Source organism: Phascolarctos cinereus, unplaced genomic scaffold, assembly GCF_003287225.1.
Source record: "Phascolarctos cinereus isolate Bilbo 61053 unplaced genomic scaffold, phaCin_HiC Scaffold_5;HRSCAF=322, whole genome shotgun sequence".
In the NCBI taxonomy this organism is placed as follows: Eukaryota; Metazoa; Chordata; class Mammalia; order Diprotodontia; family Phascolarctidae; genus Phascolarctos; species Phascolarctos cinereus.
The window spans coordinates 170,129,700-170,273,878 of record NW_027555958.1 but is presented as its reverse complement, the minus strand read 5'-3'; positions in this window follow the sequence as shown (position 1 = coordinate 170,273,878).

The window sequence follows — 144,179 nt, the reverse complement described above, 5'->3', positions numbered from 1 at the left end:
CCCAATTGATAAATGGTCAAAAGATACAAACTTGCAGTTTTCAGAAGAAAAAATTGAATGTATCAATAATCACATTAAAATATTGTAAATTGCTATTGATTAGAGAAATTCAAATTAAAACAACTCTGAGATAGTATCTCACGCCTATAAGATTGACTAATATAACAGAAAGAGAAAATCACAAATGCTGGAGAGGATGTAGAAAAGTTGAAACACTGATGCACCATTGATGGAGTTGTCAATTAGTCCAATCTTTCTGGAGAACTATTTGAAACTATGTGCAAAGAGCTAAAAATCTGTATATACCATTTAATCTAGCAATAACATTACTTAGTCTCTCTCCTAAAGAGATAATAAAAAAAGGGAAAGGACCTATTCATACAAAAATATTTGTAATAGGTCTCTCTCATGCCAAAAAAATGAAAATTGGAGGGGTATCCATCAATTGGGATTGGTTGGATCAGTTGTGGTGTATCATTATGATAAAACATTATTGTGCCATAGGAAATAATGAGTAGGATGGTTTCAAAAGAAACCTGGTAAGATGTATATGAACTCATGCAAAATGAAGTGAATAGAACCAGATGAACATTATACACACAGTAACAGCAACATTGTAAGGATGATTGACTATGAAAGATTTAGCTACTACAATCAAGACAAGGATTCGAAAAAGACCCATGGTGAAAAATGCTCTCTACTTCTAGAGAGAGAACTGATGAAAACTAAATGCAGATTAAAGCATAATTTTTTAAAACTTTATTTTTTTGTGCTTTCTTTTACAATATGAGTAAAAGGAAATATGTTTTGCATTATTTCAAGTGTGTAATCTATATCAAATTGCTTGCCTTCTCAGGGATGGAGAGAATGAAGAGGGAGGAAGAGAATTTGGAACTCAATATTTTTTAAATTGATTGTCATTTTTATATGTAATTAGGAAATATTTAGAAAAATAGCAACATATCACAAATAACTTTTCATATAGCAGCAACAGTCAGCATTTTCCTATGGTGATTTGTGAAATGCAAATTAAAATAACTGAGATACTATCTCATTCCTTTACTTTTAATTGGCTGTCTTCCACAAGTAGCACATGGTATTTCTTCTGTCCATGCCTTGTTTTCAGCTTCTTATTATTCTCCTTTTCTATTTTTCCCTGTTTTATTCAAGTTTCTAGCTTCTTCTCCCTATTGCTTCTTTTCTCTTTTCTAATATCTTAATTTTATGAATACTTGTAAGTATTGACCAATTTCTAACAAATGATATCAAACTCAACAATTCCATCTTTTTGTCAGGTGTGAGCCCAAAAGGTGTTGTTTATTTTTCCCATAGTACCCAAACACTTTTTTTTGACATATTGTTTCCCAGTTATACCTATAAAAATGCTAAATGTTAAAAACAGAAACATGCCAATGAACTGATGGAACACAATGCGATACATCCATCCTCAGTCACTGGTCTGCATTTGAATGATACCTTTCAGTACATTTCTATGGGCAGTTCTCTACATGGTTCTCCGAATAGTCTGTTTTCAGTATCTTATGACTTGTATTTCTTTTTGAGTTGATTTCTTCTTATTTAAACTACATTCTGCTCCTTTTAGCAACCAAACTATTTATATAAGAAAGAGGCAGTATCTTACATATGTACCAGGCATGTACTAAATATTGGGAAAGCAAACAAACAAAAAAAAAAACCAAGGAGTTTATATTCTATAAGTCACTGGAACATTAATAATAAAGCTAGAGCTAGAAGGGATTTTTGAGACTGTCTAATTTCTAGTCAAAGCCCCTCATTTTAGATATGAAAAGCTGTTATGAGTATGTTTTCCATTATTTTCCTTTTCTGTTGAGTTATTTTATCATAATGCTATGCCAAAAATATTGAGGCAAAAGTTTTGAAAGGGATAGTCATTGATTAATTGTAGCCTTATAAGTAGGTGAATGTAATGGCCAGAGCTAGGTATGTGTAATGAGAATACTCTCTTATACTATGCTAACATGCCATTTAATTTGTATTCTCTAGTAGCCCATTTGATTAATGTGGGAAGTATTCCAGCAAATTGGAAATGGAACTGCTACAGGTGTAAACTCTGCCACTTCATTTCCCTATTTAACTAAGTAAAAGACTAATGCTTCATTGATTGCAATATAGTCTGTAGTCAATTACTGGTCCCTGTAAGTCTCTCCTCTTGCAAACTCTGCAAACTTTTACTAGGTTCCATAGCTCTCTGTGTTCTGGTGTTCTTCAAATGATTAAGTACACTTTTTTTTTCTGGAGAAGTCTTCCATATGTCTATCAACTCCTAGATTTCAAAATAATGTAGTGAATACAATCAGGGAACTAAGGAAAAAGGAACAAGAATGAAATAGAACTTTCAAGCCAGAAGTTCAGAAATCACTGAAAAATGGAACTTCACTGTAATCAGTGGGATCGTAAGATAATAGCTCTAATCCTTTTTAAATTCGAACAATATGCTGCAGTTCATTCTAACATAAATATAAAAAAGAACATTCCACTAGGTTGAACATAGAAGAGCTTTCTGATTATATCTGAAATGTGTATAACATTACAATAGATGTTATTAGGCAACTTGAAAGATCTCACACACTCATCCAGTTGCCTCTAATGATTTTACTATCTCTTTGTGTATATTTTCCCAAGCATGAAAACAAATGATTGTCCTGGAAGATAGATAGTCTGTGTAGTGAAATCTGTAGTATTATCACAAATTTCAAATGCAGGCAATTAGTAAACTGTAAACATCAGAAGAACATTGCTGTCAAAATAATGTTCAGCTTATCCATTAGGAGATGGCTTTTAAACTCATTCCTCTGCAGTCAATGATGACATGCAAGACTGATTAAAGCAATGTAATAATTAAGGAGATTATTTTTTAAAAGCTCTTCTTGACAAATGTCAGATTTTTTTAAACTTGAACTGAATTATCAATGAAAGAGAGAGGAAAAATAATAGTAGCTATGTATAGTGCTGAGCTATAATGATCCAATTACTTTCTTTAGTCTGGAAATAACATGCAATTTACACACCTGGGACTGGAGAGGGATATTATTTGCACAGGCTGGATCTGAATGCATAACAAAATTCTTGATTTCTCTGTACATGGTTTTCATTGTCTTGTTTCTTCTTGCTTGTACTTGTTTTTGCTTTTCAAGTAAAAATTTGCAATTATTTCTTCCTGCTGCTTTGGGGTGACAGAGATTACAGATTGACAATATCCTGATTCTCCTGGGGTAGACATTGTAGAAATGGCTGCTTGAGTATAGGGAATAAGGAAGATCAATTCATCTAGCCTGCTTTTCTAGCTTTCTCTTATTTGCTCCCTTATACCTGTGGTGCTAAGCTCATACAGAAAGGAATGCCTACTAATTTAGAAAACCATATACTAACATTATCTGAAGTCCATTGCATTTTTATTCATTTTGCTAAATTTGCTTAGTTCCATTTTAATCTAGTTCTGGTCTCACTCACTAACAGATACTTCTGCCAGTCACTGTTAAGTTGTGAAGAGCCATAATAAAAATTCCTAATTTTCTTTAGGGAAAAGAAGTATGGTGTTCAGAAGAATGGAGAACAAGTTCTACCATATTCTTTCTTAGGATTCTACTAAGAGAAAAGTATTAAAAGTATCAAAAGGCAAAAGTATCAAAACAGGGCCAACTGTTGAATTTCTACACTAGTTCGAGGGTATCATCCCTAAGAGTCTACAATGCCATTCAAGAATCAATACCATAACACTGTCCAGGTTTGGGTGAGTTCACAGAAACTAGATTCATTTTGTTCATTGTATTGAGCCTTACAATGATAGTGCTTTAAATATCTTACTTTTGAATTTACAATTAACTATGAATTAATATGTGAGTCCAATGACTTATCCATTTCATCTCCATAAATTGGATTCATTTGTCTTTTACTATTTTTTCTTAAAAAAAAAAAACTCAAGTTGCATCTTTAGGGTTTTAAAAATAAATTTTTAAAGTTAAACAAATTGGTACAGAATATCAATTATTTAGCTAATCCCATGTCTGGGGACAAACATAAACTTTCAAATTCCCATTAATAAAAACCCAGTACACACTTTATTTGACAAAGTGGTGGCAATTCCCAAAAAAAAAAATTCAAAAAATTCCTTATAGTTCACCACATTCACCAATATTTTTCCATTTTTAATAATACAAAAACATAAGTATCTGAGAGCTTCAAATGATCATTGTTCTTCAAGCCCATGCTCTGAGGTCTTTTTGTATGTGATTTTCCTAATTGTAATTGTTGCTATTTTTTAAATAAACATAATGGTCATCAACAAAATGCATATAGTATATATACAAGAATGAAAAAGAAGAATGCATATGAAACTATGAATCCACCACATAGCTTCTTTCAAGTAGGCATCAAACCTAACACCACTGCTTCATTTCCTAAAAAAAAAAAAAAAAAGTTTTCCCTTTTAAAAAAAAAGTATAATCAAGTATAACATAGTTGTGTTATTTCTGAAAATGTGTTTTGCATTCTGTACTTATGGCTCATCTCTTCTACAAGACATGGAGATCAACCTTCATCATCTGTTTGTCTTTATTCATCATTACATTGATCAGTAGTCTGAAGTCTTTCAAAGTTATCCTTTACAAAATTGTTTTCGATATATAAATATTTCTAAAGATTCTGCTCATTTTGCTCTAAATTTTACTCCCTTTTGCTACTGCTAAGACCGTAGTAATATTCCACTATTTTCTTATATTCATTCATTCTCCAAATGATGAACATCTATCTTGTTTACTATCATTTGCTATAACAAAAACTGCCCCTATAAATATTTTTATGCATATAGGTTTTCTCTTTGATATCTTTTGGGAAACAAATACAGTAGTGGTATTGGTGGATAAAAGGTAGTTCAAATTTAATGATATTTGTTGAATAATTCTAAATTAAAATATATGGAGAACCAAGTCAAATTTGTAAGAGAACAAGTCATTCCCCATCTGATAAATGGTGAAAGGATATGAACAGGTAGTTCTCAGATGAAGAAATTAAAGCCATCTGTACTCATATGAAAAAGTGCTCTAAGTCACTGTTGATGACACAATGCAAATCAAAACAGCTCTGAAGTACCACATCACACATATCAGACTGCCCAACATGACAAAACAGGAAACTGATAAATGTTGGAGAAGACGTGGGAAAAATTGGAACACTAATGCATTGTTGGTGGAGTTGTGAAATGATCCAACCATTTTGGAGAGCAATCTGAAACTATGCCCAAATGTCTATAAAAATGTGCATATCCTTTGACCTAGCAATAGCACTTCTAGGACTGTATCCAAAATAGATCATACAAATGGGAAAAGGACCCATATGTACAAAAATACTTATAGCAGCTCTTTTTGTTGTGACAAAGAATTGGAAATTGAGAAGATGCCCATCAACTGGGGAATGTCTGAACAAGTTGTCGTATATGAATGTAATGGAATGCTATTGTGTCTAAGAAATGATGAGTAGGTGGACTTCAGAAAAACCTGGAAAGACTTGTATGGACTGATGCTGAGTGAAGTGAGCAGAACCAGGAGAAGGTTGTACACAGCAACAGCCCCAGTGCACGATGGCTAATGTTGATAGACTTAACCCTTCTCAGCAATGCAAGGATCTAAGACATCTCCAAAAGTTTCATGATGGAAAATGCTATCCACATCCAAAAAAGAACTATGGAGTTTAAATACAGATAGAAGCATACTATTGGCTATTTTTTCCTTCTGTTTTGTTTTGTTTTCTCTTTCTTGTGGTTCCTTGTATTATTTCTAATTCTTCTTTACAACATCGCTAATGTGTAATTTGTTTAATAGGAATGTGTGTGTGTGTGTGTGTGTGTGTGTGTGTGTGTGTGTGTGTGTGTATAGCCCGTATCAAATTGTGAGCCATCTTGGGGAGGGAGACAGGCAGGGAAGGGGAGGAAAATTTAAAAGTCAAAAGCTTAAGAAAGTGATTGTTGATAAATCAAAATAAATTAATTTTAAAAAAACTTGAGTTCCAAATTCTCTCCCTTCCTCCCTCCCCACCCTCCTTCGTGGAGAAGGCAAGCAATTTGATATAAATTATACATGTGATTTCATGCAAAACATTTCCATAATCAAGTTGTGAAAGAAAACATAGATTAAAAAAGAAAAAAATAAAGAAAGTAAAGACAAATTATGCTTCTTCTGTATTCAGACACTATCAATTCTTTCTCTGGGGATGGATAGCATTTTTCATCATAAGTCCTTCACAGTTGTCTTGGATCATTGTATTGCTGAGAATAGCTAAGTCATTCATAGCTGATCATTTTATAATATTGCTATTACTTTGTTCACAGTACATTTCACTTTGCATCAGCTCATGTATGTCTTTTCAAGTTTTTCTGAGAACATCCTACTCACCTTTTCTTATAGCACAATATTATTCCATCATAATCACATACCACAATTTGTTTAAACATTCCTCAGTTGATGGGCATCCATTCAATTTCCAATTCTTTGCCACTAAACAAAGAGCTGCTATAAATATTTTTGTACACATGGGTCATTTTCCTTTTTTAAAATTTCTTTTGGGATACAGACCTAGAAGTGCTATTGCTATGTCAAAGGGTATGCATGTTTTTAATAGCACTTTGGGCATAGTTCCAAATTGCTGTAAAGAATGGTTGAATCAGTTTACAACTCCACCAAGAGTATATTAATGTCTCATTTTCCCCACATCCTCTCCACCATTTGTCATTTTCTTTTTTTTTCCTATTAGCCAATCTTATAGGTATGATGTAGTACCTAAGAAGTTTTAATGTGCATTTCTCCAAACAATAGTGTTAGAACATTTTTTTTCAGATGGCTACAGGTAGCTTTGATGACTTCATCTGAAAACTTTTCATATCTTTATCATTTATCAGTTGGAGAATAGCTCTTATTTTTATAAATTTGACTTAATTTTCTAAACATTTGAGGAATGAGGCCTTTATCAGAGGAAGTTGTTTCAAATTTTTTTTCACAGTTATTATTGCTAGTTGTGTTTCCTTCCATCCTATTTCCCTACACTGTTTATTCTATCCTCTCTCTCCTTTAACCCTATCTCTCATCAAAAGTGTTTTGCTTCTGACTTCTCCCTCCATCAATCTGCCCACCCTTCTGTTACCCTCCTGCCCCAGCTTTTCTTATCTCCTTCCCCTCCTGCTTTCCTATGGAGTGAGACAGATTCCTATACCCAATTGAGTGTGTATATTATTCCTTCTTTGAGCCAATTCTGGTGAGAGTAAGGTTCATTCATTCATTCACCCTCAACTCCACCATCTTCCCTTCTACTGTGAAAACTTTTTCCTGGCCTCTCTTATATAAGATAATTTACCCCATTTCCACCTCTCCCTTTCCTTTTCTCCCAGTAAATTCCTCTTCCTCACCCCTTTATTTTACTTTTTTTATATCATTCCTTTATATTCAATTCATATCTGTGCCCTCTGTCTGTGTACACTTCTTCTATCTACCCTAATAAGAAGAAAGATTTTATGAATAACAATTAGTAACTTCCCATGTAAGAATGTAAACAACCTTGTTAAATCCCTTATAATTTACCTTTTCTGTTTACTTTTATGTGTCTCTTGAGTCTTGTATTTGAAAGTAGTATTTTTCTACTTGGCTCTGGTATTTTCATCAAGAAAGCTTGAAAATGGGACAGCTAGGTGATACAGTGGATAGAGCACTAGCCCTGGAATCAGGAGGACCTGAAGTAAAATCTGGCCTCAGACACATAACACTCACTAGCTGTGTGACTCTGGGCAAGTCACTTAATCCCAACTGCCTCACCAAAATAATAATAATAATAATAATAATAATAATAATAATAATAATAATAATAATAAAGAATGCTTGAAAGTCCTCTATTTCATTGAATATCCATTTTTTTCCCCCATGAAGGCTTATACTCAGTTTTGCTGGGTAGGTGATTCTTGGTTGTAATCCTAGCTTCTTTGCCCTCTGGAATATCATATACAAATCTCTTCAATCCTTTAATGTAGAAGGTGCTAAATCTGTTATCCTGACTTTGGCTCTACAATACATGAATTGTTTCTTTCTGGCTGCTTGCAATATTTTCTCCTTGACCTTGGAGCTATGGAATTTGCTCTAATATTCCTGAGATTTTTCATTTGGGGGTCTCTTTCAGGAGGTGTCTGGTGGATTCTTTCAATTTCTAATTTACCCTCTGGTTCTAGAATATCAGGGCAGTTTTCCTGTATAATTTCCTGAAAAAAAAATGATGACTAGACTCTTTTTTTTTATCATGGCTTTGAAGTAGTCCAATAATTTTCAAATTCTCTCTTCTGGATCTATTTCTGAGATCTGTTTTTTTTCCAATGAGATATCTCACATTGTCTTCTATTTTTTTTATTCTTTTGTTTTTGTTTTATTTTTTCTTGATTTCCCACAAAGCCATTAGCTTCAATTTGCTGAATTCTAATTATTAAGGAATTATTTTCCTCAAATAGCTTTTGTACCTCCTTTTCTTTGGCCAATGCTACTTTTTATGGAGTTTTTTATTTTCCTTCAGTAAATTTTTGTGCCTCTTTTTCCATTTCACCATTTCTGCTATTTAAGACATTCTTCTCCTGATTGGCTTTTTGTACCCCTTTTACAATTTTGCTAATCTGTTTTTAGGGTGTTATTCTCTTTAATTTTTTTTGTGTGTTCCCCTTATTAATCTGTTGACTCATTTTCCATATTTCTTTTGCATCACTCACATTTCTCTTCCCAATTTTTCCTCTACTTCTCTTACTTTATTTTCCAAATCCTTTTTGAACTCTTCCATGAGACCAAGTCTTATTTTTCTTTGAGGCTTTAGATGTAGGAGATTTGATTTTTTCATCTTTTGAGTGTGCGTTTTGATCTTCCTTATCACCATAGTAACTTTCTAAGGTAAAAATATTTTTCTGTTATTTGCTCATTTTCCTAACCTATTGCTTAACTTTTAACTCTTTTTTTAAGTAGGGCTCTGCTTACAAGGTGGATTACACAGAGGGATATTTCTGGGGACCTATAAGTTTTCAGTTTTTCCAAGGTGGTGAGATCTAAGGAGGTGTGTTTACTCCTCTTCTGGCCTGTGAGTAACCACTATATTCTTCTCTGCCCTTGAGGTGTGATGAGGGCCTTTCCTCCACTGTGGCCACAAGCTGCACTGTGCAAGTGCTCTTCCTTGCCCTGTGACTACCATCCAGCACTACAACCCAAATCTGCGTATGGGCAAAACAACAGAGTCCTGCCCCCTTTTGCCAGGAAAAAGGCCTTTGTAATCTCCTTTTTGACCAGTTGTTCAATCCCCTTACCATCTGTGAGCTGAGAGCTCCAGAAGCAGTTACTGACCCTGCTGATTCAGTGGCTCCTAAGACCTGCTTTTCATTTGCTGGGCTCAGTCTGTGCTGGTGCTTTCTGCTCTGTACTGTGCTCCACTTTTACCCAGATGGAACAGACCTTTCCTGATGAATTTATAAGTTGGCTTTGCCATCTGTTGGCTGAGATTTCTGAAATCCACCACTGTGACAGTTATTCAGTCACCCTGTGGCCTGCTCTGGGTTTGCAGAGCCTGAGCCAGATTATACTCTACTTTCTTTCTGGTGCAACAGATCTTTCCTGCCTACCTTTCAAGTTGTCATGGGCTGGAAAATTGTTTCATTCCATTTTTTTTGTGGGTTCTGCCACTCTAGATTTTGTTTAGAGTTATTATTTAAAGCTATTTAGAGAGATTTGGGGGAGAGCTCAGGTGAATCCCTGTCTCTACTCTGTCATCTTGGCTCTGCCTCACATAATTATAATTTTATTGATCTTCCTTGTGTAAAAGTTTTTTTTTCTTCAATGTCATTAATATTGTTCATTTCATATCTATAGTTGTGGAAGATATCTTGTTACCTGATTGCTTATACAATTTTTTATATCTTGTTCATTTTTCCTTTTGCAACTTATTTTGTCATACCATGCTGGCAAAAGCCTAATTACTCTGATATTTCTTTCTACTTTTCTCAGTTTTTGTTTACTGCAGTCATTCCCATCTTTAGTCTTACTAAACATTATATTTTGGCATCTTGTATACCTAATCTTTTTCAATGATCAACTTTTTGTGTTTTTTTAACAGTAGAAAATTGATCTGATAGTTAATTTTTCTTAGTATAGGTTGACATACACTGTCTCTAGTTTTCACTCCTTCCTATTTTTTTCTACCATTATTCACTTTTTGATTCTTCATCTTTTTTTTTCTTCCACATTACTTTGGTTATTCTTTTAACTAGATCTACAAAATAATATTTTGGTAAAACACTGGATTTATAAATTGATTTAAGTAGTATTTCCATTTGTACTATGTTAGCATGGCTCAACAATGAGCAATTATTCTCCAATTATTTGGGTCTTTATTAATATACAAAGAATATAAACATCATATAGTTTAGATATTATGTACTAATTATGAATGGTATGATTTCTTCTATCTCTCCTTTTCATTCTTTGTGGATAAAACACTAAACCTCAAGTCAGGAAGACCTGAGTTTAAATCTATCCTCAGACACTTACTAGCTGTGTGGTGCTGAGCAAGTCAATTAACCACTGTATCTGTTTCCTCATCTGTAAAGCAAGGATAGTAATAGCATCTACATCTCAGGGTTGTTGTGAGAGTCAAATGAAATAATAATTGTAAAGTATTTAACAGTGATACATAGTGTTATGCCTGATATATAGTAAGTGCTATATAAATGTTAGCTAACTTGCTATTATTATTCTTTCTTTTGGATAATATATAGATTGGCTGATCATTTTTATTCATTTTATATCTTCCTAAGTAACTGAAATGAGCTGTTTCCATGAATGTTTTAGTTAAAATTTTAGGATTATATAAATAAAGCCTCGCATCATATTCAGATGGCAAGAACTTTGTTTCTTCTTTGCCCATGTTTATTTGTTCTTTTGTCATTTCTATAGTTGGTAATTCCATCATTACATCAAATAATAGTGGTGACAATTGATATCTTTGATTTCTTCTGATCTTGTTGAAAAGGCTTAAACTGTTTCTCCATTATACATAATGAAAACTCTTAGTTTTAGAGAGATAAAATATTTACCGTATTAAAGAAAGTTCTATTTATGCCTATAGTTTTGAGATTTTTTATTACATGAAAGGGTGTTGTATTTTCTCAAAAGTTATTTTCACTATTCATTGATATAATCATGTGATTTAGAACATTTTGTATTAATATAATCAATTGTGTTTAGGTTTCCATATCATACAAACCATTTATTCCTAGTCTAACATATATATATATATATATATATATATATATATATATATATATATATATATAATCATGATGCATAACCTTTTTTTAATGTATAATCTTTTTAATATTCTTGAAGCTCTGTTAAATGCCAAGTATCTTGTTTAATATTTTGCATCTATATTCATTTTAGATATATCAGTCTATAATTTTCTTGCCCTTACTTATCTGTCTGAAGGAGCTTAGTAGGATTCTATCATTTCCTATTTTTATCAATAGTTTACGTAATGTTCATATTAAATTACTCTCCTCCTGCCTCAACTCAGATTTTGGCCATAACCTCATCTCCATCTCCCTATCTTTGAACAGTTTTCGATTGGGAATTAACTCACTTGCATGTTGGGACTCTCATAAGTCCCAAATGGCTGGGTATCATCATTGTGCTAGTAGAAGGACCCACAGAGATCTGCTACCCACATAATTTAGTATTCTTGTTGCTTGTGGCTATAGCAAAAGATTTGTATTCACTGAGGTGCCTGAGTGTTGTATAGATTTATGTTCCTGATGTTAGTCAACAAATATTTATTAAATCCTTAGTATGTGCCAAACATTATGCTAAACAGGCAGAAAATATCTGTCCTCAAGAATCTAACATTAGATGAGATGAAACAACATATAAATAGCTATATCAAAATTTTATATAGAGAAGATGGAAAACAATCTTATAGTGAAGGTGCTAGCAACAAGAAGCAGCCAAGGAAAACCTCCTAAAGAAGATGGGATTGAGTATAGAAGGAAGCCAGGGGAACAAAGAAATGTTATTCAAGGTTTTAGATTACCCTGAGAATGTTGTGGGTGTTGCTTCCTATTGCTATCAGTTCAAACCACCACTAACCATGTGCTTTTTATTGTTAGGGGCTAGTCACTAAAATTCCATTTTCATTTAACCGCTTAACATCAAGCAGCTTTTACAAAATGATATTTACTTAAATGATATAGTCTCTGAGAGTAGTAGACCCAAAACTTATCTCAGTTCCTACATAGCACTTTTTCTTACAAGTTCATATTCAGATGTGACATGATCGACTCATGTCATCATCTCAGCTCCCTGGAGAATTGATTCTGGGACTCACCTGTGGTCTCCCCAAAACACCTCCAAATACCTTTAAATAATGACTCTAAAAAAGTCCAGAGTGACAGAACCCACAAAAAGACAGAGTGAAACAATTTTGCAGCCCAAGACAACTTAAAAAGTTGGCAGAAAAGGTGTGTTGCACAAAGGTGAGAGGAGTGCAATTCAGCACAAGCTATACCAGCACATACTGAGCCCAAGTAAACCAGAACAGGCATTGAAATTAATTGTTTCTTTTTGGCTACTTGCAGTGCTTAGCAAGAGAAACCACTGGCCAATAATTTATTGATTATTTGCTAGCCTGATTAATAAACTGATTATCAATTACCCAGAAGAAGAGAAAAAAAATCAAGGGAAATTTCTCTGATATTCTAGAACCAGAGGGTAAAATAGAAATTGAAAGAATCCACTGATCACCTCCTGAAAGAGATACCAACATGAAATTTTCCAGGAATATTATAGCCACATTCCAGACTTCCCAGATGAAGGAGAAAATACTGCAAGTAGCCAAAAAGAAACAATTCAAGCATTATGCAGCCACAGTCAGGATAACAAAAGATTTAGCAGCTTCTACATTAAAGGATTGCAGGACTTGGAATATGATAGTCTGGAGGGCAAGAGAACTAGAATTACAATAATGAACAAAACTGAGTATATTCGTTTAGAGGGAAAAAAATGGACATTCAATGAGATAGAGGAATTTCAAGCATTCTTAGAAAAGACCAAATCTGAATAGACAATTTGTCTTTCTAATACAAGACTGAAAAGAAGCATAAAGAATTAAACAGAAAAGAGAAACAATAAGGCATTTGATAAGGTTAAAATGTTTATATTCCTACATGGGAAAATGATATTTATAGCTACTAAAAATTTTCTTTTTGGAGCAGTTTGAAGAAGTATGCATAGACAGAAAGCAGAGGTATGAATTGAAAGTGATGGTATGATTATCTTTAAAAAAATAAATTTAAGGATGAGAAAGAAGAATGCACTGGAAGAAGGGGAAAGGGAGAAGCAGAATGGGATGAATTGTCTGACATAAAAGAGGCCTGAAAGAGATTTTACAGTGCAGGATAAAATGGGACAAGGGGGAAGGGGAGCACATGAATCTTCCTCTCATTGGAAGTGGATCAGAAAGGAAGTAATATGCATTCTCAGTTGGATGCAGAAATCTGTCTTACCATACAGAAAAGTAGGAAGGGAAGGGGATAAAGAGAAGGAGGGGTAGCTCTCAGAATGGAGGGCAGTTTTGGGGGTTAAATATCAGAAGCAAAACACTTTTGATAACGGACTGGGTAAAAGGAGAGAGAGAGAGAGAGAGAGAGAGAGAGAGAGAGAGAGAGAGAGAGAGAGAGAGAAAGAGACAGAGACAGAGAAGAGATAGGGACAGAGTAGAATAAACAGTGGGAAAATAGGATGGAGAGAAATACATGGTTGGTAATCATTTCTATGAAAAAACACAGTAAGTTTCTCTAATAAGATTTCATTTCTCAAACATGTAGAAAACGGAGTCAAATTTAAAGAAAAAAGAGCAATTTCTCAATTGATAAATGGTCAAAGGATATGAACAAGGTATTTTCAAACAAAGTAATCAAAGCTGTCTATAGCATATAAAATGTTCTAAATTAGTATTGATATGAGAAATGCAAATTAAAACAAGTCTGAGCTACTACATCATACCTGTCAGATTGGTTAATAGGACAGAAAGGGAAAATGACAAATGTTGGAAGAGATGTGGGAAAAATGAGACATTAATGCACTCTTCATGGAGTTGTATACTAATTCAAGCATTCTGGAGAGCAATTTGGAATTATGCCCAAAGGGCTATAAGACCATGTATACCATTTGATCAAGCAATACCACTAATAGATGTGTATCTCCAAAGAGATAAAAAAAACCATAAAAGGACCAATTTGTACAAAAATATTTATAACAGCTCTTTTGGGGGGCAAAGAATTAGAAATTGAGGGGATGCCATCAACTGGGGAATGGCTGAACAAACTGTAATGTATGAATGTAATGGAATGCTATTGTGCTATAAGAAATGATAAGCAGGCTGATTTCATAAAAATCTGGAAAGACTTAAATGAACTTATGCTGAGTGAAGTGAGCAGAACCAGGAGAACATTGGACACAGTAACACCAACATTGTATGTTAACCTACTTTGATAGACTTAGCTCTTCTCAGCAACATTATGATCTAAGACAATTCCAAAAGATTCATGATGGAAAATGTTATCCACATTCAGAGAAAGCATGCAGATCAAAGTATACTGTTTTCTCCTTTGCTGTTGTTGTTGTTTTTTTTTCTTTGTCATGGTTTTTTCCTTTTATTCTGATTCTTCTTTCACAACATGACTAATGTGGATATGTTTAAAAAATAAAAATAAAATGGGATAGGAAAAAATGTCTCTCCAGAGGACATTCGACTTTAATTCTGTGGAAATAAAACTCAACTAACTTTGCCTCTGTTCTGCGTGTGATTAACATATGCAATCCATATTTTGTTAATATAATGGCCTGGCGGCAATTCCCAAAGGTGACAGGTTGATAATTAGTCCATCTCATTAAAAAGCATTTTTGAGGAGAGCAATCAAGCCCCAAATCAGTAATCAGCCAGGGTCAATAACAATGAAGTTCCAAGAGGGCAGTCAAGACTATGAAGGTCCAACACATTTTATGCCACAATATTTGCTTACAAATTTGTGGCAAGTCATTTAAATCTTCTGTTTGCCTCACAAAACTTTGGTGTCAAGTACAGCAGGGAACTGAAGGACTAAGGAGCAACTTCTTTTTTTTATTGAAATAAATAATATGATACTCAAAAAAAGTTTCCTCCATTTGAGAATTGTTTATGTTATTTTAATGATGGAATGAAAATGTTTTGTTCCACACATTAATGTCACATAGTTCTTTCATCATTTTTCTACTTTGTTTCTCCCTTTCCTCTTTACCCCCTTCCTTCCTTCTCTTCCTCTTTCATTCTTTCATTCCTCTAGTATTTTCTTTTTTTTCTCTTTCCCTCCTTTCTTCCTACCTTTCTTCCTTGCCATCTTATCTTTTCTTTCTTCACTTGTTCCTTCCCACTCTCCTTCCTATATTCATTCTTTTTTTCTCTTCCTTCCTTCCTCCTTTCTTCCTTCCTTTCATTCATACTTAGCTACAAATCAAGCATGTCATTTTAGCCTGCTGATTGGCCTTCCACACTATATAAGACTTTACAGGTTCTGCTCCTAACTTATCTTAGAATAGTGATTCAAAGTATCTAAGTAGGAAATCTATTTTCCTCTCAGTGGGCTAACTCTTTGTCATAATGCAGCCACACACACTGTTATTACTGGGCACATAAAATTTCATGTCCAGATACTATATCCCTCATTCCTCATTTATTTGTTTATTTGAAATGTATACTTGGTTTTTTTTCTTTTAAAGTGTCAAAATGGGTCTTATATATAGCTAACATATTCTTAGAATTTCCATTTTTTGAAACATGGTAATAACAGTTTCATTATAAATCTCAAGTTAATAACTGGTGATTTTTCTGTGCTTTGTTTTTAGCAAACTTTTTTAAAAATAATTCTCAATGAGCAAATTATTATGTATTCAATTGAAATGCCCACATTCTACACTTTGACAAGAATTCTGTCAATGCCAAGATTGTATTGCTTCTCTTATGCAATAGTGGAAGACAATTTTGAAGAGGGTTATTTTGTTGCTTTCATTTTTGACAGCCAACAGTACTGATCAGATCAAAAAGCTGAAAGTAAAGTGATTGGGGTCATCTCCCAACCTCAGGAGATAAATTTGGACTTATCTGTCACTCCAAAGCATTATCCCTATTCACGTGTTCCTCTGGGTGAGAGGTTCAGTATTCACATACTGTACACAGATTACATCAATGAAAATAATTGGTAATGGACAGAACATCAGCACTCCCAGGGAAGGCATTTGACAGCTTCCTGAGGAGGCCTTTCATAGAAACATAAATAGAAGGAAAGAATAGAGCCTGTCCATCAATCATGGAGCTATCACTGGAGTGATTATCTATTATAGAACTTTTCAAACTTAGTGAACTTCCTTTAGATCATTAGAGGATTGAGCAACTTGAGGAATGGAAGATGAACTAGGAGACACTTTCTATGTTGTAATGTAGTATTTCTTAAAGAAGTGGAAACCATATCATTCAAATAAATTTAAATTTTATCAAAGAATAAAGATCTGATGTTTGGTGGTATTAATAGTGCATAGTATAGATCAATAATAACCGGACTGAACAAAAATCTTCATACCCCCATTTATTTGTGGAAGTAAATTATCTAAGATTGGAAATAGTATTTCTTGAGTTATGAAAATAATATTTGCAGGTCATCCTTCCTTTAAAAAAAGACTTTGAGGAGAAAAAAGTTATATAGAAGCAAAATTAAAATTTCAACCTAAATAAAGTCTGGGTAAGTATTTAATTAATTAAACCATAAATGTTAAAAAAAATTGAAAAGAAAATCTTCAAATAACACACATGATAAAACTTATAGAAAAAAAATCCAATTTGCTGTGAGTTGTAAGAAACAAATAGCCTTACAGACATTCCTCTACTCAATGTAAGGTGATCACATCTTTTGACCTGCTTTAGCAACAATTTACATGTTATTTATTTTCCAATTAATAAATCTTATAATGCCATTTAAAGGTATTTTATATATGCCCAGAACTGTAATTTTATCTCTGTCTCTATTATCTCTATCTCCATCTCAATCTCTTCTCATATAGTTAAATTTTATCACCTCAATTAGAGTGTAAGTTCCAACAGGGACCATTTCTGAAACTTTTTGTTTCTTAATCAGTTCTAGACAATGCATGCTAGCAGAAAGAAGGCATGTCTTACATATTTTTCATATGATTTTGATCTGTTTTGATGTATAATTGCTAAATTTTTTTTTACAAAATAAGGTGGCATTGACTGATGCAAGATATATATTTTTTCCCTTAAGCAGCTAGATAACATCTGACTAGGTTCAGTTTTTTCTTTTTAACTTAATGAACCAAAATCACAATCATTAAAACAGTTATTGATGAAGACACAATCTGCATTTCTACTTCGTGTTTTCATAATTTCCTTTCATTTTTGACTTCATCTTTTTTAACATCCTTATATGCCTAAATTATTATCACTTCTTTAATATAGTATCTATACAATATTATGGCTGTCAGATTCACCTACTTAAAGCAGCTGGCTCCTTACTCTGTTAGCATCTGAAGTTAATGTTGCTCATTTCCTCTCTTTATCCTCCTTCAAACTGTACATTTTTTGTCTCATTAGTTGAATCAGAAAGCTTGTCTTTGTTTCTAATTCAATGCTTACAAAGAGTAGTTCATGGCAGATTTTTATATTGGGACAATATCCATACTAATGCCCCAAACTGTGCTTTTGAAATTGTGTTTTGAAATGGTGAAGAATGGTTTCTTGGAAATCTCTGATGGGCTGCAGTGCATTAGAGGCTCTGAAATGAATATAATTTTTCATGGAAGAACAGAACAAGGTAAAAGAAAGGAAATAATTTCATTAGCTGTAATGTTCCTGAGATTGGTTTATGTATTTATCTTCCCTGATAGTCTCAGTGTGTCTGGAGAATAAATTCTGCCAGATTTTCCAGAAAGATGTTATACAGCAAACTGAATACTACAATAATATGATTCTGATACTGATCTTGGTAATTTCCTGATTAAGTAAGTAAAAGTAACTTCAGACAATCTACTAATCATACAATTTTTCATTTACTATTTTCATTACCTTCAATAACATCTATCCACCTTTCCTTTAAACTAAAATTGGCCATTGCAATGATATGAATCTGAAGTCTTATAGTGCTTTTCTCTTTTATGTTATATAGTTTCCTTTGTCTTGCTTACTTGCTCTACATCAGTTCAAACATATCATCCCATTTCCTCCTAAAAATCTCATGTTTATGGTTTTCACAATGTGATTATATTCATGCATGAATATTTACTTAGCTATTTGCAAAATGATAGGAAAATTTTTTTTCATATTTTTACAAATTTTTTTTACAAACTTGCAAAACTAAATTTATAAAAAAATTGAAGTGCTGCTATGAATGTTTTTGTGTATCCTGTGGATCATAATCCATTTTTATAAGATACTCCTCAATGCTGGAGGATGATAACTTAATGAACCATGATTATGTTCAATTCTTTCCAAAATCTCTCTCTTCCTTCATATCTCTATTTTTAAAGAGAATCTATAACAGAGAATTTTCTCTTTCAGGTAGCTGGAAGTTGAAATTCCCTATTCTCCTGAACTCTAACTAACCCTTTTCCTTATGTAATTTATTTTTCATTGTGAAGACTCCTACTGTTATTGGTTCCATCCTCTTCTATACCACTTAAATATTCTTGTAGTTCAGCTGAGACTTACACTTAGAAATATCACATCATGAAAGAATCAGTGGCAAAAGAAAGCACTGTATTATGGTGGGATACATTCTCTTTCCTACATCACAATTCCTAGTCTTACCTTCACCTTCATCATTCACCTCTCTTTAGGTACTTATACATATTCACTTCTAGGGGGAGATTTAATGCTGAGAGGTTTAAAAAAAACCTTTACTAGAAAAAATATTCCTCCTAATACACAAATTTCCCCAGGAAAAATATATCATAAGGTCCCAAGTTATAGATGCTTATGCTTTCCCCAAACCCCTAACCCCACATATGCCATAGTAATGCTTTTTGGTATCACCTTTTTTCTTCCTTCTGAGGTGACTGACTTTCCTTCTACTTCCCTGTCCCATTTGTTCCTCTTTACTGGCTGTATTACATTCCCTGACAACCCCAACTCCTCTGAAGAAACTAAAGAAACTAATTTAATTTTCTATTCATCTCTGGACTGGATGGATGAACATCTCCAGCAACTCTCTCATTCTTGCCTCCCCACAACCCATAAGCATAACATTTAATGATTTTATATCCCCAACAAAATAAAATATTTCATTTTAAGATAAAAGATTATTTAACACATTACATACTTATTCAAGTCTTTCTACTTTTCTTCCTCTCCTTTTTGTAGTTCAATATGAATCTACAATCCTTTAAAACCCATTCTGTAACATTAGTTTGCCACCTCTTTAGCAGGATGCAGAAAGAATGTTTTGTTATTTGTCCTCTAGAATCATGGTGGTTTATTGAAATGGCCTGAGGTCTTAAGTCTTTTAAAATTGTTTGTTATTGCATTGTTTTTATTGTATTAAGTTTTCTCCTGCTTTTGTTCACATCTGTTCATTCAAGTCTAATCAGGTTTGTTTTAAATCATCCTTTTGGTAATTTCTTATTGTCCAATAATATTCCATTGAATTCCATATGTTCATCTATTCAGCTGATGCTACCTTTTATATTTCAGAGAAAGAGAAAGAGATTTGAAAACATGAGTCTTTTTTTTTTTATCTGTTTTGGGTTAGGCCTAAGAGAGCTATTGCTAAGTCAAAGAAAATTCATAGATTAATGACTTGGGTGTGTAATTCTAAAGTGATTTAGTTTTCCAGAGTGATTGGCCACTTTCACAGCCCACTAATAGTGCCATTATGCAATTTTCCCCCCTCACTGCTTTGGAACATACTTTGATATTTGTTAGTGCTAGACCCTGTTCCATTCCCCCTCCCTTTTTGGAAAGAAATATTTTCTTTTGAGATATTTGATGTGTTGTTTTTCCATATGAATTTATTATACTTTTCACCCTACCTCTATATGGTAATTAATTAGTACTTTGGTTGATTGGTACAACACTGAATTACTAAAATAAATTGGGCAATGTTTTTATGTTTATTATATTGGCATAGCTGAACTATGAGTAATTGATATTTATCCAATTTGAATCACTCTTTATTTCCATAAAGAATGTTTTGTAGCCTCAGATTCCTTAAGAACCTAGCCAATGGTTCACGAATGTTCAGATTCCTTGAGTCTGGCCAATACAGCTGATCCTTAATAAACTTTGTCTTTGGCTAAAAGAAGACTTGTGTTGAATTCTTTTGGGCAGGACCTGTGTGTCATGATTTTGGGTCTCAGTACCCCTAAACCTCTAGACCTCACCAAATGGTTCCCTGCTAACCAGGAAAAAACTGCCTAATCCCAAGCTCTTCTCCAGCCAAGGTTGGAAGGTCCACGTTAATGGTGCGGTGACTTTGGATGGAAGTGAAGGAGTAGGTGAAAACAACAACTCACCCTGGCAATGCTAGTGGCTCAGGTGCCTCAGGATCCATTTTTTCCTGGAGTCTTAACCTTGATGAGGTCCAGTCACAAGATAGAGAACAAGCTCAATTCTTGGCTGCTGTCATGGCTCGGAAAAGACTCAAGGGCACTCCTTAGCAACTCCTGCAGTGGGGAAACCTGCTTTTGATGGCACAAGGAGGCCCATTGATTCAAGGAATGCCTCTGAAGGGCACCCCTACAGAACAAGCCCCCTGCAATTGATGCCTCTAGGGACCAGTGCCCAAGATATGACCAGGAGGGACATTGGAGGAAGGATTGTCCCAGAGGTTGGAAAAGTGGTGAATTCACCCCAGTACCCCATCCTCCAGTCTTCTCAAGAATGGGAATGACAGGGGACCCTGGGGCTTGGTAGTGCTCCCACTTTCTCCATCTCTGTCTCTGAGCCCTGCACAAAAATTGAGGCCAACATTTCCTCCTTTGTTAAATGAAGTGGTGCTAACATCAGCAACAATTCCCAACACTGACATCTCCTGGTCCAAGCTCCCTCCCAGCTCCAACATTTTGGCACAGAAGAGCCTCCACCACTCACCCTGGCATAGGTCATGGCCAATGGGGAGACTTCCTGGAGGAAAGAGCATATCTTTTTGCCTGTTTCCTTTGGAAGGGATCCTCACCCCAGCTCATCAGCCAATGATTCAGACCCTGACAGGGAGGGGGTCCTCAAGCCACAGAACAGATGGTCCTTCATAGAAATTCCATGATGTGGACAAACAAACAGCTCTCTGTTCCATGCCAACCAGCCTGTCTCCCCAGAGAGCTTAGATCTGATCTTCAAGTTGGCCTTCTTTACCCTGGCTCCTCTCTCTCCCTGCTCAAGCTCTGGATACTATTATGCACATATGTAGGTGAAAGCCAGTTGGTTGGAGGCAGCTAGGGGAAGGATGGAGCTGCCTCAGGCTAGGATCAGGCAGCATAGCCTAAACCTCCCTAGGCCTCAATGTCTTTATCTCTAAAACCCTGATAAGTGATAATAAACCTTACCCTGCTTACCTGACAAATCTATAAGGTTTATGTTGGGCTAGTCTTCCATGGCTCCCAATTACCCAATTACCAAAGTCCAAATTTCTTTTTTTTTTAAATTTTTTATTAATATATTTTGATTTATCAACAATCACTTCCATATGCTTTTGAGTTTAAAATTTTTCTCCCCCTTCCTCCTCACCACCCTCCCCAAGGTGATGTGCAATCTGATGTAGGCTATACATACACATTCCTATTAAACATATTTTCAGATTAGATGTTATAAGTAAAAATTAGAAATAATAGCAGGAACCACCAGAAAGAGGAAACAAAACTCAACAGAAAAGAAAAAAAAAGCAATTAAAATTCCACAGTTCTTTCTTTGGATGTGGGTAGCATTTTCCATCACGAGGCCTTCAGAGATGTCTTAGATTCTTATATTGCTGGGAAGTGTTAAGTTTATTAATATTAGTCATCGCACAAAGTGGCTGTTATTGTATACAATAAGACTGCCATTTACTACTCAGTAAGAAGACAGGAAATGGTCACAGAATACCTTTGTATTCTCTGAACCAGCCAATTGGCCACTTTCATCAAAAATGTCCAAAAGCAAGTCTAACAAACTCTTCCATATAGATTGGCTGCAGGCTGGGCTTAACGCACATTCTACCGAGCAGGGCTCTCATTGGCCACTACCTTAATTACATTGGGTTTGGGTGGTCAATATTGAGCCTGTATCCTGTGATAAAATCAGAAAAAAATGAGATGGGCTTGATAAGAATTTTCCCTCCTGTAATTTGGATGAAGTTTTCTTTGGTTTAGCAGCTTCTGTGACTGGTGCCACACAAACCCCTCTATGAGGGAAAGAGATGTAGGTGGTGGGAAGGGAGGTGAAGAAAGTATGATAAAGGAAATAGCATAATCTCTGAAGTAGGGATAAAGCTAGGTAGACTTTAAAATCTCTATTTCCTTAAATCTTCTGTAGTGACTGTTTAGAATTTATTTCCTATTGATAGTTATTTTATTTCATTTTGCTCATTTCTTACTCTTTTTGAGGCAGACATGGAAAAAGTTAGGTTGACCTGAGGAACTTTTCATTCAACTATCTTCCCAAAAGTATGTCACTTCCCTTGATTTATTTGAGCCAAACATGAAGAAAATGAGGAGAGATATAACCCAGGACTCTTCTTTTTACTGCATTCCTTCTGGGCAATGGTCTCAAAAGGCCTTAGGACAGGAAGTGATTCATTTTGACTATGTGAACTCTATGTCATTGTACAGCAAAAAGAGAAATGAATGTGTCATCTAAAGACATGGGTTCAAATGCTACCTCACCTATTTGCTACTTTTGTAACCTTGGACAAGTAACTATACTTCCCTGGGCCTCACTTCCCTCATCCATAAAATAAGTTGGACAGGGGACCTCCAAGGTCCCTTTCAGCTTGTAATCTAAGATTCTGTTTCAAAAATAACAATATTAAAATATTGTTATCTCTTCAAAGCTCAAACGTTGACTTCTATAGGACTACTTTCCTTCTTCCCCAGCTACTAATACCCCCTCAAAAAAAGATCCCATATTTGTATAAACTGACATGTGAATATTATCTCTTCTTATAGAATGTAAGCTCCATGAGGGCAGGGATTGTTTTGTCTCTGTTTTTGTAATCCCAGTGCCTAGCACATAGTATGTACTTTAAAAGATTTACTGATGGATTGATTGACTTCCAGCACTTTTTCTGAATATTTTTCTTCTGATTATCAGATAAGGGACCTATCAAGTGCTTTGCAAGACTCAATAGCTCTTTAATCGCTATCAACTTAACAAGTAGGTATCTTCCAGCAACTGGGGGCAGCTAGGTGGTGCAGTGAATAGAATGGCAGGTCTGAAGTCATAAAGGCTCCACTTCTTAAGTTTAAATCTGGCCTCAGACATGCACTAGATTTTTGACTCTGTGCAAGTTACTTAAGCATGTTTGCCTCAGTTTTCTTATCTGTAAAATGAACTGGAGAAGGGAATGGCAAACTACTCCAGTATCTTTGCAAGAAAATCTCAAATGAGGTCACAAAGAGTCAGACATAACTGAAATGACTGAATAACAAACTTTCCAGCAGAGTATTAGGGTATATGTACCCAATGTGCTGCTTATGGTTCAGCTATAAAGCTACAATTTCTTTTAGAATTAAACAGAAGTTTTACTTGGGCTTAGTGATTCTGTCTGCAATATTTTTGCTTTGTAAAGCCTCTAACCTCATTCTCTCCTCTTTCAAGAAAGCATAATTGAAAATTGTAGTAAAACTCCTAAACATATCAGTTACAGATGAACTAGTTTAACTGAAGGCTGTTTCTTCCAAATGCTGTGCAGTATAAATTGCTTTATTAACTCAGAGCCCATATTGTATTATTTCACTTAAATGAATCTTATCAGGATTGCAACAATATGAGGGCACAAGTGTACTCATGCTACACATATACTCTCATATCTTGTCAGCAATCAGATGCAGTAAAACATCTGAAGGCAACAAAGGTAAAAATATATGTTTCACATAAACTCTATGAGACAGATTGATGGGAGAGGAAAAAAAAAAGTCCTTTGCTGATCAAAATTAGGGCTCAGAAAACATCCTATGGGGAGGACTTAAGTGCCCCAGTGCCAGACCATTATATAAATCTATTAATTCAGAGTTCTCCCTGAGGATATGGTCTACCTCAGGCCAAGCAATTTTTTTTTCCTGTAAATGAAGCAAACATTGAGTAAGTTTTGTTCCTTCCAAAAGTGAATTTTCAACTTCCAAAGTTAAGGAGGTGGTCTGTGAAAGTAGGTTGGGCTCTACATGATATTAAGACTAGAGTTTTGTTTTCTTTTAGTGGCTTTTGTTCTGCCCTCCAACTTTGGAGTGACAATAAATAGCTTGGTAGAGCTTAGAGTATTTTTCTCCCCTTCCCCTCCCACCATTCTTTCCTTATATAACCTCACTTTTATTCCTTTCTCCTTGTTTCTTTCCAGTCCTATGAAATGTTAAAGAACTGAATAGAGGTAGAGAATGTTTTGGGAGAGGAAGGAGTTATGTGGGCCATTTTTTAGTTCTGTATCAAATTCTAAATCTGTGAAAAATATTTACTACTTAAAATTCACTTTTTTTTTATTAATGTAAGTATAGGCAAGTCATGACATTTTTAAAATTTATGTTTCAAACTGTCAGTGAGAGAAAGCAAAATTTTTTACCAGGCACCAAAATATTTCACAACCAAACATCTGAGTACTAAGAATGCTTAATGAAAGGAGCTACCCACTTAAAATGTAGTGGGCCTTTCTTAAAAAGCAAGAGAAATTTCCTAAATTTCTAAATCAGACAGAAGAACAATTTATACCATAGAATTGATACTGTAAAATGAATACTTCTGAGACACTTAAAAACCCTGATCAATGAAATAATGAGCATGATTTCATAAGAATGAAAAGAAGAAAGCTACCCATCTCCTGATAAAGAAAATATTGGTGAATGTATGGAATGAAAAATATATTTTTTATCATAGCCAATAGGATTTTTTTTTGCTTGATTATGCTTATATGATATGAGAGTTGTTTCCCCTTTCCTTCTCTTCTTCTTCCCTCCTTTCCTTCAATTCTTATTTCCTTCCATTTGTCCTTCCTCCCATCCCTCCTTCCCTCTATGTGACTTTGGACAAATCTCTTAACTTCTCAGTGCTTCCAGGCAATTCAATAAGACTGTGGTTGCAGAACAGGTTTCTTGTTAAAGTGCCAGCGCTCTCTCTCTCTCTCTCTCTCTCTCTCTCTCTCTCTCTCTCTCTCTCGCTCTCTCTCGCTCTCTCTCTCTCTCTCTCTCTTTGTCCCTGTCTCTCTGTTTCTCTATCTCTCCCTCCCTTTCCCTCTGTCTCTCTGTCTGTCTCTCTCCTTCTTTCCCTTTCTTTCCCCACTTCTTCCCTTCCTCATTATTTCTCTCTTTCTGTGTCTCTCTCCATTGTGTTTGCTCTTTATAACAGTTTTTTTTTCCTAGTGGAGGAAAAATAACAACAATAAAAAACAAAACAAAACAAACAAAACAAAACAGATTCTTCTTACTGTAGGATAGACCTGCCCAATGTGGCAGTACGTAGGGACCAAAATTAAACTAGGCTAAACTTCTTCAGGCCATAGATAGGTTCGACTAGAGACAGACTGACAATGGTTGGTTGCTGTGGGTTATGTGACAATCAGGAGAGTGAGCAGTGACAAACCTACATTTTTCATGGGCCACTGGAAATCCTTTGGAACACCAGAAGTAGCTCACTGGCTGTACATTGTGCATGCCTGCTCTAAAATGAGCCATTCCTTATAACCAAGAAAAAAATGATCAAAACACCTCAGAGAGTCTCTATGCCACTGGTATCAAATTCGAATATAAACATACCTGTGACCATAAATTAATATTATCTATGTCATAATGTATTTTTATTTTTTAAAAAAGATTTCTCAATTACATTTTAATATGCTTCCTGCCACAACCAGGAGTGTCGTGGTCCTTGTGGCCTGGAGTGCATGTTTGACACTTCTGGTCTACACTGTATACAACACTTTGCCCTAGCAATTCCCTATCTCTCTGATGTGAAGAGGAGTTATGTTTCATTGTATATTCTCTAGGAACATTTTTCAAGAGTTGTAGGTATGAGTTTCTTTCAGGAATACTTTCATTTATGCAGTCATTATAATTATGAATTTTTTTGTTCTATATAGTTTATTCAGCATCAGTGCATACATTCTTTCACATGTTTCTCAGAAGGATGTACCTTAAGGACTTGTCTTAGGCCTTCTCTTTTCTCTATATACTCATTTACTTGATAATTCGATCAGTGTCAATGTATTCAATTATATCTTCATGAAGATGATAACCAGATCTATATATTTAAGTAGAGTGCCTCACCTAATTTCTAGTCTAACTACTAATTATTTATTATTATTGGTCATACTATGAGTATCTAAAACAAAACATGCTGAAGAACAATTTCATTATATTTTCCTCCAAAACCACCCTTCTTCCTAATTGCCAAATTACTATTGAGGTTACCACCATCCTCTGAGCCACTTAGGCTTGCAATCTTAGTGTCATCCTTAATTGCTCACTCTCACCTTGAACATCAGTTGCCAAATTTTAGTATTTCTACTTTCAATTTAATTCAATAAAAATTTATCAAATGACTACTATTTGCTAAACACTGGGAACACAAATAAGAAAAAGAATGATAGTCTCTGTCCCAAAAAGTTTATAACTGAATTCAGAAAGACAATATGTAAAAGGAAGTTGAAAGAGAAGGGCACCAGGGGTACTTATTGAATTGTTGTTCCATGGAGTTGAAACCCTATACCATTGTCAATTGCTGAACAAGATAATTGCTGAAGACAATCTTCAGATTTATTTTATTTTGTATTTCTCTCACTATTAGTTGTTTGGTTCATGTGATCAAAGGATTCATATATTTCTTACTTTGAAAACTATCAGTATTTTTTTTACTACATACATATTGTATATAAACAAAACATGCATATAAATCTCTGTGTGTATATGTGTATGATATGTGTGTGTACACACACATATCGTATACATATATAAGCTCAGTTGGTGAATCATCATGCTTTAAATAGGAGGATTCAAGATTTAAGCACTTCAATTTTTTTTTAAGAGATCATGATTGGTTAGGATACTTCAGTTGGAGTTCGAAAGACCTCGATTTAAATCCAACTCCAGGTACTTACTAGCTGCCTAAGCTTTGGTGTAATTTTTAATTTCTTGGTCTTTTGGTTTGCTAATTTGTAAAATTGAGATGGTAACTTGGAGAGGTGGATTACTAGCCTGCAGGGGCCATCCTTGCACTAAATCTAAGCTGTCTTGGATATCAGAATTCTATCAGTGATATTAGATGTGATTAGATGTGATTTTCCTTCTTGAATACCTCTTTTCTCTATATCAATTTCATTAACTAAGATATTTTCAGTTTTATATAGCTGAAATGATTTATGATTTTCTTGATTCTTTTTCTTTTTTTTTTTTTTTGATGGAGAATTCTCCCCTTAGCCATAGTTGTGAAATGCACCTCCCACTAATCTCTTATTTTTTTTGTGTGTGTGTCTGACTACCTATTGTGAATTTATTTGATCTATATGGGATATTAAGATCTAAACCCAATTTCTGTGCAAAAAAGGTTCATTTTTTTTCCAGAAGTTCTTGTCAAGAAGGGAGACCTTCCTTTAGTAAATTATTTTATTTGACTTATTAAACATTAGACTACTATTTGTTTTGCTTCTGTTTTACTTATCTAATTTATTCCACTGATAAATGTTTCTATTTTATTAAAACTGATATAGGTTGATGACTATTGCTTTTATAATATAATCTGAGGTTTCAAAATGTGATCCCCTCCTTTATGTAGTGTTGGAAAACTATAGGATCCTATATCCTAGAACTTTTTGGTAGGTATTAGCAAATAATCCTTTGCTTAAAGAGAAAATTTGGACACGGATGAAATGAACACCTTAAATGAGGGTGAGGTCTCCTGAACGACAGCTTCTCAAACCCTGGACTAGTGAAAAGAGGGTAAAGAAAGATGAAGACTAAGGTCATTACCTACAATGGAGGAATAAGGTCTTTCTTATAAAAAGCTTGTCACCTTGCGCTAAAAAACTCCTGCCCTTGAGAAAAGAAGTCTCTATAGCCAAGAATGAGAGCATAAGGCCGTGAGTACAGGTCTTAAGGCAAAGATTTTCTACTATTATAAAAAAAGAGCTGGAGAGAGCATGCCAGTACCTCCTCTTCTTGGAGGAAGAGTTTGCTAAGTTTTTCCACTAAGCCAAAAGCTGTAGTCATTGGAGATTACAATTAAGCAATGACTGATGTAGATTAAAGCCTAGCAGCATCTAGAGGAGACCGTGAATCCAAGAAGACAGTTTGATTAGTGGAGACCATGAATACACAAAAGCAACATGAAGCAGTGATTACTTATTTGGTCGGAAGAGAGGAGACTATACCGGGGAGCTAGCCTGAAGGAATTAGTTTGGGGAAAAGCACTTAATATCATCAAGAAACATTAGTGACTTTGTAGCTTCAGAACCCTGGGTTGTTTATTCATGAATGTTCCTTGATCACCTTCATTCCAAAAGGAAGCATCCTAGCAACACACATTTTTATTCCTTATGTGTGTGTCCTACCATGTACATGCCCTGACCACACTAATTCCTTAATGTGTATATTTCACTACACATGTGCCCTACTTAGGTAGTCAAGGAAACTGCAATCCTTGTATATGTGCTGTTCCACATAGGTCATACATATATGTATGCATACACATAAAGAGATAGGAAAATGTATGTTGTTCTTTGATTGTTTCAGTTACATCTACTCTTCATGATCCTATTAAGAGTTTTCTTGGCAAAGATACTACAGTGGTTTATCATTTCCTTCTCTAGCCCATTTTACAGATGAGGAAACTGAGGTAAACAGGGTTAAGTAACTTCTCCAAGGTCACAAAGTCACTGAGCATCTGAGACCAGATTTGAGTCTTCCTAACTCCAATTTTGGCTCTCTTTCCACTGTGCCACCTAGCAGCCTTCTAAATATGTGTACATACAGACATGCTCATGTCACACATATGCATATACACAATCTCTACTCTTCCTGCTGATGCTATGTATATTTGTAGGAGAGTATGCCTCAGGTTTTGTGTTGAAATATCTAATTATTTTTCTTATTATTCTATTCCATGAATTTGCTTTGGATTAGTCTGGTCCTCTGGCTAACTATGTTAGGTAAATACAATGATGAGGAATTCTGAGATACCATTTAGGGTATATAGATCCACACATAGGAATACTTTGAACCTATGTTAGTCATCAACTAGGGGACCTCTCTTGCAAATTTCAATATGGCCCCAGGTGCTATTCATATTGTTAGTTATACCACCCTTTTTTTGTATCTTGGTAGGTTGGCTTCTAATTTTTTATGCATTTTATTTATTTTGAATATAATTTTTCATTATTTCTTCTTGGTTTTCTTAATACTGTTTGGAACTGTTGATTTTTGAGGATATATTTTGCATAATCATACTTTATCAAAATGATTTGTTACTTTTCTAAGCACATTACCATGTCAACTGCAAATAGGGATGATTTTGCTTTCTTTTTGTTGATATTTATACCTTAGTTAAATGGATAGCATTATTTGAATTATAATAAACAATTGTTGAGATAGGAGGTATCCTTAATTTATACCTGTACAAATTGGGGAAATGTCCAGTCTTTCTCCTTTGTACATAATGCCAGCACTTGATTTGGAATATGCCCCTTTGATTATGTTAAAGAATGACCTTTTCATCTCTCTTTCCCTCCCTCTTTTCTCTCTCTCTCTCTCTCTCTCTCTCTCTCTCTCTCTCTCTCTCTCTCTCTCTCTCTCTTTCCACTTCTCTCTGTCTGTGTGTGTCTCTCTGTCTTTTTACACACACATACATATATACACTATCAATCTATAACATGAATAATATTATATTTTGTCTTTTGTCAAAAGATTTTCCGGCATCTATTAAAATGATAATAGTATCCAGCCTTTACAGAGAGTCTTAAGGTTTACAGAGTACGTTACATATAGTATCCCATTTGATCCTTACAACAACCCTATGAGATAGGTGCTATTATTTATATATGAGAAAACTGAAGCTCATCAAGCTTAAGTGTCTTACCAAAGATTACATAGCTATTGAGTGTCTGAGATAGGATTGAAACTCAGGCCTGGATTTCTGACTCCAAGTCCAGTGTTCTACCCACCACATTTTCTAACTGTTCATGTCTAATTCTTTTTTCTGATATTTTTGTTCTTTATATGACCAATTATGCTTTATTATTGTTGTTATTGTTTTCCTAATGTTGTACTTGCATTCCTGGTATAAATGAAACTTGGTTAGAGTGAATTATTTTCTGCTTATATTGTTACAGTCTCTTTGCAAAAAAAAAATAATATATCAATGACATTAGTTTAAATAAAGTTTTAATATATTGTTGAGGGGAAAAAAACTAGTCTAGCACACATCAGTTATTGATACTAAAACAAGAGTTAACATAAATAGGTGAAGACCTGTAACATTCCTCATAATTAAGGTGAATACTATTTTGTAAAAGTAGATGTTTCATTCCACATGCTCATTGGCCTGCAAAAGAAGTATAATTCTTGAAAATAAGTAACTTTAAAAATCATGCAAACTTTATTTTCTCCTTATCTCTTATGAGGTATTATATATAGAAAATTTATAAAAAAAAAATAACAAAATTGTTAAATTCACGCTGATCCCTAATTACTGCTCTTTGGATCAATGCATTATATAAGTTATGAATTTATTCAGCTCTGCTCTTTTCCTTGCACAGAAAGCACTGGTGTGAGGGAGCCATGTTGTACAGTGGAAAGAATACTGGGACTAGAGTCAGATGACCTGGCTTCAAATCCTGTCTGATGTTTGTTACTTTGAGAAGTTCATTTAACTTCCCTGGGCCTCAGTTCCTTCATTTACAAAATGAGGCTAGTGGTATCAAACTCAAGTAGAAACTGAAATTATCAAATCATACATAAGGATTCATGCTGGCTGTATGTAAAAATGTAATATTAGATATGTTTCATTGTATTTTCTTTTGTTTTGTTAAATATTTCCCAATTACATGTTGATCTGATTCAGGCTACACTTGGGACTGTGGTCGATGGACTCCGTGTTTGATATCTCCTTTCTAGATGACCTCTAAGGCACATTCCAGTTCTCCATCTATGATCTCCTGGTGTTATTTAAATAGTGCTAGATGTTGGATATTTTGGTTCATATTCCAGTTCTGACATTTACTGGTTGACTTGCCATGGTCAAATCATATAACTCATAAATTAAGTGCTTTTTAAGCACTAAAATACTACATAAATATCAGGTTTAATTAATTTAATTATCAAACTTATCTATCTGCAGCTTGTCCATTCAGATTTTATGATAGAATAAGACTGAAATGAAGCTATTTTATATCTATGGCATTTCTCAAAAAGAAATCCAGGCTGGTCTGCTATGACTTCTTAATCAAGCCACACTGACTCTTGGAGATCACTTCAGAAACCATCCTTTCAATAATGTATTCAAAAATTTTAAGAGATTCAATATAATACTTTTTAAAAAGAATCACAGTTTTTGTAATTGTTGTTCACTCATTTTAGTCATGTCTGACTCTTTGTGACTAGGGTTTTGTTGGCAAAGATACTGGAGTGATTTGCCATTTCCTTCTCAAGCTCATTTTATGAGTGAAGAAACTGAGTTAAACAGGGTTTAGTGACTTGCCCAGGGCTACACGGATAGTAAGTATCTGAGGCCAGATTTGAACTCTGCTCTTCCTGACTCTTCCAGACCAGAGTCATCTGTGTCACCTACCTATTTTAAAATAGCAATAATAGTTATAAACAACAACAATAATTATAATAATACTAGTAATGACGATAGCTATCTATAAGATAGTATGTCATAGTCAATAAATGCCACTACATTAAATTAACACTGACAGTGCTTGCAGTACTTAACAGTATAGTGGGGCAAGGGGAAAATTTAGCACATAGTTAGCAAAAAAATACAGTTGAAATGAAAAGCTATCAGACGGTGGGCTTGGACAGTGTTGTTTCCTATCCTCTTCTCCCCTACGCTGAAATGAGGAGACAGTTCTAGGAATGGAAAGTTGCGTTTGCCCAGCTGTAAATATTCTTAGCTGTGGTTCTGTTGAGCTGTATTTGAATTTAACAGTGATTTTGTTGAGTATACGACCTTTCCAAACTACTGAAAGATTGTCATAGTGGTTAGTTTATGATTTATTTTAAATATTCTGTCAAGTGATATCATGTTTTCTAATCAGACTGAAGATGACATTTGGCACAGTGGATATGTATATGGTGCCTCATAGAGTGACATAGACATATGGATTCAAACTAAGTTAAACATGTATTTAAAGGGTTTTCACCATCTGGAATAGCATTGACACAAAACTCTTAGACCTAATGAATATTTTTTCAATCACAAACATAACTAATGTTTTAACCTCAAAAAAAAACCATATAATCCCACAAAGCTTGAGATTTAAAACCTGCCAATATTTCACACCCCCCATACACATTACACAAGGCTTGGAAAATTAAAATATTATATCAATACTCTGTATATTAAATCTATACACACATGGATTTTATACATATTTTTTCTGTTGCCTTTTCTCTTTATTTTGTTCCAAGTAATCTTGTTACAGAAATTATTGCTATAAAAGGGTCATTGCTTGTTCCCAAAACTTTCCCACAAAGAACAGCTGAACTACAAGTCTATAATATTTCCACCATACTCTGCTGTTGCCCAGTGTGCAGTGCAACATTAAAATGAAATTCATTCAGTTGGGAAGAGTAGATAAGTGCCATTGAATGAGAGTTACTTTGAAATTCTGCAGTGTTACCAGAAATACTATCATGGTATCCCAACAATAGTGAAGAAGGAACAGAGATATAATATCATCAATTAATGGGTTCCATGGGGAAAAAAAATAATATTATGGAAAGGGACAACTAGAGAAATAGTGAAGTCAGCAATGGGAGAAAAAGAACAGTAGTCATAGTGGTAGTAGTAGTCCTAATCACAGTTGTGGGAAAAGCACCAATTGGTCAGGCAACAATCATTTATTAAAAACACCTATTCTTTGCCAAACACTGAGCTAAGTGTTGGGAACACAAATGAACGCAAAAAGAAATAGTCTCCACATTCAAAGAGGTGGCATCTGGGTGGCACAATGGGTAGGGCTTGGAATCAGAAAAAATCATCTTTCTGAGTCAAATCTGGTCACAGACACTAGTTTTGTAACCCTGGGAAAGTCACTGAACTGTTTATCTCACTACCCTCATCATTAAATGGACTGGAGAAGGAATGGCAAAGTACTCCAATACCTTAGCAAAGAAAATCCTAAAATGGGGTCACAAAGAGTGGGACATGACTGAAATGACTAAACAACAACAAAGACCTTTTAAAAAGCTTACATTCTTTTGGGGCAAAACAGCACATAAACTGATGCTAAAAGGGACCCTAGAGTGACGTGAAGGTAAGTGGGGAAAGGCATGGTAGAGAAGTCTGTTGAGAAATGGATACATGGTTGACCTGGGAGACCTTTTTAATTGGAGGGTCTAGGAAGAGCTATCCAATCTGAGATAGGGGCTGCAGTGGAAGAGTGTACTTCCTAGGTCTGAATTTCAGTATCAGGATGGTCTTCCAGGATGAAGTAGTTTCTAGGGCCTGACAGAGAAGTCAGGGTGCAATCTTTTGAGAAGAAAATAAAATTAACAATAATAGTTATAAACATCAAAATAATTATAATAATAATAATGGTAATGATAGTAGCTAACTATAAGATTGTATTGTATAGTCAATAAATGCCACCAAATTAAGTTGCCTTGATATCATTTGATGGAATAATTAAAATAAATCATAAACTAACCACTATAACAAACTTTTGGTACTTTGGAAAGATCATAGATTCAACACAATCACTGTTAAATTTCAGATACAACTCAATAGAACCATAACTAAGAATGTTTACAGCTGGGCAAATGCAACTTTCCATGCCTAGGACTGTTTCCTCATTTCAGTGTAGGGGAGGAAAGGATAGAAAACAACACTGCCCAAGTCCACCATCTGATAGGTTTTCATTTCAACTGTATTTTTCTTGTTAACTATGTGCTAAATATTTCCCTTGCCCTACTACACTGTTTAAGTACTGCAAGTGCTATCAGTGACCCCCATTCAAAACTCTATTCACTCTTTCCTAGTTCTGGCTCTCAAATCCATAATTTGCCCAGAGATAGTTACATTGTGAGTGATTACAGTAAAATACAGGATGTCCTTAAAGTCTTAGCGCAGTTTTAAGACTTAACAACTAAAAATTACACTGAGACTTTTGGGATATTCTGAACTTTTTTATCTTTTTAAAACAACATTTCATTTTGAAATGTGCATTTCAATACCCATTGGAGGACAAGATGTTAATTTAATTCAAGAAGTAATGATGGTTGAACATTGTCATCTAACAGCTCTTCATTCGTGTTCTCAAAAGTGTAGACAATGGACCTACATCTCTTTCTTAATGTATTTGAGAAAGGATCATTTTCATGACCAAAAAGAAGTTTTACAAAGATGGTTAAAAAATCTCTTTGGGGATGACAAAATCTTTCTGTACTCTACAATGGTGCTCTTTTAATTTATTATTTCTGTACAGTATTCTGCTTAACCTACTATTCAAATTTATTGCATCCTACAACATTAAGTAGAAATTATACAAATTTCTGCCAAAACAGACACTTAAATATGGAGTTGAAAGAATAAGAGAGTTACTGGTGATACTAGCATGTGTACAGATCCAAGTAAATTTGTATCATTGACAAAGGAATATTTCCTTTGGTAAAGGAGGATAGCATTATATTCTTAGTATGCTATAAACCTAATTAATGTTAAATATCCTATCAATAAGTTGAAGATGGATTTTGATGACTCTAATTAGTCATATTCAATTTAAATGAACAAACATTTATAGAAACACCTATGAGTTACTGGATATTGTTCTAGGTCAATCAATAAGAATTTATTGATGAGCTTATTGTTGGCCAAGTGCTATCTTTCTAAAAAAATATTAATTTATTAGTTTTCAACTTTTGCTTTTATAAGATTTTGAGTTCTAAATCTCCCTCACCCTCTGGCTACTCCCCCTGCCCAAGACAGAATGCTATGTGATATAGACTATACATATATGATAATATTAAAGATATTTTCACATTAGTCTTATTGTCAAAGAAGAATCAGAACAAAAGGGAAAAATCACGAGAAAGAAAAAAAAACAAAATAACAACAAAAGAAAGAGAAAATAGTATGCTTCAATCTGCATTCAGACTCCATAGTTCTTTCTCTGGAGGTGGATAGCATTTTCCATCATAAGCCTTTTGGATCATGGCATTTATCAGAGGAGCTAATTCTAACAAAGTTGACCACTGCATAATGTTGCTGTTACTATGTACAGTGTTTCGCTTCTGCTCACTTCACTCAGCATCAGTTCATGAAATGTTTCCAGGTTTTTCTGAAGTCTACCTGCTCACCATTTCTTATGGAACCGTAGTATTCCATTACATTCGTATACCAAACTTGTTCAGCCATCTCCCAATTGATGGGCATCCCCTCAATTTCCAATTCTTTGCCATAACAAAAAGTGTTGCTATCAATATTTTTGTACATGTGGGTCCTTTACTCATATTTACAATCTCTTTGAGTAGTAGTATTTTGAGTAGTGATATTGCTGGATCAAAGGGTATGAACAGTTTTATCACCATTGGGCATAGTTCCAAACTATTCTCCAGAATGATTGGATCAGTTGATAACTGCACCAACAATGCATTAATGTTCAAATTTTCCTGTCTCTTCTCCAGCATTTATCATTTTCTTGTTTTGTCATGTTAGCCAAGGTGTGATGTGGTACCTCAGAGATATTTTAATTTGCATTTCTCTCATTGATAGTAATTTAGAGCATTTTTTCATATGACTATAGATAGCTTTAATTTCTTCATCTGAAACCTGCCTGTACATGTCCTTTGACCATTTATCAATTGGGGAATGGCTTGTATTCTTACAGATTTGACTCATTTCTCTATATATTTTTAAAATGAGGCTTTTACCAGAGACACTGGTTGTAAAAATCATTTCCCAGCTTTCTGCTTCCCTTCTTTTGGTTGTATTGGCTTTGTCTGTGCAAAAACTTTCAAAATTTAATGTAATCAAAACTATCCATTTGACATTTTATAAAGTTTTCTATTTCTTCTGGGTCTTAAATTCTTCCTGTCTCCATAGATCTGACAGGTAAACTATTCCTTTGTCTCCTAATTTGCTTTATGTCTAAATCATGTACCCACATTGACCTTATCTTGGTATAAGGTGTAAGACGTTGGTCTATGCCTGTTTCTGCCATACTGTTTCTTAGTTTTCAGCCATGTTTGTCAAATAGTAGGTTCTTATACCAGAATCTGGAGTCTTTGGCTTTATCAAACAGCGTATAACTATAATAATTGACTACTATTTCTTGTGTACCTAACCTATTCCACTGATCCACCACTCTTTCTTAGCCGGTACTAAGTATTTTTCATGATTGTGGATTTATAATACAGCTTTAGATCTGGCACAGCTAGGCCACCTTCTGGTTCATTTCTTTTCATTAATTCTCTTCATATTCTTGACCTTTTATTCTTCCAAATGTATTTTGTTATTATTTTGTCTAGCTTTACGAAATAATTTTGGTAGTTTGATTGGTATGGCACTCAAGTAAATTAATTTAGGTAGAATTGTCATTTTTATTGTATTAGATCAGCCTACCCATGAGCAATTGGTGTTTTTCCAATTATTTAGATCTGCCTATTTGTGTGAAAAGTGTTTTGTAATCACATTTCTATAGTTCCCGGGTATGTCTTGGCAGGAACACTCTCAAATATTTTATATTGATGAGTTGTGTGGGTTTGTTTTATATCCTGCAACTGCACTGAAATTGTTTATTATTTCAAGTAGTGTTTTGGTTGATTCTCTAGATATACCTTAATATCACCTGCAAAAGGGTGATAGTTTTGTTCCTCATTGCCTATTTTAATTCCTTCAATTTCTTTGTCTTCTCTTATAGCTAAAACTAACATTTCTAGTAGAATATTGAGTAACTATGGTGGTGATGGACATGCTTGTTTCATCCTGATCTTACTGGAAATGCTTCCAGCTTATCCCCTTATATATATAATGCTTGCTGATGGTTTTAGATAGATGCTGCCTATCATTTTAAGGAAAACTCCAGTAATTCCTTTGCTCTGAAGTGTTTTTAATAGTACTGGGTGTTTTATTTTTTCAAAAGCATTTTCTGCATCTATTGAGATAATCATAATTTCTATTAATTTTTATTGATATAGTCAATTATGCTGATAGTTTTCCTAATATTGAACAAGCCTTGTACTCCTGGTAAAAATCCTACCTGGTCATCATACATTATCCTCATGATAAATTGCTATAGCCTGTTTGCTAATATTTTATTTAAAATTTTTATATCTATATTCATTAGGAAAATTGGTCTATAATTTTCTTTCTCTGTTTTGGCTTTTCCCAGTTTAGGTATAAGCACCATATTTGTAGCAGCAAAATAATTTAGTAGGATTCTTTCTTCACCTATTTTCCAAATAGTCTATATAGTATTAGAATTGATTGTTCTTTAAATATTTGATAGAGTTCACTTATAAATCTATCTGGCCCTGGAGATTTTTTCCTAGGAAGTTCATTGAAAGGCTTGCTCAATTTCTTTTTCTGAAATGGGATTATTTCAGTGTTTTATATCCTCTTCCATTAATCTGGGCAATTTATATTTTTGAAAATATTCATCCATTTCAATAAGATTTCTAATTTATTGGCATAAAATTGGGCAAAGTAGCTACAAATTATTGTTTTTATTTCCTCTTCATCAGTGGTGAATTGACTTTTTTCATTTTTGATACTGGTAATTTGGTTTTCTTCTTTTGTTTTTAATCAAATTAAACAAAGGTTCATCTGTTTTACTGATTTTTCATAAAACAAGCTCAGTTTTATTTATTAGTTCAATAGTTTTCTTAATTTTAATTTTATTAATCTCTCCTTTGATTTTCAGAATTTCTAATTTGGCGTTTACTTGGGAATTTTTAATTTGTTCTTTTTCTAGCTCTTTTAGTTGCATTCATTGATCTTTTCTTTCTTTATTTTAAGAGTTTTGGTATGTTGTCTCAATATTGTCACTCTCTTGGATAAAGTTATTGATTGTTTCTATGATTTGTTGTTTGACCATTCATTCTTTATGATTAGATTATTTAGTTGCCAATTAATTTTTAGTCTATCTTTCCATGGCCCTTTATTACATGTAATTTTTGTTGCATCACGGTCTGGAAAAGATGCATCTAATAGTTCTGCCTTTCTACATTGGATTGTGAAGCTTTTATGGCCTAATACATGGTCAATTGTGTGTAGGTGCCATGTATCATTGAGAAAAAGGTATATTCCCTTCTATCCTCATTCGGTTTTCTGAAGAGGTCTACCATATCTAACTTTTCCAAAATTCTATTCACCTCTCTAACTTCTTTCTTGTTTATTTTGTGTTTAGATTTATCTAGTTCTGAGAGGGAGAGTTTGAGGTCCCCTACTGGTATAGTTTTGCTGTCTATTTGTTCCTGTAGCTCACCTAACTTCTCCTCTAAGAATCTAGATGCTGTACCACTTGGTGCATGTATGTTTAGTATTGATATTACCTCATTATCTATGGTACCTTCTAGCAAGATGTGGTTTCCTTCTTCATCACTTTTAGTTAGATGTATTTTTGCTTTTACTTTGAGATCAGGATTGCTACACCTGCTTTTTTTTTTTAACTTCAGCTGAAACATAACATATTCTGCTCCAGCTTCTTACCTTTACTTTGTGTATATTTCTCTGCTTCAAATGTATTTCTTGTAAACAACATATTGTAAGATTATGGCTTTTAATCCACTCTGCTATTCACTTCCATTTTATGGGACTGTTCATGCCATTCACATTCATAGTTATGATCATTAACTGTGTCTTTCTCTCCATGCTATCCCCCCCCAAGTTGATACTTTTCTCTCTCCTGCTATCCTTTGTCTCTTCACCAGTTTTTTTGTTATTGACCACCACTGCCTCTTTTAATCTCCCCTCCTTCTATCAGCCCCATTTTTTTAATTTTATGCAACTGGGGTTAAGTGACTTGCCCAGGGTCACACAGCTAGTAAATGTGAAGTATTTGGTCTGAGGTCAGATTTGAACTCAGGTCCTCCTGACTTCAGGGCCAGTGCTGTATCCACTGTGCCACCTAACTGTCTCTCCACTTCCCTTTTCTTTCCTCTTTCCTTTACTACTTCTTCCCTCTTTTCTTCCTTGTCTTTCATCTAAGCTTTCGTTTTTCTTTCCTCTGTAACCTCTTACTTTGCAATAGGATGTGATAGGTTTCCATAACCAACTGAATGTGCATGTTATTCCTTCTTTGAGACAAATACAACAGCAAGGTTCAAACAATGCTCACTCCTCTCCCTTCTTTCCCTCCACTGTAAAAGGTCTTTGCACCTCTCCCTGTGACATAATTTACCCTATTCTGCCTCCTCCTTTCCTATTTTCTCAGTACAATTCTTTTCTTTACCCTTAATTAATTATTTTTATCATCACATCAAATTCAACTTCTTCTCACACCTTCTGTCTGTGTATACCCCTCCTAAATGCCATGACAAAGATACAGTTGTCAAGAGTTATAAGTATCATCTTCCCTTGTAGGGATATAAACAGCTTAACCTTATTGAATGATGTGTGTGTATATATATATATATATATATATATATATATATATAATATATGTGTGTGTGTGTGTGTGTGTGTGTGTATAAATATATATATATATATATATAATATATATATACATATATACATATATATTATGTGTGTGTGTGTGTGTGTGTGTGTGTGTATAAATATATATATATATATATGTGTGTGTGTGTGTGTGTGTGTGTGTGTGTGTGTATAAATACATTTTCTGTCCTGTTTACCTTTTTATGCTTCTTATATTTGAAGATCAGATTTTCTGTTCAACTCTTCTTTTTTAATTACGTTGAATGTGCATTTTTACCCTGAAAGATTATACTCAGTTTTTCAGGATAGATAATTCTTAGTTGTAATCCAAGCTCCTTCACCTTCCTGAATATCATATTCTAAGCCTTGAGATCTTTTAATGTCGAAGCTGCTACGTTCTGAATAATTCTAACTGTGATTTCACTATATTTAAATTGTTTCTTTTGGCTGCTTGCAGTATTTTCTCCTTAATCTGATAATTCTGGAATTTGGCCATGATATTCCTTAGAGTTTTCATTTTGGGGTCTCTTTTAGGAGGTAATTGGTGGATTCTTTCAATGACTCTTTTACTCTCTTGTTCTAGGATGTCAGGGCAATTTTCCTTAATAATTTCTTGAAGGGTGCTGTCCAGGCTCTTTTTTTTTTTATCATGGCTTTCAGATAGACCAATAATTCTTAAATTCTCTCTCTTAGGTCTATTTTCCAGGTCAGTTGTTTTTCCAATGAGATATTTTACATTTTCTTCTATTTTTTTTTCATCTTTTGATTTAGTTTTAATGATTTTTGATGTCTCATAGAGACATTAGCTTTCAGACAACTGCTGTTCTAAGGACTGTGAATGCAAATACAAATAAAAAGGAAAATAGACTCTGCCAGCATGAAACTTACATGCCAATGGAGGAAAGCAGCATATAAAAGGAAGCTAAAAACCTGAAAGACAGAGAGAGATACAGAAAGTCCAAAGTGAAGCATGGAGAAGGTCCTGGGAAGGAGGAGGAAAAAAAAGTATTTCTAAGACTCAATCCTTGTCCTTATGAAATTAAAGCATGGAAAAGATGTCAGCCCAAATAATTATATATAAAAAAGTAAAATTGTAAGCAAAATAGCAAAAGGTAAAACAAAGTGCTATGTGAGGTCCAAGAAATAACATAATGACCAAAAGGAGAGGGGGCCATGAGTAATTGAGAGAAATAATCTCATGGATTAGGATGCATTTCACCTCAAGTCAAAAAACATTTGTTTAGCACTTTCTATGTTCCATTTTATGTGCCAAGTTCTGAACATTCAAGGAAAAGCAAACACAGTCCCCACTAATAAGGACCCTACATTCTAATGCATTTGAGTTGGTTTTTAAACAATACATAATTCAACTGGAAAAAGGAGGAAGTTATTCCAAACAAAATTAACAGCATGAGGGAAGGCCTGGATGAAAAAAAGCATAGGATGGATCTGCAGGGGACAAAGAACATTTCAGTATGCCCAGAACATACAGTGGGTAGACAAACATATTATTTAAAAAAAAAAAAACTATACATAGGTGAATGATTGTATTACTGACAGGAATAGTGGAGTTATAAAAATATTTGGAGGTAGTGTAACCTCAGTTTGGACATATTAAGTTTGAATTGCAGGTAGGCAATTCCAGTTGAAAATCTGGAATTTGGAAGAGATATTTAATGGGTGGAGTGCAGTAAAGGTGAAAGGCACATTTTACCTAGTTTAGGTAAAGGAAAGTATGAAAAAAGAAGAAAATAAGATTTGACAAATACCAATTTAGTTAATATACCTTATCCTTTTCTGATCTCATAGCATTTTTTTACTATCGTGTACCTAATCTGTGTTAGGTATAAGTTTTCATATGACCTCACTCAACTGCAAGATCATGAGGGTAGGGTCTTAATCATACTTTTTTATTTATTCAGTTCAATTTAATTTAAAACATAAACACTTACTTATTAAAATTTTATTCTTATGTCATCATGGAGTTTACTGTCTGGTAGTAAGTAAGATATGATACATAGAAAAGAACCATAATACAAAGCAATATATAATAAGTGACTGAGTGGTACAAGAAGTTCTGTGTACCCCTTCACAGTCCACCCTCCCCAACCTGCAATATCTACCATAAGACCTTCCATAATGTATGTACTTAATAAATTTTTGGTGAAAGAATGGATAGATGTACATCAGTAATTTCTCAGGAAATATTATGAAGATAATTTGCATTCTTATTTATCCTTACTAGGAATTTCCCTAGGCACTTTCAGAAAGGGGTAAAGACTATTCTATCCTTTGCAGATGCTTCTTCACAGGTTTCTGTCCATCACTTCACCAATGAAAAGGTAGCTGCTTTGCTGCCATCAATTTTTTACTGTAAAAACCTGATTGGAGGAGAGAATTGGGTGGAGAGGAGACTTGATTTAGATGGCTCATCAGCTTGTCCTTGAGAAATCTAAGTTCATGTCTTCATTTAAAAAGAAAAAATGAAGGTGATTCAGACTCACTGAATCTAATGAGTAAGATTTGCTGATGATCTATTTCCTGAAGCTAGGTCAGTCCAAAAGAGAGATTGCTTCAGAATAAATTCTTCTGGTTATAGGCAGGAAGATTACTTCATTCTTTCAAAGCATGCAAGGCTCTACATCTTGCAATATTCTAACTTGAACTTGTCCCCATTTGTCATAGAGTTTTCTTGGGAATAGTTCTGGTCCTCTGCCATAAGCTTTTTAACTTTGAGAATCTAGGAAATTTAAATGTCCCAACAGCATCTTGACATTTCTACTTAATGAGATGAGGGATTAGTAGTAATAGTAGTATTAGTTATTAATTGTTTTAAATTCAATGGCCAGAATGTTTAAATATCAGAGAATGCCCTTATTAGAGATACCATGGTAGCTGGCTAATTAAACTGAAAGATTAAAGTTCACATTTTAGTAGGTAAAAAATTACTTACCTGCCTAAAAATTGTAGGAGCAACAAACTATAACTGCAATTGGTTCTTGATTTTCCAAACTAATCAGATTATGGCTGAAAACAACCAACTGTAGCCATAATTCATAAACAGATCACTTTCACACCTAAATGTGAAGAATCAGAGACAGCCTGACTGGGTATTGGCTATCTCTTTCTGCTGTCTTTCTCTCGTTTGGCTATAATGAAAATTGAACATTTTTCATGTATATATATTTTTTACTCACAAATGTGACATGTGAGGCTATATGCATGTTTTCTGAAAGTAATTGCAGAATAGCAGTCTAAGAACAACATTTATCAAATATACATTTTGTACAAGGCTCTGTGCTAAGCACTGGGGATACAAGTATAACGAATAAAATAATACCTACTCCACAATGAGCCTATACTCTAATGCAGGAGACAAGTACATATCAAAATATAGACAACATAAATATAAAGTTAACAAATACATGCATGCATACTCATATATGTGCAAATGTCTTGTGTGCATCTTTCTTAGTAAATATTGCTGTCTACCTACCATCTATCTGGCTCTGTCTTTATAAAGAGAAAGAGAGAAGTTTAATAAAAGTTGTTTGTGACATTTCACTTACAGTTGTCAGATGAGGAAAAGCTTTATGTGCAAGACGGTGCTTTAGTTGCATCTAAAAGGAAGAGAGGGATGCTAGAACACAATATCTAGTCTCGCTGCCTGAAGACCACTGTGCATGTAGGCAATATGAAAGAAAATAGTTTCCAAAAATACTCAAAGATGCTTCTATGAAGGAAAATCCCATTTCTTTTCACCAGTAACCCATGCTGGTGTTTACTTGCCTGTCAAATTTAAAAGAAACAAACAAAACAAAACCTCTTTCAATACAATTTCATTTCAATTCAACAAGCATTTATTAATGGCCTAAGATCCTGTTGATTGAGGGACTGGAGGACACAGCAAAAAAAAATTCTTACCAACATTCCCATTTAAAGCAGGGTCCCAAGAGAGTCAACTCTTCATTTCCCTCCAGCTGCACTCCTTGAACTAGACTCAATTATGATCATGTCCCCAAGAAACCTCTTTACTGGGAAACATCCTGTGACACTGCATATGCTTTGGTATTGATACTTCATCAGTACCCTAAGTACTCAGCCAGCTACCTTCCTCCTCACATTCCCCTGACTTTTGGCTTCATTTTGCGTATTACCTTCTTTCCCCTTACATTAAAATGCAACTTCCTTGAAGGAAGAGACTTTCTTTTTCCAATTTGTTTCTTCAGTGTTAAGCACAGTTCCTGACACATAATAGACACTTAATAACATTTAATGATTGACTGACTACTCTGTTAGGCATTTTGTTAGAGATAGATACAATGAAGCAATCTCTCCATTCAAGGAAAGTACAGTCTACTACCAATGCAAGTAAACACAAAACACACACAAAGTATTTTTCTGAGGAGATAGCTTGGGATCAAATAAGTTATGCACAAAGTACTTTCCAGACTTCAAAGTCATATGATAACCAGATAGTAACTCATCTTGCAAACAGATTTTAAAATTTTCAGTGTGAAAAATTGCATCTCAGAAATTGGCAATCACTACAAATTAGACATTGCTTTATTGTTTTGTCTATTCACCAGAGTTAAGAATGTGTTAATAATGCAGATTAAATATAAAAGAGTGTTTTGAATTTGAAACATTTTTTGAAAGTCTAGTTGTTAAAAATTTACCAGCATAGTCCTGTATTGGTTTATTAAGATTGCTTGAGCTTAGCAAGAATACAAGAGAAGACTCAGGGCCTGAAGTCATCATTAGACTGAAGACCAATTAACTGTAGATTAACAACTGGCATTTATGTAGTGATTTACCTCACTCATATCATTTGAACCTCATGACACCTGTAATGATAGCAAGGAGAATGAACAGAAGCAAAGAAAAGGAGGAGGAGGAGGAAAAGGAGGGAAAAGAGGAGAAGGGAGAGGAAGAGGAGGAAGAGAAGAAAAAGTGGAGGAAGAGGAGGATGATGAGGAAAGCAAGAAAAAGAACAAGAGGAAGTAAATAAGAAGAATTTGTTTATAATAGAACAAGAATTTGAACGGTGATAAGAAAAGGGTAGGATTGTGACAGTTTCTGAGGAATATGGTTGACATAGAAGGGTACAATAAATTAGGAATTAATTAATTTTCTTACTAATTCTCATTCTCTTATTCAGGAAATATTTTCTGATTATCAAGTAAGTCCAATACCATTCTAGGAATTTTGAGGGATACAAAAAAGATGCACTCTGTCCACAATAAGGTGACAATTTTTTGTTTTGGTTTGAGTTTGTGTGTATGTGAGTGTCTGTGTATATGTGTGTGAAGATGACATGTTCAAATATAAGTACAATATGAGGCACTATATGTTACATAATTAATATACCAATTATATAATCAATTAGATATATTTATAGTATGAAGCAGTCTATAAATGTCAAATAGTTGGTATACCATTTTGGTCATTTCTTTTGTCCATTTGTAGCAAACACTCTATGTTGCTTTCCTATCCATGTAATGTTAAATGATCTAAAGACTGGTTTCCTATGTTTGAGTAGGGTTTCTATGGAAAATGTCCCAGCACTGATAAAATTTTTGGTTTGCTAACATATGGAAGTATCAAAGAAAAAGTGGCATGGTCAATGAATGCTAGAAGAGGTCAAAGTTATTCACTTCTAGGTTTTGACCCACTTCCTTTTGATATGGATCTCTGACTTAGTTGTAGTGAAATTAGCAAATGCTTACACAGAACTATGGAACTGCCTGATCAGTCTGATTTATTTTGTTTCCTACATTGAAATCACAAGTCACATGACTGAAGAGAAGGAATCAGTGAGCTATTCTTGGGTAATGGAGACCAAACCTCTTCTTACAGACAGTTGTTTAGGTAAAAATGAAAATGGAGTAGCTTTCAAGAAAATAAAGTTAGCTTAAGTAAAACTGTGGCAACATCCAATATATTAAAAAAAACCCTGTGTATTATTTTTGTGTTGTTCTAATGATTTTTTACTATGAAAGATTCCCTTAAGAAATAAGTATATAGGGGCAGTAGATAGTGTGCTGGTCCTGCAGTCAAGAGGACCTGAGTTCAAATCCAGTCTCAGACACTTACTAGCTATGTGACCCTGGGCAAGTCACTTACCCCAATTTCCTAAAAAAAAAGAAAGAAAGCATGTTTATATGATGAGCTACATATTGTATAGTTAAATACATAAATATTATGTAGTTAACAAACTCTGCCCATTTTTCCATAAATAGAAAGTACATGTTGAATTTTGTACAAAATTCATGTATTCTTAAAGTGCTTCATCATTCTTTAATGTAGAGACACGTGTCTAGGTACATCTTTTTTTTTCATGCATAGATGTTAGCAAATATTCTAAGTAAATAGTCAATTCTGGCAACATTACTAGGTTATATGTTCCATCTAGAGGAGGAAAATAGTTCGAAAGTAGAAACTTGTATGCAGTTTGAAGTTAGAATAAATCCCCCATTGAAAAGTAAGTTCCTTGAGGGCAAGAGCTGTTTTTGCCTTTTTTTTATTATTATTATTCCTAATATTTAGTACAGTATTTGTCATAAAGTAAGCTCAAAATGAATGCTTGTTGAATGACTGATTAATTATTCAGCCCAATTCCAGGAATCTGGAAGAAGATAAGAACTGAAAATAAATTATCCAGATTCATGGTACTAAATAGTCGAATGTTTATTTTTTTTAAATAATTTTACATCAAGTAGCTCCCCACTTACTTTCAACTTAGAATCATAAAATAAAAAAGTTATAACTGCAGTGACCTGAGGGGCTAGGAGACAATTCTCCTCTATTGAAAAATCTTTGCTTGATGTTGCTGCTTTCCCATGTTGCCATTCCATTGCTTTCATCGCTTTTACAGACACACTTCTGAAAAAGTACCTTAACCCCAGTTTGTCCACAAACATGCTACCATTTGCTCCCCATTTCCTTGCAATTTGTATTCCATTTCACTATTCTACTCAAACTGTACTTCCAGAAGCTACATCTAACTCTTTTATAATCAAACCCAATGGTTTTTAGAGCCATTTGCATCTCTCCTTTTTTTTCCTAGGAAGTGATCCTCCCTCCAAATACTATCCAAATCTTATTCATCTTTTAAAGCCTAGCTAATGTTTCATTTCTTTCAGTAATTCATTCCAAAACACAACAGTAAATAGGGACCTCAATGTTGTCTGAAATCCTATAACATTTATCATTTATGCCAATAATTTAATGTATAATCATATTATATATTATATGACAATTTTATTTACATTTTGATTTGTTAGGTGCTCTTTTTTCCCTTCCTAATGAGATTGTAAGTTCCTTGAAAGTAGAGTCTGAGGCTTACTTTCTTTAAACTCCTCATCAATATTTGTTGAAAGAAAGAATAAATTTCTGAAATCATGTAGACAAAATTTCTTGTTTACTGGTTGCTGCAGAAATGCGTGCAGAAATTTGTGGGAGTCAGTTTCATTTTGCTTGACTGTCCTTACAGGATATTTTGCACAATACATGACTATATATTTTTTAAATCCTGCATCTTTTTTTATTTTGAAAATCAGTAATGGCAGTTGAATTCCTAGCCATCCAATAATTTTGGAAAGAAGGACATATTTATATTTTAAAGTTTCCACCTAAGGAATTTATTAACCAGTCTTTGTTAAAAGGTGAGAATTATTGTCCTTTTCTGATTTCCCACTTTTGCTGATTGAAGAAAATATTTCTTCAATATATCTTTTACCTTATGGAATTAAGGTAACAACAACACTTGGACTGATATTGTTTAATTGAATCTGTTATTGCAAACGTGATTGATTCAAGCAATTCCAAATTCAGATTTTTCCAATTTAGAAACCTATTTTGTATAACGGTTGATGGTTCAGGTACTTTCCTGCCTTATATATAAATGTGAACCTTTTGGAAATGGATTTTACACATATCAAAAAATTTGGAAATTATGTGAACATAAGTGGAATTCTGTACATATCTACTCTTTAGATAGTAAAATAAATATGGAAAGAAAATGATGAAGTTAAAAGAGATACACATACATAGATGCATGTATTGCATACCTAGATGTATCATATGTACATAGACATATGTAATTACATATTTAGTATTTGTAAGCCACTTACATATTTAATATGTATATATAACAAAATATAGATCTGAAATATTATGTTTTTATTTTGCAGAAGTTCACTTATTTATTTAATGTTTATTGAAAATAGAGTCTAGCAGTCTTATAGAATGCTAATTCTTTTCTCTTTAGTACTGGATATGTGCATAGCTTCATGTTCTTCAGCATCTATCATAGAAAACACATCATTTTAATAGACTATAGTCATCTTTCTGTTCAGAATATCATTAATATGATGAAAATAAAACAGGAGGCTGAGAACAGAATTGGATGGAAAGCTTATAATTTTCCAGTTTATCCTAATACTTAGTATAGTGCCTGGTACATAGTAGGTGGTTGAAAAAATGTTTATTTATTGATTGGTTATCTCATTTTTTAATGTCTAAACTTGAAGGTAAGAAATATTGATATTCAGCTTTCGGTACAGTATGATTTCTAATGAAGAGAAAGTATCTCATCATTTTATAACATCATTTTGTGCACAAGTAGCAAGACAACCATTATTTGTTTATGAATAATATAGCATTAAATATATAGTATTTCTGGCTTGGTTGTGGTTTTAAGCAAGTTTGGGGGTGGGATGACGATGGAGAGTAAACTGGAATCTTCCCTACTCTTTTTTGTACACTTGCTCACTGTTTATCATCGAATGTATATCCACAAACATATTAGAAAGCCTAAAAGATAAGGACAGTCTTAGGAACAGGCCTAAGGAATTGCATTTATTTCAAAAGACATAAGTATGTGGAAATCACTTAGACAATTTTCCTTGGTCACATTTGAAGATTTGACGTTGCGCATTCCATTTATTTGCTTCTGGCCTAATAATCCTCTGCATGCTGGGGAAAAATCTTTGTTCTCTGATAGAAGTAATAAAGCTGTCTGCACGATTCCCTCTTGTGAGACACGGAGTGTTCCCATTTTATTTAATCTATTGGTGTGCGGTCTTTTCAAAGTAAACACTTCACACACACTGAACAGAGAAAGACATGCAAGGGGCTGCACCAAGTAAGTGTAAAAATTAAAAAGTACCCTGTGAAGAAATAATGATGTCTCTCTAAAAATTAAATAAATAAGAAACCTAGGTCAAGCGGGCCTTGACTCACTGCTCTTATTGCTACAGGAGTGTGGAAGTGCTTCTGTGTCTCCCTACCCCTCTGCTCCATTCAGCGCTTCCCCGTGAATAGAAGGCATGGAGAAAATGAAGAGATCTAAATACCAGCAGGAGACTGGCTGCATTCTTCCAGGCATGTCCTGAGCCTAGTCACCCAGAACAACTTGTGATCCCCGGACAAAGCCAGCCCCAGCAGGTGGCCATATCAAGAAATTTTCCTCCTGGAATTAGATATTATCCCAGGAATCACTACTGAGTCAAACATAATGCCCCATCCTGCTGGGTCAAGTAGGATTTCATTTCAATTTCTTTACACAATGATGCGTTTCATCTTGTCTGCGCACAATGCCAGTGCTCAGGCATGAAATAAATTGAAGTGCTTGAAAGGCAGAATTATCCCTTGAACCTGCAGCATTCCCAACCCCAAAACATACATTGTCAAGGGAGTTCTAGATAAGCGGGATCTTCAGCGAATGTTTGTGCTGCTTGGCTTCCTTTAATCATACTCCCTTTTGTAAAAGGGATTTTCGAGGGGAAAGATAAATCATTGCTGAGGAAAAAGGTCATTTTCAAAAGGCTCTAAGAGCTTCATTTTGTGTGGCTTTTCAAGGTGAAACAGGTAATTCAGGGTAGTGAAAGTCTTTTGTGCTCAACTTAATTCACACTCCATACTACCAGAGAAGAAAGTAATGAAATAAGCTTGAATAAAGTTCTTTATAAAAATGTTCCCATATAGAGAGCTGCTTCTTGTTTGCTAGGATGCTGGGCTGACTCCCTGCAAATAAAAGTTCAGGTTGATGTGATGACTTTCACCTACCTCTGTTTTGGGAAATGGACCATTGCCTGTCTGTTTGATAGAAAGAGAAATTCCATTAACTGCATATTTTACTAGCCTCCCAGCCAACAGAGACAAATGACTTAGGACCATCAGAGTAGCTCCTGTGTGATCATATGGTCAGTGAACAAACATCTTTGGTGACTCTGGATTTAAAACTATACAGTCACCACCCCTAGCCTCTTTGTGGAGGAATACTAGGCAAGTTTTCACGTTTTACCAGATGAAAGGTCTGATCTCCACTAAAATCTTCTACAGTCCCCCATTATAACTTATATTGAAAGAATGATCACTCCCCTGGTCATCTTCCTGGGAGAAAGCAATGCAGAGAGAGATGATTTGAGTTTTAAACTCAACAAAATGATGTGGAATTCTTTAAAAAAAGAGTTTTTTAAAATAGCTATCTGCCCCCCCCAAAAAAAAGGAAAAATGAAATATATACATAAAAGCTTAACATTTCTTCAGTTAAATTCAACTATTTGGGGAAGTGAGCAAATCATGTACATATTTTAAACTTCTGTTTCACTGTGGTAGTGTCAAATTAGATAGTGAAAAATGAAGTGTTTTACAAATCTTACAGTGTTATATACCCTATTGAAGTAGAGATATTGTGGAAGGAATGCTGGATGTGAGGCAGAAGGTTTAAATCCTTGCCCTAATATTTCCTAACAGTGTCACCTAGGGTAAATCTCACCTCTTAGACCAAAGTCTAAGTTTCTTCATCTGTAAAAGAAGAGCTCCTTACAGATCTAGATCTATGATTGCATTAGTTCTAGACTTCTGGTCAGAATTTTTTTTCATTTTTTTTCCTGAACACATTTTTACATATTAGTAATTGTGCTTAGAAGGGATAGAATCACAGCTTCTGATTTCTGTCATATTATGTTGATCAGAATATACTAATCACATGACTATTCCTTAGTGCTCCCAATGCTCATGTGAACTTTGAGATTCTGATAGTATGTGGCTAGAGTGGTTTTTATTTTTATATATTTTTTATATTTTATTTGTTTGTTCTTATTTTTCCCTGGCAGAAGGGCTTGTAGGATGGGTGGCTTTAACACCCCTTTGCTGATCACCTAGATTTCTGTAACTTAACTACTTTGGGTAGATAAGACATCCAGCTGTGGATGATGAGAATTCATCCACTGGTTACAGGCAATTAAATCACAAAGAAGTGTGTTAAGGAATTATAAAGGAGCTAATATTCCCCTGTTATATAACCCTCATCTCGGACCTGGGAAGGACTATTTAGAGAAGGCCACAAAAAGGCAAACTTCGTCTTAGGAACCATGTTCAAAGAGCTATGAAATTGATGGGACTCTTTGTAAGGAGGTGGAGGGGGGAGAAACTTAATTCCGTTTGTTAGTTTGTTTTGAGGGGTTCCTTTCATAGTTTAAGTTTTTTGCCTTTGGATGGAGGAACTTATCACATTGTGATATCATAGTTTTATGGACCCTTGGAATTTTGGAGTATTTCTGGATGTTTCTATTTCTTTAATCATTCAAGAGAAACAGCTGTTAGAAGTTTCTTTAAATAGGTAAACATCAAAGCTAAATATAATTTTTCTTTAAGAGAAAAATGTGATGCTGCAATTATATTCTGATATTTTTTTCCCTCTACATTCATGGAAACTGATAAATTGATATGAATTATTGTATTTGCATAGTAGGTTTATTTCATATTGAATCCTAAATTTATTTAAAAAGAGACAAATTGGAAACAAAACAATGCTTTCACTTTAAAAATATATTCTATATACACTTCTTTGAATATCAAGCTCCCTTACATACAATGGACACTAGATTTGATTCAGTTTTCAAAATATGATTTACATCTGACTTTATTTCAGGTATGAACTAAAGAAAATTTTACATACTTACAACTATCCTTCTGGTTTGGAATATCATACTGAGTCAGGGTTCTGTTAACATGTTTTGCAGTTGCTGATGAGGCATTGTTGGAAGCAATTTATCAAAGAACTCATAACTTTTAATTTTTTCACCTTTCACACCAAAAGCACAAAATCATTCCTCATGAAGGTTCAGCCACAGGCTAAATTTAAAAGGGCTTTTTTCCCCCCAGTCTCTTCTCAAAGAGAAAAAAAAATGATTTTCCTCTTTAAAATCACTTCACTTTCTCCTTCATCTAAAGAAAGAAAGTTTCTACACCAAATAAAAATTGTTTTGGATGCTGTGCACACTGGAATTATGGGACTATAAAGGAAGTTTAATTGAAAGTCTAGTACCTAAAATATACTGTGTTGAAACTAGAAAAACTAGTAGGTGACCAAAGCTTTCTTTCAATTGATACTGTCTTTTATTCTATTCTACTATAGCTATTCTAATCTAGTCCACAAACATATTTACCAATCTTCTATATGCAAGGCAGTATACCAGGAAATGGGCATGTAAAAATAAAACCAAATATCCTCTTCCCTCAAGGTACTTACATTCTCCTGTGCAGGAAGGTAAAATACAACATACCAATATGCACACAAGAAAAAAAAATGTACAAAATAAAACAGAGGAACATTTTAAATCCATCTGAATTGCCAAGCTTTCAAAAAAAAAAAACAGGAAGCACAGACCTCTTCTTTAGCCCCATTTGTATCTACCTTATAATTTTGGCCAAATTACTGAACTAACTCTAAAGATAAATTAATCAACAAACTAAAATTATTTATTGAAGTGTCTATTTCAATATGATGTAATGGAAAGTGTATCATACTGAGAATCAGGAGATTTGGGTTCAAATACCTCCACAGGTACTAACTCTCTGAGTCATTTCAACTTTGTGAAATTCACTTCTCTAATCTGTAAAGTAGGGCTAGCAATAGGTATAATAACATAGATTGGTTGTAAAAATTAAATGAGAATAGAAATACATATATGTACACATACGCATATATGTATATATGTATATACAGAGAGAGAGAGAGAGAGAGAGAGAGAGAGACAGTGTGTGTGTGTGTGTGTGTGTGTGTGTGTGTGTGTGTGTATGTGTCTAATACAGCAGGTAGTTAGGTATCTACCTATGATACTTCAGTATTTGGAGTCAGGAAGAACCAAGTTCAAATTCTGCCTCGTTTACTAACTTTGTAACCCTGAGAAAGTCACTTAATTTTTCACAATTTCCTTTTCTGTAAAATGATGATTATACCAATAACTACCTCAATGGCTTATTATAATGATCGAATGAGATATTTGCAAGCACTTTGCAAAATGTAAAATTCCACATAAATGTTGGCTATTATTATTTTTCTGCAAACCATAATGCATTGTTTAAATGCCAGCTCTCATTATTATCACTATGTACAATGCAGTAGCAATACTGATCAATTTCCAGAATTCAGGTTCCCAGTATACTTAACTGATTTCCAGAACAATTCTGATACTTTATTTTTGATTTTCCAATAAAAATTTCTGTGCTTTCTCAAACCAAACTTTTGGGGTTTTCTTCTGCACATTATCCACCTCCTCCTTCCCTTAACTCCATACTCTGCCAGCTTGCTTGCTAGATCCAATGCCAGTGAAGATTAGTCACAAACAACACATATGTGTACCCACTAAATATTCCCTTTTTAAATCCTTTCAGTGTAAGGAAAATACATTATAGGCACAGGAAAACACACAAAACATTCCTAGCATATGTGTTGAATGGTTCAAATTATAAGTAAATGCAGAGAGAAGATAAAATGGATTTCTAAAAAAACAAATCTGAACTTCACTCTTTCCCCCTGTGAAAACTTCAGAAAAATATTTAGTACATATAGCATTAAGAAATAAAGGTTATCCTATAAATTTTAATTTATAACATGTAGTATTTTATATAATATAATATATATTTATATATTATTAACATTGAGTAGATATACTATGGAGAAATCAATATTTGGGACTGTCAAATACATGAGTGAGAACTGAGAGCAAAATTCCATAAGAATTAGATAAATTATATTTCCATTTGGTGCAAATTAGGATACCATAAATGCAGGATCCTACTTAAATAAGTCATTAAAGACCTTTTCTGTTAAGGTTTCTCTGAAACAAAACTGCAAGAGATTTTGGTTTCAAATCAGTTATGGGATTCAGACCTACAGATAGTTAAGAGTAAGTGGCTGCCTGGCTGGGGAAGTTTGAATGTATTGAAGCTGCTCTGTCCAAAAATATCTATTACACCAAATTATTATGGGGCCTACATTTCTAACACTAGAGATTCAGTTTTTTAGCATAAGGTATTTTTTTTAATGTTAAAATGTGACTACAGATTAGAAGGGGAATATATTTTCATTATCATTCATTAATCATTTCCATAAGGCAGGTAGGTAGCACATTGGCCAGAGCACTGGTCTTAGAATTAGGAAGATTCATCTTTGTCAGTTCAAATTCAGCCTCAGATACTTACTAGCTGTATAAGCCTGTGCAAGTCACTTAACCCTGTTTGCCTCAGTTTCCTTATCTGTAAAATTAGCTGGGGAAGGAAATGGCAAACCACTCCAGTGTCTTTTCCAAGAAAATCCCAAATGGGGTCACAAAGAGTCAGACATGACTGAATAACAATATGATTTAGTTTGTCCCCTCATGTTCTCATAACAAAACAAACAAAAAAAAACCAAACCAAACAACAAAAAAGAAGGAAACAAACAAAAAACAAGTAAATAGAGTAGAAAGGGAGAAGACCTAAACAATCATGAGGAAACGAAATGCATTCAGAGAAGAAAGTTGCCACAATTTAAGAGAGAATAAGACTGGAAAGGGGGCAGAAAAATGAAACTGTGAGTTACTAACTCCTTCATTTTTCCTCCCTGAAGCGAGCATTTGCAGACTATTCCTCTAAGTGGAATATTATTTAAAGTACACAGTGTGATTGAACCTGCTCCAAAATACTCTTTCCCCAAACAAACTAATATGAAAACAAAAACAAAAAAACCAAAAACTTGCTCCGTTACCTGCCCTCAAGTTACCAATATAATAAGTAAAAGCCATAGTGGATAGACCTACAGTCTGGAAGACATGAGTTCAAATCCAGCCTCAGACATATAACATCTGTGTGACTCTGGGCAAGCCACTTAATCTCTTTCAGATTCAGTTTTCCCATCTGTAAAATGAGAATAATAATAGCACCTACTTCACAGGGTTGCTGTGAAGATAAAAATGAGTTAATATTTGTAAAGGAATTTATGAACCTTAAAGTAACTATAGCTATCATTCTTTATGTTGGGTAACAAAGCTGGAGGCAAAATATCCAGAGAATTACTATTAAAATGGGTATACATTATCTCTAAGGAAAGAAACAAGTATTGATTATCTGCTATATGCCAGATGCTGTACACTTTAAAAATATTATCTCATTTGATTTTTACAACCCTGGAAGGAAGATATTGTTATTACCTAATTTTATGTCTTAGGAAACTGAGGCAAACAGGGGCTAAATAATTTTCCCAGAGTACCACAGATATTAAGTGTCTGAGGCTTCATTTGAACTCAGGTCTTCCTGAGTTCCTCCACTCTTTTTAATCTTCTTTTTGTGTTGTTCTTATTAATGTTGCTGTCTCCCCAGCCCAGTGATCTATCCAGCATGCCACATAGCTGCTTTAGCAAAGGAAGGCCTGCTAACATTTTCCAGTTAGCATGGATTAATCTATTAGATTTACTAAGTGATGTCTTGGACTATGCAGAGAGCCTAGCCTGACACAGGTAAGATAAATACAGTGTGACAAATTATACATGCTAAGCTGTAATTTTAGACAGAGGAAAAATTCTTCAGAAAAGTTCTATCTATTCAATTCAACAAAATTCAATAAATATCTGCCACATTCCTGATAGTGTTAGTCATTGAAGGATGCAAAGAAAAAAAAATGATAGTTCCTGGCACATTGTAGGTCTTACTAACTTCTTGTATCTCCCTGGCCACACACACACACACACACACACACACACACACACACACACACACACAGACACACACACACATACCCATTATCTTAGAGTATAAAGGAAGGATTAAATGCATGTAGATTAGTAAATTCAAATCAAGTACATAAATATTGATCAATTCTACCTACTGATAGACACAGACTACAGACAGTTCCTACTTTCAAAAACCTCAACAAAACATATTCACAAGAAGTATAAAATAATTTGAGGGAAGTACTTAAAATCTCAAAAAAGCCCAAATAGAAGGTGATATGATCTGAGCCTTGAAATAAACTAAGGGTTCCAAGAAGCAGAGAACAAGTACAACATTCTAGACATGGAAACAGCTTGAGCAGTGGAATGTTGTATACTGGGAAGAGCAAGGAAGCTAATTTGACTGGAGTGCAGAATGTGTGTAGGAGAGTAATATGTAATTAGTTTCAAAAGGTAAACTGGAACCAGATTATGAAAGCATTTATTTGGCAGAGGAATTTGTAATATGTTCTACAGCCAACAAGAAGTTGGTATCTTTTTGTTCCTTTGTGTTTGTGTTCTTGTGTTGTATTGTGTTGTTTATAGGAGGGAGCAACATGTTACAATCTCTTTAGAAATATCAGTTTTGAAGTTTTGTGGGTGCTGGATTTGAGAGGGAAGAGAGGGGATAAAATCAATTAGAAGGGTTTTGCAACAGTCAAATGTGAGAGGACAGAAAGGCCTGAAGTATGGTGATAATAATGTGTGGAGGGAGAAGCATATAGGAATAAGAGATGTTAAAGAGGAAAAAGATAAAATTTGATAACTGATATAAAAGAGGAGAATGAGAATAAGAGGTTAAGAATAACTGTGATGTGGCAAATTTGAGTGGTTAGAAAAATTGTTGTAGTGTTGATAGAAATAGAAAAGTTTTAGTATATACACACACACACATATATAAATTTGCACATATATGTGTGTGTGTGTGTGTGTGTGTGTGTGTGTGTGTGTGTGTGTGTGTATATATATATATATATTTGTTTTTGTTTTTGTTTTTTTGGGGGAAGATACCGACTCCCGTTTTGGATATTTTGAGTGTGAGATGCCTACTGGACATCTAGGTGGAGATGTCAAGCTGGCCATAACAGGAATGGAGCTCAGTAAAGAAATGAGGACTGCATAGTCAATAAGCATCCTAGTTACTGTACCAAGCACCATGGGTACAAAGAAAGACAAAAGAAAATCCCTTCTCGATAAATCAGAATAGTCTTGAACTTAACCCAAATGCAGGAAGAACATCGAATAGTATCATGTAGATGATGTGGGGGGGAGGGGAAGAGGAGGATTTTCTAACATGAAGGTAGAGAATCAGAAGAGCAGTGATAGAATAACACAAGAAAGAGAGAGTATGGGTGGAGGGAAGAAGTGTAGTCTGTAGTCAACAGAGCAAAGCTGCAGAGAGTCCAAAAAGGATGACTACTTTGGGGGGGGGGGATCCATTGAATTTAGCAGTGCAGAGATTATTGGTTACCATGGAGTGAGCAATTTCAGTTAAGTGGTGGGGATTAAAGCCAGATTGTAAGAAGTTTGGAGTAACTGAAGGCATGGGGTGTAGACAGTTGTTTGTTTGCTTGTTTGTTTTTCCCTAGCTGTGCCTGTGAAAGGGAGGAGAGGTATAGCATGAGGGTAAGGTTTAGTTGTGACAGTTTTTTTTTTTACTTTTTATTTTAAGGGTGGTTGAGAGCTGGGCATGTTACTGCATAACACAGGATTCAGTGGTAAGGAGTGCTGGAAAATTATGTACAGGGAGAAAATGATTAAAGGGACAGGATCTGGAAAAGACAAGTGAGGAAGAGCACGAGTAGAAGGGGCTGCATCAGCAAGAAAGGAGTGCCACCTCATCTTCTGAGACTGGAGGAAAAGGGAAGAGGATGGGTGATGAGGCTGAATTTATTTGAAGTAAAAAGTTCATGAGTTAAAGACCTTGTAAACTGAGGACCCTGATGTTTTCAATGTAGTATATGATGAAGACCTCTTCTGTATGATGGGTTGCCAGGGGGAGACTGGGGAGACAAGAGAGACTTAGGAACAGATGTTGTGAGTCATGGGATGGAATCAAAAAGGGAAGAATAAAATCATTGGTGTGTAGTTGTGTGGGCTCAGTTAAGATTAAATAGCTCGACTTGGTAGGAAATTTAGGCAGCAGCATTGTGTAACTTTCATTAACTTTCAGCAGGAGGTATGGAGGAATATACGATACAAAAAATACAATACATCACAATCCAGTAAGCATTTATTAAGGTACTGTACTAAGCTATAATTATGCGATTTTTAAAAAGACAGTCCATTCCCTCAAGGAGCTTACAATCTAATGGGGGAGATAGCAACATTAATAACAACAACACACAAAGAAGGTTAAAAAGTGTGGTGAGGAGGGAGAGGGAAAAGGTACCCAGAGTACAGTAGAATTCAAGAAGTGAAGCTGAGGGGAAATAAAAAATTGGCTGCTTTCTAACCCCTCTTTACATGGCTTTGGGAGGAGGTTTTTCTTCTGCCCTCCAATCTGAGGGGTGGAGATAATTGAGGGTACTGATGAGGTGTGAGAAACAAAGCTGGTACAAATCTCTGTGGTGATGAGTTTCCTTGTAATAAGCTTTTCCTGTGGTAGAGTGATGATGGTGGTGTTGAATCCCAAGGAGTGCAGCTGGTGGGAATTGAAGAGTTGGCTAGATTTCTGAACCTTCTTTAAATAGAGGCTTTGAGAGAAGAAGAGAGATGATGGGAGTTATTCAGGATTGGGTGTGGAAAAGGAGAAGTAATGAAGGATAAAGAGGCAAAGGATTCAAGGTTAGAAGCCAGTGCAAAGTTGAATGGGTTAACCATAGAGTCAGATTTTGAAGGGACGAAAGTGATGTCAGAACCCAGATAATAACCTGGGAAAATAGAGAATGGTGGAATGACTGAAGATCATAATAAAGATTAAGAATATTAATAATAATTCTAATAACACTTTGAAACTTTCATTCTTAGATGGATCTGTGATCTATTTGATGAGGGTATGTCTTCAAATAATATAGATAAGGTTAAAGCAATACCCCAGCTCTCAAAAGAGGGACCCTAAATAAAAGAGTCCAATCAAAGATTACAAAAGTATTTATTGACTGAGATGTAAGAAATGAATGTTTCTCTCTTGTATTTAATAACTAATTATTGTATTAATGATGGAGCATGGTCCCAAGATGAGATCTTTTCCCCTTACACCGAAAAGAATTTGGGTCTCATTTGTCTAAAGGAATTCTCCTTGAATTCTCCCACTTGATCAAGGATGTCTCTGGCATTCCCCTGAGGCCATAATCCCATCAACTGGCTTTTCATTGTGTCTATGTCCAATCTCCTAATTCTCTGTTACCCTTAACCTAGCCTAGCCCTCCATTGTCTTACCTCCCTATGGACCCAGGCCACTTCCCATCATTAATCCTTCTAGGCTCCATTCTCCCTTGGCCATGTGGTCCAGGTCCCTGGCTTTCTATTACTTCACAGTCCCTTCTGACTACTTGGCCTCTCCTAGATCCCTCCCATAGTCTTTCTGTTATATAAGGTCCATCTTGTCTCCATTAAGGTGCTCAGATCCTTAAAATCTAGCCACTGCACCAGATTCCTTAATACTCTGCCCAATATGATGAATGTTCTAATAAACCTTGTCTTTGGCTGAAAGAAGGCTCGGATCAAATTCTTTTGGGCAGGACCAACATGTCATGATATTGGGGTCTCAGCACCCCTAAACATCTAGACCTCATCATTAGGACCAAAGTCTTTCTCCTTTTCTACTTCCTCATCAAGAAACCAACCACCATGGGAAATCTCTCTTAAAGATTTACCCAGGCCAAGGTCTAATCAGACAATAAAAGAAATTCTAAGTTTGGGCTAATGGGTATATTCCTTTTCATTGTGTTTGTTCAGAAAGTTCTGGGGAAAATGTTGGTTCTTCCTTTCTTTGAGAGAGATGATATGGAAATTAATGTCTCTGACCAAGATTTTGGTGACCTAAGTCACATACCCCAAGATCTTCATCTTAACATAGTGTGCCACACTTTGTGATATCAAATCAGAGTTGATTGCCAAGCTCAGAAACACCTACTCCTGAAGGGTATATATAAATCGTGAGCCCACTGTCACGATTGTCTTTGGTCTAAGAGAGATGGCTAAATGACCATCTTTTTATTAGTAATGTGCTGACCTTATTAAGAAAATGATTAAATTACCTAGAAACTCTGTCTCTTGAACACTTTTAATCATCACAGAGACAAAGAGCTTGCCAGGGAGCATGAGGAGAGTTCTCGGTAACTCAGAGCAGAAAAGGGTAAGATGGTAATAGTTTCTAGAGGTGGAGAGTAGAGGCTAAGGGAAAATAGATACAATAAGCCAGGGAGCAGGATGTTTAGAAAATCCTGAGCAAGGTCTTGAGTCTGCAGCTGCTGATTGTGAAAAATGATTTTTAATAATTATTATCTTGGAGATTCAGAGCTTCCCCCATCCCCCTTCTTTCAAAGTCCTGACTTTAAGTCCAGTTTTTCTTCAGAAAGACATTACTGATGATGATATTGCATTGACTCTCCTTATTCTAGTCAGCCCTCACCCAAGCTTGCAATCAATTTAATGTAAGGTAGAGAAGCCCTATTGTATTCTGCTCAGACTTGGGTGGAGACAGTCTTCAGCCTAGATAGCCCAAGGCTGGGAGTGGTCTGGTCAGGTTGGTCTGATAAAAGAGGTATTTCCTCTGTCCAGAGATAAAATGGTGATGGGGTGACATCACCCCTGTGCGCCCTGTATAAACTGTCCACCCTAACACAAAATGAGCTCAGTTGTAACATTACAGTTCCCATGCATATGCATGTGGCCCATTTTGAGAGAAATAAATAATGCGCTATACAACCTAATTCTGTTTGTCTTTCTTAGACCAAACTCTTCAGGTTGACATGCTCAAGGTTGCCCTTCAGTTGGTCAAAGCTGGTTCTGTGGTTTCTGGAACCTCCAGGCACCTCCACATTCTGCTAGAGTTCCCTGACAAAGGATCACTGGTATGTCAAGCAGCTCTGAGCCTCAGAATCCTTCTCATTGGATGGTTGTTGTATAACTCCATTCATTATTCTGCCCTCCTGTGAATAAGGGAAGTTCTACTATATAATTATATAATTCTTTAATCATTACAGGGCCCTTGTTCATATTAACAAGTTGCCTCTATCTTCTTAGGTTTTTTCACTTTTGGCCATGTTTTCCTCTAAGTCCATTATAGTCCATTGGATCTCTTCCAAATCCAAAGACCATCCTCTGGCTTTCTTGAAATTATGTGGAGACCAATGAGATATGTAGACTGTCCTACACTTACTATATAACTGGCCAACCTTTTTCCTCTCATTCTGCTCTGCAATGATATTCTTTACATTCTTATTCAATGTTAATACATTTCATCTTATTCACACTCACCAAGTATCTCTGCACTGACCACTAAAGGACCTGGTTTCAAGTCCTACCTATGATCCATATTAACTGTGTAACTACAGTCAAGTGATTTAAACTTTCAGTGGCCCTAGCAACTTTTTACAACTGGAAATTAGAAATGAGTTGTGTAATCTCACACATATGGAGGTAATTTCCATGCCTTGGCCTGAAGAAATCATAAAACTGATTCTCCCCAACCCAGTCCCATAGTACATTGATAAGAATGAGAAATTATGTAAGCATGGCATTTATATAGTGTTTTATTATGATGAAACTTTTTCACAAGTTATCTAATCTGATGACCATATCCCCTGATAACTTAAATAGTGAGTTTCAGATGCCATATAATTTGTAAACTCTTCTGCTTAGTAGCCAATGTTATATTGATACAGTGATGGGACCTGGACCATGAATTTTTCCATACATTTCAGCAGTCCAGTCCCCGGATTTTCCCATAAACCCAATCCCTGGAGTCTAGCTGGAGACATCTAGCCCATCTCAACCCAACTAGATACTCAATAGACCTTTAAATAGTCCTTTCACTGTGGCTCTAAGCACTTGACTCCTTTCACTGCCTGCACCTGGCCCACCCCAGGCTATTTACTACTCCTTAATCCCATCCAAATCTTCTCACAGTCTTTTTTTTTCTTTTGTATAAAAGTACCCTTCTCACCCCCATCAAACTGCAGATTTACCAAGAATCTTACCTGCTCTGTTGGCTTTATAATAAACCTTGCTACTTTGACTAAAAGAAGGCTTGAGTGATTGAATTCATTCCAAGCAGACCCTTCTTGTACCCTTATATTTCAGGGTTCCCAGCACCCCAAACTGAATCAGTATTAAATAGCTTTGCTTTTAAATAATATTGTTAAGAGATAATTGAAATACAGGAATAACTGTACCAAAAGCCAACCCATGACTGTTGCTTGTTAACAGTGCATTATGCTGAGTATTACTGCTCACACAGCTCATTTGAATTTAGGGTTTTGACCAGCCAATACCAAAGGTCACCCTCAGATAAGAGGAAATGACCTTGGCTACAGCTGCTCATGGCTAGTAAATTTAATATCTCCCTCCACAATCCTCCCCCAACCCAACACATACAACGTTCAGTTTCCTAAAAACCTGTTTAAATTTTCCTGTCTTCAAAACATTTGTGACCCACTATTTGAGAAAAAATATATTTACCCTCAGGGATAAGAGGATAAACATGCTTTAAGGAATAAGAAGAAAGAGTTCTTTGTTTTGAATTTTATTTCAGAGATGTGAAGGAAGAAACAGAGTCTGGAATACTTGGGATATAGAGCAGGAAGTCCTAAAGTCCTGAGCTACATGCCTAAGAGACAAAGAAAGGTGATATTGATCTATTAATCATAAGGAAACTAGGAATGATGGAAAAGAAAGAAATTGTAATGTATTTGTCTTGAAGAAGGAAAAAAAAAAGATTTCCACAGAAGGATGTTTGAATAACAGGAATTATGAAGTGATGTCAAGAGAATGTAGACATATACATAGAAGTCTGAATCTTGAAATCATTTGCATAACATTTAATCCTATCAAAAATGATGAGATGTTTCAGGGAAAGGAAACAATGGAAAAAGTCCTGGAACCTTTGAATCCTGAATATCATCAGTAGAGGCAATTATTGAAAAGTCTATGAATTTATGCAGAGGACAGCACACAGTAAGCACTTAATAAAAATTTGTTAAATAATCTAATAGGGAACAAAAACCAACCTACCAAATAGACTGCTTACTAAATGCTGGAGCAGAGTCTCAAGGATGGAGGTTAGTTTTCAATGTAAAAATTTCAAGGTAAAGTGGAAGAAAGTAAATGGGGGCACAACAGATAGTTTTAAACTTGGGGTAAGGAAGATAAATTCAATTCCTGTCTCAGACACTAACTAGCTTTGTGGCCCTGGGCAAGTCACTTAATCTCTGTTCTGTCAATGTCCTCATCTGTAAAATGGTGATAATAACTGTACCTACCTCACAGGGTTGTTGTGAGGATTAAATAAAGTTCTTTGCAAACCTTAAAGCAATATGTAAGTGTTAACCTATTGTTGCTATTTAAAATAGCTATGGAGATTGAGTTACTAATGAAAAACATTAAGAGCTCAGTTTGCTTAGGAGGGTGTGTGAAGGGAAGTAATATTCTTAGAACATAGGGGTAGAAAAGACTTTTGCAGACCATCTAGTCCAACCCACTCATTCTACAGACATAGAAACCATGGCCCAGAAAGTGAAACCGAAAAGTCACAAATATAATAACTGACAGAGTAGGGATTGAAACCCAGGTTCTCTGACTTCAAATTTGGTGTCTTCTCCATTATACCACAAGATGGATTGCTAAGCTTTTTACAAATCACCCTGAGTAGTTTATATTTAATCCTAGGGTTACCTGGAATACACTGATGAAGCAGTAGAGTGATGAGGTATGACCATTTTAGAAACATTATTTTGCCACCTCCGGCAAGAAAAGAGGATAATTTCCAAGGTATTTCCAAATAGCCCTGCTCAGGACCAACTCATACAGAATACACCAACATAAAAGAGAATACTTAAATGTGAATACTATTCACTTTCTTTATGCTACAATTTCAACAGGCATGAATGGAACCTTGGACTGGTATGACAAATACATCCTGGCTAAAGATTACCATTGACCCTTTTCTTTCTCTCAGGAGAAGGGAAAAAAATGTCAATGTTCACCAAAGTGGTGCTAGCATATGCACTTATGTTTTATGTATACCTTTTCTTAGATATTGACCACTTAGCCCTTGATCTCCTGATGAACATAGTTGACATGGAAATCTTACAGAAAGCAAGTCTTTAAAGATATGTATGAATCAATGTATGATTGTGATTAGATTCTACATGTGCCAGTAATTTATGGATATTCCTTACAATTGATAGAGAATAAGGGGTGATTGTAACTTAGGAAGCAATGTTGAACCATCGAAATAGAGATCTACAGTGATTCAATATAATCTTTTAGCCCAAATATACTACATGACCCATTTTGAAATTTTTTTTTTGTCAGATGGTTTTTACAGAGCAAAATGTGCACTATATCAAGATGTTAAATTTCTGTTGTAAAAGCTATCTCCATGGGCATGGAAACTTCCCTCAAGTGATGTAAAATTAGCACCTTCTTTTTTAAAAGCATTTTCTAAATGCATACTGTCTGCCAGACATTATGCAAGGTTCTAAGGATACAAAGAAAAAAAAAGTCTATATGCTCAAGGAAAATAAATTCTACTAGTGGAGGCAATAGAGTCTCCAATAAATAAACAAAACAAATAAATTAATAAAGGAATGATAGACAGATAGAAAAACATATAATAAATGCAAAATGAATTCAGTCTTAAAGATTACTTTGGATCCTTGAGAGGTTATCTGACTTGCCTATGATCACATAGGCAGTATGAGTCAAAGACAGGATTTGAACACAATTTGTAATTCCAAAATCATCCTGCTAAGTGTACAGGTTTGGAGCATTGTAGAACACATCTTTCAGCTAGTTTTTTTTTTTTCTAGGGGTGAGGCGATTGGGGTTAAGTGACTTGCCTACAGTCACACAGATAGTGTTATATGTCTGAGGCTAGATTTGAACCCAGGTCCTCCTGAGTCCAGGGCCAGTGCTCTATTCACTGTGCCACCTCACTGCCCCTCTTTTAGCTATTTATTAACAACTAAGAAATTTGAAGGTGAGAGGTTTAGAGGAAGAGAAAAAAAATTGTCTATAAGTATTTTGAAAATGTTAAACAAATCAAATGTAAGAATCACAGATTGAGAGATAAAAAGAACCTCAGTGTTTGTCAAATCCAACATCCTCATTTTATAGATGAGAAACTAGGATTGAGAGAAGTTACAATTGTTCCAAATCAGAGACAACAGTGACAGTGCCAGAATTTGAACCCATGACCTCTAAATGCACATTCAGTGTTCTTTTTTGAATACAACAGTAATGTTCTAATTCAGTGTATTAGTACTTTGGAAAGTGATTTTTCTCATATTTGTAGATTTACACTTAAAAAGATTTTAGAAGTTGTAAGGGAATAGAACTCAGTCAAGAATAATTTTGTGTCCTCCTCTTGGCATAATCTCTCTCATCTAAGTCACATGTCAGTTGAACAGTTGATAGTTCTGTATGAGGAAAGGCTCACCATTTAGACAGACACAATTTTAGAGAGAATGCCTCTGATTGGAGATATCCAGGCAACTGATGAAATCTTAATCCCCATATGCCTACTCCTCAAGTCAAAGTTCACCTTAGCCAAGATTCCTTGCCCTTGGAAGCAATAGGGTGTTTGTGGGAGGAAAGGGAGAGATCACTTTATTAACACCAGTGATTTTAACTCTACTTTATGCTGTTATGGAATTCTAAATGTGCAATTCCTAGGAAATAAGGAGGAAAAAACTCCCAACAACAACAGGCCAAAGTCGTGATTTATGGAGCTTCTGTGACTGTACAGCTGTGCAGACCTCCTGATGAACTGTGAGTCACAGAGGGGAGAGAGAACTGTGTGTTGTTGTGTCCAATCCTTTCTGCTCTTGGTGAATAGGGACCTGACTTGGTGTAATGAAAGAATGTGTGCTCTGACAATGGTAGCTGGATCTCTTTTAAATATAATTTAAAGCTTCCCTTTTAGGGACTTCCCCATTACAGAGGCAATGATGTTTATAGAATAGTTCTTCTAGAAACACAAGAAAGAAAACAGTGATCATCACCATCTCCTTCACATCCAGTGATGCTGAGGAAAATGAGAGTGCTCCCATTGATCCATAGGAAGCTAGATTACAAGTGCAGTTTGTCCTCATCTTATGACAAGACACAGTGCAGTTTCTATGTTTACCAGCTTTCAAGACTGTATATGGCTCTCTATTTTATAACTTCAAGATTATGATTAGAAGGACAAAATTCACATCTTCCTGGATGAGAAGAACTCACAGGTTCAAGTGCATTAGGTGAGCCTTCTGGTGTCCCCCGTTTTTTTTTCTTAATTATTTGTTTACAAAGACCAGCATTTTTAAAGATTCGTATTTTAAAGAGCTTCTTTCCTGCAATTCTTCTTTTCGTTAATGAGGCAGTTAAATCCCCAATTCAGTCAAAGTCACTACTTCTTCCGGTAATGACAGGCAACTAGCCTTTTGATTTCTTCTGTTGTGTTACCCAACCAATTTGAAATCCACTGGCTGAGATAATTTAAAGATCAGCAGTGTCTAAATTCCTTCCCACACATCTTACAAGGGAATGGCCAATGGGAAGAAAGTGGCCTGGAAAGCACACTGGAGCCATGTATAAAGGGAGAAAGTTTACATTGTCAGGATTACACTGCCTACCAGAAGGAAAGAGAATTAAACTGAAATTATCCACTTCTTAGCATAATGAGGAGTACATCAGGCATCCTATGGAGCAGACCCTGATTTTCAGATTCTCTGAAATCTCACTATATAAAACAAACATTGGTTTTAAATGATTCAATGCAGAGGCTGCTTCAACATAACATTTGAAAGGATATTATTCCCACCCCTACTCCCCTTTCTTTAAAGAGTCGCCCTTTAGTATTATAGAAAGCGGGAAAACAGAGTGGAACAGCAGGGGACCACTTAAATAGAGGCTCAGGCCCCAGCTCCGAACCATATAAGCCTTTCCATGTTTATACACAGAGAAGACTGATAAGGCTTCCTGTGGTGTTACTTCATCCTATGTAATGTTGTATTAAGGATGTAACAAAGTAATAGTAAGATGAACATAATCAAAGTTAAGAGCTGTATGTGATGTGGTCACGATTATTTTTGTCATCCTGGTATTTGTTAGATTTCTTTTTTACGGTGGAGGGGAGTGGATATGAAAAAAAATAAAGGGAATGTTCCTTCACAGTATAATGTTTGCATGGGAGAGAATATGGGTCACTTGCAGTGGTGACTTGATTGTTCTGCCCCACTCCACCCTTACACTCTCTCAAAATAGTGAACTTTTATACCTGGTGTCCAGCTGCAGATTGAGAAAGGGTTTCAAGAAATGAAAGGAAATAGTCCCTTCATAGATTATGTAATTGATCTCATCAGGAATATGTAGTACACCCATTAACATGGAAAAATTAAGTGTCCCTTTTTTTCAGATATGCCCCGACTAAGGATTAAAAAAAATAGTCTACAACCCTAAAATAAGAGAAGACTTTAAATGAGGGGAAAAAAAAACACTTTGACTTGGCATTAACATTGCTATTTGGATCAGAATCAATGGCAATTTTCCATTTTAGCTCAAGAAATTAACCGAATCCCAGCCTTCCTTTGAACTAGGACAAACAGAGTCTGTTGGAAAATTCTCTTTAAGTGTGAATCACATATCAAGGGGAATAATTCTTCAGAGAAAGAAACAGATGCAAGTTTTAAGAGCTTTTCCCCATTAGAAAGTGGCAGTATGAGGATAGACTATGATGCTCTGCCTGCTTTAGTATCCGCTTCATTCAGCTCACGTGCACACGTGCCCGCGCACACACTCACATGCACACACTATGGGCTTATTTAATGGCAGTCACTGTTACCATTTGAACTGATTAAGATATAGTTTTAAAATGGGATTTTGCCTTTTGAGATAGTGCCCATAATGCCAAAGTGACACCATCCTGAACTTCTGCCATTCAGATGGGTTTCATTGAGGGAAGGAAGGAAGGCAAGAGCCTCCTTACAATTTTTTTCTCTCTCTTTTTTTTTTCTTCTGTGAGTTAAGCAGATTTACTCTAACAGTGGAGCTCTCACGGATGATTATGACATCAAAGTGTGACAGACAGTGATTATGTATCATGGGGAAAATGTGGCTAAAAAGAGACAATGCATTCCCTTAGCTTAAAGGGACATCCTCCTTGGCCACAAGTAACAAAAAGTTATATTATTTCTGTCTTCCTTTGGGAAAAAAATGGTTTTAACTTAGTAGGCTTTACTTGTTTCTTAGGGTTTTTTTGTGGGTTTGTTTGTTTTAATTTTGTTTCGTTTTCAGTTCAATCTTAGCTTTCTGCCTTTCCTTTTCTTATGCTAGCACTTCTATCCTCCTTAACTCACTTCTAGATTGAACTCTGAAAACCATATATTCCTTAAATTTGAATCTTTCAATGGGAAGATTTTCCTTTATTTAATACTTAAGGGTAACACCCAGTGACATACATTACAGCAGGCTAGGCTAGACTTTCTCTCTCTCTCTCTCTCTCTCTCTCTCTCTCTCTCTCTCTCTCTCTCTCTCTCCCAAGCTCAACTGTATCTGTCTCAAGTTTTGACCTCTGTATATATTATTTATAGAGGGCACTGGAAGACCTAAGTGAAGAATTTTTCCAACTTTAGTCTAAGAGATTTTAATGCCAGGGATGATACATAGAGGCCATTTGCTTTTCCTTAACTTTAAAGTAGTTTTGCTTATCTATTCAGCTTAAATATTTTTTTTCTTATTCTTGCCTGACTAAAAATACAGTCATTTGAAAACTGCTCACTGTGTATGTGTTACATGCAAAATATAACCCACTAAAAGCTATTTTCTCTTATTAAAATATTGTTTCAGGGAATTAAAAAAAACTCTAGCTGAATTCTTTCAATTATTTAGATGCATACCACTGAGTAGAACTTCATTTTGTATACTATATATAAAAAAGCTTAATGACTTTTAAATCAAGATTTATTTTTGATACCTTATGAATATATTAGTATCAATAATTAAGACTTTAAAAAAGAAAACAAGTGCTGATCCTTTTTTTCTGTCCTGTGAACTTTTAAATACAAGGATTTTAGTAATAATTATGAGATATGTGTATATACCCACTGAGATATATGTTATTTTGGCTTATAAAAATATTTTATTTCAGGATCCTATACATTTTTATGAAAAGTTTGAAAGGATATAAAATACATCCTTTAAAGGTGAGTAGGAAGAAACTAAGATGACATGAATCACAATATTATTTTTATTGTTGTTTTGTTTTTCAAAGAACTACATTTTGTTTTCTCCTTTAAGGTATGAAACCTAAATATGATTTCTAATTTTTGACATAGTATGACTCATACTGAATTTAAAAATTAGAAATGATCTCCATGTCCATATTTTAGAACAAATTAAAACAAAATCATTCTTATAATAGAATATATTTGTTTACAACCTTGTGTGCATATACATACATATATATGAATGTAGCTATATACAGGTACACTTATGCATAAAACATGAGTCATGTATTATATCAACTTTACATTCAAGTTGGAAGTCCAGAAACAAGGCCCAGTATATTAAGGGGTAAAGACATAATTTTCACCTATTCATTATAGTAGCAGATGAATGGGCTTATAAGGAGAAATAATTTTGCCTGAAACATGTTTTCTATTATAAAATTAATTTCAGAATCAGTCACTCAGCATGCTTAGTTTAGAACACAGAATTTCCTTCCATTTTTAGTAGTTATTTCAAGATGTGTTATAAATATATATGTGCTTATGTGTTGTATGTATAATACAGATACATTATATACACACATGTATATGTGTGTGCACATACATATGCATATATATAATTTATATAGCACCTATTATGCATCAGTCATTGTTAAATTTTTACAAAAATTATCTCAGTGCATTGATCTAAAAACCCTGTTGGTGCAATTATTTATCTCCATTTTACTATTGAGGAGATAAATAGAGGTTAATTGATTTGCCTAAGGTCACACAACAAGTAATTGCCTCAGGCCAAATTTGGACTCACATCATGTATCTCCATTTCCAGATTTTTGTACATATATATACACACACATACACACATATATACACACACACGTATTTATATATAATACACACATATATCCAAATGAAATTTATTGAGAAATATTATATATAACTAACCAAGGCCTCAAGTTCTATGGAGACAAGGGATGCTAAAAATTCTTGAGTCTCTTTCACAAGAGGAGCAGCTTTCATAAGTTGTCTGGGCAGATTCTGTGGCAGATCAGCTTGGAAGGAAATGCACGGCAGCAAAGATTTCTCAAGATGTTTGTCTTCATGGATAAAACAATCATTGAGACCAGATCCGTACAAATTTAACTCCATGTTGTGATTTGTTTGCCTTTTCCCTGTTACCCCACTGAGTAATTTGGGTGATAGAGTAATTGGAGCTTGTGAGAGTTTCCTCTGACAAATGATTACTGCTGGGTTAGACTAATGGAAGCTTGGCTGCAATTGAAAGTGTCCAGAAATAGACAGTAGGTGACTGTTCCACCCCACTGGAGTACAGGAAAGTGAGAGGTGGGTTTTGTGAAAGATGCCACAATGATAAGAAAAGGTTGTATATCCCTTTTCACACTGTCTCTTCAATAGTTACATTTCCAAAACCCCAACCTTAGTAAGAATCTAGATAGGGGAATTGTAAGATGCACCTGAATTTTGAGTCTACACTAATACAAATCTGCTTTTTAAGTCATTCAGTATATTTTTTTCCTGACTTTTAATTTTTATATAAATAACCTTAAAATTTGGAACAGCAAAGTTTTCTTCAATCTGTGGTCACTATGTTGTAGTAATTGTTGCACTACAGTTGTTAGAACTAAAACACCATATAGATTATAATTGTCCCTATTTTCCCATAGAAGCTCCACAAGGCATCCACCCAACATGCTATTGGCTTGACATTGCGTCCGTGGCAAAAGAATACTCTGAAAATTTGAGGTGTTTTTCCTCACATGAACAAATTTTTTGAACCTTGACTGGATGCCTCAAATATTTGTAATTAACTTCAGAATCCATAATTGCTAATGATCTCAATTAGAGGATGGTGTATGTTAAATAAAACCAAAGTCACAAGTTTCTTTCAGTTAACTGTCCTATTTTCCATGGTCATTCAATTGTTGTCCCCACCTTTGGCCAGCTGTTTCATCAATATGTAATAATAAGAATAGCTCACATTTATATCCTGGCTTCTCCAACTGTGTCTAAAACCAAACTAGACAGGACATTGATAGGAACGGTCTCAGTAGAACTAAGCAGAAGTTACCATAATGCCAAGCCTTCCTATATCCAGAACATTCATTGACCTTACTAAACACTCCATGTGAACAGATGTAGTAAATGTGAGGGTATGTTAAAGAAAAGAAGCAGAAGAATTCAGAAAGAGAGGGAAAAGGAAAACCTCTAACTAACTAACCCTCATTACTGAACACCACATTCACTTAAATCAGGCCTCCTAGTGAGGACTGTCTCAGTGAGAGGGATTAGAAGTGAAATTTCAGGCCAAGTTTCACAGGTTTGGGGATTTGTCTGCTTGCCCAAACTCTGTATGTTGGGGGGTAAAAAAAGGCAAGTTGTGCAGGTGTGAATGGGATTGTATAAATCTAAGACTTGTATCAGGGGACTGAAGAATGGGGGAGATTAGCCCTGAAAAGTACCTGACATCAAACTCCTATAGTCTGTCAAAGAAACTAATTTGGTCAGCCCAGCTGTCAACAACATAGTCACCAAGGGAAAAAAAGAAAAAAAAAACAGACGGCCTGGTCAATTGTAACTATAAGTCTTGATGCATGTTTACATCTACAACTTCCCTTTGAATCCAGTGTGAACTTTAAGAATTAATTTCTGCAGTAGAAAGCAAAGACGTGTGTGTGGATATCTCACATGGATACTGAACAGAAATGAAAGCAGAAGAAATAATTTTCTAATTAAGAAAAAGTCCCAGAACATCATAAATGTTAATTTTCTTATAAAATTCACTGGTAAATATAGCCACCAAAAATCAAATCCCAAGAAATTGGATGAGAATTGATTCCAAAACTGTAGTGATTTTTATTCAAGCATTGCAGAAAATTTGATTATATTTGAATAAATGGTAATATAATTACAAACTGGTTTGCCAAGCTTATTTGCAGTACTAAGGAGTGGGCTAGTCCAAGCTGATATTTCTCAATATGAAATATGATGATTACCTAATTTTTTTGTTTCATTGCTATTATTGTTATTGTTGTCTTTTCTTTAATAAAAGCTAGCAAATCAAAATTCTGTGTTATCAGGGCTGTTTATATTATATTAGGTATACCTAGGATCTTCCACCTAACTGCAGCAGAACTGATCTCAGGATCTTTGGGTCCTGGGTACACCTTATCTTGTCATATTACATCCAATAAATTCTAAAGTCCTAATATGTTGGATTTGCAAAGGACTTTAGACATTCTCTAAACTAACTCCCTTATGAAGTTGAAATGAAGTTGAAACCCATAGAGATGAAGTGATTTGCCCAAGGTCACGTAGTCAATGAATGAGTGAGATGTGATTTCAGCCTCAACCTTCTGAGTCAAATTGCAGTAATCTTTCCACTATATCAGAGTACCTAGCATGTACAAAGAAACTGATCCTTTAAAACAGAGGTATATTGTGAATAAATAGAACTATAATTCATATATTAAAAAAACTTGAGAAGAGGGAGGTTTAACTCAAAAACAGGCAAGCATCAAGTAAATGAAGAGCTAGCCTTGGAGTGTAAGAAATTTGGGCTTAAGTTCTGCAGCCTTCAAGTACTATCTACATAATGTAAAGAAGTCTCTTTAGTTTGTTATTGCCCTGGAAAAAAAATCCTATGACTACGTATTTCAGAGAGGTGCCATTACAAAATTGGAGTAAATTCCTTGCCTGGAAGTTGCTCTATTGGTGAAATCAAATATCTTATATTAAAAGGCAATTTTTCACACAAGAGATATTAACTCCACATACACTCCTAGCAATTATTCATATATGTAATATGTACACAGAAAGAGGATGGAAGGAAGTTAATCACATATTTTCAGAAGTGTATATAGACTCTTCGGATGTGTGAACCGGAAACTTAGCCTCCACCAACCAGAAAATCACAGTGATGCAGGAAAACAACTCTCAGGCACCTGCTGGGGCAACTAAAATTGCCCAGTTCTTCAGAAACACAACAACAACACCTATCTTGCAAAAGAGAAATGTCACATATTTAATAAATGAGTGAGATGCAATTTCAGCCAAAATATCTTCTTTACAGGTTTAAAAAAAATGGTTTCCAAACATTTCTGCTCACCAAGTAAGAAAGTAAGAGGCTCACCAAAGAGTCTTTTCTAGAAGCCTCCACCCAAATGGTATGAATACAGGAAAAAGCTGGCATTAGGACAGAGCACCTTTTATAAGCCTACCAATTGTAAAATGCCTTCTCAAAGACAGCACAAACAATAAACAAATCACTAGTAATAACAGAAACATACAACTTTGAGGTTTTTCTTTACACTCAGCCAACTAGGAAAGACAAATGATGAAAAGAGTTACTGCTGGGGTAGGCAGAGGTGCTACACAAAAATAGGCACAAAAACATATTGTTGCTGGTCTGCCCATTTTGGTAAGCAACTTGAAATTATCATAAAAATAGCCAAAATATCCACATTTCCCCCCCAGAAATTCACTGCTAGTGACATAACCCAAGAAGATAAACAGCAAAAAGGTATCATAACCACAAAAATAATCAATTTACTTAAATAGTGGAAGACACATACTCATCAACCCAGCTGACAAAGGCTACCTTACTCTTCCAATGACAAAAACAAACAAACAAACAAAAACCCTTTATCTCTTGGCTCCAGGCATTTTCTGTGACAGACCTCAAAGCCTGGAAAGTTCTCCTTCCTCATCTCCACCTCCTGGCTTCTCAGGCTTTCTTCAGGTCCCAACTAAAATCCCAACTGCTGCAGGAAGCCTTCCTCAACCCTTATTTATTCTACTGCCTTCCCTCAGTAAATTATTTCCTTATAACTTTTTTTGTGCATATTTGCTTGTCTCTCACATTAGATTGTGAACTCCTTGAGGGCAGGGACTGTCTTTTGTCTTCTTTTGTATCCTCAGTGGCTGACACTGGGCCCAACAAAGGTATGCTTACTGACTAGCAATAATTTAAAAAAACAAACCCAAATGTCCATTGCTAGGGAAATGGTTCAACAAATTATAGTGCTTGGGAGCATCTGCTATTTTAAGAAAAGGTGAACAAGAAGGTGAAGAGACTGAAGCATAAGAATACTGGTTGACTTTCCAGAGGCCATAAAATAAAGAAATAACAGAAAAAAAAGATTTGAACTCAGCTCTTCCAGTTTCTAGCCTCTAGGTTATTTCAACCTTAGCAAACTGTTTCTCAGATGCAACACTTTGAAATACGAATTCTGGATGTGAAGGGACCCATATGGGGCCTCTCACAGTTGTTTTCACTTACTTATGCATTATAGTTTTTCCCCTGTCCTAGCAGGAGGAAGTCTTTAGCAGTTTTTAAATCAGTCCTTACCCTTACGTGTTTTGTATTATAACTCAGCAAGAACTATAGCCAGGCAATCAAACCATGGAGAAGGAAGGGTGACTGTAAGGACCCTTGAACACTAGTATTTCCTAATGTATAAGGATTGTAGAAATATCTTTGTGAAATACTTTCAGCTATACTGTGTTGTACACAGGATTAGGCTAATTCTAGTATCACTTGTGTGTTTGTAGTGATTGGTTATCTGGTTCCACCACACCCTGGGTGGCAAAACAGAAACATTTAATGATTATGTGAAGGATCCACTTTTGGATATTTACCTTCTCTTCTCAAAAGAACCTACAAATATACTCTATTTCTTCTATATATATTTACAACATATATAAATTAAGTAACAAAAAGACAATAAGGATGTTGAGCTGAGATGTCCCAGAGCATTCTTAGTGAAGCACTGGCACATTCAGTCAGGAAGAAGCAGTTTGCCCTTGTGGAAATAGCAGTGGCTTTGAAGTAAAATGAACTGGGTTCATATTCATATTCTAATACTATTGCCCCTAAGTGTGACCTCGAAGTTAACTTCATCAACTTCTGTTTACTTAGAGGTAATATTGGGATAATAACAATATTTGAACAACTTAAAGTGCAGGATTATTTCAAGGAAAATGTTCTATAAACCTAAGTGTACTGAATAAATGTCTTATAATTTTATATTGTTAAAATAAGGTATTTATACATGTGTGTGTAAATCAGTGTGACCCACTTTTGTATCCCTTAGCTTCTAGGTATTTTTCATGCTCCAATCATTGCCAATAACATATTAAAAGAGACACTAGTGGTATAGTGGATGAGAAGCAGCCTGGCATTTAGGAAGACTTGAGTTCAAATATTGCCTCAGGCACATTTTGGCTATGTAACCTTGGGCAAATCTTTACTCTCTCAGTGCTCCCAAGTAACTCAGTACCTTCTATATCTTTATCAATTGCTCTTTCCCTCTCTGTCTCTCTCTGTGTCTCTGTCTCTGTCTCTCTCTCTTTCTCTCTCTCCTTCCTTGCTTTTGATTCTGATTCTTGTCTTTCACTGAGTCTGTGCTTTAGCACAATACATTAGTCAACTCTATATGTGATTTTCTCTCCTGCTCCTTCCACCTGAAAGCTCATACTTTGTTTTTACTGGATAGATGTTGGAGTGACTTGACAAAATTGAACAGTGTTTCCAGGTCATGTTTGTAGTACAACCTAAACTGTTGAGTGTCTCTGGGAATATGGCATTTTATCTCTTTTAGCATCCTCCGGAGATGTCAAATATTAACTTATATGATAGTCTTTTGAAAACTAATTAATCTGTAACATAAATGATTGGTATATTTAAAGGAAGGAACACCTTAACATATTATTTTTTTGCACATCTACAAAAGTCATAAATCTCCATTTATGGCCATTTTCAGCACATTTGCATTTCCATTGAACCAAATCTTGCTCTTGGATTTTCTACAGTTGCTTCTTACTGATTTAGAGGGAAGTATATACAAAGGGCCCTGGGCTGAATTTGTTCTGAGTAATAACTGAATAACTCTATGAGCAAGATGAGATGAATCTTGGATGCACTGCATACTCCTCCCCAGGCATATTTGTATAAACATTATATTTTGACAGCTACTTTGGAGGGCAGGGCAGACTTTCCTGGAAACAGAAGAAGAAATATAATTAGGAAAGGAGACTGCCATTTGGAGGGCTAGCAAGGAGAGCAATGTATGAAAGGGTTACGGGGCAATTTACTTAGCAACCCTAATGCTCAGTTGTTCTACAAAATAAAAATTTGCCTTTCCTCCAAGGAAGAGATTAGAAACCACAATGACTTCCCATATATCTTAAAGTTGTGGTTTGCTTTGCACTTTCCCTTCAGTCTATATTCTATCAGCTAAAAATGTGAGGAATTTGAAATCAGGCTTTGTGCAGCCCTGATTTTCAGAAGAGAAAATAAGAAACAATCTCAAACTCTCTCAGTTGATCCATCTTTGTGCTGCAAGCACAATAAGCCTGAAAATCCACCTGCTGGAAGTCGGGTGGTTTTGTGCAAAGGGATGTCATGGCAATTTGAAAACTGTTGAATGCAAAAGGGAGGCTTTTCCTGCCCCAGAGCTCACCACGCTGGTTTGTCTCTCTCATTACATGCCAAAACTTTTGATTGATGTACTCCCTTCAGTCACGGGTAATTTTAACTACTATATTAAGTAGCTGCTGCTTCCACTCCATTATATTTCCTTGCATGGGGCAAATCAGAGCTCAGGTTTGGTCTGTATTGGGCTGACCCAAGAGTCATGGTGTGCTTTTGTTTAGCTTCAAGTAGGAGGCAAGCTAATATTTCAAAACTAGCAAACTTGTACAATCTCCACTTTTCTTAATTGTAGGAATCCCTGTGGTAAAGAGCTTTTTATTGCAACTACATAGCTCTTTATGAGCCCCAAGGAGGCAAGAGATGTTGTTAAAGAATTTCTAAATACTTATAAATTCCTTTGAAATGCAGGGGATTTAAATGGATTAATAACTGGATGTACAATATAACCAACTTGCTGCATTTCATTTACTGTTATCTATGCTTGAGTTTTGGGGAAGGCTTTGCATTTTAACATTTTTTTTCCTGATTGCATGGTGCAATGCCTAACTTAGGTTTGTGGTCTAATCCATCTATCCATTTCCCTTTACTAGTTCTACCAAACACTGCCCACCCCCTTCAAGTTTATGGTCATACCCTGCCCCCTAGGTGACATTTTTGTTACTAGTGTTCCATATCCTCTCTCTTTTTCTTTTGTTGCTATGAGAACTTCATTTAGCATCACTATAAACCATGTAGAGGAATGGATAAAAACATAATCCACTTATTTGTTGAAAATGTGCCTATCAGAGAAATGTAGCTGCCAAATAAAAAGTCACAATTAAAAACTGGGTTTGTGAGAAACTCTTTAAATTGCTTGAAAATAAAAACCAAGGGAATAAATACTCTTTGTTTTGAAACTACTAGTATGGAAAAAAAAATCAACCAATCAATAGTTAATCAGCAGAAATTCATTAAGTTCCTACTATGTACCATTCATTATACTGGCTGCTTGGTATACAAATAACAATAACAACAACAAAAGATGACCATCTCTGATCTCAAGGAGTTTGTGTCTTATCAGAGTAGATACTTGAACAACACATAAATGCTGGGTGGCAGCACTAGCAGTTAAGAGATCAGGAAGAGTCTTCTGCAGGATACTCTCGCTTGAGTTGGAACCTAAAGGAATCTGGGAACTCTGAGATGTGGAAGGGAAGAAGTACTAAATTTCAGGCATGAAGGACAGCTTGTGCAAAGGTATGCAGATGGGAGATGGAATGTCATGTCTATGGAACAAAAAAGGGATATTTGACACTTTTTCCCTTTAAGTCTTGATGAATCACCTAGAAAGTCTGTATCATGTGATCTACAGAGTAACAACTACCCAATATATCCTGTTTTTGTCATTTGCAATGCTAACTCTCAAAAAGTACCTATAAATGTGTAGAATGTGAGTTGAGTGTATTGGAAAGTGTTTAATCTGAAGGTGCCAAGAAGGTCTAGAATATTATCTTTGAAAATAATAAAAGATTACTGTCTCTGTATTTATTGTGACAAATGATATAAATTCAGGAGAGATGACTTTAAGGTCATATATAAAATTGTATGCTTTTAAGAGCATGACCTTCAGAATCACTAAGTCAAATTTTGCTGTGCTCAATCAGATTCAAGTGAAACTCTCCATGAAGTAAGCACTGAGTTATTAGACCTCATGGAACTGTAAAGGCAAGTATATATGGATCAGTGAGGTACAAGGTTGAGATTAACCCAGATCCAGGAGATAGGCAATAGAGAAGTCAGGGACAACAATCACTTTTGTTCAACTATCTGCCTGATAGAGGCAAATTTAGTCTTGTATATTTTACCACTTTATTCTTATAGACACAAGTTTAGTTGGACTTTATGAGAAATCCTGGGGGGAAGGGAGGAGATAATTTAGAATGAAAACTGGGCATTGAGATACTGGCCATCAACCATGAGCAAATATAGGGAATTTTTCTAAAAAAGCAAATGCAGAAACAGAAATAGAGTGAGCAGCTAGAAATTTTCTCAAAAGCAACCTTGGTCTAGTGTGATCTGTTATAACACAAAGAAAATAATCATTAACAAACTAGCATGAATAACTTTCCAGGGATTTGAGATAACCTGTGAAATCAGCATATTCTGTGAGCTGAACATTGTGCTACGTGCTGGACACAGTGCAAACCTGAAATATGACACAGTCTCTCCTTTCAAGTTGTCAAGAGGAGTGCACCAATACTTATAATATATCAATATTACTTTAAAAATAAATAGAAATGCAAACTTCTGAAAATCAAATGTTACAGGTGTAGATTGTTTCCATGCCTTTGACAAGAGAAAAAGAATAAAATCAATTATTATTTGTTTTTTGCTAGACTTTATATATTTTTTATTTAAAAAGGTTTATTATATATACATATATATATATATAATATACACATATATGTGTATTTCTGTATCTCTATCTATATGTATATATATATGTGTGTGTGTGTATGTGTGTGTGTGTGTGTATGTATACATAGGTTTGTTTACTAATATGTCTATCCATTGCCTTTTTGAGAATTTACTAGCTATAGGTAACACTACCTTTCTTCCCCTGCCATGAATATTTTTCTGCTCTAGAAACATTTAGATATAAATAAACCCCACTTTGCTTATTCTTGGCATTTAGTTTTTTTCTTTTTTGAAGTCAGGAAGAATTGAGTTCAAATCTAGGCTCAGATATTTACTAGTTGTGCGACTCGGGCCAAGTCACTTGACCATTGTTTGCCTCAATTTCCTCAACTGTAAAATAGTGTCACCTCTGATTCTAACTGCATTTATTTTTCTTTTGCAGAAATCATTTTTTAAATCTTTTATGATGATTTATCTCACTTGTCCAGGTAAGAATGTTCTTGCTTTCATTAGTTATGACATATCTGTTCTCTTGGTCTGTCATTTTTTAAATAAGACCTTTCATGTTAAGGTTATATATAGATTTGGTATGCTGTTATATAATATTAAGTGCTGGTATAAGTCAATTTTTTTACATACTGATATCCAGTTTTCCCAGAAACTTAAAAAAATAAACAACTGCGAAGTGCTTACCAAATTAATGTCTTGGACTTATTGAATGCTATATTACTCCGTTTGATTGTTATTAGTCTTATTTCCCCAATTTGTTCCATTGCTCAATGTTTCCATTTTTTATGCAGTACCAAATTGTTTTAATGATTGCTTTTTTATCGTATCATTTGAAATTTAGTACTGCCATTCATTCCCCCTTCATTCCCACTTTTTGACAGTATTCCTCTTAAAATTCTTGACTTTTTGTTCCTCTTAATGTATTTTGCTATCAATTTTTCTATATCTACAAAATAATTTTCTAGTAATTTGGTATCCTACCAAATCTGTAAATTAATTTAAGTACTATAAAATCATAATTTTTGTATATTGGCACAGTACAACCACAATTAACAATTCTTCAATCATTAAATGCTTCCTTTGTTTTTGTAAAGTGTTTTCCAAAACTATCTCATTCCCTTATCAAAAATATGTTGTTAAAAGTTTTCCATCATCATAACTTTCATACATGCTCTATTCTCTCTTCTTATGCTGAAACCACCCTGTCATACGTGTTGATCAACTCTCTCCTTGGGCATTGCATTAGCATGCTAGTTCAACTCCCTGCCTCATCTCTCCTTATTCCAGTTCAATGTCCAGCTAGTCATCAAATGAGCAGATCTGATAATATCACCCTGTCCTCTCTCCCCATTCGATAAACTCCTGTGGTTCCTTGTTGCCCCTAGAATCAAATATAAAATAATCTGCTTTTCAAAGCCCTTTGTAACCCAGCACCCTCTTACCTCTCCCTTTGCTAATCTTCTTACACCTTCACCTCTACTAATTCTGTGATCCAGTTACCAGGGCCTTCTTATTCCTCACATATGACATTGTTGATGTTCTATTCATTGACTCCATGAATTTTACTGGCTGTTCTCCATACCTGGAATTTTTTCTCTCCTCATGTCTGCCTTCTGGGTTTCTGACTTCTGATTCTCCATTAAAGTTTCACCTTCTGAAAAATAATCCTTTTGCTGTCCTCCTTAATCTTATGAAACTACCTCAAGCTTACACACACACACACACACACACACACACATATACACATGTATTTATATGGGTGTATGTCTATATATGTGTAAACATATATAGACATACACACATTCACTCACATATATAGTTAGTACACAGTTTTTGCAATGTTTACTCCCACATTAGATTCTGAGCTTCTTAAGAACAAGGGCTGTTTTCTTCTTTCTTTTTATACCAAATGCTTAGCAGAGGACCAAACACATAGTAGGCCTTTAATAAATCCTACCTAGCTAAATAACTATTTCCCAGGGTTTTTGTAAGAATCAAATATGGGAATATTTATGAAGCTCTTAGCCTAATACATGACACATAGTAGACACTTAAGAAATGTTTGTTTCCTCCCTTTTTTCTTCCATCCTACCATATGCTCCTGGTCTCGTCTGCTTGTTTGTATATGTCCTCTTGCCTTCTCCATTTCATTCTGTTTAACAACTTAAAGTCCTGAATGAGTTCTATATTAATTTAAAATTTTATGAACATAAGGTATCTTTGATATTTTGCTTTGAAGGATAATATGTGATCTAATTATTTAAGAAATGTCTTGAGATTCATGGAAAACTGTTTTATTTCCCTTTTGTTTATCTCCTAGTTGCTGTTGTTGTTGAATATCATTTGTTACTCTGACTAGATATATGACTTTAGGACAATAACTTAACTTTCCTTTGTCTCAGTATGTTCTTGCTTATATTGAGGTCAATGATTCATAAACATAGAATACTATCTTAAGAGTGTTTTAAGGGGGAGATAGGTACTGACCCTGGATTCAGGAGAACCTGAGTTCAAATCTAGCCTCAGACACATAACACTTACTAGCTGTGTGACTCTGGGCAAATCACTTAACTCCATTGCCTAGTCAAAAAAAAAGGGAAAAAAAAGAGTTTTAAGTTCTTACAAAAATAACCATGCTATACAAATGAATTTGATAATTAGTTTAGTAAAATGAGCAAGTTGAAAGAAAACATAGAAAGCATTCAGTCCATTGTCAGAAAGGTCACCCCTCCCTTCCCCAGCCCATCTCTCACTCCAGCCCACCTTAAACTGAGTCAAAACTTTTTCTCATAATTTTAACTTATTGTTCCTATATCTGTCCTCTTGGGACCGAGCAGAACAATCCATTCCAACAACTCTTCAAGTTTTTGAAAATGTCATGTCCCATACTCTCCCTCCATTGCCTTCTTTCCAGGCTAAATACCATAGTCTCTTCAGCTAATACCCATATGCTGTGTTTTAAGTTCCCTCAATATCCTCTGAAATTAATTCTATTTTTATTAGCATTGTCATTTTTTTCTTTTTTAAATTAATTTATTTTATTTGTTGATAATCACTTCCACAAGCTTTTGAGTTTTTAATTTTTCTCCCCTTCCCTCCCTGTCTCCCTCCCCAAGACAATGCACAATCTGATATAGGCTATACATATACATTCCTATTAAACATATTTTCACATTAGTGATTTTGTAAGGAAGAATCATAACCAACAGGAGGAACCACAAGAAAGAGAAAACAAAACAAAACAGAAGAAAAAAATAGCAAATAGCATGCTTTGATCTGCATTCAAACTCCACAGTTCTTTCTTTGGATGTGGGTAGCATTTTCCATCATGAGAGTTTTGGAGATGTCTTAGATCCTTATATTGCTGAGAAGGGCTAAGTCGTCATTTCTCATAGCACAATAGTATTCTATTACATTCATATACCACAACTTGTTCAACATTCCCCAATTGATGGGCATCCTCTCAATCTCCAATTCTTAAGCATTGTCATTATTAATGCCTCCTATGATTTCTTTGTTTTTTGTTTGTTGTGTCATTCTTCTCACTAATATTGAGTTTCAGTTCATTAAAATTACTAGATCTTCACATGAGCTTCTAATTGTTCATTGTTTCAGTTAGTTTTTGAGCCACCATGAATTTAACAATTAATTACCCCCAAATATACAGATATACAGTAATTACTCATGAAATTAGGTGTTCTTAGCAATCCCTACTTTCAAAGATCCAGCTTGTCCTTTGAAGAATTATTTTCTAACAAATGTCTTTCCTACCACCATGACTTTGCCTACATCAACCTCCATTCCTGGAATAGGCTCTCCCTTCCTCTCTCTCAGTTGTTGAAATCCCTCACTTCCCTTAAAATACAACTTGGTTGCTCTCTCCTCCATGTGGACTTTATTGATTTTCCAAAACAGCTCACTTTTCCAACAGAAATCCTCTCTCATCCCAAATTCTTTAGGGCACTTGTCCTGGACTTCTCCTTTGGGCATGTTATGTTCTATCTTGTATTCAAATCATTAATTAATGATACCTCTCAATTAGATTGTATACTCCTGAGGGCAAGAACTGTGTTTCTCATATTTACAACATCAGTACCTAGTACCAACGCTTACCCACAGTTACAAATTGTTCCTGATGTTGAATTAATAAAAGGTAAGGTAGACCTTTCAAAAATGTTTGTTTGTTTAAGCTGAGTACAATTGGAGTAAACATTGCTTTATGCTTATATTAATCAAGCAGATATTTGTATTAAAATGCTTTGTTATACAAAAGCATAAAGTAGGCTGACTGATTCTTAAAGATGTAAGAAAAATAATATTTTTTCCCCTCATCACTAGAAATCTGTCTTATTAGAAAGTTTGGCAGAGGCCAATTCTCTTATGGCTCTACTATTTTAGGGTCTGGGTGCTTATCAAATCCCATTCCCTACTGTGCAAATAGAAAATGTGGAAAGCCCATAACATAAACATTTCTAATGGCATACAAAGATCCCACTATATTTCCTCATGTCCTTATTGTCTCATGTGTTATTACTCCAGAGCTATTTTTTTCCCCTTTTCAGTTCAGTCATCATCTTCTAGCTTATATTTCTGAAACAATTTTGGACTATTCTAAAATAGTGATTCCCTTTTTAATCAATTGGTCGTATCTTCTTGCTTCCCTGTCCGCACATTTTTTCATAAGCACTAGTTACATATGTCAAATGAGAAGGTAGTTCTGTGATGTTAATTATAGAATCACACAATGAAAACACAATGTGCTTCTAAATGGTTCCCTAACAAAATTTTATTCATAGCCTCCAAATGCTGGGATTTTACAGGATCACTTCACTTTATGACTCCTGAATTATTGTAGTCTATATGTCTTTCTCTTTGTGTGTGTGTGTGTGTGTGTGTGTGTGTATGTATGTATGTATTACAGTTTCTAATATGTAATTAGGCATGGAGTTGCAGGTAGCATAAGAATGTCACTGTAAGAGAATCCATTTAATTAATTCACTGCAATCAGAATCTCCAAAAGGATTTGCAAACAAAAGGGGAGGGATTTCTATTAACATGTTGCACTGTCTCTTAGCAAGCAAGCCTTTGCTTTGATCTCTTCAGATGACAGAAGATGTGTCTTAGGAATTAGAATGTAATACAGACATCAGGGATGATTGATGGAGGGGTATCAGAGCTGAGCGATATGAAACACTGATTACTTGCATACGCCAACTCTTCTTGTTTCTTTTTCTTCCTGTTTATTTTCCCTCCCAAAAAACCTTGTTTGTTACATTCACAAAAGATACTTTCCCCATGGTTTCAGTTTCAAGCTAGTTTCTTTCCCCACAAAATAGCACCTTGGAATACTTTTCTTACATACATAATCCAATCAAGCTGGCTTATACATAAGATTCATTTTCTGTTTTGTTTTGTTTTTTTCTACCTCCAAATTGGGATGCTTTTCTGTCTTTTAAAGAAATGTACAAAGTAATTACCATTCCCATGATTCATATTGAAAAACTGCTTCTTAGGAAGGTCACACTTTATACTAAGAACATTTAAATTGATCTTGCCATCTGCATCCCAGATAAAAACATAAACTTGATATATCCTGATACTTGTGACAGTTCCTTAGGAAAAAGGATCAGGGGAAATTTCCATGTGAAAAGAAAAAAAATCTAGGTTCCTTTACTCTTTTGTTGCCAAATTGTGAAACATAGGGGACTCTAAGTTCAGGACCAATTGCATCTACTTGCCCCAAACCAATCATGAATCACATAACAAAGTATTAAAGTATGAGTTAGTGAGTTACACTTGCAGAGAAAACTTCCCTTCAAATGAAATCATGCTGTTCATATAGGAAGAACAGAAATCACTATGCTTTTATAATTTCAAGAGTGTGTTTAGTTACAAATCAATACAGTCCCTTTGTCATCTTGGTTGCTGTTCCATGTTGTTGAACCTGAACTAACAAGGTGAAATATGTTGATGCCTGAAGACCTGTTTAAATGCCTATTTGGATTTAAGAACCAATCTTGTGTCAATAGTGTTTAAAGGAATTGAATGAGGCAATTGGAATGTATTTCATGAAAAATTGCAGGGTAATATCTCAAACCTCTGACTGGCTTATGGCATGATTGAAGTAATGTCAGTGTCCTAATCCTATGATTGAATGAGAGGAAAGTATAGAGAAGTGTTCTAAATCAATAGAATATAAATTTTATAGTTAAAGGTAACCCTGATTCTTTTCAGTCTCATAGAAATAGGTAAATGTATAGACAGAGAGATTATATTTAGGTAAATATATGCATAGAAAGAAGCATAGATAGATATACATCTGTTTGTCTTTCTACTGGCCTGTCTGTCTACTCAATGGAGAAAGCATGATATTCACTATTATCGTAGTGAAATCATGCATACCTTTGCCAGTCATGGCAAACCTGCTTTACCATTTCCCCTGTCTCTGTGAAAATTGCATTGCTTACTTTGTAGCTATTCAACTCATTCTCTTTCTTGAATTGAAAGCTATTAAAAGCAAAAACCAAAATATATTACAAATGAGCATACTGTCAGAGAGATTTTACAAAAGATATTTTTATCTGATCCCATTCTGCCTGCTTAGTGGGGGATCCATTTTGTCTTTCTTAGAAAATATAACCCTTAAGGGCAGCGGCCATGTCTGCCTCTTCTTCCTCCTGGTGTAATACTAAAGTACACTATTGCTATGGAATACACAGTATCTACAATATTTAATAAACAAAGATTATCCCCCCCTTTTAATAAGTAATTTTAGAAACTGGATGAAATATAGTGCAGAAGTTTAAGATTTAATCTTAGAAGAGGATATATTTCCATTTTAGGGCTAATGAATGAATATAATAGCACCATTAAGTATACTCACCGGAAAGAGTGAATTTAGTAAATAATGAGAGGTTAAATAGCTTTTCAAAGGTAGAATTGGGTGCAAAAAAGAACTAATTGGCCGAAGGTTAAAAGCTTTAATCCAGTTCAATTCATTTTTCATTTATTGAGCATCTACTATGTGTAAGGCATTGTGTTGAGTCATGGGACAAAAATTAAACAGGACCTATTCCTAAGGAGCTTACATTCTACTGGTTGAGGGGTGGGTGGGTGGATAACATATATACTGGTAAACCAATATAAATATATTCAGAATATATGGAAAATAATTTTCGGAAGAGCACCAACAACTAGAGAAAAGGCAGAGAAAGAGAGGGGTGAGGAGAGAGAGAGATTTTCAAGTCATTTGGTGAGTGATATTTCTCATTTATAGACTTTGAGTAAAGTTTGCAGTCTGAACCTCTGGAGGGCCCTATACATATACCATCACTGACAAAATCACCTCTTATATTAGTTTCTTCAAATTTAAAGGTATATTAATAAATTCATGAATTCTTTTCAAGTGATATAAGTAAGATGTTGAAAACACTTACATTCTTTAGAAATACTGCTGCCTTAGGGGCAGCTAGGTGGTGCAGTGGATAGAGCACTGGCCCCAGATTCAGGAGGACCTGAGTTCAAATCTAGCCTCAGACACATAACAGTTACTAGCTGTGTGACCCTGGGCAAGTCACTTAACCCCATTGCCTAGACAAAAAAAAATGCTGCTGCCTGGAAAAAAAGCCAAATCTATACAACTGAGTATCAATTGAGGCTTTCCAGGACCATAAAATTAGGTGTAATAATTTATTGAGGGTGATGAAATTATCGATGTTGTTTGTAATTGGCTCAATAGCATTAATATTACTCATTTTTTTAACAATGTAAAAATACAATCTTCCTAGTTTCCTAGTTTTAACAACCTAAGCATCATAAGAAAATATGAAATTTTAGGCTGTTAGACATTATATTCAAATCAATATTTAATCTTTCTTTTTTATTTTATTTTTTCTTGGATAAGGCAATTGGCATTAAGTGACTTGCCCAGAGTCACACAGCTAGTGAGTGTTATGTGTCTGAGGCCAAATTTTAACTCAGGTCCTCCTGACTCCAGGGCTGGTGCTTTATACACTGCACCATCTAGCTGCCCCCAATATTTAACCTTTCAAACGTCATTAAATCTAGAAATTTGTAGGGAGAGTAAAATATGGTATTAACTCTCATGGTGTTAATCTCACTTTTAAGTTTAGAGATATGTAACGAACACTCTTAAATTTCTCACTAAAGCATGTCTAGACCTAATTAATTCCAACCAGCTAGCATGTCATTTCTCATTTCTAGTAGCCATTTGGTAGCTAAGTTTCTGTTTAAAATGATGTATTTTGGGCCAGCTTGTGGACTTGGGTTTATCAGTATCTTGATAAGAGTTCCTAAGTTTTTAAAAGTTCAATAAATTGTTCTAGTAACCTCACTTTTCTCTGTATCAGTTCATAGAGGTCTTCTGGTTACCTCTGAAACTGTCAATTTCTTCATTTGTTATGGCACAATTATATCACATCACACAAAAATTCTTTGTTTAACCTTTCCCAATAGGAGAATACTTTCTTAGTTTCCAGTTTCTGTATTAATACAAAAAAAATTTGTGCTTATAGGTTCCTTTTCTCTTTCCTTTATCTCCTTGTGGTTTGAATTTGTTAGTGGTATAGCTCACTCAAAAGGGAGTGCACAACTTTGTTACATTTGGGCTATAATTCCAAATTACTTTCCAGAACGACTGTACCAATTCATACCTCCAAAATCAGTGGACTAGTGTGCATATTTTCCGATAGTTAATCCAAGATTTGCCATTTTCCTCTTCTGTCATATTTTCTAGTCTGAGTGGGAGGTAAAACTTCAAAGTGGCTTAATTTGTATTTTTCTAATTGTTAGCCATTTAGAACACTTTTTTGATTGCTTGTGCCTCAATTTTCTTCAGTTAAACATTTCCTCTCCATATCTTTTGGCCTATTGTGGAGAGTCTCTTTAACTAGAAGTTTCAATCTTTCATTATATTGAGAGCATTTGTTAATTAGGAATTTTAAGCTATAATTTCATAAATGTCAGCCCACCTCATTTCTAGTTCCAGGGAGCTCTTAGAGAATGATGTGATTCAGGGAACAAAAAATTGTTCCAGGATAGCCTTAAAATAAATCAAATATCTATCTGATCTGTACCTTATTCAAAGTTCTGCAAAGCTCTAAATCAGTTCTAGTCCCAATGCATTATCCATTGGGTTTTTTGGAATAACAGATATGGAATTGGCATATTACGTACAAACATGTCTCTCTGTGTAAATATACATGCATACTACATACATACATGCATACATATGTGTGTACATATGTATATGTGTATTTAGCTCTATCTATCTATCTATCTATCTATCTATCTATCTATCTATCTATCTATTTTTTGGGGGTAGAGCCTTGAAATAGAGTGGCCCAATTTCAGTAAAAAGAACTATTTCCTAGGATGTTCGTTCCATGGAATCAGGTCACTGATGAAATGCTATAGAGGAATTTGAGTCACATATTTCCTAGAACATGAATGATTTCTAGGACCTAGTTCTGGTCCTTCTGTGTAACTAGCTTTCTTACCATATTCCAGTTTTCTTTCAGAAACCTGCTCAAATCTTCAGCATCTACCAAATAAAACATGATAAACTCTTTAGCCAGAAATTTTAAGTATTTCCCACTCTGGCATTAGGCTACCTTTTGCAATCTGATTTCACTCTGCTGACCTTCACACACTTTTTGTTCCAGACAAACTGGATGTCTACCTCTTCTCTAGTCTTCTCCTGTGTTCTTTCATCTCTGTGCATTTTTTTGAAATTATTCCCTCTATATCTATACTTTCTAAAATATTTCTTTCCATTCAAGTCCCTAGTTCAGGTGTTACTTTTTCCAAGAAGCTTCCTCTGGGCCCTTGAAACTAAAAGTGATCTCTTTATCTTCATATTTCTTATAACATTTTGTCTTGATCCTCCATTGTCCTTGTCTTTTTTTTTTACCTTGCATTGTAACATAATTTTCTTTTAGCTCATTTACTAGATGATTAGCCTCTTAAAGTCAGGGACAGGTTTCTTTCTCTAAATACATCTTATGAACACATATATACACCCATGCACACCTGCATATTTATATCATAGATATATATGAATATTTTATAGCTTAAACAAACATATGCATATTTAATAGCTTATCCAATAATTTATGTGTACATGCATATACTTAATATTTCCTAAGTATTCAAATGTGTAACTTAATAGATTATTTAATGTTACAGTCTATACATTTACATATTATGCATATACACATGCATACATGCATGTTTGTATATTATATGCACAGATATACAACAAATATAAAGCTTTTGTATTTAAGTCTGACATCTCCTTGTTTCTTCTCTAATTGCTAAATACACATGTCAATATCCCTTTCCTAAAGGAATCAACATTCTTAATGCTGTAATTTAGAAGCTGTTAACTAAGATGATCCAACTTAGATAATTAAGTACATCAGTCATTTCTCTTTCATTTTAGAATTCACTTATAAATTCACTGCCCTGTCATATAATTTTTGATCTCACAATGCTATCACCTTTATATAGTGCTCTAAATCTTGGAAAACACTTTAGTCAATCAAAGAAGTAAATAATCAACATGAAAAATTTAAATACCTACAATATGCCAGTCACTGTTGTGGACATTGAGATACAAGGATAGAAATGAAAGATCAATTTCCTCAAGAAGCTTATATTCTATCATAGTTCTTTCTCTCTCTCTCTCTCTCTCACACACACACACACACACACACACACAAAACATATGAAATGAGTTACTCAAATGCCATAATTCCCATTTGGAAAATGATAAACTTGAGACTCTCTAATACTTTAAGTATGTGCCTTTTCCATGACCATGTCTGGTAATGTCTGAGGTTGTACTTGAATGAAATCAAGTCTTTTTACTCCACAGACAGTATTTCTCCTACTGTGCTAAATAAACTCTCTACAGAATTACCTCACAATTAGAAGATGCATATGTTGAAGTATTAGACTTGTTTCCCAAAAAGAAAATATAGATCTCTGAGAACTTTTATAACACTAAATTTTTTATCAACTGAACCCTAAAATATAGTAGGACATATCACTATTTAAAAGAATCCTGAACTATATCCCTTTTGTGTAAGGAAGAATCACTCTACTTCACCTACTTTGAAAAGCCTGATTTTTCTTATGTCAAATATTGTTGGAAGTTGGGTACACCTACGTAAGGCTATCAATAGTGAAGTAAAAGTGAGTTGTTTAGCTGAGTGAGAATTAGCATGTAAAACAAGATCCTTGTTTTACTTTTCTTTCAATCATGCTAATTTCTCAGTAATTATAATGATGATAATTATGATGATAACAGATGCCATCCATATAGAATTTTAAAGTTTGCAAAGTGCTTTGAAAATTTTATTATTTATAAAGAATTATTTTTAAAACTGAAGAAAATGGCAAAACTAACTTTGCCAAAGAAATTTTTAACCTCTTACTAAAAGAAGCTCTAGGACTTGCCTGTTATTGTTAACTTTGTTTTCTTTTTTCTGCTTGTATTTAAGATAACCTTTTCATTCCAGCTTACGTATTTGTACAGTTCCCTCTCCTTTTTTCTTTTCTTTCTTTTATTTTTTTTTTTGAGGGGGTGTTACTAGATCTTTGATCCTGGGATTATTTACAGTTGATGATTTCTTTCATGTTCAAAATAATTCTCCCATTCTGAGTGATTATACACTGGCAATATTTTTCTAATATCTCCCTTTTAATGAATATGTATATATTTTTCATTAAACGACACCAATTTCAAAGAGAATGTTTCCCAGGAGGTGCATTAGAAATAATCTCTGGGTACAAATACTATAAGAAGACAGAATAAGTTAAAGAGATTGCAAAGAACCAAGAAGAAAGGCATCAGTAACCAGATCTCATATCTTGAAAGCTATGTTGGAAACTATCTTTAAACATAAATTAAATAAGCACTGCCTGGGCATAACAAGTTAATTAAACTGCAGCACTGAAATGTTGCAGCAAGTGGTCCCAGTTGATCCTATCTATACCTCCTTCTTTCAGCCCCTCCAATTTACTCCCATCTCTCAGTAGAGAGAAGAAACACATAAAGAATAGAAAATGAAACATACGTTAAGAATATCAGTTGCTTCCAAATATACATGTACATATATGTATATATGTGTGTATAAATATGTAACATGTATGTATGTATGAAGATTTATTCCTTTGTTAGAAAATATGTATGTATATGTATGTGTGTGTTTGTTCACATCTATACATATAACCACATATGTGTATGCCTATATATGTGCACATACTGTGACACTGAGTCAAAATGATTTGCCAACTTTCTTAGAGATTTTAGGTAAAATGTAGTTCACCTTAGAAGCAGGAATTTTCTTTTACATTTCAACTAATCTTAAGAAAATAAAACTTGTTAAGTTACAAAATAAAGGTAAGATATATAATATATTTGCTTATGATTTTCAAATACCTTTTAGAAACAATTGTTAATTATATTTATTAATATATTGTTATCTTTTGATTAGTAATGATATTTTCCTGATGAAATACAGTCTAAGAGATTGGCAAGTTTGAGTATACTGTCCTATCTATTTTTATATTGCTGTTCTCTTCTAGTGATAGTGACACCTTCTCAGACGTTATATTTTTATCTTTCTGAAAAAGGCAAAATGCTAAGAAAAAACAGAGCTTTTCAGTTAGGCCAAATGATGAAAGACTTTTGCCTGTTTTTGAAGCACAAGCTTCATATTTTGTTCTATGTAACATTCTCAGGTTATGCAGATTATTTTAGGGTCATAGTCCCTGAACAGAAACATGAGATAAATTGATGCAAAGAGATATAATTATCAAATGAAAAATTATTTGGATTACTACTAATTTAATACAATAAAAACTTTAATATAATGTGAAAGCTTTTGTAAACATTAAAGTGCTAGAGTAACATGAGATGTTTTCATCTGCTTATATATGTCTATATATATATATATATATATATATATATATATATATATATATATATATATGGTAATATAACTAAAATGAAACTTATAAAACTATTTGATAAAGCAAATCTATGCCATTACATTATTGTAATAATTAGTGACATTAATAACATTCTTTGTTTATGATATAATTTTACTCATGTTATAAAATTATTAGATCAATATTAACTGATTTGCAAATCAATATATCACATAAAATTAAATATATATCTTTTAAATTTTATTTTAAAGGTATGAATACTCAGAGAAAATGACAAATATTTGCAAATATTTCTTAGCATTCCTTGGCCTGAATATCTACCCTGGCTTATTTAGATGTGACCAGATATTCATTGTGTCCATGGGATTTCTCCTTACAGGAACAAAAGGAAGTGATGGATTAATTAACCGGTGATCATCCTTCAGGTTTTATGAGTCATTTTTAATTTTTCACTTTAGGTCAGACACCTTTAAAATTAGTGAATTCTTCCTTTATAATTAGCTTCTATGAATAGAAACTTTCCATTACAGGGCAGTTTTTCTTTGAAATATTGCTTAACATTCATTAAAAACATCTCACCATCTTTTCAGAGCCTAAAGCACAAAATTGCAATTCCCTGTAACAAAACTGCTCTCTTACAGGGCAGTTCTGTTCTGTAGGTCTTTCTTCATTATAGACATGGTTAATTGTGCAAAATGATAAATATTCCATGATTTCACTCACTAGTTTGTGTCCATATTATGAAGTTTTTGTTCATTTCTTTTTCATCAATTTTTATGCTATATTTAACCTACAAGAAATTCATAATTGATATGTTTCCTCCATATTAATTTCCTTTCTACAAAAACTACCAGAAAATCATATAAATTGAAAAGAAAACAAAATGTCTGTCTCCTTCCTTGAGAATTTTATTAGTACATCTCATTTTTTATAATAGGCAGCAAAACTAGCCATATTTTTTACTTATGTGTTTAAGTTGTTCTAATTTTGCTATATTTATTTTAATTTTCACTCATGATTTTTACTCCTTGTTTATAATGATTTTTAGACAGACAATGTATTTCCTCTCAATGCAGCACATGTTTTGACATTACCTTATTTCTAAATTTGGATTCCAATAACCACAAGCAATATTGTGAAAACATCACCATTCTTTTTTCCTGTACCTTTCTTTCCTCATAACCACTTTGTATCAAAATTTACCTTTGACCGAGACTAAGCCATAAACTTCCCTCCATCAGGAAAAAAAAATGGGAAAATACCTCATAAATACTTCCACCAATCTGTTTCCATTCTACTCCTCTTTTTATCTGTATTGGTTAAGTTACCTAAATGTATGTAATTATGCATCTAATTCAATTCAATGTTTAATAAACTTCAGTTAATTATTGAAAATGCATTAAGATCTGAAAGCAGTGGCATATTCTCCTGTGCAGTTACCAAGTTCAAAGTGTTTAGTTCATGGTGAGAAAAGCCCTTTCCAAGTCTTTGGAATACTCCCAGCTTGGAATTATAATTATTAATGTTTATGGGGAATTATTACATTCATATTTAGACATTTCTATATGCCTTCAACATTTTCTATATATGCTATACCTGAAAAATTAACTCCTGTTATGTATTTAAAATGTTTTGTACTTTAATTTACTTTTTTAAAGTTTAAAAATTGATTATACTCTAGAAATGACATAATAATGACAACATTTAAAAATTCCATGCACATTGAACCTACTTATAAAATTAGAAATTCACGGATTTAAATGTTAACTGACATCTTACTTCCATGCTTACATAATGGCCAATTGTTAAAAATAACATTCTAAGGATTCCAGAGCAAATTTTGTCTTTTGCATACAAAATTACCTTAGTATCATATTTCATAGTAATTGTTTTTCACTTCTTATAATTAATGTGTAGTTTCTTATTTATGTGTAAAGAACACTAGAATCAGGGTCAAAAGATCTAGGTTTGAATTCTGTTCTTGCTACTTATTAGGTGAATTTGACCTCTAGAATTCATTTTCCTTGTCTATCAAAACAGATGGATTAAATGATTCTCCCCTCTCCTCCCTTCTTCTCCCTGACCTCTTTAGTATACTCCTCTAATTGGTGAATTGGTTCACAGAAACTCTTTTGAAGAAGAGAAGTTACACACACCAGCCATCCTCACTCTAAACTCAGCAAGTCCATGAAATTCTGTACCACTTCTGGGCCTGGCTCCAGGATGGTATGTATTACTTTTGCCCAAGCTTTTCAGAGCTCTTTTATATGTTTCTTTCCTTCACTAGAATATAAGTTTAATAAAGGTAGGGGCTATCTTTCTCTTTGAATGTATTTGTATTCCTGGCATTTAGCAAAGGGCCCAGAATATAAGAAGGGCTTAAATTGCTCACTCTCTCTTCCTATGTATTTATCTATTTCTATATACATATATCTATTTATGTATATCCATCTATCTATCATGTATCTATCTGTTGTAGGAAAAGTGGAGAGCATTCATGAGCAGTCATAGAGACTATATAGGATGGTAGGAATAGTAGAACCAGTTAGGCTGGGTAAAAGTTTCTCTTGGATGCAATTGGTGGGACTATTTGGGGAAAGTAAAATAAAGAATGAATTAAAACCAAATTTTAAGAGATGCTTGAATCAGTCTGTATTTGTTGGGAATTAGGGCAGTGGTGAAATCACTCATTTAGTTTTCCAATATTAATGTTTTCTTTAAGTGATCATTCTTCCTCTCTTGGTAAGAGAAAAGAGATGGGGGTAGGGTAGTTAGACTATGGTATTTCACATGTCTTCCAAATCTAAGAATCTAGGATTCTATAGTCCAAGCAGTGTTTTAAGAAGGTCATAGCACCACCAATATACAGATGAATAAATAACAGAAAAAGATCACGCAAGAAGCGGGATTGTAAGGACATTGATGAACTCCATGTGGAGTGACATGAACTTAAATTATCATGGAAGAAACACGATTGGAAAAGAAAAAAAGGGATATGAGAAGCCTTGTGAAAAAAAGACATGACAGTATTTGGTCCTTGCTTATGGGGATAAAAAAAAAGGAAACTCAACCGTGAACATAAATTTTTAATCTTAGATGACTTAGGCAGAAGATGTTGACACCATTAACAGAAAATAAGATGCTTAGGATAAGAATTAATTTTAAGGGAAAGTTGTGAGAGGGTTGGTTTTAGTGGTGGTGAGTGCATTTAATGATGGCATAAGTGATATAAAATTCCGGCATACAATTGTGGGTATTGGATTAAAGTTTAGAGGAAAGATCAGCATTAAAGGCGATATTTAGGAGTAGAGATAATATTTGATGTTGTGAATGTGGGAATTATTATAAAGCATGAGAGAACAAAGGCAAAACTTCTTTAATTTCTTTGTTGAAGACAAAGGTCTTCAACCTAAGACTAAGGAAAAAGTGAACAGGGAATTGATAAATTGACAAACCTCTTAACAACCAAAACTGTCCAAAAGTGGGCTGCCTGCATCAAGTTAGTGACTTCCTAATAATTGTGAGCTTTCAAGAAGAATTTAGATGACCAAATAATGAGAATATTGTTGAGAAATCTCTGTTTGCATACAGATTAGGCTAGATAAATTGATGAAACTTTGACAGGTTTCCTTCCTTTTTAGATAGATATTTTTTATGTTACAAAAATCCCTCTAAGACTACATTTTATAGATTTATTATAAATGAATGATATATTTACCAAATTTTCCCCCCACAGATATTGAGATAACCATACAGTTTTGTAATGTGTTTTAATGTGCCTAATGTTGAACTACCCTTGCCTTTATACTCCTATGCCCTCATATTCTCCCTCTACCAGTGATTCTGGATCCCAGGCTTTTGTTGTATTAACCTCATTTACCAACCATTCTCAAATGATCACCCCATTACCTTTCCTTCAACACTACTCTCACTCCCAATGTTTTACTCTAGATTTTCCCTCCCCTTTTATTAGTGCCCTCTTTGAAGTGCTTACTCCATAATTGGCAAACTTGCTTTCCTCTTAAATTGTCTTTCCTTTCACATCACTTCTATTTTCTGCCCTTCACTAGCATCAGGCTCCTTTATGGTGACACTGAATTCCAGGGGTTCTTTTCCATTCTTGATGTACTTTCACTCATCACCTCTGACTCACTGTTCATGGTGGTGGAGATGGAATACTCTTTGCTTCCCATTTTCATTTTCAAACTCTCCCACAATTATTCAAGAGCTTCACCTTATTTGAGATCCATGTTTGTCATGCAACCCAGATCCTGGTAGTTATTAGGAGGGGAAAAGGGAAAAAAAATATTCTCCTTCCTTTTTCTATGATTGCAACACCTGTTTAATAGTGTTTTTCTACTTTTGGTCTCTTATTAGAGACCTCAATCTTCAGCTTATATATAATGTTCCTTACCATTCCAGTTCTCTTAGCTACACACAAAGATGGTCATACCATTAATGTTGCTATCATCCACAAGTGTTCCATTTCTGTGCTAATCAGCTCCTTTGTCTGGTCATAATCTTTTATCATTCCATCTTACCATATGCTTCAATTCACCTATAACCACACTGTGACCTCTAATCCTTCCACCCCTTTCTCTGTTGCCAGATTATTATCCTTTCACTGGCTATACTGCCTTCCTCTGTCCCTCTCTCAAACCTCAGATGGATCAGTTTCAGTCTAGCCTATCTACTGTGCTCCAATGACTTATTCTGTGTCCTGTTGTTTCTAACACTTTGGTAAAATCCCCAAACTCCAACCCACCTCCTTCGTTTCTATTCATGTGTTGCTAAACAAAACTAGAGAAAATTATGAAGCTATGCTGATTGGGTATGCTGTAGTACAAATTTATGCTACTCAATTTCAAAGAGGCCCTCACTGTACCATGACTTTTTTTTTTACTATGCCTTAGTTGGTTTGCTCTTCTACCCACCGTTGTTTGGGTTATCCCAAATAGTCCCTTCTTTTGTCAAGCCACTTATGCCACTTTCTCCCCTTTCACTTTCAAACACCTCATACTTTTCATATCTCTGAGTTTTTGTGACACTCCTGACACCGCAGTGACACAGCCTTAGTCTTTTCTTTTTCTATTTCTGTTTGCTTACTTCTTCCTAATATCCTTTGGTAGATCTCCATCCATGTCATCCCCCAGGCTCTGTCCTGGGGCCTCTTCTCTTTTCCCTCTGTACTACCTTTCTTGATGAACTTATCAGTCACAAAGGATTCAGTTACCATCTCTGTGAAGATGATTCCCAAATATATATTACTAGCCCTAGTCTCTCCTGAGCTCTTATTCCACATCACCAAATGCCCATTGACCATGTCAAACTGGATGTCCTATCGACATATCAAGCAATCTGTCTAAAATAGAATTATTTCCCCAGGACCTTCCCCTTCTTCACATCTTCTTTATTGCTCTATGGGCACTTCCATTCTACAAGTCACTTAAGCTTGAAACACTGTTGTCATTCTTGACACCTCATTCTCAATCACCACTGATATCCATTCTGTTGTCAAGTTTCTGCCTTTTCAACATCTCTTCTATATCACTTTCTCCTTATTCACCTAACCAGTAGCCTGGTACTGAGCCTCATCATTCCATCACTGGACTATTGTTATGGCCTCCTGGTTCGTCACCTTGCCTCAGATCTTTCCTCACTATAGTCCATTTTCCTCTTGATTGTTAAAAAGTTCTTTCTGTGACCATTCTGACCATTTTACCTCCTTATTTAATCAAGTTCATCACCTTGTTATATAAACCCCTCTGTTTGGTATTTAAAATGCCTCATAACTTGGCCCCTTTCTAGATTGCTTACCCTGAACTTCATCTACACCTCCCAAGAGTTAGTGATACTGGCCTTGTTGTTCTTTGCAAAATACATCCCATCTTCCTACTCTGTGCTTTTTCACTGGTTATCCCTATGCCTGTGTAATGAGGCTGTCCCCAAATACAGTTTTTGTATGGCAAAATAACAGTCTCAAGCCTCTTCCCCCCTTCTCTAAATGAGACTTTATTTCCTGCTTGGAGGGGAAGAAAGAGGTATAAAGCAGAAACTGACCACTCTACTCTCCTCAGAGAGAAGGGGTATCAGACTAGAATTATATCTCTTTGTTCCCTTACATACTTTTAGTTTAGAACATGTAGTTTCCAGGTTCAAGCTAAAATGGGGTCTTCCTTTGCCCAAATTTGATTACCAAATATTAATTTCACAATGAACATAAACATAACAAATATCAAAGAAACCCATTTGTCCAAGTTGATTGCAAAACATAAATCAGGGAAACTGTACATAGGATAACATATACCAGGCAATACAGAGTGAAAGATTTCTCCCTGTGAGAGTGAGATAACTTAACTAAGTAGGATAGTCTCAGATCTCAACTGAAAGGGAAAACTCCCGAAGTCTCTAATGTAGTAAACTGGGAATAGGGGTATGAGGAAGTCTGCTAATTCTTCTAATGCTGGTTTCTTTCTAATCTTATTTTTGTCCCTTCATCAACCTTCAATGAGGGTTGATATCATCTATCTTCTCTTCTAAAGCTGGAAGCAAAAAGCACCTGAAACAATAGCAAAGCTCCAAGTGCCTGCAGAGACTGCCAAGACTGGAGAATGAAAAGCCTGCATCACTTCTCTCCCATTCTTCCCCATTCTGCCCCATAACTCACACAGCTGTTTCACTGATCTCCACCAATAAAGAGAATTGCATACTAATAGACTTTGGCAGATTTATACTTGGAATGCTCTGTCCTTACGTCTACCTTCTGGCTTCTTTGGCTTTTTTCAAGATTCAGTTCAAATTCTACCTTCTGCATGGGGCCATTTTTAGTACGTTCCTATTCCCCTTTCCAAACAGAGCTAATGCATTGCATTTGTGATTATCTTCCATTTACACTCTATCTACCTTTTATATACACATTTATTTTTTATAATTTTCTCCTATTGGTAGAACATGAGCTCCTTGAGATAGGGAAAGTAGTTTTGACCTTCTTTGTGTCCCAAGGCCTTAACACAATGTTGTTGTTGTTGTTGTTTTCTTTCTTTGCACATAGGTTTTTATTAAACAAGGTTGGTAATGAAATATTTTGTTGTTGCTGTTGTTGATTTAATAAATGTAAGCCCCTTTATCACAGAGATTGTATTCATTGGTAAGCATGGACACAACTGTGTCCTTTAAAATTAGAATCAATAATTAGCATAGAATTTATTATCTCTTCATTACATTGTGAAATATCTTGTATAGTCATTCTTTTGTTGGAATGACAGCTTATAGAAATTTCAGGAAAATGTCTTCATATAGATTTTATAGTGTTAAAAGTTACTGTTGCTTATTATAACCAAATAACCCAAGTCTTGGAGTTTAATACTATTTTTCATATGTGATATGAAATCACAAGGTCATAAGATCACATAATATAGCATCTTCACTTCCAAAGTCATCTTTAGCTTTGTTAGCTTCTAAGATTTTCTTTGTGTCCAGAGTAGCCTCATCTGTATCCAAAAATCCACTCAATTCATATTCTTCCACATCGGCTGCTTCTTCCTTATTTTCTTCTTTTTCCTCAGCACATGAAGCTGAGCAGTCTTAAAATTTTATACTATCTTTGCTTTCCAGGGTAATCTCTTTAACTAACTCTGTCTCTCCTGTAATACCTGTAATATCATATAGTGCTTGATAAATGTTTGTTCATTGATTAATAACTTATAAAAACTCTGCTGGCTTACTATTGGTGCCAAGATCAAATGTAAATTCCACTCTTTTGTATTTAAAAACCATTACAATCTGTATCTATATCTAACCTATCTCTCCAGGATTATTCCAATTCCTAATCTACTACACTCTAATGCCTTACCCAATGCCTTCTGTCTTTTAACACCTACCTTAGTAAAGCTGATTCTTAAATTAGTTCTCCAACACATTTTCTTGGTTCCTATTCATGTATTGCTGAACAAAACTAGAGTAAATTGTGAGCCCGTGCTAACTGGGTTCATTACAAATTTATGTTACATACTTTAAAATAGCCTCTCACTGTATCATGATAATCCTTTTATATCTCCCTAATTGATTCACCCTTCCTCTTACCACTGTTTAGGCTGTCCCAAACAGTGCTATCTTTTTTCAAGCCTTTCATACCCACTACATTATCAACCAAATTGAGCTTCTTTTACTTTCTCATAAAAGGCACTTGATCTTCCATTGCTATGCCTTTGCATTGGCATTCATAAATTGTATCTTCCCCCTCCCTCAAATTACCTTGTACTTAGTATATGAGATAAAATAATAGCGTTCTAGATCTGTGTTTTGGTTGGTTAGAGAGCTTCCAATGAGGAACTTATTTTTAATAATGATGGTTTTCAACTTCTTTACAACTTTTACAGAGATGTTTAAAATAGTGAAAAGTTAAGTGGTTTGTCTGGGTTACACAGCTGATATGTGTCCTAGGCAACTATTAAACATGTATACATGTAATTACCCCAGATATGTTGTATACTCCTTGAGGTCAGTGTACAGGGAATGTTTCATATTTATCTTGGCATCCTCAGTAACTAACATAGTACCTGGTATGAGTGTTTATTTATAGGTAAAATAATTAATATTCCTTTATCATATCTGGATAAATCTTAAAGAAAGGTAAATAAAATGAAGTTATAAAAGTAAACAAATGGATGGACATAGTAGAACTCAAATATTTATGGGATTCCTTAAATGGAAACAGTAAGAGTATACGTATTTCTTAGCCATCATATGCTATGCTTAAAAAAAAATGAACCATGTGTCAGGACACAGAGAAATTTTAAAGAAACATTTTAAAGCAAAAATGCTAAAGATATAGAGAGCATAGCACATAAAATAATAATTAAAACAGAGGACAAGTAAAAAATACTAACTGAAATGGAGACCTAGTAATAAAAAATCCTGAATAATGCATGAGTCAAAGACCAAATCATAGGAATAGTTAACAATTATAGAAAGATTTAGAGCAATAATACAATACAGTTAAAGTTGGGAGATATGATTAAAATGTTCCTCAGAATAAAACATATTTATGAAAATATACCTTTTTAAAAACCAGAGAATGCACAGAAATATCCCAAATCAGCACAAAATACGCAGTATTGGATATGAAAAGAAAAATAGATAATATGAAAAATAGTATAGAAACAACAAATAATGTTGAAAGATAAATCTTTATAATGACTATTAAATTACTTTTTTAAAGACTGGAGAATTAAACCAAATAAATAAAAATGTGTAAGGATATATCAAACCTGAGAAGAAATAAGAATTAAGAGAATCTTTATGTTAAACAATATGCCAAAATCCAGGATTAAATTGATAAACAGATTAATATCTCAAGAAGTATAATAAAACAATATTACCAGAACAAAAAACAGAGATTTTGATAAATAATTAAATGGAAAGGGATTCCAGAGAAAGAAGAATAGTCCAGATTTGTTAAGGGATCCAGGAGTAATTGTCAAAGGCCAGAATCAAATTTGAATCTTCCCAACTTCAAGTCTGATGCTCTATCTACCACCTATATGTGTTGATATAAAAATATTAAACATGGTTAGCCAAAAGTCTACATGAATATACTTTTTTTTGCAAAAAATCACTATCACCAAGTTGGATTTGTATAAATTATGAAAGAATGCATTAAAATGAGAAAATTAATATGACCAATTATATTTTTAAAAAAACATTCAGAACCATATGACATTAGTAAATGCAGAAAAAATATAACTTATAGCTGTTATGCTAAATCTCAAAAGGCAAGAGGCATGGAAAAACCTTTCAAAATGACTGAAAAAATGTATCTAAAAGCACAAACTAGTATCAATTGCATTGGGGAAATACTAGAATTATTTCCCATGCAACTGTAAAGCAAGGAAGCCTCCTTCCCCATTACTTTTGAAATGGTTCTATAAATGTTAGAAATAGTAATTGGACAAGAGATTTTTGTGACACTTTCATGTTCCTTACTTTGGGTACAATATCTTTCCTTGGAATATTGCAACATTGATTTATTTCTAATTGTAAGGCTGATAGTTTCTTTCAGGGATTCTATTTTAAATGTTTGCATCAATATTCATATTTTCCTTGAATTTGAACATCTTTCTGCAGGTCGCTCGTAGAATATATAGTTTGTTATTGTAATTGTTAAATTTTGCTACTCTATAATCTTAGAGTTTCTTTTGGGGCAATCTGTGGATTATTTTAATTGGCATTTTGACATCTGTATTCAAAAGTTCTGTACAGGTAATATATTAATTCTGTTAATTTTGTTTTCTTGTATTCTTTTGGGAGACTTATAATCCATAAATTATTTCTAAAATTTCTATCCAGTCTTCAAGATTAAAATGTTTTTGCTCGTGTAGAGATTGTGCTTCTTTTTGTCTTATTGCTTTTTGTTTCTCTTCTTGGTTGTCCTTTACTTCTCATTTATACTATCCCTACTTTTATTGCCATATCCCTGATGATTGACTTGTTTATGCTCAATGACTTTAAATGAGTTGTCTTCCTTTTGAGATATTTGATAATTTCATCTTGTTTTTTTTCTTTGTATTTCCTCTATTCCCACTTTCTTTTTTCCCCCTTTGATAAAGGTTTACACAGAAGCTGGACCTTAAATCTGTCTAACCTCTTCCAGTGCTGGGAATTTATTTTTTAATACCACAATCTTTGCTTTAGAGGGATCGAAATTTCTTGAGTTATATTCCAGTCCCCTTTGCTTCAAATCTTATGGAGTCCTGACCCATGCTGGCACCCTGCTTCTATTTCTTCTTTTCTTCAGTTTTCTGTGGCAGTATAGCATAATGTATGCTGTTGTTCCAGGAAGAACAGGTTTCTGTTTTTAGCCTTTCCTCTTGAGGATACAGGACAGGGAGAGTGGAGTCCTGTTGCAAGCCAATGCATAAGCTTGTGCAAGCCTTCCAGACTATGGTGGCAAGTAAATTAGGAATTGCTGAGTGATTCCTTAGGGATTAAGGATGAGCCTTCACTATCGCTACTCCCTCATTAGGGTTCACCATGTCTTAGACGATAAACACAACAGTAATTGTTTTATCTCTTGTGAATAACCTCCATTTTGGAGGGATTGAGATGTTTTGATGATGGAAGAGAATATCCAGGCCACCATCTTGTTGATCACATGGTTCAGAAGTCTGTCATATAAATATTATTTGAAAAATTGGTTTATGTTTCTCTTTCTCTGCTTTGTCCTGCCCTCCTTTGGGTGTCAGGGTCATATTTGTCACACAGATGAGTTTGGTAGCTTGCCATCAGTCTTTGTATTTATGAATTTTTTGTGTATCATAGGCATTACCCTTTAAATGTTTTATTGAAATCACATTTAAATCCATCTCACCCATGTGCTCATCCCTTCTCTCATTTCCTTTGAGAATTTATTTATGGCTTGCCTGATTTCTTATTCTTAGATTGTGTTACCTAATTTATTTTTTAAAACAATTTCATAGTATGATAAAATATGGAATGATGAGTAATATTATTCTTACTATTATGAATTCTATTCTATTTCAATCTCAACACTATTGCTCTCAGCACAAAAGATTGTGGCAGTTTAGCTCGCTAAGTATCAACACCAAAAATTTATGCTCATCAAACATTTTATAATTTTTTTTCACATTTATTCTTTCTGTGACTACTAATGTTTGGCACTTCACATAGGTCATAACCTCAGTTGCTTTCTATATGCCACCAGAGCCCAGTAAGTTCTTTATGGACCTCTAAATAAATATTGAATGCAGAAGCTAGACAAATTGAATTTGAGGTTACAGATCTTGAAGTGTTCTTAAAGTGATTACTCTTTCTGTTTTATTTAAATACATGGAAACTGTCTTCTCTCAGTTGAGAGCCATCATGGTATAAGAGAAATAAAAATGATAATGGTAGTAACAACAATCATATCTAGTGTTTATGTAGAGCTTTACGGTTTGAAACATGCTTTATAAATATTATCTGATTTTGTCCTTACAACAACTCTGGGAGGTAGGTGCTATTTTCATCCACATTTATATAATAGAAAACTGAGGTAAACAGGGATTAGCTCTCTTGCCCTAAGTAACCTAGCTTTGTGTTTCTACCATAGGGTGGTATCCCTGCTTGTTTTTTTAATCAGGCCACTGTTGGGTAAGCAGACAATTTTCAGGGTACATTTTCTAACCCCTTCCTCATACCAGGAGGTGAACAGCACAGTCCTTAAAAGGCTGCTCAGACACCTTAATTCCACTGCTTCTTCCAATGAGAACATGACCCCATGACCTGGGCCACCTGTGTGTAGAGCTATGACTATAGCTCCCAGTGTATCCTCATCTATGGCTTTGTCATTTCCCTGTCACCACAGGACTTTGAGATAGGTAATGGTCCCACTCGAATCCCGCTAATAAGTTTGGAAGCAGGATTTGAACTCAGCTATTCTGAATTTCATCTCCAGGCCCATGGAAATGTAAATGTGCCACTTGGTTGCCTCAGGGACCCTGGTTTTATAATCAGACACCTGGGTTCATATTTTGTCTCCATCACTTAATATCTGTATGACCTTGGATAAATCACTTGACATCTCTGGTTATTTTCCTCATATGTAAAATAAGGGAGTTAGACTAGACTAGATGCAAGATAAAAGGGATTTAAGGTTTCTCTTACCTACAACTCTGATATCCGAAGATTGCCCAGAAACTTTCCTTGAGGACTGAATTCTATTACTTGATAAATAAATCCAAGGAAATTGAAGTTAGTTCTTTGAATTGTCTCTTTTAATTATGTGGCTTAACTTGGGAGAATGAACTTTCTCTGCTTCTGGTTTTCTCAGTTGATCAACGCCTGGGTCCCTTCTGGCTACTTCCTCTCCTTAAATTTATCCTTCGTAGCCAGCCAATTATTGATCTTAAAGGACAGGGTTTCACTTGCCTTTCTCCTCCTGCTAAAAAGGAAAAAAAAAGAAAAAAATTCAGCCACATTGCCCAGAGGCAAACATATGTTTTGGAAAGGCATGCCCTGTCTTTGAGAATGGTTTGTGATTGGGTGTCAAATTATCCTCATAATTTTTAAGTGTTTAAAAAGTGTTAACTTTTACAACTTTTCTAGCATATAAGAAGCCTACATTCACAGAGAATAACCTATTTTATTTTTAACACCCTCCATTTTGCCACATAAGCAAGTGTTACATGATGGGAAGAAGGAGATTCTGAGGCCAATTAAGTTAGTATAACTAGAAATAATTCTCTCAAATAATGTCTGAGTTTGTAAGGTATCTTTGTGAAGTCAGAAATCAGTAGCTAGAAAATGTGCTAGAGTACAGTATAAATGAAACAATGCTGAAGGCTTAATTCTCATCCAAATTGACAAGTTTGCCAAAGATAGTCAGCAATGAATTCTATTTTTTTTCTTTTTTCTTTAATTTTTTAATATTTTAATTTAAAGTTTTGAGTTCCAAATTCTTTCCTTCCTGAGATGGTAAGTAATCAGATATAAGTTACAAATATACAATTACGTAAAACATTTCTCAGTAATGGATTTTAGAATCAATGACTTGCCCAAGGTCACACAGTGACAAAGCTGACTGGAAATTAGATTGATTGATTCTTAACCCAGCTCTCTTTCCACTAAATTTATTTCCTCCTCTACACAGAACACAGAAACATGTGTTCTACAGAACAAACAATATCCTAATCTATCAACCATCTTACAAATGGTCCAACTAAGGACCAGAGAAGAGAATGTGAATGGCTTCACACAAAACTGTTATCGCTACCTTTTATGCAAGTACACATCCTTGTATGACAAGGTGAGAGATACCTATATGATAATTACATAGCTGAGTTCCCAGACCTTCTATTTTGATTAAATATCATGAAAAATTTCTGTATTTTTAAAAACATTTCCCCCTACAAGAGGCAGTATGATATAATAGATAGAAAGCTGGCCTCAGAGAGGAAGATTTATTGGTTCTGTAATTCTGGGCAAGTAATTTAACATATCAGTGCTTTAGACTCTTTCAGATTCTAAATTGCAAAGAAGTAACTCCATGCATTCCTAGAAGGAGTTTTCTCATCAGGGAATTTCCCAAGTCAGTGAGATCACAAGTCTAGTGGGAGGTCATGGTAGGAATGGATATAGCATTGACAAGAGCCTATAATCTTTTTTTTTTTCCTGGCCACTTTAAAATCTTCTCTCCCAGACACTGAATAAATGCCTGTTCTTTCATCTTAAAATGAACTGATCATTTTTTGATTCAGTTCTCAGTTGGTCTTTGAAGTTTTCTCTCCACCTTTCATTACCTTTGATGGCATGGTAAGACTCTTTCCTCCAGAAAGGTTTATATGCTGAGTTTAAAATACAATAAATGAGAAGTTTTAAGCTTGAAGAAGCATTTTAAACTGTAAGGACACATCACATTGACACATGCTCAGTAATAACATTTTGCAGCTTTTAACTAAGCTGATGAGTGCTTCTTTCCCCCACCCCCTCACCAGAGACAGCTGCCCCTTCATGCTCATGTACTGTTTTTTGCTGATAGACTGATGTCTTTATTTAGGGAGTTATAAAGAATCGCTTCGAGTCATCAGCAGTTTCAAAAACTAGCCATTGAAGGAGGGATAAAGCCTATTCAGAAGATGGATGACAGCTTTTCATTTGAGGATCATACAGAGGATACTTCCTTCTATAAAAATAGCATCTGCCGTGTAGTTTGCAACTTGCATTTTACAAGGGATCACCACTCTTTAAAACTACAGTGGAAATTGAAGACTAAGAGGCAGAGATATCCTTTCTTTTCAAATAAAAGGAGCTATACATAACAAGTATGTGTCAAATCAACTTACATCATTTAACTTGCAGATATTTCTGAAACACGTGTTTGCCATCATAATTTTTTCTGCCAGAATGCTGAAACTTGAGGGGGAAAAAAAACAACCAAAGACTCTAAAAATCATCTTGCTATCACAAACATGATTCCATCAAATTTTACTGATTTGAATGGAATGATTTATGGCCACAAAGTAAAGGGAAAGCTGAAAATGCCAAATTAGGACTGGATAAAGCTTTGTTCTACTTTAAATTCTATTAACTAAAGTCATGGTAAAGATTGGATTCATTGTCTCAAGTGCGAAACAAAGAAAATTTACCAAGTTAAAAAAATACACATTGGGGACATTTGAAAGTACTTAGTATTACATATTACTTATTAATTAGAATTTTGGGGGGTGGCAATTGAGCATATTTGCTTTTGAAAGAGGTTTGTGTAATACCACATATCATATGATATATGTGTATACATACACAAATCACATATGTATATACACACAAAATTTTTCTTTTTTCTTTTCAATGAGAGGAGGTGGGAGAAAGAGAAGATGGATTTTAATTGAAAAAAATACACCAAAAGTGAGCTGATACTTTGAGATATCATCTCTCTCTTCTTCTTTCTCATCTTTTCCCTGTATGTGCATACATACACATACATATCTATGTATACACATTCATACCAGTGCAGAAATGTGTGTGATTATGTGTGTGTGTGTGTGTGTGTGTGTTGGTATGTGTATGTGTGTGTGTATTCCTTTATTCCACTTGTTTAAAAAATCAATTTCCATCTATGTTGGATTACAGGACCAGTTATGTTAATAAAATAATGAACACGGAGTAAAATTGTGACTCTATAAACAAAATTATGGAAAAAGCATTTTTCCTGTGCACACACACACACTCTTCCCCATACAGAAAATAGTAATATTAAATCTTTTTTTTTTGCTTCAGTAAAATTTAGCATAATTGTGAACTCGTTCATTTGCAGAGTTTGGGCATAGAATGATGTTAGGAAAAAAGTACTAATAAATTTAATATATTTTCTTTTCTTTTTGGCCAGAAATATATTTTGTTTAATATATATTTCCAAGCTGTTAAGGTAAACTTTGAGCAGAAAAGAAAATGCTATTTTAAACAAAAATGATGTCCCAAAGTGATAAGCTGTTAGTTCCAGGCAACCTAATTAAACATCAGAAAATGAATGAAGATCTTGAGGGACCTACCTGAGGGAAGGGTTGTTGATGTTTCTTTTCCATTGCAGTATGGGCTTCTTGAATTTAGAAGAAAAATGCAAAGACCAAATTAAAAACATACAAATCAACCAACTAAACGAATAAAAAATCAATTTGCTAACAATTACTATGAAGGAAAAAAACCGATTTTCATACACAAATCAATACAAAGTCTGGAATACTGAATATAACACATTTCTTTTAAGGCTATGAGAAAATGGTTTTCAGATTAATGTCAAAGGAGACAATAGGACATTGGTGTCTTCAATCAAAATGAAAACAATCCCTCAGGAAAATATGGTGTGGATGCTTTGTATTTCTACTTGTATTGGATTTTTGTCTCCATTGAGGAAGTGAAATTCTAGTAAATAAATTGATATGATAAGAAGCAAAAATTATATTAATTTCCAGATTGAGATGGAATACTGAAATATGATTTTACTCAATAACATATCAAAAGGGATTAAGAACACATCTAAGAGATGGAGATCAAACATGCTTTTTAATAGACTAGGAACTTAGTTAATTTAAATCTCATTGAAAAGCAATGAGCAATGACCAAGGGTAGGCTTGGGAAAAAATATGATTTAATTATGAAGAATTAAAAATCAATGGTAAAAACTTGTAGCAAAAAAGTTTAAAGAATGTGTCAATATCAAATAGTTTTAAAAAGTGATTGGAACAAAAAGAGGACACGTTGCATGTTGAAACTTTTCTAAACATGTAAAAACTTATAAGATTCACTATTTCAATAAATTTAATAATTTTACTTTGTTCTGTTTAATTAGCATATCTGTAAATATTTTCTCTCTTCATTGTAAGTTTCTTGAATGCAGAGATAGTCACTTTTGTTTCTGGTTGCCCACTGCTTAGCACTGCCCCTCACATATAATGGGTGTTTAATATATAAATTCAACATGCATGTACCAACAATACCAGAAACTATGGTAACTATTGAGGATAATAGATACAGTATAGTAATTGTAGTCTTCAACATTATGTTATTGGGAAGATCAGTAACAGTAACGTGTGTGTGTGTGTATGTGTGTATGTGTATGTGTGTGTGTGCATACATAAAACAATTTTTGAGGATATAGCACCAATAGGACTGAGAACTTTAGCTGTGCATTGAAAAAGCCTAGGGATTCTACAAGGCCCAGGTGAAGATGGAATGCATCCTATGTAGAAGGTGGTACACCTATGCCAAGGAAAGTACTAAAAAATAGAATGTTGAATGTGAGGTACAGCAGAAAAGCTAGTTTAGTTGAGTTACAGAGGATGTAATGTGAAATCATGCTGGAAATGTAGATTGAAGACACATTTAAATGTTAAATAAAGGATTTTATATGCTGCAGGTACTTGGGAGTCAATGACACTTCTTGAGCTGGTATGTAACATGCTCAGTTCAAATCTCGAATTTCGTTCAGTCCATGCAATATTTAAAAACTATCCTCAACTACTTGTTCTCTAAAAATGGATGGAACTTGATCAGATTTTTTTAAAATTAGGGCTTATGGTATATGCTTAAAGTTTAAACAACCCTTTTATTAAAATTTGTTATTTATCAAGTTATGATATGCAACTTGCAATCTTCTTTGTTGTTTGTTTGGTTGTTTTTTTTTGTTTTTTGGTTTTTTTTTTTTGGTCAATGAAAAGCATGTACAGCCTTCCAAAGAGTATACATAATTGGATGCTATTATGGTGGGCATTTGGTCTGATTATTCCTGACACTTTGCTTATCACAGTAAAATCTTCAGATAAATAAAATGGAAACTCACTTCCCTTCACAACAAAGGAATAATTCAGTGATCAAAATGATTGGGGGGTTTTGAAACTATGCTAAATTCATATGGTAATGAACAGCTGGGATGTTTCAGTGACTCACTTGCTAAAGAGAAGACAATTCCCAGGTTTCCCTGCCATGTTTGAAAACTTGCAGAAAGTTTTACATTGAGCCTCAAAAGCCAAAAAATAAAATAAAATATCAGTACATCTTATTAGTTATTTACCCAAGCAGTCTAAAATAATTTTAGGATGTATTCCAGTATGGACTTCAAGAGAAAATGCCAAAATTGGTATCTGCATTTATGATATTTCATTCCCCCCCTAATCTTTAAACAAATGCAAATATTGAAGTGGCTGTTTATGGATTCAGAGCTGGGCTGGGATTTCTTACTCTTTAGCTGATGATGCAAGCTGGTTGAGAATTTACTCTTCAAATCAGCCCTAAATATGTATCAAATGTTGGATGAAATAGGAATAGGTCCTGTGGATAATACAAAGGAGAAAATACTTTCCTTGTCCTCAAAGAGGTTGCATTTGAGTATGAGAGACAAAGTTGAAGGATCCTGAAAAATAATTAAACAATGAAAGACATGAAAGAATTGCTTCTTAACTTTCTTCGTGACTAAAATTTCTTGGAATTAGCTATAAAGCTGGAAGGAACATTTTTTTTTCTATAAATGTTATGAACTGAATTATAAAAGCAGTTAAGAAAATTCCATTGCTTTCATATCAGGCCAGGACACTTACTACCCAATTCATTTGTACCAAAAGTTGGTTTGGTGTGGAATGATTCAGCCACTGTGGGACCAACACTGATAAGAGACTTTCAATGGGAAGCAATTCAAATACTCTTCATTGTCTATTCAGCCTGTTGTGTCATGAATACATGAATGCATCCAGACAATATTATGTTAATCAAGTATACCAACGGCAGGTGTCTTGAGAAATACAACTCTTTTCAGAGAATATATCGGCTTGTACTTGAATGAAAAATAAATTCCAAAAACAAGTGACAATATTTATGGCTATATTCTCGTTGGCTGCTTCAAAGTCAAACACATCCAAATACTAACCACGTTTAGTATCTATCCACCATCCCTGGCAACCTATCTAATTGATTTTTTTTTTTGCTGTTTATATTTTGTCATTTGTGTGTTCTTTGACTGTTCATCTGGATTAATGTGGTGTGTCCTAATATCTATTTGACTGTAAGCTTCTTGAAGTAAAAAACTATATACTGTTTCTTTTTATAGCCAAATAACCGAACACTGTAAGACTGAATAGACTATGAGCCTATTACATGTTTACTAAATGAATGAATGAATTAATAATAACCAAGAGGACAAGGATCAAGGATAATTCTGTGTTTGGCATTTTTATTATTTCTTTGATGTTTTTAATGGTGAAAATGAGGACATTGGTGGGACTCATACATAAGTACAACTTAAAGTCCCAATACAATAATAATCATAATTGTGACTATTACTAGTATTCTATTGCCTTTCTCTAAATAGGTTGTGATGTTTGGTAATGCAATTTATTTGACACCAATTAACCCTACAATGTAAACAAAATTTTTATTTAATCAATGCATCAGCAAGCATATATTAAGAATTCAATGCAGGGCATCTGGGTGGTTCAGTGGATACAGCATTGGCCTGGAGTCAGGATGAATTGAGGTCAAATTCAGTCTCCAATACTTACCAGCTGTGTGACCCTGGGCAAGTCACTTAACCCTGTTTCCCTCAGTCCTTCATCTGTAAAACAAGCTGGAGAAGGAAATGGCAAACAACTCAAGTATCTTTAACAAGAAAACCCCAAATCGGGTCAAGGAAAGTCACACACCACTGAAATGACTCAACAACAAATATTTCAGGAATCATGCTAAATCTTGATGGCACAAAGAAAGACAGAAACAATGTCCCTGCCCTCAAGGAGCTCATAGAAATGGATAATTCAAAATATACTTAATTACATACATAATGAATAGAGAGAATAGATAGAATCTCCAGGAGGAAGCAGTAGCAGCTGAATTGGGGCTGGGGTGGACCATGAATCATCTGCTGAAGAAAGTAAAATATAAACTCAATCTTAAAGGAAACTGGGGAAGCCAAAGTCAGATATGTGTTGAAAGGACTTGTAGAGAATTCTAGGTGTGGGGGACATATATGAGACAGGACAAGGACAAAACTAGACAAAATGCACAAAGAGTCTTGGATTTGGAATCAATTGATCATGATATAAAACTATAAATCATAGGAAATTAGGTGTAAAGGTGTATGGCTGGAAGGGGCCTTTGAGATCATCTAGTCCAAAGCCATTGTCTTACAACTGAGGAAACAGAAAGAGAGAAGTAGGAGTTCTGCTATTTATAATTAGGTTTAGGATTATTAATCTGACATTTATATAGAATTTATATAAGTAATTTATATATAAAATCTCATTTACTCCTCACCCCTGTGAAGTAGGTACCAAAGATATTATTCCCATTTTGCAGATGGTGAAATTGAGGCTTACTGAGGCTTAGTGACATAGTCATATAGCTGGAATGTGTCAGAGGCAGGATTCAAATCCAGGTCTGCCTGGCTATTGAAGTCCAGCATTTTATCCAGTACTCTGCTATGTAAGTTGAGATTATGCTTTACTTCATCTTTCTAGGCTTTAGTTTCCTTTTCTGATTTCTAATGTCCCTTTTAAGTCTGAGCCGTATGAGCCTATGATCCTATTAAATTCATTCAACACATTCCTATCATGGAGACCCAAAACCAAGATTATCTGAAATACATTAGAAGGACCACAAGTCATTTGCCACATTTTTAAGCCATAAGATTTGAAAGATTTTTAAACAAGCTTAAAAAAAAAGTTGTGAGTGCTTCCATTTAAATTCTGCTTGGGTATTTAAAACCATTTAAAACCACCTGTTTGTGCCTTCAATTTCTCATGTTGCACACATAAATGTGAGTTTTTGCAAGCAAAATCAGATGCACTCCTAAAATGTGTCAGCATATTTTCAAAAGCCTACTGAAAATGTGTCCTCATATGTCTGCAGACTTTGGTATAACTTACATCAGTGAGCTGTATAAATTGGTTTCTTGAATTTCCATTAATGCAAATTATCCTGCCAAAAAAACACTCTGAAAGGACCTGTGAAATCACAAGAGGTAGGATAACTTTCCCAGGAGTGAGTTAAAAGGAACAAAAATCTCAGTAGTCTTTTTTCCTCCTCCACGAACTGAGCTTGTTTGAAAAAAAGATTCATATGATGGCTTAGCACCAAAATATATGGTTTGTTTTTATGCATTGATAGCACATGCCACTGCGTATAGCAGCTGCTGTGTGGTGGGCTGAGAAAGTACTTTAAACATATGTGGAAGTCATAAAGGAAAGTTAAAGACTGATGGCTAAAATATCTGCAATATGCAGAGACACCAGGAAATGAAGAAATTTTCTCTTCCTTGAGGGCCCAGTGGAACTTCCACCTTTCTCATGAACCTTCCCTGAGATGCTCAAATAAAAGTGACTTCTTTCTTCCTGAAACCCTCCTACCTCTTTCTTTGATGTCTTCTGAGTTCTTAAAACATATTCTAGATGAAGTTTCATGCTATAATCAAAAGAACATGGGCTCTCAAATCAGAAGACTTGAGTTCTTCCTCTGATGCTTATTATCTGTGTGACCTTGGGGAAGTCACTCAACTTCCCCAGGATTCAGTTTTTTTACTTGAAAAATGTAAGATTTGGATCAAGGGACCTCTCAGATACCTCCCAGCTCACTATCTATAATATTTTGCCATGGATTCAAATTCCACCCATATTACTAGGACCTATTTGACTTTGAATAAGTCTGTGACGTTCTCTAGACCTCTGTTTCTTAAACTGTAGAGCACTCAGTGTGGAGTCAGCAGTAATAGGTCCCATCCTTTTTCTACCACAGTACTTTAAGAAATTGATTTTTTTTCTCTGTCTCTGTTTCCTCACCTGTGAAATGGCAATAAAAATGAATGTACTTCCTTCACATGGTTTATGAGTATCAAATGACATCATGTATACACCATATAAAGTATGAAATGATATGAAATATAATCAATTTTTATGACATTCTACTTCTCTTTCTATTAATTTGTAATCTCTCTGAGGACAGGGAAGGCTATTTTTCTTTTCCACCAACAACTAAAAAGAAAGTATCATGCTTTAAAAAAAATCTAAGCCCAATATTTCTTTGATTTTGTCAAATCCCAATATAGAAATTTGCTCTATCCAAAGAGATTGGTAATTTATTAGTAACTTTGAATTTTACATAGTTGCCTGGAATAGGCTAAGTGACTTACCCAGGATCATTCAGTTGCTACTGTATGTATCAGAGGTAGAATTTGAACAACAGGTCTTCTTCACTGTGAAAAATGGTTCTTTGTGCACAATGTGATTCCTCTCACTTTGCGTATAGTAGGTGCTTAATAAATGTTTCTCAACTTGGAGTGAAAAGAACTGAAATGAGAAATAAAAGAGGTTTTGTTTTGTTTTGTTTTGCAAGGAAGGCATTTATTTGGTCATGTTAAAAAATTCAGATACAAATTGTCAAATATAGTATTTGCAACTAATGCTGGCTCTGACCATACCTGAATACCCAAATAAAGAAAAGAGAGACAACAAAGTTCTTCTACTCAAATCCTGTTCCCAAAGGACGGTGTCAACTTAAAATAACAAGAAGCTGTGGGTTTGAATCTACTCAACTATTCCCCAAATAAGTGATCTAGCTGAAGCTTTTGTGAACTTCTGAAAAACCTAATTTCTATATATATTCTCTTCAATTTCAATAGCTTTAATCTTATTGCATTGAAGAATTCTCCATCTTCAACATTTCAATCTCTTATAAAAGAACAAAACCAAGCTAAGAAAAGGAAAAAAAAGAAAATTGTCACTGGATATTGACCTTTCCATGCCCTTCTTCAATTTAGAGTTAAGATGAAACTGAGAAGAGCACACAGGCTTTGAAGTTCAAGAATCTGGATTTACATCCTACTCCTCTACTATTTGTTTGCTGTGTAACTTTGAGCAAATTACCTAAACTTCTCTGGCCCTCACTTTCATTATCTGTAAAATGAAGGGATAGGACAAGATGAACATTAACATTTTTCCCATTTGTAAATCTATAGTCTCTCTATTCTTTTTCATACAATCTCCTATATTATCAGATTTTATTTCTGAATCTTACTCTCTTTCCTTAACTTTTCACAAGGTAGCTTTTGACCACTTCTACTGAAATTGCTTTTTTTTAACTTACAAGTGGTCTGCTTCAAGCCAAATCTAAATGCTTTTTTTTCTTTAGCAAGGCAATTGGGGTCAAATGACTTGCCCAGAGTCACACAGCTAATAAGTGTTATGTGTCTGAGGCTGGGTTTGAACTCAGTTCCTCCTGATTCCAGGGCTGGCACTCTAACCACTGTACCACCTACCTGCTCCTAAATGATTTTTCTTAATCTTTGCCCCCTTTGACCACTTAGCTTAATTGGACATTGTTGCTCAATTTCTTCATCTTAAAATATTTTCCTCTGTTGGCTTTGGTGACCCTGTATTTTCCAGTTTCTTTTCTTTTCTTTTCTAATTAGTTTTTTTTTCCCAATGTCTTTCATTAGTTTTTCTTCTTCCTTACAACATCCAATCATGTGTATCCCAAAAGACTCCTCAGAAATTTCCTCCTTTAGAGAATTATTCTGTCTTATAGGTAGAGTTATCATCACTATAAAATGTTTTTCATAGAAAAATGACTAGATTGTAATTCAAGATGTCCAGGCTACAATACTGTTATTGGTTTTTTTTGCATTTTCCTTATCATCATCATCCTAACTCTGCCTCATAATTGTGTGGCTTTGGTCAAATCAATTAACAGGTATCATTTTTTCCCTCATTTGTAAACGGAGTAAATTAAACTAAACAATTTCTGAAATGCTTCCTGTTTTAATATTCTGTGATTCTACAACTCCAGGAGTTCTATCTTTTCCCCTATCCTATCACTGAAAGTCTAGTTTGAGATTTCCAAGTGTCTATAGAATATCTTCTAAAGATCATATATTTAGAACTAGAAGAGATTTTAGAGTCCATCTTAGCCAGAGGTTCATGGGGAAAGAACCCTTGACTCAGAATCAGTGATAGGCAGTAGAATCCTGGTTCTACCAATTAAAGCCCTGTTAAGTCATTGAATTTCTTAACATTTTTAGTTTCTTAGCTATGTAATGAGGATATGAATAATTGAAATATCTCCCTTAGAGAGTTATTGTGAAGATCAAATAAGATGATGTATGTTACGACCTTTGTAACTGTAATGCATTCTGTTCTGATTTTGTTATCTTATGACGCAGAAACTGAAGTTCGAAGACTTGCAGGTCACACAAGTAATTGGTTGCAGTGCCTGAATTGGATCCCAAGACCTCTGATTCCAGAGAGAGCACTCATGTCATTGCAATATGTTTCTTCCTAAATTTTTAGGCATTTATTTTAAACTCAACATGTCCCAAACCTATGATTTTTGCTATAAGTTCATTTGCCCTTATGGTTAGTGCTTCTTTCCAATTTCCACATCCCTGTCCCTAACATCATCTCTTCCCCATTCTCTCAGATTTACAGTCTGCAAATATTTCCTCTTCCCTTTCACCCCTATACCCCGAAAGCCACAATGTCCTTCAATTATCCTTTTAAATTTTCTCTCATGTCTATTTATTCCTCTTCATTTCTACTGTTTCCGCTTTCATCTGAACGAGAATCACCTCATGGTTCAATTCATTTTCTCCTCAGACTTAAAACTGAAAGGCTTTTAATTTTTTCTTAATTTGAATTTTTTTAATATTGTGACCTTTGGACCACCTGATAAATCTAGCTTTTTATCTCTTAATTCCTGCAAATCTTGCTTAGATAGGTCTCCTCTTACTTCTCTAATCCATCCTGAGCACTCCTGCCAGATCAAACTGCACAGTCTTTTCATCGTGACTTTTTCCTGCTTCAGAACCTACTTTTTATTCCTAACAGATGAAATACAAACTCTTGGGCTGACATTAAAGACCTACCATCAATTACTCCCACCTGACCTACCCAAATTCACCTCTCTCTCACAAGTCTTGAAGATGTTGATTCTACCCTCAATTTCTTTTGCATCTATCTCCTTTTCTTCACCCAATCAGCCACTACCCTAATTTATTCCCTTATTACTTCACACTTGGACTAATAGTAACAACAGTTAGTATCAGTTATCCTTTACTATCCACCCTCCCCATAGCAACTAAAACATGTTATTCTCCTACTCAAGTTCTGGTGACTATTGCCAATGGATAAAATAAAGTCTCCTGACTTTGAATCTTAAAGCCTCACACAATGCCACTCCAGTCTCTATTTTCAGCCTTATTTCACATTACTGTCCTTCATAAAGCTATTTTCCAACCAAAATGGTCTTTTTGTTGTCCCTCACATACAACATTCCATCTCCCATCTCTCTGGCTTTGTACAGCCTACCCACCTTTTCTCAAATGCTATCCCTTCTTATTGCTGACTGAAGAAATTATCAGCTCCCTTCAAATCTCAGTGTGTGCTACCTCCTACATAAAACACACCCAAATCTCTCGGTTAGTGCCCTTCCCCTCAGAAATCACTTTGCATCTACTTTACTTGTGTATACACATAGTTACATATATAGGTATAAACAACATACACACATATGTGTACAAATCATTTCTCCAAAGTAATTACTAAACTCCGTGAAGCTAAGAGCTGTTTTAGTTTGTCTTTGTATCCCTAGCACTTAATACCTGGAACAGTGATCTTCCCACCAAGTCCATCATTCCTTGTAATCAACGTCTGCTCACATCATGCTTATTTTTACCTTTATGTATTTGATGAACTCTCTCTCCTTGGAATGTTCTTCTTTCTCAATTCTTTACCTGATATTTATTGTATAGTTAAATAGTCTGGATTACAAGTGCTGACTCATTTTCTCATAATTTTACTCCATATGCTTCATGCTATTTTTTTTTTTTTGCTGAGACAGTTGGGGGTTAAGTGATTTGGCCAGGATCACACAGCTATAACTATCAAGTCTCTGAGGCTGGATTTGATGTTCCTCTTGACTCCAGAGAAGGTGTTGTATCAACTCTGCCACCTAGGTGCATATACTTCATATGCTTACTGTATCCCTTCTCAGCTCAATTTTAAGTTCTTTAAGAGATCAACTATCATGCCTTTTTACTTCTATTTTAGCCTTCATATTTCTTTTCTTTCTTTCTTTTTTTTTTGCAAGGCAATTGGGGTTAAGTGACTTGCCCAGGGTCACACGGCTAGTAAGTGTCAATGTCAACTATCTGGTCTGAGACTGGATTTGAACTCAGGTCCTCCTGACTCCAGGGCCAGTGCTCTATCCACTGTGCCACCTAGCTGCTCCCTTAGCCCTCACATTTCCAGGATTATAGTGGACATAAAGTTGTTGCTTAATAAATGTTTATTGAATGGATTAATGAAAAATAAAAGTTACTTGACCCATATAACTATCATTCCCCTTTCCAAAAATGAATGTCTGTTTTCATACAACTGACTACAAAGAAATGTGTCACTTGATATTTGAGTAGTGAAATGGTAAAGAAATAAGTATCACAGTAAGATTCTAAAATCTTTCCAGGAGACATTCTTTCATGAAGTCATTCAATAGGTCAATAAGCAATTATAAATTTCTTCCTCTGTGCCCAAAATTGTGCCATGTTCTGTGAATAGAAATGCAAGCAGAAAAAAAAAGACAGTCTCTGACCTCAAAGATTTTATATCCTACTGGAGAGATGAAAGGCAATAGAAGCTACTTAGCTTTGAGGCATGATAGAAAAAGTCTTAAATGACACTTGGATAGGAATGGAGAAACGGTTAGCTTGGGTGCCCTCCTTGCATGGAAATTGTGGGAAAAACTAACTAATTAGAGAGAGAAAGAGAGAGACAGACAGACAGAGAGACAGAGACAGAGAAACAGAGAGACAGAGACGAAAGAAAGAAAGAAAGAAAGAAAGAAAGAAAGAAAGAAAGAAAGAAAGAAAGAAAGAAAGGAAGGAAGGAAGAAAGGAAGAAAGGAAGAAAGGAAGAAAGGAGAAAGGAAAGGAAGAAAGGAAGAAAGAAAGAAAGGAAGAAAGGAAGAAGAAAAAGAAGAAAGAAAGAAAGAAAGAAAGGAGGAAGGAAAAGGAAGGAAGGAAGGAGAAGGAAGGAGAAGGAAGAAAGAAGAAGAAAGAAAGAGAAAGAAAGAAAGAAAAAAAAGAAAGAGAGAAAGAAAGAGAGAAAGAAGAGGAAAGAAAGAGAAAAAGAAAGAAGAAAGAAAGAAAGAAAAAAGAAAGAAGAAAGAAAGAAAGGAAGGAAGGAAGGAAGGAAGAAAGGAAGAAAGAAAGAAAGAAAGAAGAAAGAAAGAAAAGAAAGAAAGAAAGAAAGAAAGAAAGAAAGGAAGAAAGAAAGAAAGAAAGAAAGAAAGAAAAGAAGAAAGAAAGACAGAAGGAAGGAAGGAAGAAGGAAGGAAGAAGGAAGGAAGGAAGAAAGAAGAAAGAAGAAAGAAAGAAAGAAAGAAAGAAAGAAAGAAAGAAAGAAAGAAAGAAAGAAAGACAGGAAGACAGGAAGGAAGGAAGGAAGGAAGGAAGGAAGGAAGGAAGGAAGGAAGGAAGGAAGGAAGGAAAGAAAGGAAGGAGAAGAAGAAGAAGAAGAAGAAGAAGAAGAAGAAGAAGAAGAAAGAAGAAGAAGAAGAAGAAGAAAAGAAGAAGAAGAAGAAAGATGAAAAAGGAAAAGGAAGAGGTGAAAGAAGGGAAGGAGGAAGATAGAGGCAATGTTTTCAATGTGTGAATTTGAGGGCTGAAACATCTAGTACTAAGAGGTTTCTGAGACCTAGTAGAAAAAGTTCAGAAAAAAGTCTGGAGAGATACTAGAGTCACATACAGACCTAATCATTTTCTAAATTGATGGGCAATAAAAAACAAAACAAAACAAAACAAAAACTTTTTTTATTATTGGTATAATTTGGAAACTTTGTATAATAACTTTTATTCTTAAATAAAACCGTGGAGTGTGGTAGATAAATATAATGAATGGTAGGAATTGACATAACTGATATTTTCAAAGTTGGATACATAAGTGAATTATATTATCTTTGATATCATTTTGTACATCTCGATCCATGTAAATTGGTCTATGACCAGCTCAGCTAATGTTTAAAGAGGTTCTTCATTAGATTTCCATGAGGGTGAATAATTCTTCATTCTTATCAATTCTTTAATAGTGTCTACTTTGTTATTGAGGGGTTTCAATCTATATCTGTTAAGGAAGTACCTACACCAATAAAATTATACAGCTTTGTAGTATTCAGTTGTAATGAAATTTATGGTAAAGGATGGTTTGGTATTTATATAGTTATAAGTTTCTCCAGGGATATTCAATACCTAAATAGATCTATCATCTTATTGATTCAAGTGATTCAAATGTTAGTTATAACAAACCATTCATGCTTGTTCATGATGTATGAATTCTGTCCATATCTTCCTATATTTGATGGTGTCAATCACTGTATTGGAAGCTTTCATTCTCTCTTAAAGTCAGGGCAGTACTACTGGAACATTCTGGCTGTCTACCTATTATCCCTCATGCTCATGACTTGAATTCCCTTTCTTCTTTTCCCATCACATAATTTCTTGCTGACATTTTTTTACTTCTTATCTGCTTTTGACTTCCTCATTGATTTCTAATTACAGTCTGTTCACATAAAATAAATATGGTCTCTGGGTGATTCTCATTTTTATATTCAATGATCTACTGCCATATGCCCATATCAGTATGTTGTAATAAAAAAAAAAATCTTTGCTTTTCATGGGGGATTTGGAGTCATGTAATTTCCCAAAGTCAATGCAGCCTGCTCTTCTGTTTATCTCTGGGCCTAATTCTCTATAGCTGTACTGTTAATCTTAGCTGTACATACTGTTGGACAAACTCTATAATTTGTCTATCCAAATGCATGTTTAATCTTGGCAATAGGCTTTTTTTATCCAAGTGTTCTTTGCCACATCAATAGTACAAATACTATATATGTATATACATGTATGTATACACACACACACACACACACACATATATATGCATTGTGTGCATACACACACACACACACACACACACACACACACACACACACATATATATATATATGAATTATTGATTTCTCCTACGAGGTTCTACAATAATCTAGAATTTGAAGCAATCATCAGAATGTTATCTTGGTAGGTAGGTGGTATGGTGGCTGTGGGTAGTCTGATTGCATTGTAATAGTGTGTTAATCTGGAAGTCAGGAATACCTGAGTTCAAATCTTGCCTCAAACATTCACTTATGCTGTAGCCCTGGGCAAGACTCTTAACTTCAAATTGCCTCAGTTTCATCATCTTTAAAATAAGGATAATAATAGCACTTAACTCCCAGTGTTTTGTGGCCAAAATAAGTTAAAAATAAACATAATGCTTTGCAAATCTTGAAGCATTATATAAATGCTAGCTAGTATAATGGAGAGACAGGCCAATGAGGACTCAGTCTTTATAACATCCATAATAACATTCTGCCTGGCATCAACTCAAATGAAAGGTGGGTGACTCTGCTTCTAGAAAAATATGATAGAGGAGTTCTTGCCCTCCTTGTTTTAGAGAATGAAATTGAGCTTTTTTGTTTCCTATTCTTTTACTGGGTGGTGGGGGGAGAAAAAAAACCTTTAATTTGCATAAAACATTTGGAGGAGTGGATAAAATTAAAGAGGGCAAGAACTATTGGGGTCTTTCAAGTGGTAGAAAGCCCTTAGACCTTTTACTCAATAGCTATGTGGTCATAAACAAATGATTCTACTGTTATTTGGTCTATGACTTTGTGAAATTCAAACATTAGCATAGTCACTCAAAGTTTGGAAATTAGATTCCGTATAATAGTCTACCAGAAGACACTCCCTAAAGAGTGACAGTTTTATCCAGCCTGACAGTGAATTCAACCAGAAAGTAAGTCATAATGTTCTCCAAGCAATGGAGCAAGTCACATATACACCATGCCACGCACCTAAAGATAACTTGGTTAGGGGAATACTTTTTTTTTTTAACAAGTACTTTAAGTTTTAAACCAGCTCCACTGGGGATTGATTAGGTGTGTAGAGAAGAAAGTGTGCCCCAGTTCAGGGGGATTCATTTGTACTTATGATTTCACTAATTTATTTTAATTGGTTAAATTGTTAGTAAAGAGACAATAATGTCATAAATGGTGTCAAGGAGTGAATGCCAGATGGAGACCTCTGAATGATAGTACTAGAGATACTCCTCCAAATCCTCAGGGTTACCCCTACTATTCTGAAGTATCAGCCATATTCTTGGGAATTAACCTTCCATTCCAAATTGAGACTGGGATAGTTGCCTCAAAAACTATGCTACATCATCATGATCATTATGATCATCACAATTTATTATTATTATTATTATCTGCAAACAGGACCTTACTATGCATGGGGGATCCCTCTTAAATTTGGATCCTTTGGTGACTCTCTTAAATAACATTGATGGATGCTTTTGTCAATAATATGGCTTTCTGTTTTCTGGATACTCTAATGTTTATAGTCAGAGAATCAGAGAATCATCAAACATGGTTACTTCTCTTGTTATAGTTCTCAAAGAATCTTAAATAATTTTGATATATGGAAGGGAGATAATTTGTTGAAAAAAGACCCAATGTCTTGACCCCAAGTCAATTTTCTTTCAAATCATAAACAATAAGGTTATTACTTTTTAAAAAAGTAGATGTCTATAAACCTCTTGGGGTATATGTTTAGAACTGGAATCTCTGACTTGAAAGGTTCAGTTGTTTCAGTCCCTTTATTTGCATAATTGCAAATTGCTTTCAAAAATGATTTTCTTGATTCACATCTCCACTAGCAATGCAATGGTGTGCCTGTCTTCCTATAACTCTATCAAATATTTACTATTCCCATATTTTGTGGTCTTTGGCAATTTTCTAAGTATGAGATGAAAACTAAGGGTTGAGCTTATTTGGATTTATTTTATTATTATTGATTTGGAGCATTCTCTTCTTTTGAGAACTGTTTCTTCAGGTCTTTTGGACAATTATACATTGGAGAATACATATTTGGATAAAAAACACATCAGGAACATGTTTTCTATGTCTGGGAGTTATAATTGTGAAATGATAAAAATAAGTTAAATTGTATAATATTACTTTTAAAAAATCTATTTGTATATATTTCTCTCACACACTTTTGTATAAATGGAAGAAAATGTATATAATTTATAGCCATCAATGGTCTTTCAGCTACGTTCTTTTAAATATTAACAGAGTCTGAGCTTTTTTCTTATGTCTTGGTTTCATCTCCTATTTCAGATAACTTGTATTTTAGTCCTCAATGCTTTCACAATTGTATTGATTCTGGTATATGTTTCATTTTTATATATTTAGTCCAGTTGACTTTGTTTCCCTGTCTTTATTTTCTTTGATTACCTTTCTACCTTCTCTATAATTACATCCACAACTGTGCTTTCAGGATTCAAATATAGTGGTTCCAGTGTTTTTGGTGGGAAAAGTGGTTTTTATAATGATTTTTATAAGACTTCTCCAATTTCTTGTGTATGCTCCCTCCTTCTATATTCATCTTTAGGTGTCCTTGGGAATATTTTTCTTAATTGAGTATTTTGCCAAGCTTTTTTTGAATGGTCTTTCTCTTTATTGTTGCTGTCTCTAAGTATAGAAAATAAATATCTCACTGGTCAGATTTTTCTACTACATAGCATAACTTGTTGACTTTGTTTATCATAATATGTGTAGATGAAGGTGAGATCTGCATCATCTTCCCCTTTGAAAATCTATTGCATATGAATAAATGAAAATCCCTGAGCAAGAGAAAAGTATTTTCATGAGTTTAATTAGTTTTGCTACCAGGCATTCAGTTTTTACTACTTTACCTCCTTTGTCTTTACTTATATCCTCATTAATTTATTTTCTCCTCAAATATAAAACTGAAAGCTTTTAATTTTTAATTTAAAATATTTTTTTATAATGTGACCTCCTGACTACTTAATAAATCTAACCTTTTATCTATTAATTCCTTCAAATCCTGGGGACTTTAAATTGCTCAAATCTTATTTGGTTCATAGAATTATGATGTTACTTGTGATTTTAGTCCCAGAGTTTGATAGTATGTTCATTGTAGAATCATGAATTAAAGCCATAATCCTAATAATCCATAATAAATTGCTGAAAGATAATTTAAACTTCTGAAAGTTTGATTATGTTAAAGGATTAGGAGAAAAGAAAGAATGAAGGATGACCAAGTACCAAAGGGGTGAAATGCAAATTCTCAAAATATCTGACTGTGTATGTACGTGCATGCATGTAATCATAGTTTTTTTTTAAGAGTGATAAATTTTTTTATGATTGTTTCTATTAAAAAGGAGAGGGAAGTACTATAGCCAAAACAACTTTTAGCATTCATTTTTATAAGAATGTGGGCTCCAAATTTTTCTCCCTCCCTATTCCCTTCCTCTCTTCTGAAAATGGTAGGTAATTTGATATAGGAAATACATGTGCTGTCTTGTAAAACATATTTGCCTATTACTCAGAGTTGTGAAGAAAAAATAGATCAAGAAAATAAAAATCATGAAAAAGAATAAAGTAAGTGAAAAAAATATGCTTCTATCTGCAGTCAGAGCCCATTAGTTCTTTGCCTGGATGTGGACAGCATTTTCCTATGTACTTGTCTTGGATCATTGTGTTGCTGAGGACATGTTGTAAAGATTGTTTCCCAGCTTTCTGCTTTCCTTCTAATCTTGGTTGCAATGGTTTTGTTTCTACGAAGGCTTTTTAAATTTAATATAAATTATATATTTTACATTTTGTAATTCTCTCTATATCTTGTTTGGTCATGAATTATTCCCCTCTCCAAAGATCTGACAAATAGATTATTCTTTGCTATTCTAATCTGCTTTTGGTGTCACACTTTATGTCTAAATCATGTATCCATTCTGACCTTGTCTTAGTACACAGTGTGAGATGCTGGTCTATAGCTAGTTTGTGTCTGTTTTCTAATTTTCCCAACACTTTTTGTCAAATAGTGAGTTCTTATTCGAAAGATTGAGTTCTGGGTTTATAAACACTAAGTTACTATGGTCATTGACTGCTCTGTCTTGTGTACCTAATGTACTCCACTGATCCATCACCCTATTTTTTTTGCCAGTACCAGATAGCTTTGATGAGATACAAGTTGAAAAGTTAGTCTTTAATCTCAGAGAGGTCCATTTCTATTAAGGCAGAAAACACTTACAAGAGGTTTGAGGTGGAAATCAGATGTGAAAACCCAATGTTAGACTGTTAAAGTAAAGAAGATGATGATGCATCATCTTTAATATCAATTCCATGGACAAAACCATGTGCATTTTTGCATTGAACTGTATGATAATACCAAGGTTTTTGGCAATAAGAACTTTCTTTTTTGGCTGTTCAGTAGTTATGACACTTGACAATTTTCTCCTCCATTAGGGCTACTTACTTTAAAGAAGATCACATGGACCAGGCTACAGTCAGGGGTCATGGTCTTGGGAGAATAAGATGTGCTGATAGATCTGGAGCTGTTAGATTCAGGGTGTTGGGGTGATTCCATCAGGGTCTGAGAGGAAGAAGTGTTCAAGATGGTGGAGATTATTTGGACTTCCCAAAACATACCATGTATTTTCTCCCACACGGTGTCTTGCTGCTTGAACTAGGCTGAATTATCTTTACACTTGGATATAGCCCATCATAGTCTTGAAATAATCAGGGCAATATGCTTTAGTATTTCTCTATTAATCTTTTGTGCCAATTCTCTTATAGGGATTTTTGATTCTGTCTTTTCTAGGTAAAGGACCATTCTTCCTCACAGGTAAAACAAAAGCAAAATGAATTCATGCTGATTTTTTTTCATTGACCAATATAGTTGTGTCAACCACTACTATTAGTTGTCCTAACCCTTCTTTGCTTCTTCCCCCCTTTTTTATAAATAGTTTTAACCTTTGTATTTTCTTTAGCTTCTCAAATCAGGATCAGTTCATTCTGAGTTTTACCACTGTTGATGTTATTCTTATAAGGCTATGTATCACTTTTCTGTTCTTCCTCTGTTAATTGTGCTTGCTTCTATCTTCTATGAAAATATTTTTAAAATCCAACTTGGTCGATGAGTTCCTGTGAATCTATAGCAGTCTTCTTGGACAACAACCATTTTTTCTCCTTATCATATTTTTTTTCTTCTATGCCATAATAATTTTATTTTTTGGAAAGCATTCTAGCTCTCATGTGCTTTCTATGTACAGATTGTTTTTTTTAGAACTATACCTACCCTTTTTCTAAAACTTGAAAACTTCTTTCTCAAAATTTATAGTGCATTTGAAACTATTCCAAGTTGTCTCTCATTTGACATAAATTCTAAGATGGAGTGGTCACTTGCATCCATGATTCAAATCATATCCACCTCAGGAATCAGTTTGTTCCTATCAACAGAAATCAGATATTGAACAGCAGATCCCTTCCTGCATTCTTCCATCTTTGATGGATGATTTTATTATTAAGCAAGCCAAAAATGGTGAATCACTCCTTTGTAAAGAAAGAGTTCTAGTCAATGGAATAATTCAACTCCTACAGCATTGAGATATTGTGTGTCCATGTCAGGTTAGTGGTCTGTCCCCTGATTTTCTTATCTATTTTCTCTCTCTACCCAGATGGTCTGTGGTATTTTCTAATGACATCTACCTCCCCTGGCCTTTGTCAGTGTTCTTGACCCAGTTTCCCTTTTCTTTTTTTTTTATGTTTTCTCACCTAAATACATCTTCTTAATATAATGACTATTTTGTACCTTTTTTGCCTATCTTATTCCTTTTGATTTAATTATATCCACCCAGAGCCATATTTCAGTATTATTTCCTACCAAGTGTCAGTAACTTCAGTCACCTTTTTTTTCCCTATGATAGTACCTTTAAATCACCACATTTTTTCCACTTACTTTGTTTATTTGTATGTCGGCATCTGAAGTCATAGTTGCTACTGCTCACTTTACCTGAATACTAGCTGCTATGAATTTATAGATGTATCTATTGATATTTTCTACATTATTGCTAGCCACTTGCTTACTTATTTAACTTTGACTTCCATGCAAAACAGTCTCCACTCATTCAAAATACACTCTTCCTCTGTGGCTCCTTTCTCTAAGTAGTTATTTCTTCCCAGAGCCTCCATTTTAAGGAAGGGGGTTGTATAAGACAGCCATGTTTTTTTTTTCTCTTCCTAGTCCTCTCTTGGCTTTTTGAATTTTTTCCACAATACCTTTGTGAAGGTAACTTCTCCTACCCCTTTTCAGCCCCCTTTTATATATTGCCTTTCCCTAGAAGAAAACAAGTTTCTTGAGGACAGGTGCTTTATATTTCTACTTGCATTGGTATTCTTACTTATTAGCACAATTTCTGGCACATAGTGAGCTCTAATAAATGCTTGTTGACTTGACTTTTTGAACATACACATGCGGTTTTCTCCCTCTGTCATCCTTTTCAGTTCCAAAAAATTGCTTTCCCCTCCTCCCCAATCAGATAAAATTTACAATTGGTGAATTCATTCATTGACAGAAATGTGAAGTTGCAATGTGAATGCCTCTTGTGTCTACCTTGGCTGCTTTATTTTGTGGAGGGATCTTCTTCTACTCTGCAGTTTAGATTGAATTGGAGCTGTTTACCAGTTTCTCAGCCACTGCTGAGGCTGACAGGTAGGTTTGTTTTCCTCTCCTACCTCCAACCTGTTTCTTAAGGAAGGTTTTCTTAGAATAGACTTTTTTTCTTAATTTCATAACATATGTTGAACTTAGCAACCCATTTTCATGTAGTTACCTAGCAACGATTTTAAAATAAACAGAACAACCCCATTTCCCCACATTGTACAAGAGTTTATCTTCATGATTATAATGCTACTGCATCCCATTGCTTGCACCATGCCTTTAACTCTTGCTTTTTCCTTCCTAAATAGGCTGTAAAGAGATTTTAGCCCTAGAATATTTCCCACCATTGATTCTTTTTAGCAAATGTTTATTTTTATTGTTTTTATTTTTGGTTCAGAGAGGTTCTGAAAACCATCTTGTTCTTTATCATTATCAGATTTTATAACAAATTTTTGCGGTCTAGGATTTTAATCACTGATGAAATATCCTTTGGTTTCACGAGGTAGAAATACAGTTTCTCTGGCCATTTATTTGGACCATGTATATATGAACATCTGATGACAAATCACTCTTTCAAAGGCTTGTTGCTTATTATTTTTTTTTTGATCATTACTTTTCCAGCCAGGAATATCCAACATGTTTTCCTTATACCCTCATAACTGGTGTCTTCCATTCTCCTTCCCTAAAGGAAACATCAAATAGCCTGTTCATACCAGAAGTTCCCATTTGTCTTTCTATTTTTACTTTTTTCTATTTGTCATTCCTTTTAAAGCATTAATTCCTTAATTACTTGACACTTTGTTGGTTTGGTCAGCAAGTCCATCTACACTTATTAAACCAGTATTAGTGACGAGACATAATATTTCCCATTTTCCTGTCTCTGCTCTCTTCTTACAGGCACACTAATGTAGAAATACAGAGCCAATTGAAACACTCTTACTTTAGCAACCTAAGACAAAAGCAACAAGGTGATTCAGTGGATGGAGTACTGGCTCTGGAGGCAGGAAGACCTGAATTCAAAACTGCCTTCAGATACTTATTAGTTCTGTGACCATGGACAAGTCACCTCACTACTGTATGCCTTAAATTCCACAGCTCTATAGTGGTAATATTAATAACACCAAGCCGGTAGGTAGCACAGTGGATAGCCCACCAGCCTTGGAATCAGGAGGACCTGAATTCAAGTCTTTCCTCGGATACTTAGCCCTGATTATTGCCTCCAAAAATAATAATAGCACCTAGCTTTCAGGGTTGTTTTGCATCTAAAATTAGATAATATTTGTAAAAGTGCTTAGCCTACTACCTGGTCAATAATGAGATTAGTATTTATTTTCCTTCCTAAGACCTGGAATAGTTGGTTTTTTTTTTTAAGGAAACTTGATAGAGGCATTTTCCAGAATACAACAGCTTTATGGAAGGAGCTGCCATGAAATCTTAGCTCCTCTATGAATCTTTTCCAGATTAAAAAAATGAAAAGTAGTACCTTCTACTTGACTCCATCACTATATAGGCCAGTATTACAAGCAAGTAGAGTAGGAAGTTCTCCATGTATGTTCCCATGAGATCACCTAAAGTACCCTTAACCAAAAAAATAAAAGCCCCCAATAAGGAGCTAAAGGGATTGAAATCATATCATTAGAGATTCATTTGTTTTAGTAAAGCAACCACTTTTTTTTTTCAGTATCCATTTTGAAAATATAAAAGCTCTAGGGAAGAATAATATGTTATATCCTGATCATCTTAAAATGAATCTATTATGCTGATAATTTTCTTCATGTGAAAAGAGCTGAAATTCCATGAGACTATAATGTGTGCATTTAGACAGAGAATGCTGAGAAAAGAAGAGAGATACCAATACGAACAAGAGGTCTGGGGAAAGAATGCCTAGAATCAACACAGTTAAAATGTGTGCATTTAGAGACAGAAAACAGAGAATGAAGTCCTTAGCTTTAAGCTTTTACTAGCTGTCTGAATCTTGGCAAATCATCTAACTTCTCTATACCTCAATTCTTTTGATCAATGAGATGAGAAGATTGTAATAGAATTAAAAGTTCCCTTCTAGCTCTGAATCTGTTGTCTTGTTATCTTATGTTCAGCCCTATCCATTTAGCTATTCAATTCCCATGACTTCTTTCCTCTCTGTTTTATAATATATAGCTTCATCAATGCCACAAATTTGTTTACTTAAGTATTGTATTGGACCAAAAATTTTTTTCCACCCTAACAATTTCTGTGTCTTTTGTGTTTGCCTGTCACCTCAGTTGTCAGCTCAGACCTGGATCTATTTCTTGGCTTACTTTATCTCTTAGTGCAGCACTATGACATTTGTTCCCTCAATACTTTGGGATACTTTTGATGAAAATTAGGTGATGGTGAAGACACTCATGAAGAAGCCTAAGTAGATTTGCTACTAGGCAAGTATAATCCTCTTTTTGCCTAGACATATAGGGCTGAGTAAAGTGACAAATCAACTTTGACTGATCTTGAGGACAAGCTTCACCTTTGATGAAATGTAGAAAGCACACAGGTTCAAGGTATTTCTTTTTAAAAGATCTTTCTGTATGTCTGGTCTAACAAGCTCGGTCTGGGATATATTTACTCTCCCTGATACTTCTTTCAAAGATCTTCATTATGCCATCCCTATTAGATGTTTGGTCTATGCTAAAAGGAGATATTTGTGCAGTGTGCACAGTTCTCTTTTAATTGGAAGCCTGTGACCCAGTCTGGTAAACATTGCTATAGGCCAGTGAATACACATATTGGAATGTCTGTGCAGAGTGACCCCCCTTTAAAAAAATCTGCATAATATATAAAGTCGGACTGTCTGAGAAGAGTGAGAGAAACTTCTTTCATATTAAAAATAGGTACTTGAGGGGGAAAAGTTAGATCCTGTAAAGTTTAGTCAGTATTTCTTGGCCAAGTCTCTAAGGTGGTATCTGTGAAAAATGCAGGCTTGTGTGTGTGTGTATGTGTATTTTTACATGTGAATTCAGTGCTTATTTCTTAGGTAGGAAAAATATTTCCTTGAAAAATAAGAGTGCCGTATTTGACAAGACCATAAATAAAGAAAATATTCTTTAAATGAGTTAGTTTCTAGTGGTCTAGATTCTTTCCTTGTTTCTGAAAATAAAACTTACATAGCTGAGGCAACCTAGGAAATACAAATGTGACTTTGGAGTTCAAGGTCATGGGAGTTAATTTAAATTCAACTGCTGATTTGAGGCAAGACATAGGTGAGCCACTTGGCCTGTCTGTTGTTTACCTGTAAAATTAAATTAGTGATAGATAATTCCCTCCATGTTCTGAAATGCACATGAGAACAGAAAGCAAGAAGCTATGGTGATAGGGGCTCTTCAGCTGTGACAAAGGGATAAATGACAGTCAGGTTTTTTTTTCTCCTCCATAGAAACAATCAAGCACACATCCTATCTGAAAGAGGTGACCTAGAAGTCTTCCCATACTAACCTAGGTTCCCTTCCATAAAATATTTATGTTCTCTCAGGTCTTTTGTCTCATATTTTTCCCCTATCTAATATAGTATACTTGCTATACTTCTATTTCATGTTTCCTAATTCTTTCAGATGTGATCAACTTATCTTTATCTTTAAATTATTTGATATCTCCAAGAGAATGTAGGCTGGTATTCAACATCCAGTGGGTATTCAGCAAGTGCATGTTCATTAACCAAGTATGTCAACTAAGCAGACTCATTTACCTATGAAAGCTATATGTGTGTGTGTGTGTTTATGTATAAATACACACACATATATACATAATACACATGCACATATATGCACATATAGTGTATATGCACACATATACACATACATATTTTTGCATATATACACATACATATATGTGTACATATACAGACATATATACACATACAAATACACATGTAGTATATATAGTATATGTATATAGATATATAGATATATAATTTATATCCACATGGTCCATTTTGGTCCTGGGTTCTTCTCACACTTATTTTCTTTGGAAATAATTAGAAGATCATAGATTTACAGCTGTTCAATGCTGGATCCATTGTGGTGTTGGGCTTTTAAGGCCACTTTAAAGTGTGTTTATATTTTATCCTAGCTAGTCTTGGAAACTACTGGGATTGGTTAAGTAGGACAGTCACATGGTCAGACCTGAGTTTAAAGAATATTACGTTGTCAGTATAGGCTAGATTAAAATGGTGAGAGATTTGAGACAGAGAGACCAATTAGAAGGCTGTTGGAATAATCTCACAAGAAAAGATGAGGGACCTCATTGCAGCAAGGCAGCCCTTTTAATTCTTTCTATTAATAATCTTTATCACTAATTACAGAAGAGATTCTAAACCCTCTATATTTTTTTCTCAAACTTCTCACACTTTCACCCATCCCCACTGTCTCTCAGTAAAGGACCTTACCTCCTATTTTACTTAGAAAACCTTGAACAGATTGCATTCTCTGTCATTTCTGCTGCTCCTCCCCCAACCACTATCAACTGTTACGATTCTTCAAACATATCCTAGTCTCCCACTCCTCAAAAAACCCCTTTACTAAAACCTACCATTCCCTCAAATTATTATATTTTCCTTTACTTTCTGAAACTCTTTTAAAAAGCTTAATTTTTTTGTTTCCAGTGTGCTCTCTCTCTCTCTCTCTCTCTCTCTCTCTCTCTCTCTCTCTCTCTCTCTCTCTCTCTCTCTCCCTCTCTCCCCTTCTGTCTTTCAATCCTCAACCCATTGCAGTCTGGCTTCTGATATCTTTACTCACCTGAAAATGCTCTTTACAAATTTAGCAATGATCTCTTAATTGGTCTATATATAATGGTATTTTCTAAGTCCTTGTCTTTCTTGGTCTATCTTCTGGAAACAGAGATAAAGATAGATAGATAGATAGATAGATAGATAGATAGATAGATAGATAGATAGAACCTTTATTAAATCTTTCTGTATACCAGACCCTTAGCTAAGTACTGGGAATACAAATACAAGCAAAAAAAAAAAAAAGACAGTCTCTACCTCCAAGTAACTTTCATTTTAATAGAGATTGGTAACACATAAAACAAGGCTCAAATGTAGTGGGATAAGATAGAACATAACTGCATGAGGTCTAAGATGTAAAACTAAGTAAAATAAGGAGTGAAGCTGGTTTAAATCTCAGTTTGGCTGGTTTGACTACTTTCTCAGTATATAGATTTTGGGCAAGAATTCACCAATCTGAGGAGAACAATCCAGGAGTTGAAATAATTGGGACAGAGGTGCATTTGATATTGCTTATAAGTACTCTCTCCTCCAGGATATTATCTCCTCCCGTGACCTGAGTTCAGATCCAGTCTCATATACTTACTAGTTTTGTAACCCCTCAGTTATTCAGTCTATAAAATGATGATGATAATAGTATCTACCTACAAAAGTTAATTGAAGAAAACAATTCATTGAAAATTAGAATTGGGCAAGTGGAAGCTAATGACTGTATGAGACATCAAGAATCAGTCGAACAAAATCAAAAGAATGTAAAAATAGAAGAAAATGTAAAATACCTCTTTGGAAAAACAACGGACCTGGAAACTATATCTAGGAGACATAAACTAAGTACAATTGGTTTAACTGAAAGCCATAATGAAAAAAGGAGCCTGGACATCATCTTTCAAGAAATCATCAAGGAAAACTGCCCCGATATCCTAGAGCCACAGAGCAAAACAGACATTGAAAGAACCCAACAATTACCTCCTGAAAGAGATCCTAAAATGAAAACTCCAATGAATATCATAGTCAAACTCTAGAATTATTAGGTCAAAGAGAAAATATTGCAAGCAGCTAGAAACAAACAATTTAAATATTGTGGAATCACACTCAGGATTACACAGAACCCAGCAGCTTCTACGCTAAAGGATCAGAGGGATATGATGTTCCCGAAGACAAGGGAGCTTGGATTGCACCAAAGAATAAACTACCCAGCAAAACTGAGCACAGTCTTTCAAGGAAGGAGATGGATATTCAATGAAATAGGGGACTTCCAAACTTTCCTGATTGGAAAAACAAAACAAAACAAAACAGAGATGAACAGAAATTTTGAGCTTCAAATAAAAGACTGAAAAGAAGCATAAAAAGGTAAAAAGGAAAGAAAAAGTGTTATTCAATAAGGTTAAAATGTTTATATAGCTACATAGGAAGATGATACTTGTGACACTTGAGAACTGTATGTTTATTACAACATTTAGAAGGGGTATACATAGTCAGAGGATGTTGGCTTTGATGTGATGATAAAAATATATAATTAAGGGGTGAAAATAAAAGACTATACTGGGAGAAGAGAAAAGTAGGAGGCAGAAAAGGCTAAATTACATCATAGGAAGAGATGTAAAAAACTGTTACAGTAGAGGGAAAGAAGGGAAGGACATAAGCATTGTTTGAACCTTACTCTAGTCAGATTGGGTCAAGGAGGCAATAACATACACACTCAGTTGGGTATGGAAATCTCTCTTACCCTATAGGAAGGAGAGGAATGGGAAAGAAAAGGGAGGGGGCAGATAGAAGAGAAGGCAGAAGGGAGGGAAGAAGTGATGGGGAAGGTGAAAGAACAGGGAGGGAGGCTGATAAAGGAAGGGAAGATTGAGGGAGGAGGTGGTCAGAAACAAAACACTAGAGAGGAGGGAAAGGGAGAAAGGAGAGAGAAAAACATAAACAGAGGGAAAATAGAGTGGAGAGAGATGCAATTAGTAATCATAACTGCGAATGTGAATGGGATGAACTCTGATAAAATGAAAGAAAATACAGAGTGAATTAAAAACAATAATCCTACAATATGTTGTTCACAAGACACACATTTGAAGCAGAGAGATATGTACAGAGTAAAGGTAAAAGACTGGAGCAGAATATATTATGCCTCAACTGAACTAAAACAAAACAAAACAGCAGGGATAGCACTCCCGATCTCAGATGAAACAAAAACAAAAAAGAGGTAGTTAAAAGAGATAAGGAAGGAAACTACATCCTGCTAAAAGGTAGTGTAGACAATGAAGTAATATCAATACTAACCAATATGCACCAAGTAGTATAGCGTCTAAATCCTTAGAGGAGAAGTTCAGTGAGTTACAGGGAGAAATAGACAGGAAAACTTTACTTTGGGGGAATTCAATCTCCCCCTGTCAGAATCAGATTAATCTAACCACAAAATAAACAAGAAAGAAGTTAAGGAGATGAATAGAATTTTAGAAAAGTTTGATATGGTAGACTTCCAGAGAAAATTGAGTAGGGATAGACAGGAATGTACCTTTTTTTTTTCAGCAGTACATGGCACCTACACAAAAATTGACCATTTACTAGAGCATAAAAACATCATGACCTAATGCAGAAAGGGAGAAATATTAAATGTATTGTTTTCATATTATGGTGTAATTAAAATAATAATAAAGGGCCATGGAAAGATAAACTAAAAATTAATTGGAAACTAAATAATCTAATCCAAAAGAGTGAGTGGCTCAAACAACAAATCATAGAAACAATCAATAACTTCATCCAAGAGAACAACAATAATGAGACAACATACCAAAACTTATGGGATGCAGCCAAAAAAGTTCATAGGGAAATTTTATATCTCTAAATGATAACATAAAATAGATAAAGAGGAGATAAATGAGTTGGGCATACAACTAAAACAGCTAGAAAACAAATTAAATACCACCAATTAAATGCTAAATTAGAAATTCTGAAAATCATGGGAGAGATTAATACAGTTGAAATTAAGAAAACTATTGAACCAATAAATAAAACTGAGAGTTGGTTTTATGCAAAAAAAGATAAAATAGATAAATTGTTGATTAATATGATTTTAAAAAAAAAGAATGAAGAAAACCAAATTGCCAGTATCAAAAAATAAAAAGGGTGAATTCACCATTAATGAAGAGGAAATTAAATAATTAGGAGCTATTTTACCCAACTATATGTCAATAATTCTGAGAAGGCTTGGGTCAAATTTATGTAGGTAGGACCTGGGTGGTTGTGTGATTGTGATTTTGGGGTCCCAGCACCCCTAAAGCTCTAAATCTCAACATTTTGGTGACCCACATGGGGAGGCTGCCTAACCCTAAGCTCTTCTCCAGTGAAGACTGGAAGGTATATAAGCCCTGCCACTTTCTTGCCCTCCAGTTGGGGTCACTCTCTAAGCACTTAGGAAGGCTTGGAGGTGCTTTTCTGGCAGATAGTCACAAGGCTGTCTCACACTGAGTGTGATGCTCTCAGGCTCTCAGTCCACTGGTTCGTTTCAAGGCCATGGACCTGGGTATACAGACACCCTATCCCAAAGAGTATGCCTGATTCTGTCAATTCTCTTGGCTCTAGGTAATTGGGAAAACTGCAGGTGCTTTTTGGTTCCCTGAGGCTTACTTACTCTTCTCTACACCCCTAGATCCTCCTTCATGGGTGCTACAGGGAAAAGTCAGAATAGCTAAAAACACCTTAGCAGATCAATCATCAAGGAGTTTTGAAACTCCTCCTTACAACCCTGTTCACTCCCTTCTCCCACTCCCTCCCCTTGAGTCAAGAGGGTATCTTTGTTAACTCCTCTCATAGGAGAGGAGAGTTTCAATCTTCTCCTCTCACCTTCGAATTCTCCCTCCCCATCTGGCTAAAGGAAGGAGGGGGGAGGGGCAGCAGCTACAACATGGGCCCCACTGGCAGTGATTTTGGGCCCTGGGGCAACCTTTACTGGAAGCATCACCCAGCTTCAGCACATCCTGTTTACTCCCTCACCCCACCCCCACCTCAACACCCAGAAGCCATGGGGAGAGAGGAAAGGAACCAGTCAAAGAAGTTAGCCAGCCTCCGAACTTGGGTAAGCCTGCCTTTTTAAAGTTGTGCTTTTAGCTTTTAATGATGAGATGTTGATTCTCTGTGTAAAGTAATTTGGAAATGCAGTTAACAAAACTGAAGTCACCTGATTGATAATGGGCTTGTTTCAAGTTTCATATTGGTCAACTTTTTGTATCAGTTATGTCAAGTAACTTTTCATAACTTGGTTACAACTAAAACAATTTGGCTGTTGTTGGTTATTGTTTTAATGTGTAAATTTGCCAAAAAGCTTGCTTGGGTTATCTCTAACAATTGGCTTTTTACACCAGGACAAATTTAAATTTGAGATTTAAGTCCAGGGAAAGTTTTTCCTAAGCTATGATTAATGAAATTTGCTATTTGAGGTAAAAGCTTATGGGACTGTAAATGATTTTATTTTGAGTTGTCTGATGGATCATAATAATCCACCGATAATCAATAATCCACCATCTGAGAGAAATGCCACAAGCTACTCAGAGAGAATGTGATACTGGTGGGAAGTCAGCATTGGGAAAAGCTGAGAGGACAATTTTAGCTTCAGACTAAGATGGCATCCTCCTGGCTCAGTTTCCCTATTATGTTCTTTTGAAAAGGAATGCTACCCACTTGGTATTCCTGAGTCTGTCTATGAGGTGTATTTAACATTGCATGGTCAGAAAACTGTGAATTATCTGAATTCAAGCAGAGCTAAGGATGTTTTATCCTGAAATATTTGGGCCCTAAATCTTTTATAGCATATTTCTGTGGTCAGAAAAAATAGACAGCAAAAGATATAGGCACAATACAAGTGTGTGAGATCTTGCTATTTTGACCTGAACCTGCTTCCTGCTGCCACAGGGCATAGGGCTGTCCCTGCCTTGAGGGGGTCCCAAAAAGAAGGTTAACTGGAACCAAGCACAGGCTGCATCTAGGGGACGACGGGAGGACATTGGCTGGTACCTACTGTTTGCTACCAACGGTAGGTGAATGGCTTGTAGCCTAGAGGACACAAATCTGACAGAAAGACTGCAGGGTCCAGATATACAGAGAAGTAAAAGTGTAAGACTCCCATCAAAATCATTTACTTTTGATCTGTGGGATTATCTCATCTTGTTACTTTTTCAAAAGTTTAAGTAACACTTTTGCAGGTAAAAGTTTTCCACTCCTAGGTTCAATAGTTACACAAATGAATTTGCCAAGAGACTGATTTTCACTTCAATTATCACCAAAATTTTCCTCCCCAAACCAAACTGAAGATGTTTCTGACTTAATTTCAGTTGTTTGGGGGTATCGAATAACTACAGGCTGACTTCAGAAACAACCTTTGCCCTTTACTGCAAAAGAATTTGGTTCCCATTTATTTTTTGAGGGGGTGGGTATGGGATCTGGACCACAAAAAGGAAAAGCCCTGGACTTTCTCACTTGGCCAAATCTCTGGCATTCACCTGAGGCTATAATCCTATCTACTGGACTTTCGTTATCTCTTATGCCCAATCTCCCAATTCTCTCTTACCCTTAACCTAGCCTAGCCCTCCACTGTTTTACCTCCCTAGGGCCCCAGGCCTCTTCCCACCCTTAATCCTATCTAGGTTCCATTCTCCCATGGTCATGTGGTCCAGGTCCCTGAGGTTCTGTTACTTCACATTCACCCCAGCTTACTGGCCAATCACATCCATATCCTCCTTAGATGCATCCTCCAACCACCACAGACTACTTGGCCACTCCTATATCCCTCTCACAGTCTTTCCATATATGAGGTCCATCTGGCCTCCAGTAAGGTGCTCAGATTCTTAAGATCTGGCCCACTTGCATTAACAATTAGATTCCTTAAGAGTCTGGCCAATATGGCAAATTGTTTAACTCTCATCAACCCCCAATTCATGTTTTAAGAAACCTTGTCTTTGTCTGGAAAAAAAAAAGGAAATGATAAGCAAGCTTCAGAAAAACCTGGATGATTTATATGAACTGATGACATGTAAAGTGAGCAGAACTTTCATAGACTTAGTTTTTCTCAGCAATACAAGGATCTAAGACAAGTCTAAAAGATTCATGATGGAAAATGCTATCCACATCTAGAGAAAGAACTATAGAGTCTGAATACAGATTGAAGATACTATTTGCTCTCCTTTTCTTTTGGTGTTCTGTTTTATTTCTTCTTTCTAGTGGTTCCTTCCATTCATTCTTCTTCTTCTTTGTAACATGACTAATGTGAAAATACGTTTAATAAGAAAGTATATGTAGAGCCTATGTCAGATTGCATGCTGTTTCATGGATGGGGAGGAAATTTGGAACTCAAAATCTTATAAAAATGAATTTTGAAAACTAAAAAAAAATACTTTAATTAATTAATTAAAAAAATAATAGTACTTACCTCCAAATATTGTGAGGATCAAAGGAGACAGTTTAAAAAAATCTTTTTGTAAACCTTAAAGCATTATATTGAGGGAAGGTAGAGTAAAGATGCTCAAGTTCACAACTTATAATAATAATAATAACAATAATAATAATAATAATAATAACAACAAATAACAAACAACTAATACATATAGCACTCACTGTTTGCCAGACACTGTGTCAAGTGCTTTATAATTATTATCTCATTTGATCCTAACAACAATCCTGGGAAAAAGGTGTTATTATTATCCCCAATTTACAGATGAGGGAACTGAAGCAGAGATTAACTGACTTGTCCAGGGTCATGCATCTAGTAAGTATCTGAGACCTGATTTTAACTCAAGTGTTCCTGACTTGAGGTCTACTGTTCTATCCACTGTGCCACCTACAACTGCCAAACTAGGCCCAAAATCTCTCCTATAAAATAACCACAAAAAACAACACAGAACTCCAAGTGGGAAAACCAAAATTTAAAAAAAAAGTCATGGTGAGTCTTTTTTCTAGCCCAGGGAAGTAAGAAAAACATACAGAGAGTGGTTTGCAGATAATGGAGTGGAAGCTTACCAGGGGCACAATGAAGCAGAAGCTAAGGGCTACGAGACAGTAGCAGCCAGAGATGATAAGGAACCAAAGACCTGGTCACAAAGAGATCCAAGGGGATCCATATACTAGCACTAGGAGCATGAGAAGGTGTCATTTGGCAGCTATATATCCCATTACCAAATTCTGGATCACAGTTTCAAGTCAGAGAGGAGCAGTCATACTCACAGAGGAATAGGGGACTTATAGGTTAGGACCAAAGTGCAGACAAGATAAGGCAGGACAATGACCATACTTCTTCCTGGGATCATACCACTTCAGAAAGCACCAAAACATAGCCCCTGGTATAGCCATGAAAAGAGAAGGATATAAAAGACTGAAACTTAGGCCAGTCATCCTGCTCAGAAGTGAGAAGAGTTCAACTGTAATATAAAGTCTGTTTCCTTCTCCAGCTCATTTTAGAAATGAGGGTCTGAGGCAAAGTGGGTTAAGTGATTTGGCCAGGGTCATACAACTAACTAGTAAGTGTCTGAGGCCAGATTTGAACTCAAGAAGATAAGTCTTCCTGCCTTCAGTCCTGATACTGTATTCAGTATGCCACCTAGCAGCCCTAAAACTATACTAATGAGGGAACTAAATTATCCCTCTTAGACCTAGATATATTTAAAGAATAAATAAACAAGAAAGAAGTTAAATATATGAATAGAATTTTAGAAAAATTAGATTATGTAGTCCTCTGGAGAATAATGAATGGGAAAAGAAAAGAGTACCCCTGTTTATTAGCTGTACATAATCACCTCCATAAAAATTGACCATGAATTAGGGTATTAAAAACCTCAGAAATAAAAGTAGAAAAGCAGCCAAACTCTCCCCCTTTAGAAATAACACAGTAAAAATTACATTTATAAAAGACCTCTGAAGCACAAATTAAAAATTAATTGGAAACTAAATAATCTAATCCTCACAATTGGGTGGGTCAAAGAACAAATCATAGAAGCATTCAATAATTTTATTACCAATGATTAAAACAATATGACCACATACCTGATTTTGTGCTATGCAAAAGCATTACTAATGAAAAAAAAATTAATATGAGCCTTTAAAATCAAAGGAGAGATTAATAAAGTTGAAAGTTAAAAAAATTAACTAATAAACAAAACTAGTAGCTGGTTTTCTGAAAAAAAAACACAAAATCTATAAAGTAAACTATTGGCTAATTTGATTTTTTTTAAAAAAAGAAAGAAAAAAATAAATTGCAAGGATAAAAATTGGAAAGGTGAAGACACAACTAATGAAAATTAAAATAAAGCAGCAATTAAAACTTATTTTGTCCAACTGCGTGTCAATAAACTTAACAATCTTAAAAAAATTGATGAATATTTACAAAAATATAAATTGTCCAGCTTAATAGAAGAGGAAATAGAATACTTAACCTTTTTTTAGATAAAGAAATTGAACAAAATATAAATGAGCTCCTGGGTAGGTGGGTGGGAACCACAGCATCCTTTAGATTCTACCAAATATTTAACCCATTTAACCAACATTTCAACATTATATAAACTGTTTTAAAAATAGGTAAAGAAAGAATACTACTTTTTTTTCCTATGACATCAATATGGTTTTGATATCTATTTAATATTGTATTAGAGAGGCTAGTTATAGTAAGCAAAGGAAAAAAAATGAACAAATAAGCAAAAGCAAAAAGGAAACAACAGTATCACTTTTTTTTTTCGATATGATGCTATGCTATGCCTACAAAATGCAGCAGAAGAAAACAAACAAAAAAACTAGCCAGGCTCATAATTACAGCACTACTATCCTGGACTTCTGAATCTCAATCACCATACATATTCAGTTGATAAATCTTGCCATTTCTAGCTTCACAACATCTCTCATATCTGACCACTTTTGCTCTAATCATACACCTACTTCTTTTCTTCAGTCCATCATCACCTTTTTGCTTGATTATTACAACAGCCTCCCAGTTGCTCGTACTACTCTAACATCTACAATTCATTCCTATGTATTTCTGCCAAAGTAATTTTTCTTTAGTGCAAATCTGACCTTGTCACTCCCCTATGCATCCAGCTCCAGTCATTTAATACTGTGTTTAGGATAAAATATTAACCCCTCTCTTTGCTTTTAAAGTTTTATGGCACTTGGCCTTAAACCTATCTCTCTAGCTTCACTGGACATTACTGTCCTTCTATGGTCTCCAGTAGAAAGGCCAAAATAGTCTTTTCTCTGTTCCTCATGTAGGACACTAGGTGTCTATAACATCTCTGCCTCTGCATTGGCGATTCCACAGCCCTGGAAATGTACTTTCTCTTTATCTCATAGAACTACTACTTTTCTTTCAACATGCAGGGCAAATATTTCTGCATGAAACCTTTCTTAATTTGCCCACCTGCTAGTTCTCTCTCCCAAACTGTCTTGGATTTAAAAATTTTGCATACATACACACACACACACACACACACACACACACACACACACACTGTTCACTTTACTTCAAGCTATTTACCAGCCAAAGTCTTTTTTAGTAGCAAGAACCGTAGGCATGGGCTATCTCATCTGAATATTTTATTTATTAATGGTATAAATAGTCTTTTTTCTCTCAGTAAGTTTTAACGGCTAACAGAAAAAGGAAAACAAGAGACAATTTTGTTTATTGAATAATGCTATTCATTTTTTAAATCCTATCCAATTATGCAAAAGTTTTTGTTGAAATCGGGATAGTAAATTTCCATCTTCCCTAATGTCAAGTGTTTTTTTTTCTTGCAAACTAATTATAAAGTGCTGAGTGTTTACAGCTTTAACAAATGATTCTGAACCCATGAACTCTTCATTTGGAAGGTTTTTAAACAGGTTAGAACATTCTGTTGCTAACTGTTTTAAGTATGGAGAACTAAGAATTTCTTTTAGGTGACAAATCAATTTATATTTTTATTTTTTGGAATACAAGCTTTACTTTTAAACTTCTTCTAAACATGGTGGTTTCCTACTTTCATTATCCAATACTCAATGTACAGTATAATCATGTTGAGATTAATAATTAACAGTAGTATATTTCAATACATATTTTGAAAAATTTTTCTGAAAATTTTGAAATATTTTGACCAATTCCTTGTCAGACCTGATTAGCTCATCATTGTTTTCCTTTCATAATGTCCCTGACAAAGAACTCATCCCAGGGGTAGAAGTGTCAGCTCTTGCCATTTTCCCTTTGTTTGTTTGCTGCTCACATTATTTGCATTATCTTGAAGCCATGGTTTATTTATAGGAATAGTTTAATGCACTTAGCCTTTTTGTGAAAGTGGGTTAAGATAAAAGTGGTAAACATATTCTATAATTCAATTTATTCAGGAACATAAAAAATGAATTAAAGTGCAGGAATCTGAGAGTTCATTAATAAGTAAGTCATTAAGTACAAGACACCACTGTCAGGCCCTCCACTTTCTGAACCTCAGGATGTATTAAGTATTGAACATAGCATATATACATCTGACACTACAGATTGAGTCAGTGGCACTTCTTATATAAGTAAAGCATAATTTTTCCCCTATTTTGAAGACCAAAGATATTAATTGATGGAATGCTATTGTGCAAATAGATGAAATGATGAACAGGCAGATTTTAGAAAATCCTGGAAAGACTTGTAGGAAGTGATGCAAAATGAAACATTCAGAACCAGGAAAACGTTCTACCCAGTATCGGCAACATTTTTGTGATGATCAGCTATAAATGTCTCAGTTCTGCCCCTGCTTTTTTTTTACTTCAACTGAAGCATAATATATTCTACTCCAGCCTTTTACCCTTACCCTGTGTGTACCCCTCTGTTCAACTGATTCTTGATGTCTCATATAGTCATCAGCTTCCACTTGCCCAATTCTAATTTTTAACAAATTGTTTTCTTCAGTGAGTTTTGGTGCCTCCTTTTCCATTTGGCCAATTCTACTTTTTAAGGAGTTGTTTTCTCCAGTGTACTTTTTTTTTCCCATTTGGCCAATTGTATTTTTTAAGGATGTTTTCTATAGTCAATTTTTGTCCTTCCTTTTCCAAGCTATTGACTCTCTCTTGCATACCTCTCATTTCTTTTCCTAATTTTTCTTCTACCTCTCTTACTTTACTTTTAAAATCCTTCTTGAGCTCTTCTAAGAAGGCTTTTTGGGCTTGAGACCAGTTCATATTCCCCTTTGAAGTTTCAGATGTGGGTATATGGATAATGCTGTCCTCTTCTGAATTTGTGTTTTGATCTTCCTTGTCATAGTAAGAATCTATGGTCTTTGTTTTTCTATGTACTTTTTTGCTCATGGTGTTCGCCTTTTTCCTGGCTTTTAAAGTTAATATTTGCTTCCGGGGCACAGGGGGCACTGTCACACACTTCTTGTGCTGGGGATTAGGGGCCTGGTTACTGGCTTTGTGTGGTAAGGCCTCAGATTCTGGCAGCTGGTGACTGTAGAGACTGTAGCTTACTTGGTGC